Source organism: Anopheles moucheti, chromosome 3 (assembly GCF_943734755.1).
Source record: "Anopheles moucheti chromosome 3, idAnoMoucSN_F20_07, whole genome shotgun sequence".
NCBI lineage: Eukaryota > Metazoa > Arthropoda > Insecta > Diptera > Culicidae > Anopheles > Anopheles moucheti.
In genome coordinates this window covers 22100145-22242316 of record NC_069141.1, presented here as the reverse complement: position 1 = coordinate 22242316, position 142172 = coordinate 22100145, and the positions used below count along the sequence as shown (strand labels likewise).

General features: G+C 43.3%; 13 protein-coding genes across 14 annotated transcripts in view; 6 read left to right on the top strand and 7 right to left on the bottom strand.

Annotated features, from left to right (window-relative positions):
- Positions 1-7917, top strand: part of LOC128303236 (atrial natriuretic peptide receptor 1) — a 14211-nt gene extending 6294 nt beyond the window's left edge. The window contains exons 4-15 of the mRNA XM_053040120.1: positions 1169-1246; positions 1357-1633; positions 2775-3209; positions 3289-3409; positions 3491-3609; positions 3844-3922; positions 4391-4511; positions 5287-5812; positions 5902-6244; positions 6505-7118; positions 7199-7346; positions 7442-7917. Of these exons, the coding sequence (XP_052896080.1) occupies positions 1169-1246; positions 1357-1633; positions 2775-3209; positions 3289-3409; positions 3491-3609; positions 3844-3922; positions 4391-4511; positions 5287-5812; positions 5902-6244; positions 6505-7118; positions 7199-7346; positions 7442-7517 (2937 nt within the window). The 3' untranslated portion in view covers positions 7518-7917. The remainder of the gene's footprint in view (positions 1-1168; positions 1247-1356; positions 1634-2774; positions 3210-3288; positions 3410-3490; positions 3610-3843; positions 3923-4390; positions 4512-5286; positions 5813-5901; positions 6245-6504; positions 7119-7198; positions 7347-7441) is intronic.
- Positions 7918-10918: 3001 nt separating this feature from the next.
- LOC128304428 (ribitol 5-phosphate transferase FKRP) lies at positions 10919-27174 on the top strand. Its single transcript, XM_053041617.1, has 3 exons — positions 10919-11890; positions 17621-17737; positions 26091-27174. The coding sequence occupies exons 1-3, from the start codon at positions 10919-10921 to the stop codon at positions 26946-26948; spliced, it is 1947 nt and encodes a 648-aa protein (XP_052897577.1). The 3' UTR covers positions 26949-27174.
- Positions 27175-28479: 1305 nt separating this feature from the next.
- On the bottom strand, positions 28480-39240 carry LOC128304383 (dynein intermediate chain 2, ciliary). The gene is made up of 10 exons (XM_053041565.1): positions 39193-39240; positions 38742-39069; positions 37439-37552; positions 36464-36606; positions 35952-36390; positions 31776-31853; positions 31247-31703; positions 31052-31177; positions 30728-30961; positions 28480-28666 (listed from the first exon to the last, which is right to left on the bottom strand). Exons 1-10 carry the CDS (start codon positions 39238-39240, stop codon positions 28480-28482), a joined length of 2154 nt encoding a protein of 717 aa, XP_052897525.1.
- An 11501-nt stretch (positions 39241-50741) lies between these two features.
- On the bottom strand, positions 50742-61322 carry LOC128302490 (uncharacterized). Its single transcript, XM_053039325.1, has 3 exons — positions 61010-61322; positions 57994-58607; positions 50742-52002 (listed from the first exon to the last, which is right to left on the bottom strand). The coding sequence occupies exons 2-3, from the start codon at positions 58197-58199 to the stop codon at positions 51990-51992; spliced, it is 219 nt and encodes a 72-aa protein (XP_052895285.1). The 5' UTR covers positions 58200-58607; positions 61010-61322; the 3' UTR covers positions 50742-51989.
- Positions 61323-63010: 1688 nt separating this feature from the next.
- On the bottom strand, positions 63011-64723 carry LOC128303441 (actin-like protein 6A). The gene is made up of 4 exons (XM_053040390.1): positions 64419-64723; positions 64216-64349; positions 63935-64156; positions 63011-63865 (listed from the first exon to the last, which is right to left on the bottom strand). The coding sequence occupies exons 1-4, from the start codon at positions 64615-64617 to the stop codon at positions 63152-63154; spliced, it is 1269 nt and encodes a 422-aa protein (XP_052896350.1). The 5' UTR covers positions 64618-64723; the 3' UTR covers positions 63011-63151.
- Positions 64724-65102: 379 nt separating this feature from the next.
- On the top strand, positions 65103-80097 carry LOC128305533 (adenylate cyclase type 10-like). The gene is given in 21 exon segments (XM_053043024.1): positions 65103-65115; positions 65187-65281; positions 65345-65576; positions 72647-73072; positions 73139-73339; positions 73410-73629; positions 73695-74126; positions 74197-74490; positions 74492-74780; positions 74895-75163; positions 76231-76721; positions 77066-77206; positions 77282-77435; positions 77508-77637; positions 77706-77730; positions 77789-78054; positions 78119-78279; positions 78359-78636; positions 78709-78847; positions 78917-79682; positions 79879-80097. Coding segments are annotated over 21 exon segments (5241 nt in total).
- Positions 65622-67118, bottom strand: LOC128305535 (juvenile hormone epoxide hydrolase 1-like). Its single transcript, XM_053043026.1, has 2 exons — positions 66315-67118; positions 65622-66253 (listed from the first exon to the last, which is right to left on the bottom strand). The coding sequence occupies exons 1-2, from the start codon at positions 67069-67071 to the stop codon at positions 65622-65624; spliced, it is 1389 nt and encodes a 462-aa protein (XP_052898986.1). The 5' UTR covers positions 67072-67118.
- On the bottom strand, positions 67358-68819 carry LOC128305534 (juvenile hormone epoxide hydrolase 1-like). Its single transcript, XM_053043025.1, has 2 exons — positions 68063-68819; positions 67358-67992 (listed from the first exon to the last, which is right to left on the bottom strand). Exons 1-2 carry the CDS (start codon positions 68817-68819, stop codon positions 67358-67360), a joined length of 1392 nt encoding a protein of 463 aa, XP_052898985.1.
- On the bottom strand, positions 69226-71538 carry LOC128305536 (juvenile hormone epoxide hydrolase 2-like). Of its 2 annotated transcripts, none has more exons than XM_053043027.1 (3): positions 71526-71538; positions 70057-70845; positions 69226-69989 (listed from the first exon to the last, which is right to left on the bottom strand). In XM_053043027.1, exons 2-3 carry the CDS (start codon positions 70805-70807, stop codon positions 69364-69366), a joined length of 1377 nt encoding a protein of 458 aa, XP_052898987.1. In that variant the 5' UTR covers positions 70808-70845; positions 71526-71538; the 3' UTR covers positions 69226-69363. The 2 variants fall into 2 exon arrangements, with proteins under 2 accessions (XP_052898987.1, XP_052898988.1); XM_053043028.1 differs by lacking the exon at positions 71526-71538 and adding an exon at positions 70933-70936.
- Positions 80098-91916: 11819 nt separating the features above from the next.
- Positions 91917-93651, top strand: LOC128303757 (cytochrome P450 307a1-like). The gene is made up of 3 exons (XM_053040815.1): positions 91917-92388; positions 92462-93253; positions 93317-93651. Exons 1-3 carry the CDS (start codon positions 91917-91919, stop codon positions 93649-93651), a joined length of 1599 nt encoding a protein of 532 aa, XP_052896775.1.
- Positions 93652-97016: 3365 nt separating this feature from the next.
- LOC128302489 (ubiquitin-conjugating enzyme E2 R2) lies at positions 97017-108277 on the top strand. Its single transcript, XM_053039323.1, has 5 exons — positions 97017-97598; positions 101328-101414; positions 101488-101720; positions 101798-101912; positions 107336-108277. Exons 1-5 carry the CDS (start codon positions 97422-97424, stop codon positions 107447-107449), a joined length of 726 nt encoding a protein of 241 aa, XP_052895283.1. The 5' UTR covers positions 97017-97421; the 3' UTR covers positions 107450-108277.
- Positions 108278-111932: 3655 nt separating this feature from the next.
- Positions 111933-113302, top strand: LOC128303718 (fatty acid hydroxylase domain-containing protein 2-like). Its single transcript, XM_053040769.1, has 2 exons — positions 111933-112835; positions 112915-113302. The coding sequence occupies exons 1-2, from the start codon at positions 112678-112680 to the stop codon at positions 113042-113044; spliced, it is 288 nt and encodes a 95-aa protein (XP_052896729.1). The 5' UTR covers positions 111933-112677; the 3' UTR covers positions 113045-113302.
- A 683-nt stretch (positions 113303-113985) lies between these two features.
- Positions 113986-115148, bottom strand: LOC128304097 (fatty acid hydroxylase domain-containing protein 2-like). Its single transcript, XM_053041230.1, has 2 exons — positions 114673-115148; positions 113986-114593 (listed from the first exon to the last, which is right to left on the bottom strand). Exons 1-2 carry the CDS (start codon positions 114828-114830, stop codon positions 114464-114466), a joined length of 288 nt encoding a protein of 95 aa, XP_052897190.1. The 5' UTR covers positions 114831-115148; the 3' UTR covers positions 113986-114463.
- Positions 115149-142172: the final 27024 nt, after the last annotated feature.

Below are 142172 nucleotides of genomic sequence, written 5' to 3'. Positions count from 1 at the left end.
TTAAATGGAAATGAATGGAAATGAATGGAAGAAAAAAATCGAAACCGAAGAATAATACTAAACGAAGATAATTGTAAGGATTTCTTCTCTGCTTATAATATTTGATATTTATTAAATACATAGTCTACCAGAATACGGCTTAGCTAGACATAATTGAAACGGAACAGGGCGCTCTGAATACCTGAACATAACTTTATTCATTTTAACGTCATACATTACAAACATATTAATTTACTAAAAAAACAAATCGCAGATGTTCTGTTCCTGAATGTTTATTATACTCCTATTAGACAATCTATTGTATTCCCTGGCCATTGTTAGGATGGAGTCATTTGCACCGACTTGCATATCTCTAAAGTCTCTACAGACAATCTGTCGGTTTCGTGTTGCAGTTCTTGGAACGTTTATGTTGATTTTTTCTAATATATCAGGGGCATCAATGGTGCCACATAGAACACCTGCAACAAATAATGCTCAAGCATTTCTATGCCTGCTTTCAAGAGTTTCTAATCTAATTTAATGTCGAGCCCGGTAGGAAGGTACCTTTCAAAGCAAATAATCTTTAAATCACTCTTTAACACATCCCAACTGTGCAATGTTTAACCGTTTAGCTTTCCTTCCTTCATTGCATTTTTACGATAAACTTCAAATGCGCTGCTCGGTGTCACCCATTCCCCGTTAATTGGACAGTTTTATCGTTTAGACTACGTGTAAAACTCGTAAACTGCGCTCACTTTCACACCACTTTCCGCGACCTTACCAAACGTCCCGTGCATCTTAATTGGCACATTGGCATTGCCGTCGGGTTCCAGCTCGAAAGCTTCCAATCGCATGGATGATCTGACGAGAAAGAAAGGGGAAGCGAATGCGGTGTCAAGTTTGAAGTAAGATTTATTCCCTGTTCGCACCTGTGCACCACCTACCGAGTGACCATAACCGGTCACACGCCACCCATTTGACCTGTGCAGCCAGGTCGCTGCACCCTAGAAGCGAAGAGAAGCAGCTTGATAGAAGAAAATTATATTTCCCTTGCTAGCGATTCTACGTCCACGTACGTTCTGTTCGGTCCGATATCGATGGAATCGTTCCGTTCCGGTGAAACATTGTAATCATGCTCACAGAAGCCGTGCTGGCGTCCTTTTCTTTTCTTTTCTGCTTTCTTGCACAGCCACCCTCCGAGGGTGAACTCTCGGTGACATCCGGCATACTGGGCCGGCTGAGCAACAGGTGGAAAAACGATAGCTCGGTAAGAAGGAACGCGGCGGCAGGCATCGGTTATTTGCCCTGCCGAGGGAGGGTGTAGAGGTTTATTTTATTTCTGATTCGCAACCTTTTCGCACCTGTCGAACCTGGTAGGGCATGTTCAAGGATAAGTCTCGCTACCAAACGCTCACCCGCATGTCGTACTGCCAGTGCCGCCTGAAGCTGGTGTTCTCGAGCATCTTTCGACAGTTCGGGTGGCGCCATATCGCGCTCATCATCGACCGGTCGGATCTGTTTTCACTGACGGTGGGGAAAAATCTGGAGTACGGGCTGAAGGACGAGGAACTGCTCAAGTTTGTACGGGAGCTGGACGGTAACGAGGAGGAGGACATCGATGCCTACCTGAAGGATGCCAGCATGTATGCTCGTGGTAAGTTTTTTGTTCGATCGATCGATTGCCTTATCATCAAATCGACGAAGTGAAGCTGTCGGCTTCCGGGTGGGAGTGTGTTTGTTATCTGTTTTACTTGTTTTATGCTAACTTTCTGTCGGATACTTAACACTGTTTGAAGCTGTTGTAAACTGTCACACCCAACACCAATTGGAGGAGCTTTTTTAGGAGAACATTTAAAGTCATCCTGTCAAGTCCAAATCACTTCTTTATCCGTTAGACATTCGTTTATTTATCGCTTCTCCTTAATAAAAGCTAAGATCCAAGTGTAGACGATCAATTAACAAACCACAAACACTATCTGACTGGGAGAGCGAATGTAATGGAACCTTTTTTTGTACAACAAGTATTTTGTTTATGCATTTAACCTTGTCTTATCGAAACTCTCTCGTCCTGTTAAAGCATCCTAAATGTCGGATATTTGGACGATTTTTATGGCACAATTTGAACTAGCTTGATTTTACTTTTCACTCGTTCGAATTTATTGCTGCTTAATGTGATCAGTCCGAATAAAACGAGGCCCTTCGGCTCGAAACTCCTCGTATATATAGATCGCGATCGCTATCGCCCTTTATCGGAAATAAGCGCTACTTTCCTGATTTCTGATTTAATTGATCCTCATTTTGATGATTTTTCTAATTCTGCTCACATAGCATGAGAAGTTGATGCTAATTCGTGAATTATCTATTATACAATTTAAATCGGTCCTGAAATTCTTTGGGAAATCCTGAGAACATTGAAATTTCTTAGTATAAATCTTTAGTTAAGTCCATCTTTCCGATATTTAGACCAACTATTTTACTGTGAACACAGCAGTGGTTGGCCAAAGAAGGCAATAGTTATTGAGCTATTTTTGTGAAAACTTTAACTGCAGCTCTCTTTAAATTGGATCAATCGAATGTCACTCTCAAACAGATCACAATAATGTGCAGCTTAATTGCGTTCTCTGTAATCGAACCGGCAGTTCGTAGAAGCTGGCACCATTTTCCAAATTCCCGGTACAAAAGCTGCAACAGTTTATTCACCCCGGCCCCGATTTGCTTCCCGCAAGCCAGCCGGGAGCGCACTAATTAGTCAACCAAACCCCAATCCCTTCCGTTCCGTTCCGTGTGCTTCGCAGTAATCATACTTTCCGTGCGGGGTTCCCTGGTGCGCAAATTTATGCTGTCGGCGCTCGCACTCGGCATGACGCGCGGTGACTTCACGTTCCTCGATGTGGAAATCTTCCAAAGTTCCTACTGGGGTGACCATTACTGGGAGCTGGGCGATGAGGATGACTTTAAGGCGCGCAAATCGTACGAGGCGCTGCTACGCGTTTCGCTCCTGCAACCGACCAGCCCGACCTACCAGTACTTTGCCGAGAAGGTACGATCGTTGGCGAAGCGGGACTACAACTACACGTTCGTGGAGGATGAGGAGGTTAACTTCTTCATCGGTGCGTTCTTCGACGGTGTCTACCTGCTCGGTATGGCGCTGAACGATACGCTGAACGAGGGCGGCGACATACACGACGGTACGGCCATTACGCGGAAGATGTGGGGCCGCGACTTTGAGGGTAAGCTGCACATTAGTGCGTGTTGCGCGTCGTCGGGTGCGAAAAGCTTTAATGTCTGTCTGTCTGTCTATCATTGTAGGTATCACCGGGCACGTGCGGATTGATGACAACGGTGATCGTGATGCTGACTATTCCATCCTCGACCTGGATCCGATTACCGGCCGGTTTGAGGTGGTGGCACACTACTACGGTATCACACGGTAAGGAGGACCACCCATCCACCATCCCCCAAAAAACGACGCCACTAATGCCCCTTTCGCCCCCCCCTTTCTGTCACGCAGCGAATACTCCCCCGTCAAGGGCAAGAAGATTCATTGGCCGGGTGGCCGGGAAGGTCCACCGCCCGATGTGCCCAAATGTGGATTCCTCGGTACATCGCCCGCCTGCCAAGGGAATGGCGGTAAGCAACAGAGAAGCGCTTCGCTTTCTATTTTCGAACGCCCCGTACGGCAAAGCAACAATTACCACTAAATCACTCGCAAGCATAACGATAATGATGTCCCTGCTGATAAGGCTCCTGGGTGCTCATTTTCCTCTGCCTCCACTGAACTGAAACCCATTTCCATCTGTTTTCTCTCTTTTTTTTGCCCTGTTTTGCACTGGTGTGGAGGTGGTTGGTTTTCCACCAAAATAGACATGATTATCCTTTATGGGCTCGTTGGATTCGGCATAATCTCCGCCTTTGCCGCAGCGGTCACGTATATACTGTGCAAGTGAGTACTGATAGATGCTTACGGAAGGATATTTTTTGGTTTTTCTTTCTCTATTTTCACCGTCTTATATTGACTGTGCCGGGTAATTCCGGTCACTGGCAGTAGCTCGTATTTACATGCCTCGTAAGCCGTATCACGTATGGACATGAATCGAGATTTCAGGACAATTCGGGTCAACTTATCTAATTATTGTTATCGATTTATTGAATGGTTTTTTTCGAGTGAATGTTCCAGTAAGGGAGTTGAACTATTTTGTTTGGGGAAAATTCAAATCTTTAAGATTGAAAGGTGTGAAAGACGTTTTATTTTTTTGTTTTCCTCAATGTAGCACAGTAACTATTATGGCCAACATTTATTTTGCCCCGAAATGGGTGTCATTCGACACGGTTATTTTTCGTTACTAATTGATGCTTTTATCCATTTTCCCATTTCACTGTCCGCTGCTGGCATTTTCTGGCACAACCCAAGACAAATGAAACTTAATAGCGAACTCAACAACATGTCGTGGCGCGTCCGCCCGGACGAGGTCCTGCTGGAGGTGGGCAAAATGTTTGGCAGCAAAATGGGACTGCAGAAGCTCAACTACGAGGTAAGCCGTGCGGCGGAAGGAGAAGGAGTCGTTTGAGGGCGCACAGGTACAACACGCGCCCTGAGTTCCCGAACGTAAGCCAGCCAGCTCATCGTTTCAATTATAATTGCTACCCGTGAATCCTTGTTCCGTGAAAGGCACGTCTAATGAATTATTCAATCGAGAGCGGGGCGAGAGGCGGAAACACAACGATACATCCACTTTCATTTGATGTTTCTGTCACCAATGGCTGATGGTAGTTCATTCAACGGATCGAGCGCGGGCGACCACCCGGGTGACCAAAACCCGAGGAGGAGAATATAATTGTCCGACCCGGGGGTTTTTTGTTCGGTGCAATCCAATGCAGCGTGAATACTGTTGGCCAATTTCTGTCCGGTTCGATGCCGTTGGATTATGCAGTGTGGAAAGTGTGCTGCGCTGAAGCTGAATTTTAACAAGCTTCCAGGATGAAAGCGTGTCTAGACACGCTACCAGTACAATTGTAATGTGTTGTAGTGGAGTTTTAAATAGTTTTCTTATAAGTTAACATGATTTAGCTAATGAATAAATTAACTATCAAATGGAATGTAATAGAACTTGGTTTTTCCAAAGTTCCTCAACTGTTTACAATCTATTAAAGTAAGATCAGCGATTAGTCATCGAGTAATGGTCAAAGTATCTTATTAAAATGTAGTAATTAAGGTAATAACCCTTAAGGTATTTTATGTAAGAGTATTGAAATGATCACTTACTAAACATCCTTTATTTATTCGTTCCATTTCTTCCAATCTCGCAGAACTTTTCACTGCAACAGTTCGGTCTGAACTCTGGTCGCGTGTCGATAGCATCCGGCAACTCGCAACTACCCGCCCAACTCTTCACCACGATCGGTATCTACAAGGGTGAGCGGGTCGCCATTAAGAAGGTGGCCAAGAAGAAGGTCTACATCACCTCCACGCTGCTGTGGGAGATTAAGCAGGCCCGTGACGTTAGTCACGAAAATACGGTGCGCTTCGTCGGTGCCTGCATCGATTTACCCCGGCCAACGATACTCATCCTGACCGAGTACTGTCCCAAGGGTAGCCTGAAGGATGTGCTCGAGAATGAAGCGATCCAGCTCGATTGGAACTTTCGCATGTCGCTGATCCACGACGTGGTCAAGGGTATGGCGTACCTGCACAACAGTGACGTCGGTGTGCATGGCAAGTTGCGCTCCTGCAACTGTCTCATCGATGGTCGGTTTGTGCTGAAAATTTCCGACTTCGGACTGCGCACGCTGACCACCCCGTCGGAGTACGTGCGCGACCAGAACTACTACAACAGTAAGCGCAAATGGTGGCAGGAAGCGTTGGCAGCATCGTTGTCCATGCCCTGCCCCGTTCTGTCACTCGTTGGTTTTTCTTCTCACAAGTGCTAAACTTTGCAGAGCTGCTGTGGGTTGCGCCGGAACTGTTGCCCGCCACCGTCATACCGGGAACGCCGGCCACACAGAAGGGGGACGTGTACTCGTTCGCCATCATCCTGGAGGAGATAGTGGTGCGTGGCGGACCGTACGAGACGGCCCGCCAGTTCCTGGACCCGCAAGCGATTGTCGAGCGCGTGGCGCTGCACGAGAGCCCCCCATTTCGACCGTTTGTGGGCCAGCGCGACTGTCCGCCGGATTTGCTGGATCTGATGGAGAAGTGCTGGTCGGACAGTCCGGACGATCGGCCCACGTTTTCGGGCATCCGGAGCAGCGTGCGGTTGATCATGAAGTATTATTGAATTGGGTATATTGGAACAGGGCTGTGCGTGTTGCGCTTTTAGCGTTTTTATGAAGCTCTTCCGAAAGGTTATTCACCGCTGAGCTACTTTCTGCCACTCACACGTGAATAGCCGGGAAGAATTCTGAAACGTAAAGCAAACACCTAAGCTTTAAACACAGTTCACACGTTGTGTGCTGCTTCTCTGTTGGTGTGTCTGCATTGAACAATTTCACCAGATACGCTTCCCATCTTTTGCACCTATTTTTTAGAGGATTCTGCGAGAATCTGATGGACGATTTGCTCCGCCGCATGGAACAGTACGCAAACAACTTGGAAAGCTTGGTGGAAGAAAAGACGGAACAGCTCAGCATGGAAAAGCGACGCACGGAGGAGCTCCTCTACCAGGTCCTTCCACGTCCCGTCGCCCAGCAACTGCTGGCCGGCGAGATGGTCCAGCCGGAGCAGTTCGAGTGCGTCACGATCTACTTTAGTGATATCGTGGGCTTTACGGCCCTCTGCGCCCAAAGCCGACCGATGGAGGTGGTGGACTTTCTGAACGATCTGTACAGCACATTCGATCGCATCATCGGGTTCTACGACGTGTACAAGGTGGAGACGATCGGGGACGCGTACATGGTGGTGTCGGGCTTGCCGGAACGCAACGGTCACGATCATGCACGCGAAATTGGGCTGATGGCTTTGGCCATTCTCGATGCGGTCAAATCATTCACCATCAAGCACAAACCGGACTATCAGCTGAAGATCCGCATTGGCATTCATTCGGGCCCGGTTTGCGCTGGGGTGGTGGGACAGAAGATGCCCCACTACTGTCTGTTCGGGGACACCGTGAACACGGCTTCGCGGATGGAATCGACCGGGCATCGTACGTATGCAGAACTAGGTTTTAACCCCGAAAAGTGCGAGCATTTCAACGCCTATCCGATTCGAATTCTTTGCTTCCAGCACTCAAAATTCACGTATCAGAAGCTGCGAAACAAATCCTGGACAAATTTGGAACCTTTCGAACGGAGCTGCGAGGGGACGTCGAACTGAAGGGTAAAGGCATCGTGACGACCTACTGGTTGCTGGAATGCTCCGAACCGGATCCCAGGTAAAACCGATACGGAGAGCGAATTTATCAATTCAAGCACACCTCTAACTAACCGCTGATTGATGTTTCATCTCACGTCTCCCTCTGCATTGCAGACCTCCAACACCGATGAGAAACTATAACGAGAACGAAGTCCCGTTCCCGATCCTGTTCCCAGCGATCGGGAAGTAAAGGTGGAAGGTGCACCAGCATTGCGCTGCAGTACGCTTGTAACTGTCAATGTTAGCCAACTCAGTGTCTTTCGCTTCGTATTCGTATCAAGCCCGAGGATGTGACCCGATTGTGCGAAGACGGTTTGTCGGACGGTTTCAGCCCCCTACCGGATAGGCGACGGCATGCTGGAATGGTATCCTCCTTTAATGTGTCAATTGAAATTGGATCAAATGAATGTGTGTGTGTGTGTGTGCCGTGAGAAAAAACATACCTTACCGTCATCAACCAATTGTCCATCTAGAGTGCCCAGGGGTGCTGTTAGGAAAGGAATCGTGATCAGAAGCGGATGGAGACAGATGGTAGACTATTTTGTGTAGCCGTTTATAGCCCGACAATACCCGTCGGCGGTACATTGTAATTGTGGACTATTTTGATGTATTTTCGCTGTATTCTGGCGACCAAACTGAATAAATGTGTGGACATATACAAATGGTATGGTAACCAATCGGTGGATGCTTTGTGGTGTTTCAGTCAAACTTTTACCTTTTATCTTTTCATTTAAACGTGGCAAAAGGTGCAACTAGTGCTCGTATCATTTGGCTAAATTTCTGATGAAGTTTTCAAAGCATGGTTGAAGTATTTTTTCATAAACTTAACAATTAAGAGATTGTCAATGCAACAGTTTGTTTTTGTGATTAATATTTAATTAAAATGCTATCCATTAAACAACTGATTTGTTCAATTTTCATTCTTAAACAAGTTTCAAACAAACAACTGTAAATAAAACGATTCGTATAGAGAAAAATGCATGAATTACAAGTTACTTAAAACATATAAAACAATTTAAAAATAACGGGAAAGTTGAACCAAAAATAGTTTTGCTATGAAAAAACTATGACATTTTTTTCCACAGTTTTTCCACTGTTATTTTTATCCCCTCGATAACTAGTACTGTTTAAGTTTTGCTTGTTGCATTGCATTTTGCATTGCTTTGTTTGGATTAGAGTTGAAGCATAATGCAACGAATTTAATGTTAAATCGGGACCATTTTTTTTTGATAATTTTTGTGCGAACGACCAAGCTTTACATCAAGCCAAACTCTAATAAATGTAAAAACAATAAAATCGTAGTTTAATGCCAAGATTTTCAAACAGAGTTAATTAACTTAAAATTGATAAACAGTTGTACCATTTAAACTTTATCAAATACCAGGCGTCTCCACCAAGTGTTGTACAAAAGAATGGGCGTCTCCATCGATAAAGAAAAAATATATGTATTAATGGGACACTAACAACGTGTATTCGCAACTCCTTGGCAACAAACTGTAGGAAAAATTTACTTTATTAAAACATTATCAAGTACCAGGCGTCTCCACCAAGCGTTGTACAAAAGAATGGGCGTCTCCATCGATAAAGAAAAATTATCTGTCTAATTAGAAACTAACAACGTGTAATCGCAACTCCTTGGCAGCAAACTGTGGGTGAAATTTTACACAAATCTTTAGGTACGAACTGCACAGCAACAGCAAACAAACATTGTATGCTTGCTAAACATTTGGAAACAGTCGGGGCTTCAGTTTAAACTGAAACAGGAGCAGTAGCCAAAACAAACCGTCCACAACACCGATGACCAGCATGTGGTATGGTTTTTTTTTTTTGAATGTTTGGACTGTTTACATTCATCAAATACCTGGTACGCTCATTTTAACGGCCCTAAGGAGAGGACTGTGTGTCGTTGTTCTAAGAGAGCCTCGTAACTTTTCCACTTCCAGCCCCGAAAAGAAGCCACATGGTGTAACTCGCCCCCCCAATTCCCTCGCACAACGATGCTTCATTGCAGGATTTGTGCAAACGCGCTAAATGGCTCTCTGTTTACAAATCGTAATAAAGCGCTGACAGACAGTCGGCTCGGTCGGCTATGCAAGCACAAGAGAGCGCGTAGAAACTAGCGAAACACTCACTCTCGTGAGTGTCCCGGTTGTCGGGTTCGGGTTCCCAGTTCGGGCGCCGTATCCAACAGGCAAGGACACACGCAGCAAACCGTTTCCTCGAGAAACAGTTCGTGTTCGCTGGTTGACTTGTGCAGACGACTTCCGCATTTCCGGTGGTCATAAATTCCGGACTAACCTTCGACACACAGCTTTTGTGATGGTGGTGGTGGTGATGGGTGAAACGCAGTGCGGTAAGGGTTCGCACTTTTTACGATTCTACGCGAGTTTGCTTCACTAGCCAGTGGTACCATCGCTAGCACAAGGCTACGACAGAGTGTAGAAGCAAAAAAGAAAAGCCAAACGAGGATACTTTTTCCCATGCGGACCGTAACCGTGTGTGCGGTCCTTTGTGGGTTACGGTTGCATCTTTGTTGTGGTTGTGTGTCTCGCTGTGATGCATTGCATTGCGTGTGATAGTGCCCGAAGTGTAGCTGGCAGTGTAGTGGCAGTAATATTCCTGCAATTTACTGCAAGCTCCATCTCTTAGTGGCACAACGGGAGAGAGATTACGTGCTGTTTTTCCTGAAGTGCAGCCACAACCGAGCAATGCATTGCTGCATAAAAGTGCATTACTATTACTAAAATTCACTAGAATAGATGATTTGTGGGTGCTTCCATCAAGGAGATTTTTTTTTTCTGTGAATTATATTTAAAATTGTGCAGCTAAAAGTTTAACCAAAAGGGACTTATACAAGTCTCAAGTTTGTACAAAAAAAAAAGCAGCTTAGTACATGCTACTATACGTTCAGTATATCAGCGTGCGAAGGCACTTGTCCAAACGCTGCCAACCACTGAACAAAACAGACATCCCTTTTCATCCAATCAACGCTTAATTTTCCTCACCATTGCCTATCGCTCCGGCCAAACAGTTCCATTCATTCTTTTGTTCTCGATTCGGTTTGTTCGCACCAGCGGAAGCAACGGTAGACGACACCCCGGTCGATGCCCATAATTCGATTACCATGTGAATCACCCCATCCGAAAGCAAAACAACAAATCCTCTCGCATGGGGCAAATCTGTAGAAGGTGAAAGCAAAAACCCCCTGGTCGGGTTGGATTTGTAAAGCAGAAGCAACCGCACAAGCAAACAACGAAAAAAGACACTCGGAATTCCCACCCCATGGAAGTGTAATTGTACGTGCGTGCGTGTGTGTGTCTGTGCCCCGGCCGATGAAGTGTAATGTGAGGAGCGGAGGAACACGGAACAACGGAATAGCCGTAGGATAAGCGCAACCGAGCGAACCGACCCCAAAAATGGCCCCGAAGGGATCGAAGCTGATGGGATTGCTAATCATGTTTTTATGAGCGCCGGGATGCTTACCTCCTTTATGCACTCCCATTACACCGCTGAGGGGCTAGTGGAACATTGAGTGGCACAACGGCGCAACACATCTCCATTCCCATCGCTCACCCAAACCTGGCGGGACTGATGCAAACGAAGGGCATGAAGATGCGCATGAAGTACGGGAAGCTGTTCATATTCTTCATGATCTGCTTCAACCTGATCGTGTTCTACTACTCGTGGAAGTACTTCCTTACCAGTGGCCACTACCTGGCGGAGTCGCTCACCGGTGGCGACGGTTACCGTGAACCGGGAGCGCTTCCGAGGCGGCTGGGCGCGGCGCCCGATACGATCCCGCTCGTTAGCTACGAAAGCTCGTACCGGGCAGGTGATCCGGGCGGTGCCACACTGAACCGGATGCGGCTCAAACCCACCCTCACGGAGGACGCCGATGGACGCCCGAACGCCAAGGAACGTGTGCAGCATACCAATGGGTTCCTGCGCAAAAGCATCACGTTCGTGTTCCGTGACTTTTACGACTTCGATAACGATCTGCTGCAGTCGATCGGTAGCGTGACGGCACTCATCCCCGGTGTGAGCGTGTTCGTGATCGCACCGGAATTGCCCTACCCACCGCTCGACATCTTCAATCCACCCGCGTCGGTTGGGACGGGTGGGAATCAAAGCTCGGGGTCTCGTTCCACCGTACCGGCCTGGTTTACCGAGGGCAGTAACGTGCGCTTCTTTCACCTGGCGTACGATGTGACCAAAACGCTCAAGGACACGTTCCCGGTGCTGCATGTGGCCACGCGCTACGTACTGTTTATGCCGGACAGTGTGCGACTGACGGGGCGCGGTTTGCTGTCCCGGATGTTGCGCGAAATCGACACACCGTCCGGCAGTGAGCTGTTGCTGCAGCAGCATCAGCATCTGCTGCTGAAGCAGAACGGGCACGGTGGTGGATCGTTCGATCCGAACCGGAAACCGGAAAGGCGCATCGTTGCGGTACCGTTTGGGTCGAATGCGAAGGGTGCTGCCAACTGTGTGCAGATGCAGCTGGATCTGCCCAACTGGACGCTGGAGTACGTGACCGGGAATGAGACGGACCGGTGCGATATGGTAAGTAGAATGGTGATCTGTTACAGGAGTATCTGTTTACAGAGATCAATTTGCAGCAATGTTTGTTACTAAACTCTAAGGAGGAAGTTGGAGGCTACTTTTCAAAGGATATTTCCAAATAAATATAAGCAATTATTTGTACTAATTTCAGTTTCCTTTTTAGATTATTGATGCTTTTTGGTATATTTTTGTGTTTTTGTGTCTTTCTACAGTGCTTGCCAACCTAACTGAACTTTGCCTTCACAATTCTGAATCTCAACACCGTCGTCAAGACAACCGTATTTTAATATTAACATAGCATGCGACGATGTTGAGATTCTTGGTAAAAGTTTGTGCGTTCAGTTGAGAAACACTGTATATTTGAACTTCAATTTAAAAAAACGTATTATACTGGTGTAGTTTATTATACGATTATTCATACTAATCAACAGATTAACATAATTCACAACAAACCTCTGTTCTAATCTCTAATTGTGGTACATATCATCAGAATCACAAATGCCATTTATTGTCCGTGCAGTGGGAGCAAGTTTTTTTTTTATTTCCACCCGTTATCCATAATAGCCTTAAGCACACAGGCAAAACACTGCTGGTTAGCCCATTTCATGGCTCACTTAATTTGATTTATAACACGCAATCATGGCGAACCGTACAATCATGTGCTCGATGATTCCGGTTTTCGTAAGTTTTAGCGTCCCGTTCGGGAAAAGGTACACAAACACCGCCACTGTTGGCATAGACTTTACGGTACCAACCGACCGATTAGTCGATGTCTTACGAAACTAGCTTCAGGTTCTCGGCTTTGCCACGGAACGCAACACATGTGGTGTTTTAATATTCCCGCAAGGGCTCTTAAAGACCTAAAGACCAAGGCTTATCATTCCAGATTTCATGTTGGACATTACGCGTTTAAACATTCATTCGTTTCTTGCAGTAAATTTAGCAGATGACGGAATCTGCATCGGGTTGTAGATGGTAGGTGTTTTGTTTCTATTTTACTGTGAGGTTTAGAACCGAAGATACCTCACAGTAGTGGATCCAGAGCTGGTCCCACCAAATGTTCGATTTTTTGCATCTTTTGTGGTAGAAGGTTTGCTTCAACATGTCAGCTGATTTAGCCTGAATCGGTGATCATCTTTTATAAATTTTACAAATTAAGTATTATAATAAAATATGCTAACTTATTATAGTTCATACAATCTCTAAAACAATCCTAGAAAGGTTTTAACAAAACAACAAGTTGTAGACTTTAGTTGATTAATGTCCTTATCGGCTGAATTTGCTGGATCGATTTGGATTTGTCCTGAAGTTAGTAAGACATAACCAAAAACTATGTAAACTTCAAGGCTGTGCCTGTGTGCTCTTCATGATATTCGGCTTTGTCTGCCTCCATCCCACTGGTAATAAATCAAGACAGGTCAAGAAGGACCATAGTTTTACGCCAGAACACGAAGAGGAAACTTACGGGACATTTTCTAGAGCGAAGGTCAACGTTCAAAACTATTTTATTGCTTTACTTCACCATAAAGCTATGTCGGAATGGGTCCAATCAGCGAAAAGATCATTAATCGTTTAGAAATCTATAGTCGACTTTAGAGGTATTATTCGACTTTTTTTTTCAATAAAATTACAACATTCGATAGCAGTCCCACACTTTGTCCTTTTGTTGAATCTTTATTCATGAACACTTTTGAACTTTTGATCCATTTCGAACTTTAAGGCCTGTCTAATATCTATTCCGTACCAAGAGGATTAAAGTTTGTTAAATTTACTTGATGGATCATTTTCCGGGAAAATAATCACTCTCCCAACAAAGATTTTAATAAATCAAACTAAATAACTTCATCCCTTTACCGAACGATTGCCGTAAATGAACGAGCTTAAACCAGTAATTAAAGATATTTTGCATATTTTGAACACCGAATGATTAAAGAATTGTTGCTGCTGGTCGGTAAAACAAAACCACGGCCACCGGACCATCGTATTTCTCGTTCGCTTGCGGCCACCATGCATATTTATACACTCTTTGCACGATTCAACGACCGGCGATATCATTACCGACCGGTTTTGCATACCAAACAGCATCGTCAAATTTCCATTATCCATTTGTGGACACCATTTTAGCTCCCGTGTTAGCGAGACCCCGCAAGGACCGAAAGGGTACCTCGTTTGCCTTTCTTCTTCGTGTTTGTCCCCATGAATATTTCCATGGTGCAATATATATATTATTATTGCGTCATAAATTCGGTACGCCAGTATGCCACCCCGGCCACTACCGGCTGTGCGTCCGTGCCACGGTCCATACGCCCGAATAATGATGTGCGAATGTGTGGTACACGGGGTACACAACCGAAGCGAAGCGTGTGCTTTTAAAATATGCCTGCAATGGACAGCATGCTCATTGGTTTAGTTCGATGAAAAGATAAGCCACGTGTGGAACGCGCTCCCGTGCGAACCGCGGCATGCCTGGCAGTGGAAAATTATAAGGGATGATGATAATATTCCAAATTAATTTCCTCAACGATGCGTAGCGTAAATTTATATTTTATTTAATTTTTCACTTACGCATAAATTTCCTGAAGGTGAAAGATTCGGGGATACGTGAGTTTATACGTCAAATTTAGGCACAGGCCTGGTCGGACTACAGTGGATCAATGATTTAGCACCGGGTTTGGGAATGAAAGTCAGTACCGACATTAATTTTGTAACCTTGTCCATATGGACCATATTTATTGCGTTTATTGATCAATTGATATTGATATTGTCCATAACTTACTCGTTTGTTAATTATGTATATTTTTTATGAACTTTCTAAAACTTTTTTTTATTAGTAAAATCATTGTAGATCTTATAGCTTTGTAGATCTTTATGTCATCGTTATAAGAGATATATCTATACTTTATTAAATATTTATTTAAACTCTATACTTTTCTTCATAGTGTTTCCTTTGCTCTACCAAAGATTAAAACATAAATCCTAAACTGGCCAGTTGCTAAATCTAAATTTAACCTTGTAGCAAAACCCCGTGACTACGAACGAAGTGTTTGGGCAAACTTGGGCACGAAACGATTCATCTGCAACGAGTAAAACTGTTTGAAAATAAGGTCAAAAGGCCAACACGGGTACCGTAAAGAAACGATCGGTTGCATTTTTCCCATCAAAGCATCCCGGTGCCACCCGGCACACTTGATTGCAGTCGGGTGTGCAACAGCACTGCTCCAGACTTTCGGTCATCCGAAGCGGTGCTCTCCGTACTCCGGACGCCATCGTTGTCGCTGGCCGTCAATCTGGGCCCGTGGCTGCTCGATTGCAACGGCTCTCGTTCCTCGATGCGACAAATTGAGGCATACGCTTTTGCTGCCACTTTTGATATTTCACCACGGTGCTCTGAACAAAAAACTATTGCCATACCAAAAAAAATACCCCTCCCCAAATCCGTATTTTTTCATGTATTTTTTGTATGTTCCACTTTTGGTTAGAACTTTGCACAATGGTCGCTGCACAATACTCTTTCCATAGTCTGCTGCTTTCGGGATGCTGCACTCACCGTGCTTCTACCGTAAGAGGCCAATCGGAATAAAACGTGTCCAAAAGATACCTTTCCGATTGTATCAGCCCGGATGGAACATTTCTTTCTTCCGAACGCTGGAAATGCTGTCACGCTGCGCTTGAGAAACTGCCCTGACAGTTGACGGGGTTTTTCTTTCTCTCTCTCTCTCTCGTTTTTTTGTTGTTTGATACGCGTACAATCGCGTTGCAAAAGGATGGACAGTTCACGGAACAAAGATGGAAAAGGCTGTCAGGAAAAATATTAATCATGCCACAGTCTACTCACTCCATAGAAGCTACTGGAATGCTACTGTTAAATTGAATTCTGATGGGAAAAATGGTTTCGGTCGGTTTTTTGTTTTGTTTTACTGGCGAGTCTAGTAAAGAGATTAATATTACAAAATGTGTCAGTTGAGATGTGGCAGCCTTTTTATTCCTGCTTGCGTCATCTGTGTTGACTTGAGTGAAAATTTATCTGACAGAAAATGGCGGCGTAAAACTACGTTGCATTGTGCTAAACAATAGAGCATTTTTTTCTTTCCTTGTGTACTGCGGCGTTGTAAATCATATGTCAACTTTAAGTCAGCAACCATAGCAACCAGTCCACTGTGCCTACCAATCATTGTTTGAGATGATGTGGATGTCCTAAATGGATAACGGACATGTGAAAGCTGCATTTTTTTTACTTGCACAATAAATTTACATTCATTCTGCCACAACTGCAAGGACTTAATCATATTAGCATTGATGTTGTGGATATTGTGTTTGTTTCATAAAATGTTCAAATGTGTATAACTATTGCTTCGTGACTTGAACTATTCGCTTTCAATTCGTGCTGTAATTAAGTAATTAATTCATACATGCATACTCACAAATATATAGTTTGGAGTATTTATGTTATTATTTTCAATAACACAATCCCTTATAAACCTTTTAAAAAGATTAATTTCCAAATTCGTTGTTGTTAAACCCTTTAAACATTCAGATTTCAACGTTAAGGATATTTAACTACATTTAATATAGTTAATACTTTAAAAAGAGTTATTGTACAGGACCTGTACAGGTTTTTCATTGGCCTTACGGCAATCTTCATGATGAATCCACCTTTACGCCACGATTTGCTTATATTCAATGCTTACAATGGGTTGGCGTACGTGGCGCTGTCTGAAGCAGGTCTTCACTACCTCGCAATTTCAATTGGCCTCTCGATGGAATCGTACCCGTTTTCCAATCCAAATACGATGAAAGTACGTACATCATGTAACCTGTCTTGCACAGAGCCATCATCTGCACGAACAGAACTGCTCAACACGATAAAAGCTGCACTGCCAAGAAAATCCCCCGTGATGTACCGGGAGCTTTTCTGCACCCAGTAGATACTAGGGACAACCCCAGTTGAACTCAGTTCGTAACAATCTATCGCAATACTGTCCCGATCCAAAACCCACATAGAAATGTTTTAAAGGGTCATAGTTGTAAATAAAATTTTATTACAAAATTATTACTAACAAAGTGGTAATAAAAACGAAGTTATGCTAAACGTCGAAATAAGTTCAAAGCTCTAATATAGTTAAGCTAAAATTGATACATTTCTGTATAAAAAACTGGTTGCGGTTAGCAAATGTGATTCACCGCCCTAAACTGATCCAACGATCCCTCCCTATCTGCTTTAAACGGGAATAAACCTACGTTCTACTTACGAAACGACTTCATCAACTGACTGACTGCAGGCGTGTGAAGCACCAGTGCCACATAACAACTTCCGGCGCTGAAGGTATTATGATTTTTGTATACATTTCATATTCGCCCTGCATCGTTACAGCAATATTGACTTTCTTCCAACAATAAAATTCCCCGTTTTCGCACCAAGATTGAGCGGCTGGGCTGCTGGGGCGCTAGGCAGCGCTGGATCCGTTCGAGCCCTAAGCCACTGCAATCAGATGCGCGACAAGACAGGTGCTTCAAGGCACAGTTCTTCATCCATCCTCGAACAAAAAAAAAAAATAACGACAAACTGAAATCTCCGTCACCGTTCGTTCACAAAACGGCTTCCCGTTTTGCGAAGATGCTAGCTGGTAGCTTTCCTCTGCGTTCCTTCCGCCTGTTCCTGACGAAACAAACTTAATATCTTTTTTTCGCCCCTTGCGGGGCCTTTTTTTCTCTCCTTCGGGCTCTTTACAGTTCAAACAGAAGCACGCCATCCTGGTCGAGACGGAGCTGCTGAAGGAGATGCCCGACGCACTGGCGTCCCCCTTCCCGGATGTGTTCTACATCCAGGCCAAGCTTGCTGGCGTCAAGGTTCGTACCCGGTATTACTAGCGCCATCCGTTTCCGCGTCCATCCGGCCCAAAACGGTCCCAAAACAAAAGCCAAACAACATCAACAACGGCTAGAGCAATTTACTGCCCCACGCTTTCCACGAAACGGGAATCCGGGAAATTGGTTGCCACGTTTGTGATTGTTTCGCTTGGTGTGCCCCGTTTGCCAACCACCAACGCAGACGCGATTCCGTGTTTCCGGAAGTGCAATTCCGGGATATGGTTACGGCGTGGTGTAGTTCCTTTCTGTTCCGTTTTGTTCCGTTCTACCCATCTGACCGTACATCATCATACGTTTGGTTCATACTTTTTCTTACGAATTCCTTACCACCTTGGCATTGTGCTTTTGTGTGTGCTGTCGCTTATCTTCCGGGTTCAATTTCGGACACCATGAGTCCTCGTCCTCCTTTCAGTTTTTTTTCTTCTTTGTAGCAGGAAAACTCACCCAGCGGAGACCTTTAGTTCCGTTCGGTTAGTGAAAACACGGCGCAACACCATCTCGCATCACATTAGGCATCGAAGCGTAAAATCATTAAACGTTACGAGCTTTCCTGCCTTGTCTCGAGCTTTCGCCCTCCCCCGGGGCCTGTCTCGGTTGCGTTTGGGGCCTTTGGCCCTGTGGCCATTTTGGGCCACTCGTCTCGGCCCGAAACACGTCTATCCCGCTCTGGAAACCGATTAAGCGACGCACCACGGCTGCAGCCCCCCTTTTCGGGGTGTAGATTTAATGCCCTTTTGCCCTTCGTTGGGTTTGGGTTGGAAGGGGCTGAATGGGGGATGGCGGGAGGTCGGCGGTGCGGAGGTGGCTACTTTTAAGGTGCTGTTCTCTAAGCGATTTAGATTCGTCCTATGGGTTTGCCATTCATGGGTTCATTCTGCTTCAATGCGTTCCGGCTGTTTGCCCCCTTTTTTTGCGGTATCGCCACAGTGTGCAACACGATGGACATGGATGGATGGATATGTTTCCTGTACTTGTCTAGTACTACGTTTGTTGCTCTTTACATTAATTTTTACACTATTATTTTTCTTTAGCTCATGTTGTATTAGAGTTTGCTCGTTTTTTTCGTTTACAACTGTACATTGTACTCTTTTTTATTTAATAATTTTATTCTTTTTAAATTTATTTCTCAAATTTTAGCACTAAATTAGTTTGATTATTGATTAACTAGTTCCACAAGCGTCTATATAAATAAAACAACAACTTAAGATAAAATTTAAGGCTTTAAATTTTAAAATAACGTTAAACTATATACAAAAGATAATACTTCACATATACAGTCAGTAACGTAATTATTAAACACCTGATTTTTTTAGGATAATATGACAATTTAAAGTGATAGTTAAAAATGTTGTTGAATTTAACCAGAAAGAACCAGATGTCGATGTTGATAGATAATTCTAGTTCTACACATCCGTTCACAGTGTATTTCCCATCAACTTTACCACAGTGCACACTCAAAAACCGTACGTTAGCTAGTCACATTTATCACAATCTGGCATACCGGAGGAAGAACCAGTGCGCGAGACGCGGGTTTCTCCACCCACGCCCAGCACTACAAAACGGGACCCAAATTTTGCCGACCAAACAAATAAAAAGGCTTCCCCAATTTCTGGCTGTTGTGGGGTGCCGGGTTTGATCGTGCTCTGCTCCGTTCGAAAGAACCGAAACAAAATGTCGACCCCGTTGGCAAATGGTTATATGAACACTTCATCTTTGTGTCCACCATTCCCTCGTTCGGCATCATACGCCACCGCAGCAACATTCTCCTTTCCATTGCTGTCCGCCCGTATAAAAATTCACTTCCCACACGCGTGGTGTACCTGGTGTACGCAACGCTTTTGTGTACGGTTGCGGCTGCACGGCAGTACGGCATTTGCCAGCCCGACTACTTCCGACACGCCAAATTTCACCATCCAATTTTCCTCTCATGTGAAGAATCCGAACGATTCATGCGTGGTTTTTTTTAGTTGTTTTGTTTGTTTTTTTTCTCCCCAACCAACCGACATATTTCTTGCTTTTCACCATCTAGCTGGCCGGGAGTTGGTCCCGACATGATGAATTTAAAAGTGGTAACCACCGTTCAGGTGAATTCCATCTGACGATCGTTTAAGGATGATGGCTTCCACGGTGGAAGGAACCGGTTAGGCCGAGCGCTTGGAAATTGTGCTCCAAATTAAACCAATGTGTCACTGAATGTTTTGGAGAACCAAGCGTTTGTTTTTTGTTCGGAGGGCCATTTTTAAGGTCAGCTCTTTTTTGTGCATATGATGGGACCCGCTTTGCTAGTTGCTAGAGTGTTGATAGGACAAAAAAATCGCAGCCTTGAAGTTTTTGAGACATTCCTTTCCTTTTTTTCAACAAGGCTTACGTCCTTGTATCCCTTTTTTTTTCGATGACGTGACAAGGCTTTCTTCTACTGCTTGTTTTGTGTTTCATTCTAAATTCCACCTTCAAGTGTTAAAGCTTCCGGGTTTAAATGGTTCTTAAATGGTAGCGTTTCATTCCGATTGTAGCGGATACCATTCGATAGCTATTTTGTGCACAAATACTTCCACCCATCTATATTGCGCTTCATTGGTACGGGATTCGTTCTTAGTCGGTAAGTTATCAAAGGAAAAAATGGGACAAAGCAGCGGCAAACACCACAAAAAAAAACATCATGGCGCCAACTCAATTTGACCTCGACCCTTCGAAATGCCGCTCGCATAAAGATGAAAAGTTTGCAAATGGGTTCTCATTCTGTAAGGGAATGTTATGTACATTCCTTTAGCAAGCATAAGGCACTGTAAAGGATAAAAGAAGGTCTATTTACAGCCATCGGAATGAAAAGCTTAAGGGTTTACCACGTTTTTTTTATTAAATATGGACAAAAACTAAACCCTTGCAATTATTTATTAAAAATATTTCTTATACAGTTTTTAAGGTCGTGAGTTACTTGTATAGTAATGTTACTGGTGCGGGATAAGAGAGAGTGAGAATCTAATATACTACAGATCTTTATCAAATATATCAAAAATACACACAATAATGAAAATTCATAATTCCGCATTTTACAAACAAACAAAACGACCACATTAATCCTCCATTTTTTATTTTTTATTTTCTTTTCTTCTCTCTTTTGTTTTTCTTCAACTTCTCTATCTTTTCATGCTTTATCAACTTCTCTATCTTTTCATGCTTTATCAACTTCTCTATCTTTTCATGCTTTAACAGTTTATATATTCAGTTTTCCTTTAGTTTTTAATGTTTAATGCTTTATAATAGTAACAAAATTCTTTAAAATACTTAACATATGTTTTGTTAGAATTTTTACATAAAATTTATGGTGATAATATAAGACCTACCCGCAAAGCCCTCCTATTAAAGTCCCTCTTATGCACCGGGTTTAATTCCATCTTAATGCTCTACATTTATTCGTATTCTTCTGTCGCCTAAACATAAATCCATCAGACCATTCCAGGAAACACTCTCATATTTCCAGCTCCACCAGAAAAAATATTTCTTCACAAAATTGAACGAAAATTAGCCTCAAGTAAGTGGATTTGAGTGTAAGCGTCTTCTCACGCGGAAACGGCATCCGACGCACCCATCCGGACAAACACGCTGCTAACGTTCATATCCAGACGCACAATCACTGTGGTTGACGGGCCGCGGCATTATGTCACGGGTTCGTTCCCCTTCCGCAACTCGGTGAGCTAATTTTAAAAGGCTTCAGGTAAAACCTCATTTCCTACACGCGTAACATCACGCATGAAGTTTCCCGGTTTGTGCGATGGAATGCTGGATAACGACTGGCTGGCAGGAAAGGATAATAACGAAACCAAATCGGATAACTTTCCTTCCCCCACGATGATGATGATGATGATGATGATCATGACGATGTTAGTGGTAGACTATCGCGTGCTTGAAAGACGTACCTCACGGTGACGATGAGAAAGCATCAAGAGTCAAGTGGCACCAATTTTACTTTACCCTCTTCCCCTCCCCCTCCCTCAAACCGTCAACCCATCCCAATATATCCATCCTTTTATCCACGCCATTCATCCATCTCAGCGCCCCGAGCTGAAGTGCACACGTATCTTAAACTTTATCGCTTGACGACTTGCCCACAACTTGCCACTAACTTTAAGAAAAGGGAAGACGGAAAAGAAACTCACTCACAGACAGCTTGGAATCCTTTCGGGGGGGGGTTTGGAGTTTTCCTTCAATTGAAGGATAAACACGGTACTGCCGTACCGTCTTTGGCGTAACTTCCGCTAAAAGTCCTCTAACAACGGTTTTGACGGCGAAACGCTACAAAAACTCCGAGTTACCCGGTATTATGAAGATAAATATTTGAGTTTTACGATGTCAGCCACGTTACTGTTCCTCCCTCTCTCTCTCTCTCTCCCCCAAAACGGCAGTGGAATGACCTTGCCGAAATGTTGCCTCTCCTCCCATAAAGTTAAGTCCATCTTACGCGAGGTGAAGAAGTTGCAGAACAAAGAAAGAAAGCAACAACATGCCGGCAGCTTTTCCATGGCATGCTAAGCTCCTGACGGTGGAGTGTGAGGAAATTTAGGAGGAAGGGATGGGAGTTAAATGAAGGGAAAGGGATGTTGATGTCTGAAAAACACTCACCAGAGAGAAACAGCTTTTCCGTCAGCTGCTCTCCCACTCCGTCCACCTGGCCTCCAAGGGATCCTTAAAGGAAAAGCTCAAACGTACATCACAAGTACAGCCCGAAAATGAACTGTCCTGTCACAGATAGAGGAAAGATAATGGAAAAATCGGTTCACTGGAGCAAGAACAAAAAAAAAGCGAAAAGCAAAGGTAAATAGAAAACAATCGCAAAAGCAAACAGTTTTCATCCCGAAAACAATGGCTAATGAAAAACCACCTACCAACATGGGACGTTCCAGCCGTCGCCAAGCGTACGATTGAGCGTGAGGTTCACATGCTGCTGTCTAATTTGAGTCCTCAGCCACCACCGCTTTGGTTGCCCGTTTGCTACTCTTCCATCACTATTTATTCTTCGTTAATTTCCTTTCCTTCATTTCTGGGTCATGTCAGGGAATCGGAATGTTTTCGCTTGCAGCTCATCAGCGTTGTACCGTCTTTCTCATCAAGGACTACTACTTAAGAGAAAATACGGTATTAGAAACAATAGAGAACGGAAAAGCAATCTACCGTAAGTTGGTTGAAAAACAAGGAGAGCTCTGCAAATATTGTGAGTGAAGCAGCGACGTGAACTAATCTCGTTGTTATGAAAAATCTTTAGGAATTGCACAGTATGAAAAGCTTTATCTATATAAATTATGTGTTCTCGTCTACAAATAGAACTTTGCATATAAATGTTCTTCTTTGTTCCTTCACTGTACACGCTTTGCGGAAACAAAGCATCATAGTAGACTTCTCTTTTCTCGCCAAATCGTATCGCGTACGTGTGCAGTTCCAAAACCCCACTTAAAACTTCGCCTACTGCCATCACAAAGGAATACAATTAACAATTCCACGGTGCCACCCCACCCCCCCGATTCCACATGCGAATCAATGCCCCCAATGATGATTATGACTGCCACCGCCACCGCTTTCCCAAGCGCCGTTGATAACGATGCATACCATTGTTGGGTGAATTTAATTTTCGCCTAACGATCGCTTTGTACATACATGACGTGCGGTTCGCCATGTGCGCTTTTCTCCATTCCGTGCAAAAGCATATCGCGGCGTATAAGATGTTCCGTTTGGCGCTCATTTGCCCGAGCGAAGATGTTTGATATGGCTGAGCCGTGGGGCACCGTCAATGGCATGAATGATGACCGGCATGTGTATGTCGGTGCGGTATATTTGCAATTCAATTTCAACGCACTTCACATTCGTACGCGCCACGACGATACGAGAGCTGTGGTTGGGCCTTATGGGGCTAAGCATAAGTAAGGGCTTTTGCCGCTTTTCGCTTTCCTCATATTGCATGCAAATGGGACAACAATTTTCCGTCCCGTGGTTTCGTACTTTCGGGGCAGGGCGTATCGCAATCGCGGCATCGCATTTGGGTTTATAAAGCAGACAGTAGACAAGGTTTTTGATTGATTGAGTGGTGCCTGTGCAAATCAGCCAACGAGTGCGTTTCCATTAATAGAAGCATTTTCATAGAGTATATTATATGGTATGTTGAATAAATTTAGTTCATTTATGGTGCGATCAATGTGATCCAGATCTTGCCCTCAAGTTCTTAGATATTAAATCGATGATCAGGATCCGCCATCGATCTGAGAACGATGTCTATCATTTGATGATAACGATCTTGAGGTAGTGCAGAAGTTCTGCTACCAATGATCGAAACTTTGGATAACCACCTATGCAAGTCCGGAGAATCATTGTGATGGAAAATCGTATCTACTATGGCCTCCATAAACTCTTATAATGTAGCTGTTGGAATGTCAATAGTTTTAAAAAGCAAAGTCAGGTTCATGAGCAGAAGATTTCGATCCATATTTGTCAACGGATATGGGAAAGTTAGGAACAGAAAGATTTTTTAATCAAAGCAATCAGATAGCAAAAGAACAGACAGAAAAGCAGTATGAGCAGTCTACTGCTCGTGAAGGGTAAGTTGTAAACGATTAGACGGCGGCGGTATTGTAATTAAAACACAGAAGATATAAACGGAAGGAGTTATTAATAAAATCAAAAGAACACAACGTAGGATATTTCACGCCAACAGTAGCATATAGCGTTACGTCCTTAATGCCCACGAGTCTAGGGCGATGAGGAGCCTTAACGTTTTGGCGTAGATGAGCTCAGCGTATTCATTGGCTTGGTGAGATGAAGCTCCTACTGAAGTTTGACCGACTTAGTGACACGACTCATCCCTGTGATTGACTCAAGTCCAGAAGTCTTTTGAAGTCTTCTAAATCGCCTCAAGATCGTCGTCGACAAATGCTCTGCGAGTTCTAAGGAGGCATCTTGATACTTTCTTTGACAGGCATAGTGCGTCTCATTGTCAAACTGCAAACTACAGTGAAATTGTGGTAATGTTTCTTTCTTCCTACCTATCCGATCACTTCTCGGCACTACCCTTTGTGGAGGTTAGTTGTTGGATGCTTGGTTTAATGCCACTAAACTGGGAGACGCCACTGATTGGTCGATCCGTTATAATATAACCATACAATTCCTAAGTATTACATGGAATCTAAAACAATAAAAGATGTTTTAGAGAAAGAATACTAAACGCTACGATTGCCTACCTCAAGAACTCCATGCTAGGAGCTAGGAGGGCTAGCAAACCCTCCACATATGGTCAACGACCTTCTGTCCATATTCGACAGCATATTTTATGAACATGGTCAAGTAAATTTGCATGGCATTAGATTCTTATTAGTCGTAAAACAAATCATTCTGCTGCCACTGTCAGACCAATAGCGAAATGAATCGCACGAATAGCCCATGTATAATGTCTTAATTTCGCGTTCTCTTTATCTACCCCAATGTTGCGCAATATGGGCTAAAAAGCATTTGTTAACAATAATACTCGCGTAAAGGTGCACATTTTCCTAGAAACATCCATAAAGCATACGATAAGCACCTTCCATTAGCTAGATTAAGGCCACGAGATATGCGAAACGATAACACGCAACCCGATCAGTCTGTGTTTTGTGTGCGGGCGCTTTTCTTCCCAGGAAATCGAATCCCTATTTCCCTCGCATCCGGTGTTCCCGGTGATGGCAAAACCGGGGGTTGAATATCGTTTGCATCGCAAAAGGAAATTTGCATTCTTTCCTCCGATTTCGGTACCGTTATTATCCAACTACAAATAAAAAGAAGCAAAGAACAGCTCGTTCATTTTCATTCTCCAAATTGTTCTCCTGCTGTTGGTCTGTATTTTCTTCGGTGAACCGAATCCGACGAAAAAAAAACTATTCTGCTCTGGCTTCGAGGCACACGTGAAAATTGCAGCACAAATCGATTTCCTACCACCTAACCACGTGTGGTAAAAGGGGGTGGGACAATCGTTGCCTGGGGAACAAGACGACGCCGAACAGTGAGGCTACGCAAGTCGAAACTCGAATCCAATCGATTGATCCACTTCGCTCGGCAAACAAAACCACCAAAATCCATTCGCCCGTTTTGGGTAGTTCCGTTCGGTTTTTTTTGTTGCTGCTATCTTCAACACGTTTGTCTTTGGCTTTGCTTCCGGAAGAAATGGAAATGAGATTGTTTTCCTCGGCACTACGGTGGAAAACTCGGCACACCCGAGCCCCACCATTTGTTCACCATCACCCAGATCTAATCTCTTTTGCCCCGTTCTGTTCTCTTTCGCATGGTTCGGTCGCTTCCGGCTTATCTCCGGCACCAGAAAGTACTGCTGAATGGAGCGTTCCAGGATGGTCGCAAGCTGTTCACTTCTTATCACACGAAGACGAAACGACGCAACCAGCGCAAGGAACAGTTTAAGGCGCTGTACCGCCGGCTGCAGGTGAAGAAAGTGATACGCAAAAACTATCTGTACGATAAGAGTCCGGGTCGGGGCGGTGGACCCGCACCGTACGGTTCGTCGGCCGCGGCCGCCAGCGCCCGCCGCAAGTACGTCAAAAGCTACGAACACAACAATCAAACCATCTCGCTGCTAACGGAGATCACGTTCTACGGGTGCGAGAAGCAAACGCGCAGCTGCATCGGACAGGTGCACAATGGACGACCGTTCTATCGGTACCTTGGCCGGAACACGCCACCCTGCTGCATGGAGAAGCTGAAGGCCGTCTTTCGCCACGTGGTGGACGAGTTTGAGAACGTCGGCATACGCTACTGGCTCGACAATCGGGCGCTTCGTGATGCGATCGAGCTGAAAGGCCTATCGCCCGATGCGTACGAAATCGATCTCAGCTTCAACGGGGACGATGTGCAGCGGTCGGTGGCATTGCGCAAAGCACAGGCCCGTCCGTACACCGACGAAGCGGGCTTCCATTGGCTGAAAGCGACCGATGGACACTATTTCCGGGTGCAGTTCTCCAAGGTGAACACGATCGCCGTCAATCTGCTGCCGTTTGATCTGTCCAGTGGAGAGTTGGTGCGACCGAGCGGATTTTACGGTTGGAAGGCACGCAAATTTTCCGTCGAATTCCTACACCCAATGTCCACGGTGCTGTTCCTCGGCAAACCCATCATGTGTCCGAACAATGTGATAGAGTATCTCGAGGTGAAAAAGGTAAAGTAGAAGCGAGTGCATGGTACTGGAGAGCAAATATAGGTAGCGCTAGCGTTCAAGAAACGAAATTATGCAAACGTAGGAAAGATTCACTAAACAAATGCATTCAACAATGTAAATAGTAACACGCAACTCATAAGTGCATCTCAAGGAAGACACCAAACAAAGCGCTGAATTAAACATTACGTAAATTTCTTTCTTTTTATATGCGCGCTTGCATTACTTTTCCCTTTCCTTTCGCTTACAACATAACTTTATTTATGGAAAAAAAATTTATTCCTATCAAAGGTGCGCTTTTTGCAAATGTTTACGCTGTATCGAAACGCGTAAACGTAAAGAAAAGATTAGAAACCGTATAGCGAATGTGATAAATTAATGTAAGCAACCGAACACGAGATGATACATCAAATCATACCAATAACACAACACTACTCTACTGCAAATGTTAACCAATCTACAAAAACTGTGTAAAGCAGAACGAAGAAAATGAAAAAAAAGTTATACAAAAAAAAACTACAATACGCAATAGAAAAGAAGTCAACACTGTAATAGAACATAAAACAAGCAAACATAAAGCCCGTTTTTGTCAATTAGTGTTTTGAAAATTATGAAACATTAAGCAAAATCCCAAAGTGTAATACAAACATACCATGTTGTGGAAATTGATGATGAAATGAATTAGATCAAGAAGAGCACAAAACATAAGCAGAAAACATATTTGACAAATAGTTGATGTTAGTAAAACATACCGATGGTGTTATTGTTTTGTTATGATATTAATCATATCCTTTCTCACATATTTATCTTAATGATTTTACTAAACTTAACTTACATGTATGTTACTTACAAACAGTTTTAAAAACAGTTTCCGTTCCATCAAATGGTGCTAACAGTAATATTAATAGCGTTCGCTTCTTTTTCTGCTTTATTATAACAAAAAGTTTTATTTTTAACGGAAATGAAAACGAAGTAAAACAAATCTTTTATCCAACAAAGGAGAAATAGATAAGCAACAAAACATATTAAAAGACACTTCCTTCTCTCTAGCTCTCGAACCTTACAGCATTCAAACGCGTAACAGATACCTGTGTGTACATGTTAAAACTGTTAAAAAGAGAATAAAAATCCCTTCTATAAAGCTTCCTGCAAACTCGTTGCAAAACTGTTGAGCACCGTTGTCCGATTCAGCGGTTCTCTGGCTGAAACGGGAAAACTAAGCAAAAACCAACTTTTACACTGTAAAACCTGTTGAAGAATGTAAGCTAAATAAAAAGAGCAACTTCCATCTCCCAACTACACGCTTCTGGTGTGCCGGTTTCGACCGTATCCATGTGTGCTATCCGACGAAACGCAAATTGCCTTTTTTTTCGTTTATTAAGAACGCTGTTTTCACATAAAAACTAACAGCCCTGCACGATCCGAAACAACAATAAAAACAACCGACCGACGAATAGATTTGCCGTGCGCTGGAATTTTGCTGGTGGTAAATGGGTGGGTGGGGGGCCAGAAGAGTGATGGGCGAAGCGTTCCGCTGTGGTGCTTAGTTCGATGCGACGGTCGAAACGGTTTCCTTTACCATTTCGCCTTCCGGCAGCTCACGGACCAGCGATAGTAACCGGTCCAGCTTCTGGCTTTCGAGCAGCTGTGGATCAACAACGCCAGCCTTTTTGCCCATTTTGGTCTTGACGCGCAGGTTAGGTGAAAGCTTCAGCGTTATTGTCGTACCTCTGCAAAACACAAAACACAAACACAAAAAGTGATTAGATGAGTAGAAGAACAGACCACCTTCAGCTGAGAAGCTACCGTATAATAATAATGATATAGCCGTCGGTCCGTTCTTAGACGTTGGAAAAATAAATACAGAGCCCCAGGGCATGCCGTAGCCCAGTCCGATTCGCTTGTAATTGAATAAAATTTTCCGTCAACTTTTCAACACACACACATAAAACAACACGACAGCATTAATTTGTGGAAAAGGAACCGTGTATAACCCGTATTTTGTTCGGGCACCATGATAAATGATGCCAATACATCGTCACCCCCGGATGCTGCCATGAAAGAAAACCGAACGTCACATCATAAAACATTCGGCTACGGCAAAAGAGGAAAAACATGGAAATGGGAAGCCGAATTCGAATAAATTCATTTTTCCGTAACGAATTAAAATGCATGAGCTGGTACCGGGTCAGGAGGGTTAAATTAAATTTCCATGCCAAAAGTTCGAACACGACCATAAGTTTCCCGAATAAAAAAGGGTCTCTGCAAAGGCGTCAGCAGTCGTTGTCTCGTGTTAAACGATAGCTTCACACATTTTAACACATATAAATTGAAAATTTCCTTTTCATCTCGTCCTTCGTTTACTGGGGTTCAACCGGGTTCAAACAGTGTACAGCATATTCAATACAGAACGAAGCGAAACAAAGTTAACAAATCATCCCTTACGTACCATAACTTTGTGTCACATAATACCCCTCCAGATGGGTGCTTTTCGCCAAAAAGTTTCTAAGCACTAGCACAGTCCCAACCAACGACTTATGTCTCGCCAAAACGTAAAATACATCCAACGAACTGTAAGCCGTAAACCAACACGGAAACATGCAAGAAACACTGGCTAATAATCACACCACCCAACCGACAACGCACTTGTTCCGGGGAAATCGGCTGGAAAACAGTAAACATCAATCATCGTTAACCATTTAATTAGAAGATTTGATAAATGGGTCCCCACTCGTGTAAAACAAAGTGGCACACTTAATGGCAGTGAGGGCCATTGTGTCGGTTCATTGCCATTTCAGCAGCTTCAGTAGCAGCAGCAGCAGCAGCAACACCAGCATCCCCGATAAGCGGCTTATGTTTATCAATTATTCTTCAAGTAAGTTTGTCATTAACAAATTATTTATGCTCGCTGTGAGTGTGGGAAGCATTTAGTCATAATTATTCCGAACGACCGAATGGGTTAGGTGCACGATCGATAATTCAAAAATCGGCAAAATCTTGTGGGTTTCCATTGCAGGACAAATGGATGGATGGCTTTTCTTTTGGGGTTGATTAATTAATTAGCTGACAATGGGGGATTGAACTTAGTTTTATATACATCTATCAAGGACATTTTGATGCAAAAATGGCTGACCTAAACGCTTTCTTATTACTAGCCCCCTCAATCAGCACAACACTCAGCATTAATAATTAATTCATACTTATTTAAAGGCCTTAAAAGATTTAAACTTCAATCCTAAAATAGACCAATTAATTGGTTTTAAAATAATATAATCAAATTTTAAACAAGTATTTTTTAAAACTAATCAATAGGATACTAAACACACTATAAACGTCCATATTGCCATATTCTGAAAAGGGAACTATAAATCATCATCTGGGTCACACTTGAAGTACTTTGAATATCCTGGCTTTATAACTAGCCTAGCTTCGTATAGATCTTTACCTCATAATCAAAATAGTTTAAATAAACCTAAATTTCGCAGCCATGGGACTAAAGGGAACTAAAGGACTGAAAGGATTTTGTTCGAACATTTTCAAGCAAGTCTCCATCGTTTCAACACGGATTCACCAAATGTCAGTGTGGTGCAAACGATTTATACTAAAAACCTTCTCCGTCACCCGTGCCACCACTTTCAGTTCCTTCCACTTGCTATCGACTCTGTCTACCTGTCGGCAAATCGCAAATCGACAAGCTATCAACAACATAGAACAGTAGAACGTTGCGGATGCTATGCAATCAAATATTCAAACAATCCCACACCCTGCTTGGCCACCCCACCCATACTCACTTATCGTCCCCGACGATGATAAACGGCAGCTTCTGGTTGAACGCCAGCCGGGTGAGCTTGTTCTTTCGCTTCGAGACGATCGCCTGGGTGCAGATGGCTTTGTACTTGTTCACGTTCAGATCAAACACAAACACCTTGCCCTCGGTTGTTACCGCGGCGAAAACGGTGCTCGAGTACGGTGCCCACTTGACGTCGCCTACCGACGACCCCAGATCGAATATGAACAGCGGTTCGCTACGGATGGAAGCAAACGCAAAGTGAGTTACATTGCGCTTTTGAGTGGGAGAGAAAAAAAGAATTTCCAGAGCAAGTTTATGTGCTTACGGTCGCATGTCCTCCCAAATCTTCACCCGCCAATCGCCACTACACGAAGCGAAAATGTTCGAATTGAACTTGTTGTAATCCATCCGGTGAACGGGCAGGTAGTGCGCATGATACGTCATCAGATATCTGTGTAAAGCAAACCCCGTTGCAATATGAATGATGGAAATCAAACCGCTATCCCTGCCGACTACCTACTTCGAGCTGTATGCAGTACTGCACTTAAAGATGTAACCCTCCTCCGTACCGACGAGGAAAATTTCCGGATTGTGGGGATGGAATACCATGCAGGTGCCGCTACCTTTCAACCGCAGTGCCGTACCGTCCGGGCCGCTGACTTGATCCAGCTCGAGAAACAACGTGATGATGGTCGTAATTGCGAGCTTGTTTTGCATTAACACCCAGTTGAAAACTTTACCATCAGCGGACACGGAGAAAAAATTTATCTCACCGTCCTGCATGTCCGGGCCCCATTTGATCTCCCACACGCATTCGGCGTGCTTGCCGTTTACGCCGTGGGAGATATACACGGGACCCTCCTTCGTTCCAACCTGTAGATTGTACACTATCACATTGCCATCGTACAGGCCAATCGCGATCAGATACGGATACTTCGGGTGAATATCGCAGCACATTGCACCACTTTCTGTCGCAACTGTAAGCAGAGTAAGGTAAAGGAGAAGAAACATTAGAAGTTACATTAAATTTTTTGTAGAAACAAACTTACTTCTATAATCTGGAAAGGAAGGATTTTTTATCGTGAACAAACAAACGGCTCCCTCAGCGTTCTGTTTCATAAAATCCACTGTAATGAAAATAAAGAATCATTATAATCATTAACGTTAGTGCATTAATTAGTAAATACTACTAAATATAGATGTTTAGATATACGATAAGCAGATTTAAACAATACTATTTGAACAAAATAAAGTCCATTTCTGCCATTTGATAACAGATTTGAGCATTAGTAGCAGTGGAGGATCAATCCCCTTAGAGGGCCAGGGCGGAATTATGAAAGGGGGGCCTATAATTTTGCTACGGCATTATCGGTGTTAGAGGTAGCACCTTGTACAGCAATTTTGCTCGAAAACCGCCTAAAGGTATGCAATGTTCAAACACTAACTTTCCCGTTGGTCGAGAAAAATTTCTTCGAAAACTACCAGTTTCCGAATGTATAGTACCAGGAGAGCATCCACGGAAGAGGTAGCTCCTGGTACTGCGCCGTAAGGTATGCAATGTTTATACACTAACTTTGCAACCAACTTGCAATGCAATGCGCCGTAAGGTATGCAATGTTTATACACTAACTTTCCATACAAACCAGCTGTTTTGAGATTTACGATACCAGGAGAGCATGTCTCTCAAGAGATGACCCTCAGACACTCAGGCACTCAGTCACTCATGAGTGATCGACACTCATGAGTGACCGGCACTCATGAGTGACCGGCACTCATGAGTGACCGGCACTCATGAGTGACCGGCACTCATGAGTGACCGGCACTCATGAGTGACCGGCACTCATGAGTGACCGGCACTCATGAGTTACCGGCACTCATGAGTTACCGGCACTCATGAGTGACCGGCACTCATGAGTGACTGGCACTCATGAGTGACTGAGTGACTGAGTGCCTGAGTGTCTTAGGGTCACCTCTTGAGAGACATGCTCTCCTGGTATCGGAAAACTCAAAACAACTGGTTTGTATGGAAAGTTAGTGTATAAAAATTGCATACCTTACGGCGCATTGCATTGCAAGTTGGTTGCAAAGTTAGTGTTTAAATATTGCATACCTTTCGGCGGTTTTCGAGCAATATTGCTGTACTAGGTGCTACCTCTTCCGTGGATGCTCTCCTGGTTCGGAAATATTGGTGCAATTTCGTTTATACTTTAAAGTCACGAAGTCGATATTCTTCTCTGCATTTAATTTATCACATAGAAACAAATGTTTTATATAACCAAGGAAGATATTATTGATCATTTTTTTATATTTTAAATAATTTTTTTTTTGCTATAAATTAACTCTGCTGTAAAATTTGCAAAAATCGCACAATTGGCACAATTTTATTGCGGCCCCCAACACGGCGAGGCCCTAGGCGACCGCCTACTCCGCCTACCGTTTGATCCGCCGCTGATTAGTAGTTTGTGGTAGACCCTATGGGCTCGAATTTGTCATTGGGGTTTGTTTAAATTTTTGTTTCCGTTGCTCTCGTAGTAAAAAACGATGCTGTTAATAAAAATTTATGATAAATTAAGGAAACATATTATTAAAATATTGTACTTAAAGCGATTAACTTTAACAATATTAATGATATTTCAATGGTTATTATATAAATAACTACATACAAAATGTTACAAATGTTTAAATAAACATTTTAAATGGAAAAACACTGTTATAACATATTTATAATTACTTGTTGATGAGTTTAATTATGAATCTACCCTGACATTAAATATTAGTACACATTTGAATAAATTTAAATAAAATTCCTCGCGTCAAGGTTGAAATAATTTTTTGTGTAATGAAGCCCTTAATTAATTTTATAACAAATTTTCACGTTCAAATCGCTGAACTTTCCTTAAATCACCGTTTAAAACTATCATTGCAACGGGAATACAAATTTAAAAAGCTTTTATTTTTATTTCGTCCCCTCCATGATAGTTTGTGTGTCTACAGTAGTACAGTAGTATACTTTTCCTAATACTATAGTAACACTTTTCCTAACAAGGGAAATGCTACAAGAAAATCGGGAGTGTCCATCTCTCAAGGTCTCAAATAAGCATTTGGAGCACTCCAATTCCCGCCCCGTTCCAATCAATCACACACAACGCGCAGCATATGCTTTCGCCAACCTATTCCAAGGAGCTTTAGCTGCTGTTGTGCATAAAACCATAAAACATTCAGCGCAAACAAGCGCCACGGCCCCTGCCTGGGACAAACGACATTTGCCGTCCGAAAGGGTAAAACAATGAAGTATTTTCGTTTAATAATCCAATTTCCCCGGTACTGGGTGGCCGGGTACTACCATTTCCTGCCAGGGGTTTCCACTTCTCCGGTATGTACTCCAAAGCTGCACTCACAGAATCGCACCTCTTAAAGTCTGAATAAACAGTACGGCCCGGCCCGGTGGAACATGCGGAGAAAGACAAACAAAAGCTAGAAAGGAACAGCGCATAAAAGGTGTGCAAAGTGTCATAAAAGAGTGGAGTGGTATTAATTTTGATTTTACTGCCATTTTATTGCCCACCAAACCCCAACGGGACAAGATATGGGGAGAAGGGGCAGGAAAACTCGCGAATTTCCACCCCGCTCCCGCACAACGGTTGGAAAGAGCCGTCAGGACCGGTGGTTTTTTTTTTCATCCCCGGTACAGGGCCCAGTACAAAGCCACCCCGGTAAAGCTTCGGATTTGGCAGCGACAACACAGCGAACTGGCCGGTGGAAAATGAAACTCGCAACTCGGGTGGTGTGCCTTCGTTTTTACGACCAGACAACTTAACGCGGTAAGCGGAGGGGAGCGAAAAAAGCCAAGTTCTACACCATCGGTGGGCAACGCGCCCAAATGACACTTTGACGCTCGCATCCTGCCCATTTCCCACGGATCCACTTGAGAACATCGTCGCCAACGGTCGGCACAGTAAAGGTTTAATGGGTTGTAACGGTATCTTGATTTTATGGTTTACTGTTCAATGGATTGAAAAGATGAGAAATGCACGGAGGACACGAGCGTGATGGAATTGGAATAAATGTTCCATTACACTGCTCCGCCAAATAGGTCCCGCGGGGAAAATAGACGAGCGAGATTTGGAGAGGCTCTGCAGTGACAGATTTAATTTCTGTTCCGACAATGAGAGTTGGAAAGCTTAATTGCAGTGAAAATAAAAATCGCCCATTGCTGTTTTTAACCTTTTCACACCATTTAAATCCCTTAGCGTGTTAGATAAAGCGGTTGAACCTTGCTAATACTAATTAACCTTGACACAAGGTTCGTCGTTGCCTCCCCCGCCTTTATGCCACAACACGTAATGTATTTAGCAAGCAAATCATGTTTTCCACCACCACCACCCATTATTTTCACGCCGAAGGTAAATTCAACTGAATAAACCACGGCCTGATAAACTGATTCACGTTCATCCAATCGGAGCCGCAACGCAACGGGCGCAAGGCACTTGTGTGCGCCAATGAAGACGACCATATCTCTCAATTAATATCCGTCCGCCAACATTTCTTCATTGATTACGACAACGTCGGCAACGTCAACCGTCACCCGGTTGTTGTGGTCGTAGTCAGCGTCTTCGCACCTTTTCACCCACCCAACCTGATCCCGCCAGCCCCGTGTCCGTCCGGCGGTTTTCCTGACCTACACCGTTTTGCCACCGTTATTCTGCGTGCTTTCTTCGTTCTTTTATTCCATTCACTTCCTTCTCGTCCTCCGGGCACAGCGCCCGGTTCATCTTCACCGAACGGGTCGCGTTTACTGGTCGGAACATCAAAACTTCCGCAGCACGTAATGAAGCCATAAATAACGGAACAAAACCGAACCACGACGTGCATACCAATCGCGCCACCGGAACCACTGCATTCGGGGTATGTTTGTGATGGGGGAAATTGGGACGACCCTCTCCCTCTTGTTTCCCCGCGGTACGGCACGCTGTGTCACGTACTGTGCTGACAGTGCGTTCGCTGGTGTTCGCCATTTCCCCTTGACTGACGGAGGTCGCAACGAAGCTTGACGTCCCCGGGATAGACGGGACATTTCAATCAATTTCAATTTTATCGATTTCATGTCGTCAATTTGTGACAATCCCATCGCTCGTCCTACCAAACAACTTGCCACAAACTCCCACTCCCCCCGGAAGGCCCAAAGCCATTTTCACATTATCCTTCAAGAACGGTAGGATACTCACGTGTTCCGAAGCAGACCGCAAACAAGTCGTAGTACAGCGTGTTGAAGCACAGATCCGTAACGCACATTTTCTTGGTCCGCTCGTAGGAAAATTTCCACAGCGGTAGCAGTGTGCCTTCCTCTTCGCGGAACTCATCGGAAGGATCTTCCCAGTAGCGATAATCCTGCGCAATCTCGTCGTATATGTTCTGGTTCACCATGCGCTCGATAATCTGGCACGCTTGCAGATAGCGCTTGTTGAACTCTTCCGCCTGCTTTGCCTTCTCGTCCTTGCGGCTCTTCTCGTCGCGCCGCTGAAGGCCGGGCTTTTTCTCCTTCTCGCGTTCCTTCTCGCGCTGCTGCTGTGCGTAATCCTCGATGTACGAATCGTAGATCACCCACTGCAGTACGCTTGCGCCGTATGAAGATCGCGGCGGTGGAATCGTTTGCGTATCCACTGACTGTAAAGAGTGTTTGAGCGCGCAACTTGTTTAAGCAATTGAATTACCATTAGGGCGCGATTCGTGCACTTACCCTGGATGGATTTGCTATCGTCAGAGCGGCACGCTCGCAAAAGTTGAACTGATTCGTAAGCTTCTTCTTGGGTGCTTCCTCCTCGGGCGGTGGCTGTACTTCTTCCTCCTGCTCCTGACCTTCTCCCTCGGCTTCGGCTTCATCTGCGTGTGGAGTGAAATATAGACACAAAGCAAGAGCCATCAAGTTTTAATCTTAATGCACCAAGTACTTCCTTGCTTTTCCCGATGTCTTCATTACAAACAGTATATCTCCAAGGTCGAGATATTGCCACTTATCGGAAGGCACCCAAACAGTTTAGGAACAATATGTAGAGAGAAACCAAAATTAGTTCTAATCCATCTACTATAAAGCTGAAGTACGGCAGTATAAGTTTATAAATCTACAATATAGATGATACAGCTCGTATAAGGAAAGCACTAAGACATGAAAAAGCATTCTAACTTACATACTAAATACTAAAAATAACATATTGCATTATTAAAAAAAAAAACAAGAGACAAACGTTGTATTCACATAATACTACTAGTCGTATTTACAGCTGTCCGTTTTTTATACAAAATTACGACCCAATTGCTAGTGAACTATCCTAAAAACAGGAGACTATATGAAATAGTATCAGTTTAATACTACTGATGCTATATTATTTTACATCAATATAGATATCTCTATCATACCGCATCGAAACAGATCAGAACAAGTTGATGCTTACACTTATCTAAGCACTAAGAAAACTATTCCAACAATCAAACTACTACTTGAAGATAATACATAAAACTCTTAAACTTATCCTAAACACGAACTAACTCTAGCAAAAGTAGTAAACGAAACACGAACAGCGGTAGACAACGAACAAGAACAGAGAGATGAAGAAAAAACAGCTGAGAAAAAACACAACAAACAACGTAGCGGACAAAACTTCGGCATATTGATGCTGCGCGTTTTTTTTTTTTTGTTTTAGATGTTTTGCTTTACCTTCATCTCGTTCACCCTCTTCGCCGTCACCAGTTTCCGGTGTGTCGGGCTTTTTCGTGTCCTCCTGGTCGTCGGCGAGAGTTTCCTTCGGTTTGTCCAGGGTGACATTTAACTCTTTTCGCGGGGCAACGAAAAGCCACAGTTTGCGTGTTTGCGTTTTTTTTTTTTTGGTTTGAGGGTGGGTTTTATTTTCAATGTTCGGTGTACGGATTCGGAAATGTTCGTCATGCATGGTTTTGGGGTTTGATTAGGCAGTTTAAGGTGTGTTTCGGTGTGTACGGTGTGAAATAGAAATGGAAATAGAATTTGCCGGCATATCGTCGGTGTAAGGGTGTGAAAGAAATGGTATTAATTCGAGTGATAAAAGGTGACGAATCTAAACACGGGCATCGAAATCACGAGCTAGATTTTATCGAGAAAGTCTCCATGTGTTTTCAATGAATGTTTTTCTTTTATAATTTAATTCTGTACAAAAGAGGTTCTCGGAACTCAAAGCTTCGGAACTCAACAAAAAGCTACTAATGTTCGATGTTCTATTACCAATTGCTATTCCATCCACGAGACTTTCTCTAACGCTCGATAAAGTATTACTTACAAGAAATGAAAACAGTTACCACCAACAGTGGGCAGTTTCGTGGAGCTGTGATTGAACTATTGCGAGGAGTACCATCTCGCTTTCATGGCTATATAAATATACATGCTATGCAAAAAGGACAGACTTGGAGCTTGGAAACAAAACACATAGTTCCATAAAGAGAACAACATAAACTGAGACTAATAAAACACAAAAACAAAGGTGTAAAAGAGATGGGAAAAAAACAGAGCAAGAAATGGGAAAGAAACAAAACGAGCTCATCATGCCATTCGTAATAGTATCAAAAACTGAGACTGACCATGCACCAGCGGTAAGAGAGTGTGTATGAAAGAAGTGAACAGGAGCAGTAGTTTCACGGTGCCGTGCACTTGTTGGATAAATATCAGGGACAGATCCACAGCTTTAAAATGCGGAGGGGATTTTAGTTGAAGTTCCCATCCTTTAAGTTCGTACATGTATAGAGAGAAGATGGTTTTAAGGAATAGCAACGCGCACTAGCGCACGCACATACGAATGTGGGACAAAACGGGTAATATGAAAACTCCGTACCACCCGGTGGTTGGGCGGTGTACCGGAAAACCAAGAAGGAAACGAAACTAAACGAAACAAGGTAACAGCTCGGATGTCTTTTTGTATGGTGGAGAAACGATAAAAAAGTTGCGTTTCGTTACGCTGAAAAGGAGTAAGAACTCAGTATGTTCGCTTTACCGTCGGTGCCCTTGCGCGAAATCTGCTCCTTCGCCTCATCCGTGTCCTTGTGGATGGAGGTGCCCTCGAACTCTAGCAGCGTTATCGTGTTCTCCGGCGGTGGCACCGGCAGGAACGCACCCTCCCGGAAGTCGTACACGACCAGATTGCGCGGCAGATGGCGGTTCTCCGTCGACAGCAGCTTCGGGATCTCCTCGCCGAGCTCCGCCTCGGTCAGGTCGAGCTGATCATCCGGCTTTAGCAGCTGCTTCGACTTCATCCACGTGTCGAACTCATCGTTGTCCACCGGTTCTCCTTTGCCGATTTTCTGCATCGAGGAGATTCGATTCTGGATGGCGCACAAATAGCGAAAAAAAAAGAAAACCGAGTCCGGAACGGAAAAAACACACACACGTATTAATAATGTTGAAAGGAGCAGACAAAAGCTGTGGCACTGTTGGAGAACAGTTACTTCGCTGCCATCACTGTCGTAGCTAGCCAACGAGGCTGGCGATGCCATCTTGGGAAGTCCTTTTTCTCAATTCCCCAAACTAAATTCCCCCCGTATTCTATCCCACAAAACCGCCCGCTATCTCTGGAGACTCTTCACTAAGCAGTTAAGTACACACAGATTCCCCGGGCAAAGGTGAGCTTTGCTCCCGACCATCCACCAGGGATATATGTTACAGTGCGACAGTGTCCTTCCGAGAGACAACCCAACCCTTACTACACCGACACCGTTGCTAACTATCCATCCCAACCGAAAGCCGTGACTAGACTAACTGCCATCCCACAACGGTACATTCAATTTACCACCTTTCGGGGGTCGCGTTTTGGAACGCGAATGCGACAACTTTTTTCCACCTAACTATGCCTAACTTTTTTCACCTTTCATCGCTACCCTGCTTAGCATTGCAGGATTTACTCCGTTTCAGGCCCTGTCGTCGACGCCAACAACAGAAAAAAACCCTTTTTCTAGTTCTGGCGTGTGTGCAGTTGTTATTTCGCTCCGTCGTTCGCACCACTGGGTCCACTTGTTCGTGTCATGTTTTTGCTACACATCCGACCGAACAGGCTGGCGTGCCAAGTTTCCATTGGCACTGCATATTAAAAATATATAATTCCTTTTTCCTCCCTTAATTTTTGTCCCGGCCCCGGTTGACGTGTTTACTTTGCCCGGGTGGAAATAGTGCTGCAGCACAGCGAAACAAACTGGAGGTGGATCTGGCCGAAGATCTAACGCACCCCAAAACGGCATGTTGGATTGGGTAAGATTAAGGACAAACTTTACCCAAAACCTTGGTCGCTTTTAACGATTCGTTCGATAGGGAAAAAATCGCACCGCGAACGAAAACCATAACGTACCCTCCTGTTGCGAATTCAGATTTCGTTCAAGCTTTTCCGTCCTCTCAGCTGCATCCTAATCTGCTTGATCCAATCTTTCACGAACCAACAACAAACTTTGCAGACAATGGCCAACCATTGGCCAAGTGGGGTGGAGGAGGTTTCCCCCCCCCCCTCCTCCCCACAATTTTAAAGCAGCAACGAACAAATGGAAAAGGCTTTGCGTAATGCGAAACATCGGAACGTCGTGGCGCGGTTCCATCCCGAGCCGAGGTTCCGGGGTTTGTTTTCTTTTATTTATCCCAGGGTAAGGAAAAGCGGTAGAGAAGGAGTACCGTTGTAGACCGTTGATTTCCCACCACCACCAATATCAGCGCCAAACCCTCGAATGGGTCGAAACAAAACAAACAGCCCACACGGTACACGGGCCCAGGCATTCGGCTGATGACAACAGATAAATCATCACATAATGGATTTCATTTTATATTTGAAAAGTTTTCCAGGATTTTCCCTTCATTCCGTCGGCCCTAACCAAAATCCCTCCTCTGCTGGCCAATCCAATCATCCGGATGGGAAAGGAAAGGTACAAAATTATTGTTTTATTCATATTTCTCCGTTTATATTTATGTTTTCTACTTCATTTTATCATCCCTTTTCTATTGTTATTTACGGTATATACATTTTGTTTTGTGTTGAGTCCCGAGCCAATGCGCCATAATCGGATTGCAGCGGTGCTTTTACACAAACCATTTGCCTGTTTGCATATTGTTTGGATCACTATTGTGTTTTGTAACTTTGTCTTCATTCACTTTACGCTCACCATCATAACAACAACGACCGTATCAGATCCAGACAATGCCGTAAACTTATTTGCTTTAGTCGTTATGGTAAAACCAACCCAAACAAAATATGCGTTCCATAAATTACATTAATCGTTCTTTGTGATTTTGCTAGCGAAGGAGAGAAAGTAATTATGCACAATATCGCAACATTAAGATCTGCTTCAAAAAAAGGTCATCTGTACGATGTAAAAAAGTGTGATCTTAAAGGAATTTTATTAGAATTCGCCTTGCCAATCCGAGGACCGAGCCAACAGCGATGGATTAGTGATAGAGCTCTCCAAGATGACCCTAACGAGGCTTACCGGCACAATGCATTGGATGATTTGAAAGGTTCGGGGACCGAAGAAATGGAAACAAGCTGTTACACACGCCAGAACGATGACAATCTGTACTGTGCCAACTTTCGATCCTTTAAACGCCGCCTAGCGTCCTTTGCTACAGATTTCTTTAAAAGCAATTGAGTTGGGGTTTTAAGTGGAGAAAAATCCTCCACTATGCGGTGGATCATCTAGCAAAGCCGAGAGAATCACGTTTTCATCGACTTCAAGACGGTTCACGATGCCATAGATCAGACCCGGCCAAGGAAGATTGGTCCAGCGCAAATTCCCAGAGCAATTAGTGAAGCTGGTGGGGACTACAATGGATGGAGGATTGTACAAAGCGGGTTTATCGTATATGCTGCTGTCGGAACCGTTTAAATCCCACGGAGGAATAAGGCAAATGAACAGACTCTCCCGTTTGTTATTCAACACAGCGCTGGGTTGGTGTCATGTGAAATGTCTCTCCAATTTCTTGGTTTCGCTGAAGACAACATTAGATGGACGTTTGAACTGGGGTTCGAAATGCATATTCAGCTGAAACAAGAGGTCATAAGAATTCGACTAAGGATCAACGCATCCAATATGAAGATCTTTGACCTGATATTCGGAGAATCTCACTATAACATGGAAGTAGAGTATCGATTAATTTCAATGCTCTTAATGTAATAGTGAAGTTAGACTCATAAGGCAAGATCTTAACGTCCTAAGGAGAACAAGCTAACATGTCCCACATACTTTCAAACACGAAATGTTCCATATGTCGCATACTGATTACGTGCAGTAGTTGTCTGGAAGAGATCTTCCAGTGTCTTCGAAATTTGTATAATATTTTATTAATTGAAGTATTTTGATGTACTAAATGCCATTCTTATCTTCTGTTGCATTTGGAATATTCTTAAGCATGATTTTCTAAATTTTACCATAGCATATCCTCAATGTAACCATGCTTCCAAACCTGATGTCACAAGAAGTAAACTAAGTAACTTCATTTACTTAAAAAAATGGTTTAAAACGCTGATTAAATAGTGTAAGTCAGGACAACATCGCAACATTTTCCATTACACTTACAGCTGGCAGGCTGTTGCACAAAACTTCGGCATAAAACTTGCAACGTAATCCAGAGCTCACCTACCTGGTACGTATGAACGAGTGTTAAACGGCGTAATAAAGTCCCAGCGCTATGCCTTTATAAAGGCTCCAAGTTTAATCGACCACGTCAGCATCAATAAGCTTAGTAAGTACGAGCTTTCCGCCTTATATTACTTCAGTGGCACGGTCAGGCTCTCTGCACCAGATGAAGTTACGTTTTTTTTTTCGTGTAGTACTTCAATGCCATTTCCCTCAAACGCACCACTGCATATACATGTGAGCTTCGCAAACCAATGAGCCTCGTCGCTTAGTTCGCATGTTCGTTACTTACGCAGCTTTGCTTTTACTGTTTGCCATGTATCCTCTCGTAACACGCCACATTACCCCGCACTATTGCCGCACTGGCCAATATGCGACACCCCAAAATTCCAACCTGAACATGATGGCGATCCAGCAAACGAACAGACCTAAAAAAAATGTGGCAAGGAAGCTAAACATGTAGTAGGAAAAAGTTTTCCCATCTGCCTGCGTTGCAAGCGTCTCTCGCCGCATTGCCTCGAATGGAACATCCAACGGCGGCCTACGGTGTGCCTGCCGGTGCCTGCCGTTCGAAAGCGGAAGAACTAAAGCCTCATAAAACCGACCAATGATGTCATTACTAACCATAACTTCATTTGCTGCCGACATTTCCGTGCGCATAAAACTAAGCACAATAAACGACGCTCGGTTCCCTGGTACGGTCCGGATAGTAGATTCCGTTGGACGCTTGGACACTCTTTGATGGGATGGCCATCAAAGGGGAAGGGATGACCACGGCAGGGAGCAGGGAAAGTAACTCCCAAGCAACTCCATACACACACACACGGATCACCAACCAAAGATTCCGACAACGGATGGTGCTATATATATATTGTTTCTGCGTGCCACAAATTCCCCAAACAGTGTGGAGTCCCTCTTCACTAAAGAGGAAAGTTTGAGCAAAAAAGGACGTAGTTTTTTTGTCCATTCGCTCCGTTATTACTTCGTGTTGTTGGGAGTGGTAAAAAACAAAATATCTACATTCAAACCGACCTTCAGTCCCCCCATTCCCAGCCAGCATTCGATCAATCGTCACGAATTTGCGTCGTAACCGGAACTCCGCAACAAAACTCCAATGGCTCCAAACCCTTTTGCTGCCGTTCATGCCTTTTTAATGTCGATGCAATGCGGTTCGAGCCCGGGTCGCAACAATAAATTCCGCAACAAGTGTGCTTTTCCGTGTTTTCCGAGTGAAAAATGACGGCAAAAGAAAAACGTACACCACACCGAGGTGATGCAGAGCAGAGGCACCCAAGCCGAGCTTTAATGTGAGCTTTCTCCAGTGCGTGGAAACGGTTAGCAAAAGGAAAATTAAAGAAAGTTAGAAGACAAACAAAACCCACCTCAATCGAAAGGAAACCGGGAACCGGGAAGGACCGGGACAACTCTGGTATAATTCGTACACACATCGCTTCACTTCAGCACCGCGGGAAAGCGGGAAAAAAGCAATGGGAAAACAAAAGAATGTAATCATAATTAACCTCCCGCGCGGAACCAACCGTCCAACCTGTCTTTGATTGTTTTCCAACGCGTGCAAAAACTTCGGTCCTTTTAAAGGTTGGTTTCCACGATTATCATTTTTCACCCCAAGTCACCACGACACCACGGAAGGTTGAAGAGAAAAATCAATGTTCGCCGCGCTTCGCCTCTCCGTTAACGCTCCGTCGTCCTTGCCACTTAACGACATTAAATTTACGATTTCGAGGAGTACCCACCAAACGACGGTGAGTGCGGAAGAAATTTGCTCCTCTATTTAACATTGGAAAATATTTGTGCTAACTTCACGAGCTTGCGGCCGTTGCAGAAAAACGCGCTTTTGGCCCGATACGACCCCGTTGATCCTAACGCGCGCGCCATAAACTTCATCGTTGGCATTCTTTCACTATTTCTGACAGATCATAATTTTGCGCGAATTTCGCTTCTCGAGCGGAAGCAAATAAATTCTGCCAACGAAGAATGTGTGCCAGCGGCGGAAGGAAATGGTAAAGTTTTTAAATTAAAACTGACATGCATGCTCTTTTCACGGGATGGAGCGAAATGGAACAGCGTCCGTCCGCCAGATGCACACCTGGTATTCTGTGAATTTGGTACAAACAAATGAACTTTTTCACAATTGAATCAGGTACAGGGTCAGCCCAATTGAAACTGGTCTACGAATAAAAAAGATCACCTTTCAATTTGTCAATAAACGACAAAACTATTGCAAACAGTTTACAAATAAGTTTTTCCACTCTAACTCAAGTAGAACGTGAGTGAGTGATTGTCGCTACATTTGTTTCCAAAATGGAAATCTTCCACAGCTAGACATTGCGCATTGGGGGAGCTGTTAGGGCAGGACACTAACAGGACTCGACAGGAGTAAATCTCAAGTGCAATTTTCAATTTTCAAGTGCGAAGAACGTGCCGGACAACCGAAAAAGTTTGAAGCCTCAGTAATTGAGGTAAACATTGGAACTTATGATAACTCTCTCAGCGAAATCTCTGGAAACACCAATCTACAACATTACAGGTGAAACAAATTGGATCTTGTATGAAGATCAGAAGAGGACCGATATTCAAACCTCAAGAAAAATATGTTGTTCTCAGGAAAACAAGAAAAATTGATGAGGTTGATGGCTGAGCTAAAAATACGTCTCACCCCAACTATCATTTAAATAAAAGTTGCACTACGCTTGTGGTGGGATCAAACAGAACTTATTTACTACGAGCTACTAATTTCTAATTAAACCTGGATGACCAGAATATGTGTCCACTTCAGACGCTTTTCTGCTAGGAAAACTTTGGATTTTTGTGTTCATATGAAAATGGAATAAAAACAAATCATACAGTGGTGGTCAGTAAAATGAGATCGCTGTTTTACTTTGTATACTGTATACTTAGTGACATTTGAAATATTGATATCATTGGTTTTATACATTGGAAACCTTAATTCTTAATTAATGAATTAACTGTATGTACACTGAGTCTTAAGTTTTCGGCGGAAATCACAGATGAAAATAACCGATAACAGAGAATGTTAATAAATAAAATTTTAGTTGTACGCACGCTCGAGATGTAACAAACAACGAGAGACAAACACGGTACCGTGTTTTATATGATAAACCATTTCCCCCCTTTATCACGTATCCATCACATTGCTGAATCCTGCATTGTTAACCACGAGGTGCATTTAATACTAATGAACAACCCATGCTGGTTCAGAAGAAATGTTAATTAAAGCACCAATGTGGGTTGGTCGATGGTTGTGTTGATAAATATTTTTCATCGGAAAAACAAAAACATTTCCATTGCTCGATCAATAGCGTATCGACAACACATATTTTCCATTTCCCGTTTTTCGAACGAACGTCGAATATCCACAAAGTTTGTCGAATCGCTGTTTGATTCATTATGCAGCTATGTCAACCACTACAACACACGCCACGCGGCGAGAAGTCAGCGGAAAAGGGCCCAAGAAGGAGAAGTAAACATTAATGGTAAAAATATGTTAATTAATCAACACGGAAGTAATGTCATGTACGGAGAGGGTATTCGATTTACATTTGCGTACACCTTTCCATATTGCTGATGCAGTTTCAATGAGTAGAATTTATGAGCAGAAGCTGCCTCTGAGTGGGGGTCCCTAATTCGTTCGTTAACATAAAATCAGTAATAGCAGCTTCGTACACACTAAATCGGAGCTTGTAACATTGCATTAAATATGCTAACTCACAAAAAATTCTCACAAACATATTCACCCGTTCAGCTTTACCTTTTGATTCCCTTCAACCAACACCAAAACCACGAAGTATCTAAACCACAGCAGATAACTTTTATACACCTCTGGTTTTTTTTCCTTTCCTTGCTCGGTAACTATACTTCTGCAAATCTGATACAAGAAAGCAAAAGTAAACACACGACGAAACGGCACGGAGTTTCCAACAATCAAGAAAGTTAATGTTTAATGTTTCATACAAACTATCCACACCGTACGGGCACGGCGACGGACTGCCACGGAACCAGCGGAAGCACCGGGACCCACCGAAATGGGCAAAAACTTTTAAAAGCCCGATCGTTTCACCGCAGATAGCAGAACTGGACTGGAAAAAATATGAAAACTAATCTACGATCACCGTCGTCGTCCCACGGCCCGTCACCGTCCCCTATCGCATGCCACCCCCTGCAAGGGTGGCACTCCGGACACTAAAATCGGGCGTACCTTGTTGCACAAGCACCAAACGAATCGGGTTAGGCTTTTTTTGTTGACGCGATGCGCGGGTTAGACGCCCGGTTTGTGGGTGGATTTTGGGAGAAGCAAATCGTTCCTTCTCACTCGCCCACCAAAACGGACATACGGAGGCGCAAGCAACTGTTTTCCCACCCCTTATTTTGGGGAGGAATAAAAAAAAACTTTTGTTTACAATTTGCCAAACAACCGACTGAAATGGGACAGGATCATCCATGCTTCGCCTACAAACAAGGCCACGGGGGCTACACAATAGACGGTGGTGGAAAAGCTTTCATTTTCCGTCAACCTTGGTGTTTCTGCAGGCAACAGCAACACGAAGCCCAAAACACTGTGTTCGCCTCCGCTCGAAAAGGGAAACGGCCAGTGCCAGTGTATTTTCACAGGACTGTGACCGTGCCTGTGTGGGTGTTTTTAGCCATTTTTTTCCTTTCGACATTCAAAAATAGTTCATCATGCAGTGATTTATAAATCCAAACGGAAACGCAAACTACATGATTGGCTTTTCGTGGCCATTCGGTAAGTTTCATTCAGAGCGGCTTCAGTTGAATAAAAAGGCTAAATTGATTATCTTCCGCCGAACCTTCCGGGGGTTGGGCTGCTAAATCAAAACTTGTTTCGCAAAGACAGACACGTGGCGTTTAGTAGCAGCACGGCACTACTGGATTGTGGGCGCGACTGTAGCATGCAAATTTAATTAAAAAGGATAAATTATACTGCCAAATATTCAGCGTACTTACAGTCTGTGCCTAAACGTGTCTTAGGACGAACGTTTAGTTACCATAATTTTAAATTGCATTGGGAAATTTGAATAATAAACGAAACCCAACAAAGGGATATTTGGAAAAAAAACAGTATGAGACATATATAGTAGTACATATTGATAGTTAAATATACAGTGATCGGGATAAATATAAAGAAAAATAACTTTTTTTCGAACAAAAACCAAACTATTTGATTAATTCATTCATTCAATTATTTCTGTGTACGCATGTAAGTAGAGATGCTATTATTGATAAGTTAAATAATTTGAAGTACTCGTAAACATGTTGCATTAAAATTATTTCAACTTAAAACATTTTCTGTTATGTTAAATTTCATAACTCATTGCTTAGCAAGAATGAGGCATTTTGTACATACTGCCTAAACAATTACTGTATAAAAGAGAACTATTTCTTAAGGGAGAAGGGGCGATGTAATGGAAAAGGAAGAAACATTGTACTTAACTCCTTGAAATGGCAAACATTCCACCAACAGAAGGCGTGCTATTTTAACTTTGTAAACTTAAAGTGGATTTAAGATGGCTAATAGTACACAAGCACCTAATTCATCAGAAATAAAGGATGAAATAGAAAAGCAAATAGAATGTAACTACGCACAGGAAAAATAATGTGAAAAATGGTGTCCCCTTCATATCTGTGAGCTTAACTAATTTGGATTTAATTACAGTGCAGAATATGCTACACAAAATTGAAAAGTAAAGTGAAAATTTCGAAGAATTAGCACGCCTCCTTAAACTAATTCTCATCCGTGTAATACGAATCTCCATCAATCTATTCTTGTTTTACATGTTTCTACCGAGTCGTTGACCTAGTCCTGGACAGTATTTTCTGTCCCCAGACCTTACTTATCATTAGCTAATGAGAAGGCACTGCTTGTCAGAGGAGTAACACACTGTCTAGACCCAAGAGGAATGTTCTTTGGTGGGTCGTACATTACAAGCTATCAGATTACCGTCAAAAAGCATAATGAAAAAGGTTTATGATAGCTTCATTTTACAATTAATTAAGCAGAGTACAATTTCGCAAAGCACAAACTAATGCTTACGTGTATATTACGTACTATACGTATTAAAATGTCAAACTGATGTGAAAATATAATCATTTTCATTTAAATTTCAATATGTTACCCTCATCTAACTTTAATAATTCCATATTATATTTCCCAATAACATTAACCATGTAATTAAAAACGGAGCATTACGACAATTGGTGCATAATTGCGTGCACTAGTCATTTCCTCGTGTAATAACTACAACGCCCAAAACTCTCTCTGACATTCCATGCGACGGCGGAAAACTTTTCCCTCTACCTTAAAGGATCAAGCAATGTGTAACAGTCTCCGCGTGTTCCACTCTGCTTATCATCATTGGACCAGACTCAAAACAGCCCGCAGTCAGAATGAAGTTTCCACCGACATCCGGGTAAAACATACACTGTACGTTTTCCGCCAGCTGGCAAGACTGCTTCCAACCGTGTACCAAATCAGCCGGAAACCAAAAACTTCCAGACAGATAACAAAAAAAAGCCCACGAATCCCAGCCGGCACGCTCCATTACATAAGGGTTTATAAGAAAGAAGGAAAAGCAACTGTCCCAGTTTATGAAGTGGCATCGCAAAATGTCGCCAACGGGAATCCGAAAGTTCAACGACGTCATTAGGGCCGAAAAAAGTGGAAATTGGAAAGGAAGTCACAAAAAGAAGGAAACCCATCCATCTCTCCCCCCCCGTCAATTGTTCAGCAGCAGACTAATCAATACGGTAATGTCCTGGAATCATGCAACACCACGCGGCTTGGTTCAACGGATTATTGTACAACTTAAAAAAAGGGCCCATAAATCAGCTTTTCTTGATCTGGTGGAACACGGCTCAGTTACATTACTGGTGGTCCATCATATTCCTGGTGACTGCCTTACTCCACCCAATACTCCACGTACACCCCTTTTTGTTTACAAAATACCCGGGATTTGCTAAAAATATACAAAGTACAGTTTAGAGAAAAGAACAAAACAGTTTTCCACCACGAAACTATTCCTACACGACAAAAATTTACAAACAACGATTGCACATACCGTGTTACGTCGCTTGAGCGGCATCGTTGTGGAGTTTCGTTGGTGTCGCTTCTGCCGTACGATTCCGCCCTGTCTCTCGGACCCTTTGTTAATAATCAGAAACAGCGGGTTGAAGGGCCGGGGTGGACCGTGTTTTCACGTCGTTCGCGGTTGGTACCGGTTGGCTAATTAATCAACCCGTCAACTGGACCACTTCCACCCTCGGTTGCTTCGTTCTGCCCAGGTCGGGGATGCCAAATTTGCCTCGTGGCTTCTGCCGTAATCCTATCCGTGACAGCTAAAATACTAACACGCTCGCCTACTACGTTACACAATCGATTCGTGACGGAGCGCGAAAAATGGGCGATCGAAATAAATGAAATTTATATAGCACACTCCCCGCCCCAACGGGCACGATTAGTCTGTTTTGAATTTGTGCCGAATTTGTTTTTCGCTTTTTTGTTTGCAAATTAGCGTTAAACTTCCGCGCTGAACAACCGGACAAGAGCGAACGAAACGACGAAAGCGGGAGGCGGGGGTCTGGGATTTTCCAACCAACCCCTAGAAGGCACCCTCGATGACGGTTTGTATTGATACACCGGATTGCCTATCTGCTAGGCGCTTAAAAATACGATCAACAACACTAATCAGATCACAGCAACCGTTAGTTGATTTTTCTTTTCTTTTTCAGCCGCTCGCTTGCCCGGGGCACAATGATTACAATTTGTTCGATGATTGCCCCGTAGGACAAATTTAGATAACCGGAATTCGATCGCTTTTTTAACACTGCCACGTATAGCCACGTCGCTTGCTGCTTCCGCTTGGCTTTAATTATTTTACGCTTTATTTTTGGGCTTCGGAAAAACTTTCAAGTGCTCCAAGCGAGACCAACTTCTCGGTAGTTTAAGAAACTTCTCTACTACAATCAACCGCTGTATAGTGCTCTCTCGCTCTAGACAAGTGAACATACACGCACTCACACACACCTCATTGAAGGGTAGCTCGATTGCTGTTTATTGCAGGTAAATAGCGACCGGTCGCCGTTCGTAGGGTAACCTGGTGGAAAATGTTCCTTCAATGGGGTAACCATGGATTCGATTACAATCGATGGCTACTTCGCTGTTTGCTGCTGCCGAAAGAGGCCATCACCATCAGCCAAGGTGAAACACGGTCATCATTGAGAGTTCAGTTCCAGTGTGTTTGAATATAAAACTAAATAACTAACAAACGGTGCGAACAATCAGTATGGAAAGCAGTTAAAAAGTGTAAAAATTGTCGCTTTATTAAAGGCGCTCACATGTGTATATAATACTTAGGTATAAGAATGTACAAAAAATGGTGTCAAAATATCATCATCGTTATTCGCGGAGTATAAATCAAACTTTCAATCTTTCTTTCATTTAAGGCACTCGTTCCAATATTGAAGCGCGTTGTGATGGAGGCGCTTCGCTGTTCTGTTGCTTTGCGCTTTCTAATGTAGAAAAATTAATCAGCCTTGACATACAGTGCCGAACGCTCACTGGATAGGACTCGCCTGTGCATTGCCAACGCTTGCTCATCGTATATGCGACGGATTCATTCTGGTCTGCCTTTTAAGATTGCCGGATGAAAATACCATCCAGCTCGTCCTGCAGCAGCAGATTACATTATTACGATGAATTTAAGAGAATGCAGATGGACCAGTAATGAGCCTGTAGCGTACAGCAATATAAGTGTTTAATTACGCTAATGGCCTCCGGGGACGACAGGTACGTACGGTCGAACGCACATAAACACAGGCGAATTGCATAGGCACTTTTTCGTGCGTCTCAAGCATGACGCGTGTTATCCGTCCTATTCTTAGCTATCACTTCAATCCTGCCCTTTGTCCTTCCTCCTACCGATAAATTAATTTAGCTGTCTTTGTATTGTCTCACTAGAATAAATAAGCAGTCTCTGAGGAGTGTGTGTGTGTGTGTCCCTGGTTTCCCTTTTCGCACTTCCGCACAAGGCACCGATCAGACCGAAGCCGATACAAAGCTAGCCGCCCACGTACCTACTACACAGGATCGAAGAAGCTACTCATGCCCCCTAATCTATCCATGCGTGCTATTAACCGTGCTGCCTACTACGGAACCATTGTGCCTGCGCCTTTTCCCCCTTCCACCGGAGCCATTGGCGATCAAACGGAATCGAACGGGATGTAATGCAGCCGTCTAATGAGCAATAAGGGCAACTCCGGCAGACATACGCTCACCACGAACAGAACCGGGCTGAATACGAGCAGCAAACCGGCCCAGATTGCCATCATCCAGACCGTGTTGGCACCTAGCAGCGATAGTGACATTATATTGTTCAGCAGTTCACTTTGATCCGGACGCCCGCCCGGTGTCGTTCTTCCAGCGAAAGGCGCAACCGATTTGCACGAACGGTGTGCTTGTGTGTAGGTGTGGCGAATAGATGTGTACGTAGAATGGTTAATATCTCGGCACTTTCAAGTAGCTATGTCGTTGAAGCGGAACTTGTGAGGAAGTAGAGCTTAAACCGTTCCTCTTTACGAAACTAGGAACGCCACCTGGATGTTGAAAGATAAGAACGAAAAGGGAAAGAAAGAGAGAAGGAATCGGCAGGATTAGCAAAACAGCAAAATCAGCATTTAATAATGGGAGGAGTAAAATGTTTATGGAAATTTAACATTTTTAATTAATTCACTAACACGTATCATCGCGCCGACAGTAAAAGTGCTTAAGTGTAAATTTTAATTAGAACCACTCTAACACACTTCAAGTAAACATGGTAGAGATATGATCTTTTCCCACTTGCTAACAACGTTATGTTTTTGAAATTTATGTAGAATAGAGTACAAAAAAATACACACCCACCGTATTTATGTTAAAGATAACACCATATACGCATGTAGGTAGGTAATGCTTTCACCCAAAACAGTCCAATGTAATCGTGCCGGACGAATATTAAATATCTTTGGATAGGGAATCCACAAACATCACAACTCCTCCTTTTGCATAAAAGTGAATTTCCATCGCCCTGCGTAAAAGATCCTTCAAAAACCCACCACACTTCGAAATCAATACCGTAAGAGGATTCTTAAGATGCCCTCACACTTCTGCGAGGGAGAGAACTTTAAGTGATAAGGATAAGCGCACCTTGTGCTGACACATCCGTAAAATGCCATCCACTCCAAAGAAAAGGTAGCTTGCGTGAATGAACTCAGTATTCTATCATCTTCTTGCCTGTTTGCCCTACAGCTCACTTTTCCCCAACCATTCTTCGGCCACAAACCAACCATAGAATTAGGAAAAGCATTTTCTATGGCCCCGATGCGAACAGACATGAAAAATGGAAAAGTCATCAATTCCCGTCGCCCGGCATACTGGATTTTGTACGTGCTGTCATTCACAGTGACCCGGGCTATCCGGTGTCGCTCTGGGACACTTATCCTCCAAAAATTTCCACTGCCCTCACCGCAAAGGGAACTCGAAGCGGAAAGCAATTTATCGGACGGAACATCTTCGTTCAGGAGAACCATCGCGTTATGATGGATTTAACGTGCACAGTTTCCCCGCCTGAAACAGTGCGTGTTTTCGCACGTACATCTAAATGGACCGCAACTGACAGCAGTTTAGGTGCTTTCTATCATGATTTCGTTGGTTGGGGCGTTGGTGCAAAACATGTAACATGGGCCACCCGTTCACTCGCGCTCGCGTTTCGAGAGATGTTTGTGTGCGCATTTGATTAATCATCGCGTCTGCTTGCCACGGTCATTCATGGATTCAATAGTTACGCAGCTCGACCATTGCTTACCCTGACCCGATGGACCACCCGACATAACGTGCTGGGGATGCTGGGTGGGGAGGCGACACGATTGCACGCAGCACTGCCACATTAAATATCAAAAAACAACATCTCAACTCGTAGGCACCCGCGTGCCATCCATACGCAGTGGACGGACTCATTATGCGACCTTCACCAATCGTCGATTACTGTCTGACGCGGTGGTGGTGGCGGTGGTAACGACGGTATGCCGCTTGAGAAACTTGACCAACTTATGAAAACGAGGCGCCGCGCAATTAAAGCTTTTATTGCTGCTATGTCAGCTTCATTTCAATGTCCCTAAAATCCTCAAAATGGTTCACTAAAGTTCGCAGTCCGCTCATAAAACAGAGGAAAACTATCAGAAATATTAATGATATCCTTGTGTCTATCAACGATCCGCACAGACGATCAACCCGAACACTAAGCATTGGTTACATTCCTTTAAGGCTCGATGCGAACCACAAACAAAACCCACCACAACAGTTGGCTTGTTATGCTAGACTTGTTCTACAGTCATTGAACCGTAAACAACCATCAAGGAAGGTGCGCGTTCAAGCTTAAGAACTATGAGCCTTTACACCATTGCCTAATGCTGCCGTCTCGTGAAGAGAACGCTAATCTGCGTCACGCATTCACGACCAAGAAACAGCATTCGACACGAATCACCTTGGAGGACTTCCCCCGATTTGATTTTTGATGGCCACAGCAGGAAGCTAGTTTGACGAGTTCTGTGGGAGATTTCAAAGCAAATGACATCAGTTTGGTGAGCTTTTTTCAGTCGGTGGTCGAATTTCCGGGCATTATTCTTAACATTCTCTCCCGATGATTGTGCTGAAAGCAACACAGAAACCGTCTTACCGAACGTGCCAGTACAATAAAACGGAAAGTATATAACGCTACGGTTGATCCGGTACGGCGCGCGAACGCATCCGCATAGTAAATTACAGCAATAATAGCGCCAAATGGTCGAAATCTTTACGGAATCGGGAGACACAGATGACGAAAACCTGTTCGTATAATGCAGTGGTCGACAGTCAGCTGATTTTGTCCAATTTACAGCATAAACTCTTAACATAAATATATGTGTTATTATTAGGTTAAATATTTTAAATATTAAGCAGTCGTATAAAGTCTTTGGGGAAATCCTCTCCTATTCTGTCACAAGGGTACAGAATAGGGAAATAATGAACAGGAACATCTCTAACAGGTGCAGCTCAAGATGTTAGGTGGACAAAAGGTTGTTAAAAATTGTGCATCTTTCTCTACATTTTCCAAAATAGTAAATAAATTTCCACCATTTAACAGTCTGCCGATCCCTGACGTAACTGTATACATATACTGAATTCGACCAATGCGAATTAACGCAGAGCAACGGTTTTTGGTGTTAGCGAATTTCATTCGCACATACTTTGTTGAAAAACACCTTTCTATTTCTGTTCCATTTTTGTTGTTTGCCTTCTTGGCCGACAGGCAACTTTAGTACACGGAACTCAGGTTTGTTTTCTCTTCCGGCCTCTTAAGAAAAGTTAATAACACATCTTTTCCCCTATAAAAAAGATATTTTTGAACAGTTCCAAACGGTATGTGAATTTTCCTAGTCGTCTGCAGTCGATCGGCAAGCAAAGACATTGGAAATACGCTTTTTGTTACGAAACTTATTCATTCTAGACATTCTAGACATGACTGGTAGCAGTGACTCGGTGAAAGGGATCCCAATGGTATTCGAAAATGACATTCACATATGTAACTGTACCCGCTGTAAACCAGCATTCGTAAGCCACCCTCGGCAGTGTTGAATTATTAAAATTCTTAATTGTTACCACATGGCCCTCGTGGGGCATCGGAACACAACTCCCCCCGTGCCCTAATAACTTCGCCGGCTTGTGAATGTGAACAACGTACACTATTTATGGCCACCCTTCCATTCACAAACCAATCGATACATATTCGTCCTTCCAAATGTAAAGGACAGCCGTTCGTAGTGGTTTCCCAACATTTTACACCACACGCCCTTTCGTTTTGATAGGCCGCATAACTTCTTCCCCAAGCCTAACCAAACTGTTATCTTCTACAAGCTGCTTCACGGGAGTGATTCTATCCAAATGCCAGTGGCGATGATATAACTTCAGCAACCACTTTAATGTGGGCCTTTCGATGCATCCAACCGGTACACAGGCAGACACCGAGTTATTGGAGACCGAGTCAGAGTCTTTTGGGAAAGTCACCTAACCACCGTTCAGAGTGGGGGTCTTTATGTCTCAATTTAGTCTAAGAGACTGTTCCACCATTTCCAACACTTTAGAGCACCTTCAAATACGTACTTCTGGAAGTTGAACAAACGCGGACGAGCTATTTAGCCGCAATGAAGCTTCTTCTTCACTGATGATGAGCCAATGCAACCGGATCGGAATTGTGTTGCGTTCTTCTCACGCTCAGACGATTAACGCGATCACCACTGCACCGAGCAACACACGCAGCTCTCTTATCTCCCTGCACTGATCGTTTGATATTATTGATGATGGAGCTCCAATCGATGCTTCCCACTAGCCTTTCCTATGACCAAACGAACGCATATATCGATTTCAAACCAATCGTAACACTCGAGGTGCCTAGTAGCTTGAGAGCTCTGACATAAAACCACCGTCCACCGTGAGTGGAGTTCGATTCGATTACACCACACTTCCCACTGTCGACTTGGGACTGTATGTTTGTTTGGTTGGTGGAGCGTGGGCTCGGCTAGGCCGCGTGCTGCTCGTGGCCAGTGTCGCGAAACTACTGAACCTAACCTGCATCACCATACCATCAAATAAGCCTTTCCGTGTGCCCGCAGCGGTGGGGAATATGAGCGTTGTGTGCCAGCCCAGCGCAACGCAAAAAAGGTTGCTGGCCGCCAATATGATCGGCAGTATTACGCACACCGTCACGCGTATGATGAGGGCAAGAACTGGTTCTCTACTATGGTTCCGAGCAAAACGAGAAGAACGCAACTTGGAAGCAACGATCGCTACGCGTACGGTCGCACGTTGACCATGTTTGTTTTGCTTCTTTTTGTAAACTTTTACCGCGTTAAACTGTAGTGGTTTCGTTTGGATTTTTCTCCTCTCTATCTGCCATTCTTTTTATCGTTGTCCTCCGTGATTTTACTATTACTCTCGTTTGCTTTTACTTCCATTTATACGTTTGCTTTTGTTGTTTACAAACAAACTCAGCCTACGGTTCTTGTTTCTGTGCTGTGGAGTAGATATTAATCAATGATAATTCATTCCCATCCAATAAGATCGCCCAATCTGGTTCTATGAAACAGGTTTAGGTTATATTTAATTTATCAAAACGAAGCAAAGAAAAGAATTGGCGTCTAAAATAAAATCAATCTTATTTTTAGAACCAACCCAGCTCTTTAATCCATCACCATCAAGCTCATAGTTAACGATCGACATCTAACGCATGTCAAGCTGATCACTCCATCCACAAAGGGAGGCTCTCAAATGCAAAGCAAAAAAAACAGCACATCATTCAACAAAGATTCAGTGCCGGGCCCACCGGTTGAAGGTAAACCGGTAAGAGTTGAAGGTCTCCGGGCATGTAGATGAAAACATTGTAATTGTTGTGGAGGGAGGCAAGTACAAATGCATGTTGTGGCGCGATAAAGACGTGAGTGTCGGGAGGGTGTCTTAAGTTAAGGCAAAACATGCCATGGCTAGCAGTATGCGGTGTGATGTACCGGTGAACTAATTAATCATTAAAGAACTACACGTTCCACTCGAGTTAAACGGATGAACAAGGAAAAACGCAACCTTTTTTCTTGGGCTCGTGTGGTTTTTTGTTAGATAAATGATTTGTTAATATTTTGTTTAAAAGTGTACACCTTATAGGACAAAAAATTCTCGATCTTGGTAAAATGTCCAAAATCTTCACTCTCCTTAATCAATGTTGATGGATTTAAAGGCACAGGATCATAATACTACTCTTTCATGGTCACTCAATAAAAAAAAATACATACTTTAACATGGGATTTGAGAATAAGGGATTTTAACATGTTTTGTACTGTACGAAACTCACCACAAAACTCGCATCGTCTTGAGTTTGAACAAAGAGCAATGCAGATTGCATACCGTTAGGCGCATAACAAGAGCTCACTATTTTGGTGGGGTGAAATCTGATGGGCGAATCTAATTAAGATTCATGAAAGTAAATGCTTCGTATCACCAAATCATGGACACTTGCAATGTAGTAATACAAAAATAATATACCATTGCAGGTTCATTATTCCACGCAAAAAAATCACGCATGAAAACATTCCCCAGCTGACAGCCAAACGGTTTGCACAATATTCTTAACCGGTTGTGCAATATTCTATCATATGTTTGGAATAACTTAATAGTGATTCATTTGGATGTCCAAAGATTCATAATTGTAATAGTTTCATTAACTTTGAGACTCGACTAATGATTCAAATGACCCTTCTAAAAAAATCACTCCAAAAAACATATTACAAAGAGCAAAATTGCAAGCAAATTTAAAATCCAGTTCGCTGTTAAAAAAGATTTTTTTTCTTTTATAAGAACTCCTAGAATTCTTAATTCATTGGTTGATCTAATACCAATACTTATACGGAAACGCAATGCCATTAACTACAAAAATTGACACAGAAAATCTGACTTTATATCCGTTCCGCGCTTTACATCCATTCGTAATCCCCTTACTGCACATTCTCATAAAACTGGCTACTTACATGATGTAGTAGTAACTATCCCGATCGGCCGCTTTATGAGTTCTCATGGTCCCATTGACTCCTCCGCCAACAGAACCGGATCGGCTGCCGGGCCCACCGCTACCACCCGCCGAAGACGACGAAGCCGAATACGAGGGGCTCGCCGTTGATGGTTTCATTGACGTCATGGCAGACACTTGGCCGAACAGATTTCGCAAGTTGTCCATGGTCAACCAGTGTTGAATAATGCGACGTGTGTGTGATGATGTTCTTCTGCTGGCGAACTCAAGCGTGTAAGCTCGAATTTGGTTGCGTGGTGCCAACGAGACGGTCACTTAAACAACTGTACGACTATTTCCGACGCAATAACAATAAAACGTCCAATACTGAACTATTCTCTTCTCGTTCGCTGGCAGATAGGGCTGATGACAGTCCTTTTTGTGTTTCTGGTTTAAGCTCTCTTTAGATGGGAAGCAGCAATATGCTACTGTGGTACCACTTTCCGGGTATGATCGACGAATCCAATCGAGATGCACAGAATCTTCGTGTTTATCAAGTGTGCTCTGCCGTTGTCCGCACAAGGAAGCAGCAAAAAGAAATACACGCACACTGGGAGACAGCTTCAGCAAAACAACCTGCAAATAAAAGCAAAGAAACGCATTTATTGTGTGAAGACGCGCCGGTCCCGGTTCGTTTGGTGGGGATGGTTAATGGAAGCCCGTTGTGTTGTGTTTGATAATTCAATTTTGGAGGCCCGAACAGGTCTTATCAGCTTCGGCCTATTGCGCGACGCTGGTACGGTGGGAGTTGGGGACCGAATGGCATTTATTTGTGTCGCTTTGTGCGATCTTTACCCCGCCAACTGTTGGGGGGCAAACCAAACCTCCAAACATGGTTCAGAATGGACTGTTACCAAGGCCACACAACGTACAGCAGTACAATGCGGGTCAATCGATTTCGATAGTGACGCTCCTCCATCCAATTCTCGAACATTTCTTCATGCTCCAGACGGCTATGACGATTGGCTCGATTGTATTAAGACAACTTGAAGGTCCAAATTGGTGCATTAGCAATCTTTCTTTTGATTTCTTTGTTATAGAAATCCGTGTACCTAATTCTTTAAATGCAATATATCAGATTACGAATCTTCAACAATTTTATTTAGTAACTCAATTCAGCCATTGCGCGAATCTCGAACGCTCTTTAAGCAAAATAGTACAATGAAAAGCACTTAACTAATTTTCGATGCCTTCTAATACGCAGCACGGGAAGGTCGATCGCTTTGCTGTTGAAATAAAAACCCTACTCTACACACTCTATAAACTATCCAACCTTACCACTCAAAGCCGGCTCTAAGCTGTGCCCTTTCGTAACCAAGAAGCGGACGGGTTAGTTAATGCAAAAGTCCCACTCACACGCATCAAAGTGGGCAAAGTCGAAGTGGCTCGATTTTATAGTTTCGCTGCAACGGTTGCTGCGATCGAAACGGGGTACAAAGTACAGCGCGTCCGAACACAGATGCGAACGGGTGGTTGGTTTTCACGGTGACCCTGTCCAACTCGGTGAAGTGGATGGGGGTTGGCAGTGTACGGCCAGAGACATACATGCTGCCAGTTCTCATCCTTCTTCCGGTCAGTTATATGCGGTGTGTTCAATGGTGTTCGTTGACACAAAACGCTCAAATGGCGTCAAGTCGTTCACTTTGCGCTGCCCTTCATTGAAAATAGCTTTGCCAACAGTTATCCGCTCTCAGGATAATAAGATCGACGTGAGTGAGGAGTTATTTATGGGCTTTATGATAAGAAACTCATTAGAGGCTGCAAAGCTTCACCAAACAGGCGATAAGATCAGAGATAAGATCACAAAGTAGCCGATTATTTTCTAGGACTTTTGGTTCAAGTTTCTGTATCCAGACAATGCGATTACAAACAGCATGGGCCTACAAGAGGAACAAATAATGAAAGTATTAAAAAACAGGTTTAAATGCGAAACCGTACATTTTAAAATCCTACTTGGATTGGGGATGATCCAGGGTTCGACAAAGCATAAATTATGTTAAATTTTGTACAACCAAACTGAGCTTCGGGAAGCTATAGTATATGTCTTTAAAAACCAAACCATACCACATATTACAAACCAACTAGACAAAATGCCAAAAATTGCGTGACTTTGTAAAATAATGATTATTTCAATCTTTCGACCACTGAAGCAGTCCTTCATGTGCGTATGTTTGTGTGGGGTTTTATCTTGCGAATCAAAACAAAAACATTGGCTGTCTCCGGTTTTTCTTGCGCATTCCTTTTATCTTCGAAGCATTTATCACTTCATTCGCTTCTTTATGGTTTTATTTTGGCTTGCGAGGTGGTTTATTCCCACTTGAACTCCACATCACGAAATGCGTAATTGTTTTCTGCTAATCCACAAAAATTGCAGCCCTCAAAACAAAGTCATAACATTTGCGTTGGCCATAGCATGCCGGCATAGCAGAAAGAATTGGTTGATAATGCGGAGACCCAGTCGACACATTTATTATCTCTTTTATGAGCTATTTTTGGCACACGGCCTACTACTGATGCTGGTGTCGGTACCGTTCTGATCATACGATGGTTTCCATGTTGTGTTTTACCATAATCTCATAAGCAACATAGCAACGGACAAAAAGCATTCTTCTCCACCCATCATCATCATCATCATCATAATCAGTAGCATTCAATATTTGGCAAATGGTTCGAAGCAAAACACAGACACTTTTCACCGGAACGGAACGATTGCCGTAGCTTACCCTACACGATGTTGCCGCGACATGGGGGTGGAATTTTCTAATCGACAGTTCCGAAAAGCATTTCGGGTTTTTGATGACTTTTGACAGATTTTTTGTTCGTACTTTACACAACAAACAATAAAAAAACACACCCTACAAGCGTCCATTTCTACACCAGCGTTGCCACTTCATCGTCATGCACAGTTCACCAGCTCAGGGCACAACTTTTAATTAAATTTACACCGCCACTGGTTGCGACTGTTGAATAAAACCCACCTTTATTCTGGAGTCACCGTCACTTTTGTTTCACACAATGTACACGAATTGCTGCTTGTTTGTTTCGTAGCAAAACTTTTTCGGGGTTATATTTTTTTGCACACTTTAAAACTGACGACCGTCGGAGTAAACGCACCCACCAAAGCGTGAAGTGCGAAAGCAAAACTGGAAATGAAAAGCTTCCACCAATGCACTGGACGGGGTCCTTTATACTGGGAAACACATACAGTGCGTTTAACAGCAGTTTGTACCAAAGCAGGCTTATCTTTCGAATAAAATACTACAGGAAAATTATTCGCAGAATTACATTTTACTCGCCCTTTGAAAGGTTTTTGCAATATTTGGTGATATCTTCTGTTTTGTTAAAGAATAAAGATTTTCATAGAAAATTCGACTTACAGTGCGAAATTGTCTTCACCGCACTGTAAGTGCATTAGCGAAGATGTGGTTGTGTGTTTGCTGAGATAGTCGTACCCACTGTGGAGAGAGCAGGATGGAAAACAAACAAACAAGCTATTCATACACTAGTGAACATCAAAACTCGGACAAGGAAAAGGTCTGTGTTTTTGTTGATTTCATGTTAAAAAGTTTACGAAACACGAAATGCAATAATTTAAGGATATGAAAGAAACCATATTTAAAAGTAAATTAAAATAATCCTTTGATACAAGCGAAGAGAACGAAAAACAGAAAGGCAAAAATGTAGGAAACACTCAGCAAACAGCTGATGGAAACAATCCTATAGAGCACACAACGCGAACCCTTGAACAAATTATCTTTTGGTTTGTCTTTCTTTTTGGGAAAAAAGAATAATGACTACTTTTCGGGTGTCGCTTGTACTGCACCATGGTGGCCTAACTACCTGTGTCCGGTATGGAAAATTTCCAAAACTCGTTAACCCCGAAAAGTTTTACCCTTGTAGATTGGAATAATACTAGAAGCGTTACAGACTGGTTTTGGAATGTATTTCCGGAACACCGGTTGCTCTAGCCAAAATTCCAGGTCTCCTGATGTGTGGATGCGTTTTGGAAGTTGAATCAATTGTCCAATCAAAAAGGGTTCCAATTGATATGAAAACCCAGCACTACAGTTCAGTGAAGATCATGAAAACCATGCTTTATCTCCAGTCTTTGATTTACAACGGACCAAAGCTAGTAGGAATTGGATTTTTAAACAGTTTCCTTTCGGTTGTTTGATTTAATTTGGATTTTCCCACAATTCTCAGGTTCTTTTAAAATCCACATGTAAATCTGGAGAATCTAGGGAATGCCCAAAAAACACAAATGTAAACCGCTGTACAGTATCGTTAGCGCCACATACGAATAGTACGCTTTAATCATTCTGAACATCTCCAATAGTAATAGAATACAACAGCCTTACCTCACAGACCGGTATAGCAGGAGCTCCACGCGAAGACGATTACTCGTGCATAAACCACCAGTTCTAACCAGTTCGAAGCAAACCTGCACGCCCATTGCTGCATTTGCACACAGACGCCACAGGCTGATCGTATGACCCCTATTACAGTATCTACAAACTGATCGATCGCTCTAAGATGCTACGATTTCATTAAGTGCCGGGTGTAAAAAGTGCAAACAATCTAGACTTCCAACGATGGATAGATTTCCCTGGTCAGATGCGCAATAACCCGCAACCGGCCAATGTTTCTTCACACGCCACTCCAGTGGGTGAACCGATTAGAGCAAGATGACGAGTGACACTCGTGGGATCGGTTATCAAGAATCCAATCGAATCGTATCACGGTTGCTGTTAAACACGATTACACTCTCTCAGCTTGCCTCTGCTACTCTGCTATTTCAAGAATGTGATGAATTAGTTTGTATACTCTCAATTTGCTTTAAATGTTGTACATCTTGCACTGTTGAGCGGGAAGCGCACGATCCACAATACATTTACCGAGGAAAATTTTATTATCAGATGGAAACCTTTGTGTAGCAAACGATTGCAACAATTGAAAAAGAAACAACTTAAACGTTCGAGGTCATGCTCTACCATAACGGCAATGTTATTATTTTGCGTCTTGTCACATCGAGAAAGTTGAAATGGGTGGATTACAAAATATGTTTGTTTAAAATAAAAGAAATTTCACACGATTACGGGCTCCTTTGCATCTCCGAGTGCCTAGGGACACTTGCGCTCAACCTGACTTTTGCCCGCTTCGTCGTATTCCTGCGAAGAGATCCACATCTGCTGGAATGTACCGATGCTACCGAGAATCGAACCTCCAATCCATGCACCAAATCTTCGCTCGACTGAACCGTTTGCCGAGATCATCTTCAACCGTGTGTTCGAGGGTGCTCGATGCTGCAGGTCTCGGTTGAGTCGTTCGGCAAACCCAGGGAGCAGAGAATTACCACCGGTAACCACCACTGAACCATACAACGACAAACGAACGTCCGCATCGCACATACCCACACTTGCCGAGGCCAGCTGGCCCGCACCCAGCATGTTATGATCGAACAGACTTTCCGCCAGCTTGAATCGTTCCGGACCAAAGTCCTGATGGTACCCGTTCGGGAACTCGTAATGTACGGCGGGTATTGCAGCGGCCGTGCGCTCATCGTACGGTGTTTCCAGTACCTGTACGGCGGACATTTGAAAGTCTTGCAGCAATCCCTTGAGCATGTACTGTTGCCAGGAAGCGGTCAGCTTTTCGGGTAACTCCTTCGGCGTAAACCGAGCCGTATCGCGCTCCTTAATGACGTCCTTCGACGCGATCGCGTACGTCGGTGTGAGGTCAATGTTTTGACTTTCGAGATAATGGCGACACTGGAGGGAAAGATAATCGCCGCCCAGAGGCGATTTGACTACCGCTTGGCTCAGAACATATCCTTCCTAAGTGGAACAAAAAAAAAGACATTTAAGCATTACAGAAGGTACCGTTTAAAATTTAATCAAACGCACATGAACCGGAACGGCCGAGGTATGTGTTGCACCACTATCCACTACCAGTGCGGTAGCACGACCGTTTGCAAAAGCCGCCAAAACTGCATTTTTCACGAGGAAGAATGCCGGAACGCTGTACTTCTCTAGCATCAGTTCCGTTAGGCGCTCACGATTATTGCGCACGTTCCAGGCAGATTCGGAAAACAGCACCGGATGGTACATCGATTCCGATTGTACAACCTACAAAACGAACGGTATGTTAATGTGCAGCTTTAGTTGGATTGGTGTGTAGTTGTTACCTTGGCGTACACGTAATCAATGACCTTCTCGAACAGATCCCAGTTTTCAATCATTCCATCCTTCATGTACGATTGAATTTCCATGCTTGGCCGTGCGACATTGATGTGTGTGGTGTCGACGTAATATTTATTCGCTACAAAAGAAACATGTTTTTGGGACATTAATTTCATCTATAGGTATTTTCCGGCAACTCAATACGTACTGCTCCCTATGTTGTTGTCTGCCTTCGTTTCCAGATCCGAATTCATTACCGGATCTGTCGGACCAACGCCGACGACGGAAGGGATGTCGGCTTTCGGTGTGTCATCCTGTGCGTATCCTACGCGCAATGAATGATGCCCAGGATCGAAGACGAGCGCACCAATTTCGTCGCCACCGTACAGCATTCCACTGCCGCTCATCGTTCCGTCGTAATTTGCACAGAGAAAACTTTTAAACCTAGCAGAATTTGCAATATAATATCACGACAAATATACGGACATCAACAAAACCAAACAATTCCCGGCGTCACTTTTCGTTTTGACACCAAGGAAGCCGACTTGACAATTGGCATGACAGTCAATTTGACAGTCGTGTGTTTTATGGCAGGATCGGAAATGTCGCTATAAAAATGGAAAACAACAAACTTTTAATTCACCCGGTTTTTGTTCCTATTATCAACTCTAATTATTAAACTAACTATTAAATTTTGTTTATATTACTACATGCTATATTTATAAGAACACAACGAAATACTCCGATATTTGGAGTAAATTTCGAACCAAAACACTCAGTTGTTCAAATTTTGTACCTAGTATGCATAGAGTTTTCCTTGCGTTAATTCGCCACATCAAATTTCGTCGCCTCGTAGCAAATAACCCCGGTGAACCTATCCGTTCGAACCGCAATGCTGGAATTAAGTATGCTCAATCATGTGCTAATCTCTTTCTACTAAAGACAAATCATAATGTGCAATCTTCGTTAATTGTAGTGCCTTCATCTATAGTGGATGTCGGATCAGCCCGACTGAAGAAAGCGGTAGACAAGGAACTGTTTATTTCACGATGTCGAAACCGATTAAAAGGGGTAATGCAATCTAATTCACGCAATTAAGAGCGATCCTTCATTCACCTTCGATTCTTTCAACAGAAAAAGAACTTGAAGAAATACCTTCCAGAACGGTTCAGCTTCCTGTATCAGTTCCTATGGAACCAAATGCCATCCAACCTGTACGAGAACATCATCGGAAAGTTAAACAAATCGCACCAGCAGTTCAAAACAAAGGTGATAAGTTCGATGGTACCGGACGAGGTGCTTTACAGCCCGGACGATTACAAGACGAGCCAATTTATGACCGCGATTATGTTTGTCGATGTTTCCGGTAAGTAATTTTTTATGTATTTTATTGAGTTATCACCTTTCACTTTCAACGCACATAAAGTCGGTTCACGAATTGAACGATATCCTTGTAAAGCACGTCGGGGAGTTGCATCGCGGCAAAATGACCTCCATCGTTGTAGTGATTGCTTTGCATCAAGTTCGTAAAATGTTCCTTCAATATCCAATCGGGATACTGGAACAATTCATGTCGAAATTTGACACATGCCGCCGGGACACTGGTGGGAATGTTTTCGTACTCTTTCGCTAGCTCTGCTGCGTTGAAAGATTCCGCATACAATCTTTGGGATGTTGTTATGCTGTTGGTAAGGTAATAGATCATCACGTTGTCTAGCAGTGCGTCAAGCGAATAGTGTCGCTCCAGACCACCATCCTTCCGGTCTCGATTGGAGGGGTCGGTCCATGTGGAAAACTTTTCCAGTATGTAGGCCGCCAATCCCACCGGGTTGCTTTGAAGTGCTGCACCAATCGTATCCGGTTTGGTAGCCTGTAGATGCATATAGCCTCCCTCGAGAATCAGCTCTGCAATTTTTGGCCAGGTAGGATGGTAAAACTCGATAAACTGCTTTTCAATGAAATAACTCGGCACCAGATTCGACAGGACCATTTTCCCCATGGTAAGAGGGCTTCCGCTTGCCATACACATATTGAGATGAACACCTGAAACGAAAATTGATCGTAAAACGACCCTTTGGCTTGCAGTCTCCATAAGTGTACTTACCCAAAATGTCCTTCTCAAATAGAATTGCCATCAAGTTGCCAACGATAGCACCCCAATCTCCACCCTGGATGTAAAACCTTTTGTATCCTAAGCGTGCCATCAGATTTTTCATTATTACCGCTACTTTGGACGCACTCAGACCCGGTTTCGATGATCCCTGGGACCATCCGTATCCAGGCAAGCTAGGTACAATCACATCAAAGACGTATTCTTTGTCACTTGTTCGATTGCTAAGCATCGGAATAATGTCGTAGAACTCACGCACCGATCCAGGCCAACCGTGCAGCATCAGCAACGGTACGAACCGCTTCGGATTGACGACCGTTTCCGTTTTCTCGCGTATGAAGTGAATATCCAGTCCCTGAATTTGGGTTTTGAAGTGCTTAAAGCGATTCAGGTACGCTTCCCGTTCATCCCAGCGGTCCAAATAATCGGTACGCCAGTACTGTACGATTTCCCGCAAACGGTCGCTGTTGAATCCGTACTGAAATGCGGTATCTTCGAGTGGAACGGTTAGCGATGGGCCATCGTGTAACTGTTTTCGCAAACGTTCAATCACTTCCGGTGAATAAGATACGTTAAACGGCACTATCTCCAAACGGTCCCCATATGGGTCACCACCGTCCGGACCCCAGTATTCGAAAAACTCAATATCATTCGGTACACGTGGCGTCTCGGACAATTTATCGTAGAGTCTGTAGCCGAGTGCGATAAGTACGCCTAGCAGAACAAAACCGGCGCGTGCTATTAGACCCATTGCCGCTGCATGGAAGCAATCCGAAATGCTACTGAACTCATTCGGCACATTCGGCACCCTGGCACAGTTTCGTTTGGAAAAGGGATGCAACCCCTTATCAATAGGAATTAGATATAACACGTTATTGTGGATCATGTTGATAATGGGTAAGGCAGTGTAAGTGAGGGATTTTCCAATCTTGGGGTTCACCTGAGCGAGTTCGTTACAGGTATGTTCACTGCGCACGAATACTAGAATAATTTTTAATAATATATTTATTTTACGTGACACATCTTACACAGTGATCTCAGCTCGTCTGCAACACCTTCTCGACAAACTGTACTAAATCCCGATACACTACTACCGGTAGCTCCATTACCGAAAAGTGGCCACCTTCATCGAAGTGATTGCTCTGTACAAGATTCGTATAATGGCCCCTCAATGCCCAGTCAATCGTTTGCAGTACATCATGTTTAAATTTCGCACACGCCGTCGGTACCGTGTTGGGGATACGCTCAAGCTCGCCGGCAAACAGTTCCCGCTTGCTAAATGCTTCCATGTAAATTCTTTGCGATGTAGTAATGCTATCGGTCAGATAGTATATCATAACATTATCCAAAAGCGCATCGAGACTGAAAGCCCTTTCAAGACCACCGTCCGGCAGCGTACGGAAGGCCCGATTTGTTTGTGTGGAAAACTTTTCCAGAATGTAGGCCGCTAACCCGACCGGGTTTCCTACCAGTACCGCACCGATTGTGTCCGGTTTCGTAGCCTGAAGATGCATGTAGCCGGACTCGAGCAGTATTTCCTTGAAGTAGGATTGGAGTGGAAAATAGTACGGAATGTACCGTTCCTCCATGAAGATCCACGGCACGAAGCTAGCGATCATGGTTTTCCATGTTGCCAGTGTCCCGATTACACCACAGCCAGACTGATGTATACCTGTGTGGAAGATGGGTGATTACCTTCCCTAGAAGAGAGGCATAATGTCTTGCGCCGTTCCGTGTCTTACCGATTACGTTCTGCGGAAAGTATGTCCCCATCACATCCGTAATGAGCGCACCCCAATCACCTCCATGCACGAAGAATCGTTGGTGGCCTATGCGTTCCATAAGATTCTTCATGATGATCGCCATCTTTTGGCCACCCAATCCTACCCTGGCACTGCCTTGTGACCAACCGAATCCGGGCAAACTCGGTACGATCACTTCGAAAGTGAACTCCCTTTCGTTGGAGGATTCAGACAGCAGAGGAATGATGTCGTAGAACTCTCTGACCGACCCAGGCCAACCGTGCAGAAGCAGCAAAGGTAGCACCGTTTTCTGCTCGTCAGCATTGGGTCGCACGTGGATGTAATGAATGTCCAAACCTTGAATTTGTGTCTTAAAGTGTGGGAAACGATTCAGATACGGTTCACGCTCCACGCTCCATTTCGGAAGGTAATGTTCGCGCCAGTAACGTATGATTTCTTGCAAGCGATTACTATTAAACCCATACTCGAACGCACCGGCACCTTCAAGTGGGGCAGCTAGACGGGGCAGGTCTGTTAGCTGTCGGACGAGCTTCTCTATCACTGATGTGTTGTAGGAAACGTTGAACGGTCGTATTGAAGTGTCTTCCTGATGAGTCGCTGCATCGCCAGGTCCCCAATATTCGTTCAGATTAGGCGTTGGCACTGGTAACGGTTCAGTAATCTCACGATAGTATTGATACCCCGTCAAACCGACACAACCGACAAACAGGCAAAGAAACTGTGTCCCGAGACCCATTGCTCAAATGGTACTGGTGTGTTGTGCCCCCAATTTGTTCTTGGTGTGTTCTCAACGACCCGAATGGAGTTCTATTTGCGGAGCACAATAATGCAGCGTCATCGTTCAGAGGTGTGTTAAGATAAGGGTGAGAGAAGTTGTGATAGTTAATTGAACCTTGCTGAACTTACTATGGGAGCAACCAGTTACAATGATTGACCGCAATGAAAATGATAAAATTGTTATGTTCCGAAGCATAATTCCATTTCGTTCCCCGCCTTTTATCGAAGTTTGGTCCCATAGTGTAACCTTTGCTCATTGACTGATGTTTGTTTGTATTTACAGCAAGATAAGAAACTTTTTTATCAGCAATGAGAATTAAAGGTGAAATATCTGCTCCATTCAAAGCCTACTTCTTTCGCATTTATTCATGGTAAAAGGAACAGTTCATTTCTATTTTTTATATAGTACAACAGTCGCGCAAAGATAACTTTATTTATAATTAAAAAATCACAAAATTATCCCTGTCCCTGGCATGTTTATTGTACATTCTACGCAATGTTGCTCACTTTTGAAGCGAGGCAATAAATGTGACGAAGTCTTTGTACAACACTTCCGGCAGCTGCATAGCAGCAAAGTGTCCGCCATCCGCGAAATGATTGCTCTGTACCAGATTGGTAAAGTGATCCTTCAATATCCAGTCGATCTGTTGCATCAGCTCGTATCGGAATTTGGCACAGGCTGCCGGAACCGCGGTCGGTATGCGATCAATATTCTTCTTCAGCTCGTCGGCTGCAAAAGCTTCGGCATAAATCCGCTGCGAGGTTGTGATGGTGTCGGTCAGATAGTAGATCATCACGTTGTCCAACAACGTGTCTAGCTTGAAATACTTTTCCAGCCCACCATCGGGTAGATTGCGATAGGCCGGATTGGTCCAGGTGGAGAACTTCTCCAGAATGTAGGCCGCCAGACCGATCGGATTGCCCTGCAGTGCCGTGCCAATGGTGTCTGGTTTCGTTGCCTGAATATGCATGTAACCGGTCTCTTCGATAATGTTGGCGAATTTAGTACCGAACGGGAAGTAATAATCGGTGTACTGTTCATCAATGAACAGCGAAGGACGCAGAGCAGCCAGGAATGTTTTCGGGTACGAAAGGGCGGTGTTGACGGAGCACATGTTAAGATGCACACCTGAAACGGGGGAAACAATTCATAGATAAGTCAACGCGATCAGCACTTTCAACATTCGGTCATTTACCCAACACATTGCCCTGGAAGAAGGTGGAAATGTAATTTCCGATTAGAGATCCCCAATCACCACCCTGGATGTAGAACTTTTCGAACCCAACACGGCTCATAAGATTTTTCATCACGATTGCCACCTCGGAGGGACTGAGACCCTTTTTGGCGCTTGCCTGCGACCAACCGTATCCGGGCAGACTCGGTACGATCACTTCGAACACAAAGTCCTTATCTTTCGATTTGGTCGTCAGCATCGGAATAATGTCATAGAACTCGCGAACCGATCCGGGCCATCCGTGGAGCAGGAGCAGCGGTAAAACCTTCGTACCGGCCGGAACTTTCGGTTTCACATGTATGAAGTGCATGTTGAGCCCTTGAATTTGGGTATGGAAGTGTGGGAATTTGTTGAGCAATTTCTCCCGCTCGCTCCAGCTGTCCAGGTATGTGGTTCGCCAGTACTTGATGATGTCCTTCAGCCGGTTGGTGTTAAATCCATACTCAAAAGCAACTCCTTCGAGCGGTGCCGTTAGTGTGGGAACATCGTTCAATTTTGTTCGTAGCTTCTCGATCACGGGAGCATCGTACGACACCTTGAACGGTTTAATGCTGGTATCCTCTTTGTACTGCTTCACATCTCCCGGGCCCCAGTATTGTTTGAGGTTCAGTTCCGGGACTGGCAACGGTGCAGCCAGTTCACGGTATTGCTTCAATACCACGCCAACGGTCAGGGATATTACCACGAACACAACTCTTGTCATAAAGCCCATCTTGCACGGAAAACGACACGAACTGAGGGTTCTTTCACCTGGAATGAGGATAAATGGATAAACTGTAGAGCACGGCACGCGATATAGGCCGCCTTTGACCTGCTACTTTGATGGATAAGACGCACAGATAAGCTGATAGGCGTTGTGAGCAACTTCGACCCAGGTGGAAAAAGTGATAAGCGGCAAATGATAATGCTGTCTATAATGGCGATCATGATGACATTGCTTGAAAAATGCAACATGCAACACCATTTAAATAACCTGTAATGTTATGTAATGGCACACCACTTCACAACACAATAATGAAGATGTTGTATATTCGAAAATGATTTCATTCGCGCCATGACTCAGCGGTCTACGGTATTCAACCGTAATTTATCAAACCCCGGAGAAAAATAAACAAAACATATTCACACTGCCGCCGCGGGTGTTTTTTTATTCTTCCCCACTTATTGATAGCAACTGAAGTTTAGCGATTGGCTTTGGCCTTGACAACGGGAATATTGTTTGCAACCAACAAAAGGCGCACCACGCCATTCGGTTACGAAATTCACAGAATTATAGTTTTACTCCAAACGTGCGGAGAATAACGTAAACGCACAAATTCTCACTCTGAGCTAAAAGATTGCCAGCCAAAGCGGCAATTTGATCCGCGATAGCGATCGTTTTGTTCTATCGAATGAAAAGAAGCGCGAAACGCCGTAACAACCATGCTTACCGTTCCAGCTCCGAAGTGGTAGTAACAAAGCAGCTCGTTTCGTATGCGTTTGCCGGTATTAGAAAAATGCGTGTGGGTTGATCGAAAAGTTCTTCATGCATTCCGCTGAATGTTATTTATTTATTAGGTGTTATTATCGGTTTAACTATTTTGTGGTGAATGAATTAAAATGGTTAAATTATTTGATTAGTTTGAATTTGAAATAATTATGTTCAAACTTTCGGCATGTCATTTTTTAAATTGTACATATTCTTAATTTTTCTTGATATTTCTTGATTCCTTGAAGTAGTTGCGTTATATTTAATGAAATGTTATAATAACACAACAATTTTTTATATGAGTTAGATTTACAGTAGAATCTTTCTGTTTCACCTAGCATAAACATAGCGCCGGTATTTTACCAATACACTGGCAATCTCGGCATGGGAGAATAATTTGTGTTCCAGCTAATGTTTCAAGTATGTTGTTATTATGCAAATTGCATCGATCGAAGTATCAGTTCCACAAATGATTTGAAGATATTTACTTTTTGCATATAACTTATCGCAGTTATTTTTTTTGCACAAGTCATTGCGTGGTTACACTAATACTGGCACAATTATGTACGATGCGTAATCGCACAATGCTTTTATTCATATTTTTATGCTTCGTTCGATTGTCTCGCCTTGATCTAACCTCCAATTGTCCACTCTTCTACGTCTCATGCTGATTGGAGCACTACTTCTTCACGGTGGGACATTGGTCCAGGGCTAGTTCCCAGGCGATGCCCTTCTCTAGCATCTGAACATATGATCCACTTAGGCACCTTCAATGCACAATGATAAATAAACGCCAATGGCAAATGGTTATTTTTAAAAGCCATGGCAATGCTGGTTTTTTTGGATAAAAGCACTAACGAAGATCATCCCTTTTTGAAGACTAATAGATAAAGATCCTTATGTTCAATCAAGTCACAAACTGGCCACTGCATTCCAGAGAAGCCCTAGACTTGATAACTTCCAGAGAAGCCCTAGAGATTCCTAAAACTGATCGCCCACTCTTGGTTGATTCTGTTAACTCGGAGTTCCTCCAAATCACAAATGGTGCACAAATATTAATGCCTTTCCTTTACCTACCTCCAGGTTTTACCGATCTATCCGAACTGTACAACAATCCGGAAAAAGGTGGAGCATCTAAGCTGTCACAAGTGCTAAATACCTACCTTGGCGGGATCGTATATGAAATATTAGGCCACGGCGGAGACATTCTCAAATTCTCCGGCGATGCCATCCTGGTGCTGTTCAAGGCAAACTCTTCCGTCTCCTTACCGGATGCGATTCATCGAGCGATCGACACGGCGATCATTATACAGCTATCCTACGGCAGCTACAAGACCGACGTCGATGTTACGCTGCGGATCAAGGTCGCTATTTCGGCCGGTGAGGTACACTTTTCGCTGGTGGGAGATGCCGCCTTTTCCCATTACGTCGTTGCCGGAGAGCCTGTATGGAAGGTGAAGCTGGCGGAACGGATGGCACTGGCGGGTGACATCATTGTAACTTACTATGGTGAGGGATTTGCCTTGTTTTAAGCTATTTATGGAACATAGATTTGGTTTTACATTATGTTTCCAGCATGGAGCTATATCCACGATAATGAATATGTTTGGGTGTCGTGTGCTGACCGAATGCATCTGAAAATAAAAGGATTCACCAGCTATTGGCGGTCGACGAAACGATTAAATTTTGTGGATGCTTCCTATCGGGAAGATCATGATGGCGAATACCCTTCGGAGCAAGATGATACAATCAAAATTGATAGTGAAATGCTTGCAAGTAAGTTTCACCACATCCCCACCTTTGAAGATCTCTCTTTCAATATCGTTTCTTTCTACTTCTTCCTCAGTTCGTCCTCGTCTTAAACATGTAACGCCACACGTCGTGTCATCATCATTGCAAAAGTTTCTCATTAAGCCCATTCTGAACGCTGTCGAAAACAATGAACCACTAGAGCTATTGACCGAAATGCGACAAATTGTGACGGTATTTTTAAACATCGTGCTCAAACCACGGGACGTCGTTCCAATGATCGAGGAAATTAATGCCATTTTTACCACCGTTTGCAAGTACAAAAGCGCGGGTGCAGGTGTAGGCTCAGAACGAAAGGCTCATGTTTTGCTCTTAATTTTAGGATTGTCGAAGGCTATGAAGGAAACGTCAACAAACTCTCGCTGTTCGACAAGGATGTGATGTTTCTAATTATTTTCGGATTGCGTGGGCTAAAGCATGAAATGGACAGTCAGATCGCGCTGCACTGTGCGTGTGAAATACAGGAGACGTACGCCAAAAATCCATCGATCATTTCTGCCTCGATCGGTATTACGACCGGCATTGCGTACTGCGGCATTGTGGGACATACAGTGCGGCGTGAATATTCTGCAATTGGAGTTCACGTCAACAAAGCGGCCCGTTTGATGATGGCTTATCCGCATAAGGTGACCTGCGACAAGAGCACGTTCATGATGAGTAAACTGGACCCGGCTCACTTCACGCTGCAAGATGCAATACAACTGAAGGGATTGCACAACGTAGGCCCTATCTATGAGTTTCGGGAATTTATTGCGTAAGATTTGTGTGATGGCTAGTTGTAGCAGTACGATCAGTCTACTGAAACATATCCATTCCTTTCACAGGGAACGCGAATTGCTGAAGCCGATGGTATACAACTATCCATTAGTCGATCGTGATCAATTTGTAGAAATCTTCCAGGAAATGATCGACGATGGTATGGTGATTGCCCAACAATGTACTCAGACCGACTTCTCAAAGGATCAATGGATTCAAAACTGTCTGTTAATACGCGGCGAAGCGCAGGTGGGTAAAACTCGTCTAGTGAATGAGTTTTTCTACATTGCGCTTCGCAACAAACACATAAGCTCGTTGTGCTTTTCCCTCAGTCTGAAGGACGCAAAGGTAAGCGAAAGTGTTGTGTAAACACGAAGGATTTGCTAATATTTTTCTCTCTCTCCGCCAGAAACCATATTCCGCGGCATGCCTTTGCATCTGCCGACCGCTCGGATTCACCGAAACAATAACAACCGTTACGAGACAAAACCGCATGAAGTTGTACCTACGCGAGCACAAAATGGAACAACATTTGTCGCTTTTGAACGAAATTCTTGGTACGAATTTTAGCGAAACGGAGGCAACGGTCGGTTTAAACCAAACGGAACGAGATTCTGCTAGAAAGGAATTGTTCCGGTTTCTCTGTCATAAGGTAGGGGTAGCGTTACACGTTACATGTGTGCTACGCTTTGCATACCTACCGGGCGCGTAGGCACGGTTTCGAATGTTAACTCCGTTCACGCGTTTGCATCTTAATTTGTTTTAGACGTTTCAAAACCTTTGGGTGCTGATAATCGACGATGCTGAGTTTATAGACGACGAATCGTTCGATCTGTTTGACGTCATCTGGGAAATGCCACAGATCATTACCGTGCTAACGGTGGGCTACCAGAAGCGCCTGAGCCCGCTGCGTGTTCGCGTTCTCGACAGCCCGAATGTGTGCCAGGTAAAGCTGCCGCCCATAGAAACATTGCTACACAAAGCGGTCGCTTGCCAGTTTCTGAACGTTAATGCTATTCCGCTGGATCTGGAACGGTAGGTAGGCAGGATCACGCCGGAAGGTTTGTGGGCGGGTGGGTGTATGGACGGGCGCTAACCGGGTTTGTGTCGCGTTTGAATGGGGACGAGCATCACGTGTCGGCAGTGGGCTCGTTGTATAAGAAGGCATTTGAAAATTGTTTTGTTTTCATCTCGAATCGTGTTTGTGGATCAACAGCTGGACAAGCAATTCGCCCATGTGCTGCGATCACGCCGCACGTGACGGTTCAGAACAGTGTATACGGTTGGCTTGTTTTATAATCGCCTATTTACCTCTTGCTGGGCCCCCACGGGGGAAGGAGAGAACTCATACAGACGGGCAGGCAATGCAAAACGGCCTCCTGGGTCTGATTTGCAGAAAGCGAGAGGATAGTTATTGAGAACGTGAACGCATAGATTTGCACGCAATTAAAAACGGATGCGCGTTGGTTTTGTCACCATCGGAACGGTCAGGATGCGCCCGAGGCCTTATGGCATCCTAGCATCCTCACATAACATTTTGCGCTAGCAAACTGGCTCAATTTGGTGATGTGTGAAGATTGCACCGCTAGACGGTTCATAACCGAGTGCAAACGTCACCGTTACTTTAGGCATACATTAGGCGCACTTGGCGGCACAACGGAGCGTTGCAGTTTGAATCGAACTTGACAAAGCACCGTTTTCGTTATTAACATAGAACCGATCTGGTAACACAAGCGCGCATTAGCTAGATACAGTTACGGTTTAGGCAAATTAGATACAGCTTTTGTTTTGCACTGCAATATGCAAAAGGTAGCCTAACCCGGCCCTTTTGTATCGTTCTGATGTAAGTGACGCATGTTCAACAAGGAAAAGAAAGTTACAGCTGTCAGTACGAGATGTGTTGTGCAATAGGAGCAGGAAAGTCGAGATGTGCGTAAGAGCACATTGCGTGCACGTAAGGGGTCTGGACAGGGATTGCCGTTGTATAAGACCGGACTGGTGATGGGTGACGATCGTGATGTAACATGTAACCCTCCTGACGTATGTAGTGTTATCCCATCCACCAGGAAATAGTTACTAAAGGGCTTTGTTCCACTAATTAGGCTGCTGCACACCATCAGCAACGGGAATCCGGGATGGATTAACACATTTCTGCTATGCTTACGGCAGAGCGGTACCCTGCGCGTGAAGCGCATGGGTTACTGTGAAGCCCAGACCGAAGGCTACGTGTTCTGCGATGCGTCGTTCCTGCAGCGGGACAGCATCAAATCCAGCACCGCATTGCGGCCAAGCCTTTCCGACTGGCGGCTGTTCGAATCGTCGTTCGACATTGGCGATCCGCTGCTCTATCCGGGCGATCCGTCACCTTCACTATTCAACAAGATCGTGGACGTGGCGTACCTGACGGATACGGTCGACACGAAGGATTACTACACCTCCCGCAATCTGGAAGCGTTTCATCTGATGCTGTACGATTCGCTGTCCGCCTTCGAGCAGCTCGTATGCAAATGTGCCGCCTTTTTGGGGCAGAAATTTCTGCGCGCCTCGCTAATGTACACGATGGCCATGGAGAGTGAATGGGATGTAGCAATTGGTAAGTATGATGTTACGGTGTTTTTTTTTTTGTGGGGTCGAAAGACGAAAAACTTTGCGGAAGTGGTGCTGGAATACAGATGCAAACAAGTAAGCCATAGAGGGAGAGCTAGGTACGCTCGTTTGCAATTCGTCTAGCGTGCTGCATGCAGATGCAGCAGACGGTAGAACCACGGGCTATAAATTCGTTCGGTTAGAGCAATTACCATTGCTGATCAGTTTGGGGTGGTACCCGAAATTTTCTAACCACATCAAACAGTTTGCGACCACCGTAATGTTTTACCTGCCAAATCGTTTCCTTCCCTTTTCACGCACCCTTCTCCCGTACGTTTCGCATCGCCAAAGCAATGAAGAAGCTGTTTGACCTTCAAATCCTATCGTGCGCAATCGGTGACTTTAGCGACGGTTTCCGGTTAGCGCAGCGGAATGTAAACAGCAGCTGGTTGGGGCGTGGTGAATGTGCCTGCATCGCCCTAGACGTAGATCGTAAGTGTTTCCTAATTCATGCAGAGTATTAGCAAGTTGTTGAAGATTTACTAAACGTTGGCCTATTTCTATTAGGAAACTGCAAAGATTTGCCAAAGTACGCGGTCTGCGGGTACTCTAAGTTCAATTCTAGTGAGTTCCATAGCACGGTGTACAATTTGGTCACGGTGGAGCAGAAAAAGCTATACCACAGCAATGCGCTGGAGTTCATTGAAAGTGAAACTAAAAAGTAAGAAATTTGGTTATTTGTTGGGAATTGTGACAATCTTGTACAGATTTTGGTTTTCTGTTCCCGGTGCAGGTGCAACTCATGCGGATCGGTGCCGTTTAAAAATTTAATGAGCTGTGAAGAAACGTACGTAGTGCAGGTTGGATGTCAACGGTCGGAAGAACCGGATGTCAATGAGATGTTACTTCAGCACAGTGCTAGTGTAAGTGTTTTTTTTTAATTACTCAAACACTTGTGTAACTAATCTTTTTCTTCTCCTTGATCCTGCAGCGTTTTTCATTGTACTCCTCTCAGCGTAAGAAAACGTTTTGTGCTCGTAACTGCCTACTGTTGATATGGTTTAATTCTTTCAGAATCAATGATATTCGGCTGCTTCAAACGCCGGCGAAGTTCAACGCGACGTGGACCGGTGCTCAGCTACGGGGCATACAATTTCATCACCTGCAACTGCAACATGATTCTTTACAGCATGTTTAGCGAGATAGTGCTCCATAGCAAAGGTGCGGGATTGCTGGAGAAATGTGTTGAGGCCAATATCGAGTGGGCACGGATCTGCATTAAATTATCCAATATTCCGAAAGCGATCTCAATTCTGGAGGAGGCCAGTAAAATGATGACGGTAGGCAGTCGTTCTAGTTGCATGTAAGAGCGGGAGTCTTTAGAGACGATATCTTCCATTACAGCAAATTGATACAGCAGAAAACGTAGCTCTCGTTACCTATCTGAAGGGTCGACTCTATACGTTAGAGGCTAAAGGAAAGTATTGCTTGGAGCAGTTTGAGCGTGCCCTGGAACTGTACTATCGTGCCTCACAAACATTAGGGATGAATTTTCCTCGATACCGGTAAGGTTTTCCAAAAGAAAACGAGATCCCAACACCTATTCTATAACAATGTAATTTCCCTTTCTTTTGCTGTAAAAAGATCTTTGGTTCGGCTGAAGAGCAGATATTACATGTCAAAGGTGAAGAAATACCTTGATCCTGCCTACAAGGAAAAGTCATCTACCAGCAAAAGCCTTTTCTATAGCTTGATCGTATCGCAGATCGCTAGCTGCTTCAACGGTATGCATAAACTGTTCGTAAAGTTACGCGATTGGGACCGGGCAACGTTAGCCGCAATCTGGGGTTTGAAGCATGCCCTCTGCCACCGGAAGAGTAGTACGGTGCTGGTGAAATCATTCGCCAACTTTTTCCATACAGGTAACCTTTCCGGCTCGTTGGGTATGAGGTCAAATGGAAAACTAAACATCCTTTTTTTGAGTTTTCTTTTAGCCTACCATGTTGGGTTCTCGGAAAGCACTGCCTGGATGCAGGAACGTTCATTGCAGATAGTGGCCGAAAACGTGCATAGGATCGATGCGGACTACCTGGATGCGGTAGTACGCTATTATACCGCTCTGTTTCTTTGCCAGTAAGATCGGTTTTGCAAAGGTTTTGTAATTCATCCAACTATACTGAAATGCTTGTTCAATCACTTTAGAACCATTCGTTCGAAGAAAGTTCTATCGATCGAACTTGGCAAGGTTGTGCTGCACATAAACGATAGGCTGCAGTATCAATCGTGCGAATGGGACATCATTCCCATACTGTGTGAGGTGCTGCTGTCGAACCGGCGCATCGGCGAAACGGTACAGACGCTTTGGACGCTGCAGAAGCTCATCATCCATCAGCAGTACCGTACCGGCCAGATATGGTATTATGCGATCTGTCTCGACGTGCTGCTCGATACGAGCTGTTGCATCGAGTCGTACCGGCGGTGTGAGAATTTTTACTTCAAAAACCGCGAATTCTTCCTGGCGCAACGGAACGGCTTTGCCAGTGCGCGACTGTTCGCGAACCTGTGGCTTTGGTGCGTCCGGTACGGTGCGTGGGTAGCGGCCGACAATTGGTTGGTGCTGTTGCGTGAACATTTCGTGCTCGGTGTGCACGATTCCACGATCAACATCAACACCGCGATCCGCATCGTGGAGGGTATGGTGCTGACGCTGATCTACCACATAGAGGCGCGCAACACGGCCCAGATACGGCGGGTACGGGCCGGCATCGAGACGCTGCTCGGCAACGTGGAACAGGCGCTCTCGATCAACCGGAATCACGTGGCACGTTTCGAGCTGATGCGCATCTACTACCGGCAAGTGGTGGATCCGGACGGTGGTAACGTTCGCCGACGGTTGGGCGCGGCCGCCAAACGGGCCCAGCGCAGGAACGATCATCTCTGCCACGATCATATCCAGCACACGGCCAAGGTTTGTGTAGTGTTATGTGACGTCGATACGGCGTAATGCGTCGATTAGGCAATGTCTGTTACGTATTATTCAGAAGCTTTCCCCTGCCTCTATCTCGTTACCATTATTTCCAATGCGATTGTGGTATGTTATTTTCTCTTTTTTTCCGACTTCCCTCCCCCCACACACAAACGCACACATACAAACACCAATTCAGTTTTGGCACCGGGAGTTACCGCCGGCGCTGGAAACCTTCTGGCTGGATCACGCTGCCGGAAGTGATCGCATCGATGGGGCAAGCCGAAACCAGAGCTTTGCGGCCGGCTCACTGTTTGACTACAGCAACGAGCAGCTGTACGATTATGGGAGCTGTATAATGAATCACGAACGAATCTACCCTTTTTCAATGCCATTGCCAAGAGCTCGGTTCCGATGAATGAATATGCAATCGGGTTGTCCGGAAGATGTCATGCCCGAAACCATCACCCTAAACCGCATCACACTCCCCTTCTTCTGCGGCATGGGGTGATCTGGGGGAAGGGGGGAATGGGGGGGATGGTTTCCTTTGCGTATGTGAGTGTGGATCACGGTGCGGATTGAGCAGAGTGGGAGAATAATTTGAATTTTTATCAATGCGTGTGTGTGGTGCTTAGCTGATCGAGCAGCGGGACAGGATGGGAAACCAGTACGGTGGACGTATCGTATCCGTTGGCGTTGGTGTTGGTAACGGTTCTACCGGAGCCTCCCGAACCAGCAGGCCGAAATTAGACATCCTTCCCTCTTCTCCCCAGCCCCCAACGTTCCAGAATTGCGAAGTAGTGGTGTGGCGATAAATTTTCATGAGTGACAAGCCAGCAGCACCGCTTTTCGTCCGGTTGGTTTTATTTCGCTTCCTTTCCCTATTCCTGCATTCTGTATGCATGTGTTCTTCTTCGTCGATTTGGCCGTTTTGGTGTAATTATTTGTCGTTATCCCTTCGTCCCCTTAAATCCGCGTGATCCGCCAGCTCCCGCCCTTCGGCTAATCCATCCATTGGGTGGTTTGAATCATAATTAAATGCAAAGCCAGATCTCAACCAACCAAATCGTTCGGTGCTCGTAGTGCTCGTTAGAATGGGGTTATGCGTTACGCATGACTCGCATTAGCCATACGGCACGCAACTCGCTTTAGGTGTCGCGCAAAGTTTAAGTGCGTATATATTGACTTTGAAAATTGTAAAGCAGCATCCATTTCTTTCCCCTTTGGTCCGGTTGACCCCCCAATTCCTTGCTGCTCCTTCCGCGCCACCCTAGCGTAAAATATTGCCGTCTCGGGATGCTTGGTAGTTGACACATTTGAACGTTTTTTTTTTTTGGGCAACGCGTTGGCAACGCTAACCCATTGATTTGGTGCCCGGATGTGTGTGTAGGTTGAATAAATTACACTTGAACCAATTGGGCCCTTCGGTGATGATGTTTCGGCACGATATGTAAGGTACATTTGGCCTTGTCCTGTGGAGCGTCCCTACTTCCGCAGTCAAACCCTAGTGACCGTCGAACGATTAGTCTACTTTGCCCAGCCAGATAGCATGCGCGTGTGTGTGTGTAAGCCGTTTTCATCAACTGCAAATCACACGGAGAACAACGCCATTAACGCAAACTTAACTGCAAACAAATCAGAATCGTTGAGCGTGACTTTAGCGGCGTATCAAACCGGATGCATACGTACGCATGCACGCGCCAAGTGCGTCCCAAAGTGCCGCAGCGCCACCTCATTTACTCGTTCATCATATTCCAAGGATATTAGTCACGAGCCGGATCGGGCACTGGAGTGAACTCTGGCAAAACCTAGTGTAGGGAGAAAAACTTAACCCTTAATAATAAAGCACGCCACGCTAGTGAATAACACACCAACCGACAACAAAAAAAAAATCGAAACAAAACGGAAGGAAGTGTACGCGCGTGTGCGAGACCACTTCGAAGCTGCATTGAATTATTTAAATGCGCCTGTGGTCTGATCAAGGATTCAAGGATTTCTGAATGAGTTACTCCTCCAGATAACAGTAGGAGGGGGGCCCGCGTTTGCGCTGATCGCAACCGCACATTCGTGATCCGGATCGTGAAAGTTGTGCTGCTTTGTTGTGCATTGTTTGCGGAAGACTTGCATGATGCCGGTCGTTATTGGAGGGGCCGGTGGGAAAGAATTAATGGGGCAGGACTGATGAAAGGGGGAGGACCAGATGCAACCGTGCCTCCAATGGGGCTGTTGTCATCTTTGGTGCAAACGGTTCCCTGGCCGATGTATGCTGTTTCTCTCGGAATGGAAGGTTGAAAGCATCGGAAGACTTTCAATAGAAATGAAATTAAGCTTACTGTTCAAGCGAGAGTGTAGTTTACTAACAACCTTGATACCGGCGATTATACAACACGTGCTAATGTTACAGTTGCATGTATAAACATTGGACATTGATTTAATTGAGTTGTTTGTACGTTCTGCTGGAGTCATTAAATTCTGGATGACGTTTCTTTGTAAGTGCAAAATACTCGTGATCATGGTTCACAACGTACCACGTGCCAGGAAGGTAATTCTTGTACTGATCTTGTAGCTGAACCAAGATAAGATCAACTCAGAGTGGTTTGCTCTACTACAATGCAATCCACGAGTTATTTGGGAGTTGATCCAATCACCGGATATTGAGGTTCGAGACTAAATTTTATAGAATATGCATTATTTATTCCAAATGGTTCGATGTGATACGCAATCTACATTGTACATTATGCTCAAGCCATCTTTTCTTTATATCACAGCATTTAGGATATCATATTCCGATATTCTCCGATATCTTAATCATAGCACTAATTATATAAAGTTACACGTTGGAAGTAGTTGTCTAAATGTATACGAGTACTCAAATAAGTACTCATAGAACTGGCAAAATGGGGGTTCTTTTTTATTTATCGGAGGAATGTCCGGACCCGATATTTTATTTAGAATATGAGAATATTATAAGTTGATGATGATGAGTCTCACCTCTTACCCCGACAATGACTTAAAAGGAACGAACTTCGAAGATATTTAAGGATATTTATTTATAGTAATTGAGTGAGTTCTTATACAATCTAAAATATGCTAGACGTTTGATAACTTTTTAGTTTTCCCCTTAAAATAAGGATTGCTTGGGTCTCTTGTAAATTTCTGCTAGAACATAATATTTAATCTTGAGGTGTCGCCGCTTGCAAAGCTCGGCAAAGCCCACACAAGATCCGATCCTTTCCTCCGTGGCAAGAATTCCCTATCCGGACCATGTGGACACAATAAGCCAAGCTCTTAAAAAAGTAGTTCTCTTGAAAGAAAAGTTATCTAATTTGTGAGTTGGTAACTATAGATAAGGAGTGGTGTCTTTCACGGTGGTGTCTTTCATAGAAGCATCGGTTCCACACGACATAATCCCAACCGGGCCAGCCATTATGCCATTATTATATTGCTATTGGTAAATAAAGTCAAAGAAAGCCAACAATAATGGGCATCAACCAGATCTCTTGAGGTTGTAGTATCTGATGATCTGACGAATTCGAATTCAATGCACGCACAGGAAAAAATGGATGGAATTTCGTATCGGTCTTATCGTGTGAAGTCCAAAGTCACTACTGTTCAACCAGTATTGTGCGGCACTGATAGCAACCTTTGATTGATGAAATAGCCTTTATTTTCAAACAGGAGAAATTCCCTTCTTATATTGTCTTTTTATCCGAGTAAGTATCAGCAGTAAAACAAGCGGTCTGTTTAAAATATCTGAACTCTAGAAATTGACGGCAACTTACAACGGAAACCGTGCGCTATTCAACATCGGTTACATATCCTTTTTGCTCCTTTTTTCGCAACACGTTCTGTTAGCTTTGCCTTTGCTAGCCCTAGCTCAATATCAAAGTTGTATAATCGTGTGTCAATTAATGCAGGCTCTGGCCGATCGGGTTTTGGGTATGCGATCGTGGCAAAGCGAGCCTTCCCAACACACCGGAATCTCCCCCCCCCTTGGGAATAGCGTGCAGAGGTGAGCGCTATCAGCAGCAACATCATTGTCATTTAGAATAAGTGTGGCTAATTTGCATCCTTATGCAAAATGTATTTTGATTCCTGAATCGAATGTACCACCTTCACCATCGTTCCACCGGTTCTATCCACCCGGTTGCCCCGTCTCCCGATAGATACACCGCGTCGAGAGCTTTTCGACTGTCGGTCACTCTTCCAGAACACGCACCGGGTGAACCACAAGGGCTCGATCGTCGGGTTGACGACGGTGGTCGCGTTTACGGCCCATATGTTTGTGGGGTTTTTGGAAGGGAAGTCCAGGCCTAGGGACGGATCTCATGATCGTGAAGGGGTTTTTTTTTCTTCGGTTGCTTCTTATTTTTCCTGAATAAGAGACGCCACTAACGGTTTAGCTAGGTACCGTTTGGCGGGTGTCCCGTGCCCGACCGAACACGTTTGCCGGCTCTGATCTTACAGCAAAGCTAACGGGATGCGACGGATCGAATGATCGGAACCCCGACGTGTGCTGCACACACGCCCGGTCGTTGCATTCGAGGTTGCATTTACCGCTTTCGGCGTAAAGTGAGCCGCCCAATCCAGGCACCTACACCTTCACCTTCATCTTCACCAGGAAAAAAAAACAGTAAAATGCAAATGTTTGTAACGGACTACGCGGAACGTAGAAGCCGGTTAGCTCCCGCATCTTCCGTGGCACGTTACGTAGGAGTAGTGGATTATGTTTAATGGACGGATTGTTCGCGATCGTGATGTTGATCGTGAACAGGGTTTTTTTTGTGTTGGTTTTATGTAAACCACATTAGCTACCCTTTGCCGTTACGTGTAGACCGTTCTTACCAATAGCCGATAGTCTCTGTTGTTTTTGTTTCTTTTTGCTGAATGCGAGGGCGAGGCTGACATACAGGATCAATACCGTTTACGGGTCTCTACCGTTATGTAAGTGCCGCGTGACTCATTGATTAAGATGTAGGTATGCGACCGATACCGATCTGTCGACTAAGATGAAAAAGGTACACGCGCCTCCACCACAGTGGAACTAAGAATCAGTAAAAAGCGCATCCAAGAAGATAGGAGAGAATTGTAAATTTCCACACAACAAACAACACGCGAAGGATAAGAATCGAACGCCAGAAGTAGAAACGCAAGATAAAAGCGAAACGTGAAACTTATGCGAATTCGGATCAACTACCGGACCGACCGTTTTCAAGGTGAAAAGGACGAAATTCGGTAATCGTAATTCAGAAGAAACGAAATGCACGCAACTCACCCCGGTTCGATCGGCCGATACACGGGTTTTCGGTGCCCGGGTGCATTCGGGTGAAAGTTAAAAGTACCATATGCAGTGCAAATGCTAATCAACACGTGAGTGGGCGGTTACCCATCGGGAAGCATTATCGAACGGGGGTATTATGCTAATGCATACGGTACAAATGGGTCTGGTTTGTTGCAACCGCAGGAGAAAGCCTCAATCTTCGGTGGGTTGTTTGTTGTACGGCGCTTGCATAGCACCGCACTGACAGGCGTTACAATGACTTCCTAGAAAGCGATCCTAGTGAAGGAATGGTCACGCAGATTCATGCCTGATGAAGTAGGTGGTTCATATTCATCAGCCAAAGGAAAGTGTTTTCCCATTGCTATTTGTGTTTCTTATAGTGCAGAGAGCGATACATCGTTGACGTAAATGTCCTAACGGACCATCCGGCATAGGTTCGGAGGCTTGAGGAGTTGTTAGTCCGTAGGCGCTTCGGCGAATCCAGCTGTTCCTTGACTGTGGCGGTTCCTGTAAGCGAGCGGGCATCTGTGGCAAGTAGTGGGTTCTCTATGAAGATTATCTCCTCTATGAAGACAATCAAAAAGAAAAGACAAGCTGATCAGTTGATACTCCAGTTAAGACACAAGATCAATCTAGCCAGCGACGTCGAGACGAGATCTCTTGGGCTTTAACGTCTGTACATTTGTTTTCATGCATGGAAATTTAAAACTCAAGCAATAGAGTACCACTTGAAGTTCATATTACTCTTTTATCTACCACAAAGGGTTTCTTCGCCTTGGCCTCCCAAGACTTGTTTGATACATCTTACTTATCACTTTTCGCTCTCAGGAAAGAACCTATCCAGGCATAGAGAGCACTCCTATGATGCTGTAGTACTACTAAGAAGCTGCACAAAGGTTACTTTTTAGTTGACAGGATGGGTTAAATCATCCAGATCAGAATCAAATGCTAATTCCCTTAGAGCTCTATGCAAATACCTTTTCTTCCTTTTTTCATTCCGTTAGAACGATCAGGCCGTACTAACAAATGCAAATTCTAAACGTCAATCGTTTGTTAAGTAATTTACGATTACGAAACTCTCTCGCCTACGACCACAACATGTTTAGATAATGTAATCCAGTTAAAATACACACATTTATGTCGTTTTTTTTTCTTGTGACAGAAAAGGGAATAAGTGGTCAAGTAACGCAAAGGATTTAACGACTAAACCAAAGAAAAAAACAAACAAGAACATCGACGAGAAAAAAACGTACGGAAAACGATCAAAGAGAATCCATTTCAACTACCGATACGGTAAGAATAAGATCTGCATTGATTGTCTTTGACAGTGTCAAACCATGTGCCATTCAAATGTTTCGCATACGATCGCATGTTAAGATCATGCTGTGGCATGCTAATAGTAGCACATATATCCGAGTGTTACGTGAAGTCACACCGGCATGGCAGATAACACCCTCCCCCCCTGCACCCCCTGCACCCAGTGTTGTCATGCATCGGGCAACGTGGTTGAGGGTTGTGAACATAACTAGCCAAAGCGCGCCGGAATGCTGAAGGATGCTGACATAACGAAGCTATCTCTGATAGCCATGTGATTATGTAGATTCCGATTCTTTTGGGGGTGGCAAGCGCATGACAAAAGCGATTACTAGAAGACACTTTCACAGGCGATATAACTTAACCTTTCCGGGCGGGCACTTAAAGGTGCCACTAATACCCATTCATTCACGCAGGACTTTTGGGACGCGGTTACGAAATAGAACACTTTGTTTAATGCAACACCATCAGCGTAGTGTTAATGTGGAGCGGAAATGATATAAATAAAATATAGCATGCCATGAATTATAGATAAATACACTTATCAGATGAGGATATTCGCTACTGTAGGTCAGTTTGTCACATAACATAAGGTAATGCAACGTTATTATTAAAGGCTTAATTATTGCCTATTTAATAGCTACTATTGTTTTTAATGTATTAAACTCGTTTTACTTCACTGTTGGTTTGGTGTCTTAAATCGAACGTTATTATTTTTTCCAATGAAATTTCAAGATTAAAGCTGAAGTTCATGATTAGCAGAGTGGGAACCTCTGGGTTAATTCTGTAGAATTTGTCCTTAGTTAAATTATCAGTTATATGATGAGTATGAGCTTTTGTTGAGTTCACAACTTCCCTGTAATTTTAAATTCCAGGGATCTTGAGTCCCGGGCCGTTTACCTACACACGTAGAAGAACAGGGAGAATGCTTCTCATGACATTTTATAACAAACTAGCTCGACTACCACTCTACATCACTAGGCTTCCCTACATCGTAAACAATTCAATGCAGGAGTCGTAACAAAACGTGGCCCAAAACGAGATAATCTCATCGCAAACCCTCATAAATAGTTCATCGATAAAGTTCAAAACAAGTTCACGTGCAGTCGTCGGCGACCAAAACAAAACTGAAACAAAACCCAGAAAAAAAACCCGATTATGAAAGAAGTGAAAATCAGTATGGAGGTAAACAAGACACAAACCACCACCGCCGAGGGGAAAGAAAAACGAACCAACCCCCACCCGAAGAACAAAACAGAATTAGGGCGAGAGAGCAAAACAAAAGTGACAAAACAAAAATTTCCCCAAGTTGGGTGGGGGGTGGGAGGGGGCCGGGGTCTGGGATAAACCCGACCCCAAAAAACATATACACACACACATACATGATATTTAAATAACTTCCGAAGCGAAAAACCAACCCAAAACCATTGCGCGGTTCGAACTCTGGACCACAAAGCACCAAATGCTAGCAGTCTCGTCGCAATTTTAACCGGCGACGCAGTTACCGGCCCAAACCGGGGGCCCAATTTATGGATTGAGGTTCTGACCCAGCGCACCCCACATCTGGTTGTTGTGTGTGCGGTGTGGATGCTAGATTCTTGCCACCCAACCCACTTCCCGCCACCCCTACCCGTGGAGGTATAGGTCAGCGCGGTAACGATCCGGTACCATACTTCAGGGCGCGCATCCCCTGGCTGCTGTTACGGGGGCTGCATATGTTGCGCTGGTGTGCGTATGTCCATTCCCGTGGTCCAGCCAACACCAACTCAAAGGTCAACGATATGCAGCTTCTAGAAGCCAGCTGCCAGTCCCGGTACAGCACACCCAACGGAACACCTGAAGACGACCTGAATCCGTTACCGTGCGTAAGCCACTGATGCAAATGTTGGATGGCGTTGCTAGTTTTTTAGACGCCCAAAGGGCCATTCGATCGTTTGTCTATTCATCCCTCTCCCTTCAGAGATCTCCTGGGAGGAATTGTGGACCAGTGTGGCCATCCATCGCTTGTAATTAAGTTGTGCTCTTGATCAATCGCTTGTACCGATATCGTGCCGGGATCACAAAACGTGCTGCAACCCGTGCTGTTCGCTTAGGTTTCCGTGTTTGCATTTAATTTGCTACTGCGGGGCGTACCATCAACCATTGGCATTATTGATTTAGCGGTGGCCTCAAAACTGCACTCACCCCCTCGGTAAAGAGGTCGACACCGACCAGAACTTGACTCGTTTTTTTCTCGATCTTTCGCTTTTAGTGAGAGCAAATGGGGGGAATCAGATGCAGCAAGCGACACCGGATTCGGTCTGCCGGTACCTCCGGGTGGGATCATCCAGTCCGCGTCGGGCGAGGGTGCCCCCTTTATGGTGAATATATGTATTAAGTCGTGCGGTTCGCAGCTTATGTTTCAGGCACACTTTCTCCATCATCCTCGGTGAGCCGATCATCAGCGGTGACGGTTCGGGCAGGACACATTACACCCCGAGCCATGTCTCGTTGATGCCCGTAGCCTCGTTTTGTTTTTTGTTTAGCGTGAGCCCTTACATCGGAAGAACGTAAGGGTTTGTGGGTTGCCCGGGGTTTGCTCGAACGGGTGGTTCATTAATAATGGACGATTTTTTAGCTGCGGACCGATATAGGATCACCGGCTTCTTTTGGCCGGTTGCGGCCGGTGTTCTCTCCGTGCGGTCTCTTGGGGGAGAGTAGCCGGCCCTGTCCGCTTATCCCCTCCCGATCATCTTACCCATGTGTCATCACGAATGCAAATAGGTTAGGTTAAGTGAAAACAATTCCACTGACCATCGGGCCGGCTGGGCCCCCAGTGTTTGGGACAGCCCACGGGCCAGGATGAATCAATCGGGGCTGTGTTGCACCCGTTGTATCGGCGCCAGTGGCCAACGGGGTTAGTGAGAAAAAAAAAAGATTTAAAACTAAACGGAAAAATGTGTGTCCCCTCGTTCTTCGACGACGACGACGCTTCGAAAGTGTTGAGTGATATTCGATCCATCCCGTGCGGAATGGCCCGGTAGGAGGGGTGACCGAGAGATCGGAAGGGTGACGGTAAATCACGGTTACATACGTGTGGATCTGGTCACCGTCAACGGCCAACAAAGCGGTTCAATCAGATACGGAAGCCGGACCTCATTTTAATTCTAATAAGCTTAAGATCGTACCTCTGGTACTGGGTGGGGACGGGGAACAGGGACTGTCCGTGATGCGTGCCGTGAAAGAAAACAAACTCAATCCAAACCGATCGGGCCGGTTCGGGTGTTGAAAGTGGATCACACCGAAAAAATATTACCTTTTGCAACCCCACGGGCCTCCCCACGGTGCAGTCGAATGGAGACGCCTGGTCGCCCGTACGGTGTTGGAGATTTTGGTCGTGAAATTACATGTGCGTCAGGTTTTGCTCGAAACAGGGGCAAAAACCGCAGCAGGAAAGGGGGAATTTCGGAAGCCAGCACCTAGAACCGTTAAGAATGCGCGTAACGAAAGAACACAACCGAACCAACACGCTCGCTACAGCTCGTTGCCGATTGCGAAAACAGAGGCAGGCGGGTTTGGGATGGTGTTTCGGGATTTGTAGGAGATAGAGGCTACTCAAAACAACAACAAAAAAAAAACAAAACCTCGTCCACTTTACATTGCAAATGCCGAACTGTTCGTTCGGTTTGGATTCGCAACAGTTACTTTCGATTTGCATGTGCAACGGAGTATTTGAAGCGCCGCGGCGACATAAAGTGTCACGGCGTGCGTAGAGACTGCTGACCGTGTGGGTACCATTTCTCCGCTAACCTCTGCTGTTTCGCTCGGTTTCGCCATATAAAGTTCACCGCCACGGGACAGGTGAAGTTAGTGGAAGAGCTGCAAGCAAGCAATCGATACCAGATTGCTGATAATTTGTAATTAGTTATCACTTGATCGAGCAAACGTAGCATGACTTACTTTTTATGCTTAATTTAAACATGTTAAATGTATTTTTTGTAAACTTGACGTTGATAGTTTGACCATTATTTTAAATTAGTATATTCTGTAATGATATTAAATGCTACTTTATTTGATAGTGACTTGTTTTTCTTCTTTATCGGCACAATAACTTCTAAAGGTCTAGAGTCTAGGCCTGTCATTTCTGGCTTTCTTTGATTTAATTTACGCGTTAGCCAAATAGTCAGTCCTTGCTAGATAGTCAGCCATTTTACATCGGCCCCACCCCACCGGACCGTTACATTATATGATCTTGAATAATTGGATAGATTACATGATCTCATACTTGGATGGCAAGGCTGTGACATGCAGTAAAACACCTTAGGGTAGCTTTGAAAGCAAAAGAAGGCCTCTATAAAACTCGTTGTTTATGGTTATAATATAATATAATAACAATTAAAAAAATATAGTTTTGAAAATAAAAAAATAACAATTTTGATCCGGCGGCATTCATTTTTTGCAGAGATTGCATCAGTATTATCCAAAATTTGGTGCAGGGCTTATTTATTCAAGTTAAGATTTCTAATGTCAAGATATATTGTTTGTCCATTCATTACCGGATACTTTAACTATCCAGCGATAACTTTAATTCTATGGTAAATTCTATAATTGAGTTTTAGAGAGGTTTAATCTGTACTTGTAATCTTATAACCTAACTTTAGGTAGCAATGAAAAATACAACCAAAAGTCGTAGGATTGGATCGGAGAGAGAGAGAGCAATAACAGAGGAATAGGTGCTACGTCTGCGGAAGGAAGCAATAGATGGATTAAAATCAAAGTAGGGAAAGAAGGGATTGGAAAAACGAAGAGGAAGAACGACATATATGAAGTTAGTAGCAAATTTATGCAAATCTTCACAAATCATTTATATCAATCAAATAACCATTCCGATAGGTATTTGAAAAAGCTCTAGCTAATCTAATATTTTCCCCACATTAACACACCTTGTTAACTCTATTATCCATCCAATACAAGACTTCCCCCCGTGGTGCGCAGTCTGGGGATCAACAAGTACGTCCGTATTTTTTGGGTCGACCGAATCCATAATGCATCGTCGATCGACTACAGTATCGGTGCCGTGCACCTACGTCATGATCACCGTCACCGTGCCCGAAATTCAGACGCACCGAAAAATAGTCCTACAATTTCCGGCACCCAACCGTACGGTACACCGAAGTAGGTTCCAGGGGAAACCATACCAGCAGAGAGAGAGAGAGAGAAAAAAAGACGCTGAATTGGATGTGATTGGTTCGGTTCGGGCGCGCAAGTATCGCTCAGGCTCCTCGCAAAAGGGGTTCGTCCTGCTCTCATTCTTTCATGCAGCCGTGAAGCGAACGGAGCATCAATTTGCATACAATCTTCAGTATAAAAAGGTGCCGGATCGATCGAGCAGTGTATCAAATCGATTCGAAGCCTACTGCCGTGAACAGCATCTCGCTTGCAGCTTACCGTTCTGAGCGTATCTCTCGAGATCCTGTGTCTTCGTGCGTCCGGGGTTTGGTTTCTTTTTCCGGCGGGAAGTGTTCGTACACGTGTATTACAGTGTTTGTGAGCGTACGTGTGGTGAGCTGTCGCTATTGCACCATCAAAGCAGTGCTGATCGTGCATTCGTGTATAGAACATTGAGCAGAGTGATTCTACAGCAATTACACCTTAGTACAGCAATGGATCGTGTTAGCGAAACGTGGTTGAGCTCTAGCAGCACGGCCTACTTGATGGTGAGCTGCTTTCTGCTGACACTGCTGATGCTGCTGCCCGAGCGCAAGCAGAAAGTGTTCGTGCGCAGTGAGGTGTTGCAGGCCCTCCGACAGCTGATCGGCAGTGTCGGAGTAACGTTCGGAACGGCTGACGTGACGGCGGAGGGTGAGCAAGACAAACCAGCACCCGGTCCCAAAAACTATCCCATCATCGGTGCGCTCAAGGAGCTGAACGGGTACGAGGTACCGTATCAGGCGTTCAGCGAGTTTGGGCTGCGTTACGGACCCGTCACGGCATTGCGCCTCGGTTCGGTGAATGCGGTGGTTGTGAACGGGATCGACAGCATCAAGGAGGTGCTGATCAACAAGGGTCAGCATTTTGACAGTCGGCCCAACTTCCGCCGTTATCAGCTGCTGTTTTCCGGCAACAAGGAAAACTGTAAGTAGTGCACACTTCACGCCTTGTACCGACCGTTCTTTACAAAGTGTGTCTCTTTCCTCTCTACCTGCAGCACTGGCATTTTGTGACTGGTCGGAGGTGCAGAAGGCCCGTCGTGATATGCTCGTTCCGCACACCTTCCCACGCAACTTCAGCGGTCGGTTCGAGGAGCTGAACACGATCGTGGTGGACGAAATCGGTCAGATGCTCGGCACGGTGCGAGATGCCGCCACGATCGAAATTAAGCCGCTAGTGCTCGCGATCTGCGCCAATGCATTCTCGCAGTACTTTGGCAGCCATCGGTTTGAGGTGGAAGATAAACGCTTCCAGCAGCTGGTGCGTAACTTCGACCAGATCTTCTACGAAGTTAACCAGGGTTATGCGGCCGACTTTCTGCCATTTCTGCTTCCACTGCACCGTCAAAACCTGCGCCGCATGGACCGGCTGGCGGAGGAGATACGGACGATCATCCTCGAGACGATCATTGGTGATCGGTATGAGCGGTGGGGCGAAGGTAGCGAACCCTGCGATTACGTTGACAGCCTGATCGAGCACGTGAAGGCGGGTCGCGGTCCGGCCCTCGAGTGGGAGACGGCACTGTTCGCGCTGGAGGATATCGTTGGTGGACATTCGGCCGTCGGCAACTTCCTGGTGAAGGCGTTCGGGTATATCGTGCAGCACCCGGAGGTGCAGCAACGCATACAGGCCGAGGCCGATGATGTGCTGGAGCGGCACGGTCGGCAGGTGGTCGAGTTAACCGATCGTGCCGAGATGCCGTACACGGAAGCGGTCATCATGGAGGCGTTACGCTTGATCGCGTCCCCGATCGTACCGCACGTGGCCAACCAGGACAGCCACATTGGAGGTAAATATTTCTTTTCGTTTTATAAGGCGGTTTGCACTTCTAAAACCAAAATAAATATTTAAGGTTTCACCGTGGCGAAGGATACGCTCATCTTCCTCAACAACTACGATCTCAGCATGTCGCCCCAGCTGTGGGATGCACCGGAATGCTTCCGGCCGGAGCGGTTCCTGCAGCAGGGACGTGTGGTGAAGCCGGATTTCTTCATACCGTTCGGTGCCGGGCGACGTTCCTGCATGGGTTACCGGATGACGCAACTGCTCAGCTTCTCCATCATTGCGAACCTGCTGCGCGCATACACAATTGCCCCGATCGAGGGACAGGATTACCGTGTGCCGGTTGGATCGTTGGCAATGCCAGAGCAGTCCTACACCTTCAACGTGTCGGCACGCAGTTGCTGAACGGTGAGCACAGATTGTCAAAACCACTATTAGCACTACTACTATTCCTGCTACTAGACGGCCCATCCTCAATACTCAAAACACCGTGACAGATCGATTAATCTACAGGGCAGTAGTAGAGACCAGGGATGGTCTCTTCCGGGAATGGATGCCCACTAGCGGATTTCTGCCCTATCGACGACACAGAACTGATTAGTCGCCGAGAAGGAGAAAGACCAGCTGAAGTTTGCTGATGCTCGAGGTCACGAATAACTTGTGGACGAGCCACCAGACCAGAGTTAGTGCATGTATAGCAGGAACGCTTGGAGGTTGAATTGTGAAATTTTGTTAGTATTTTTTTTTACTTTTACTACTTCCACTCCACTGCGTGTATTTATATTGATCAAGTGTGTATGTGCGTGTATATTACGAATATCTGAGCGGTACCACAGCAAGTGCACTCTAAACAGCGCACAAGTGCTTCGCACGTTGCGGTATGCTCGGTAGAGCTCTTTTTTTTTGTTAAAATGCCATTGCTTTGCTGTGATGTAGTAGAGAAAACGCTTCCTCCACGCGTAGGAAGATTGTAACGAATTGGGGAAACATTGCGAGCTTAGGAAGAGGAATCGGTAAGGTTAAGGCAGCAAGCTGCAAAATATAGGACAGGTCGGTAGGCTAACCCCATTAAATATGTCCTGCGACTTAGCGACAAAACTGATTAGCGTGTAAGAATAGGCTGATGAAACGGAGTGACTGAGTGTTGCTGTGCGTGAATTAGAATTTGACTCTGCTGCCCTACACATCACATGTGCTTGGCCCCCCATAGAGCGTACCAGCACGAAGGGCCAACTTTCTCTAGATAATCCGGTACGACTGCCAAAGAGCTTGAACGGCCTGCTTGATAAATCCATGATATTGTTTCCGATACATTAGCGTGCACATTAGAAAGCAAAATATTCTAAGGAAATGGGCAAACATCTTCTCACGTAACACAGCAAAATGACCGTGGAGGTGCAGTGGAGTCCAACAGTAATGTTACTTCAATTAGGAAATGCTAGATCAAATGTATCATCGTTAGAATCGTAGAAGTCATTTCAATAATACATATACTACAAAAATTAATTTTGATACCACGTGTTTGATACTTATTACTGTTCAATTGTTTATTATTATTGTTACTTGTAATTTTGTCCAGAATTAGAGCATTTATAACTTGACACAAAAGAGCCATAAGAGTATAAAAAAAAAATTTAATTTCGAATAATCATGTGCTACAGGTATTCTTATTTTCCATTCAATCTAACATGGTGAGTACAATTGTTCATGTTGGGTTATGCATTCTCTTTTACTAACAAACGAATTTCTAGCAATTATAAATTATATTTGAAATTAATTTAGCAGCCTCGAAATTCATGGATACGTTAGTCAACACTTAAACAATATTGTCGTTACAGCTTCAAATAATATATTATATTATTGTTTTAATGAAAACAGTAAAAGACAAACACTGTGTATCCCTCATAGGCAGCTGTGTTCCGGTAGCTGATTTACGGTACGAGTGACGCTAAAACAGCGTTGAAGTTCATATTAATTTTTGGTATTTGGGTGTAGAATTTTAAAAAATTGATTGAAAATTGAATATAATTTTAATGTTGATGACTTTTCTTCTTGCTATTCAACAGGAAATTGGCTGAAAATAGCTTTGCAGTACGTAGTTGATGTAATATTAAACCATTTCAGTTTCACGCAAATCAATCAATTTGAGTGTCTTCCTAATCATCAGATTAAATCTGTCTAATTAAGGTAAATGCACAATGTTCGAGAAACAGCTACACTGCTTTATATGAGGTATTAGGAAATTATAAAACAAGCGAAATTACACAACTTTCTGTAAATTTGATGGAAATTCAAAATGACAGCGCTTCCAAGTGTCACGGATCTAAAATGTTACTTGGGGGAACCAGTTCAGAGCGGATTACAAAACGACCATCACTAGCTCCATTGTTGTCAAAATAAAGCGATCAAGGAGCACCTACATTCGAGAGTTTTCTCACAACACATTTTACTTTTTTCCCTTGTTCAGCAGAACGGAAAACCAATTTCCAATTTCGGACCAGCGAGCTCGCGTACTGTCGCACGTGCGGTGTAGTAAAATTAATATTGCCCATCTAGAGGAGCCAAATTGTTCGTAGCTGCCGTAGGCTGCCAAATAGGTCCGTGCTGTGCTGTCCTCTGTGTACGCGCGCGTGTGTGGTTGTGTGTGGTGCTTGGCCACATTGTGTTCGAGAACAAATAGACCAACGGGGTACGAAAATTCGAGTGTTGCTTCCTTGTGGGAGGTTGTGCGCGTTTTTCTTTTGTTTGTAACTTTGCTCTCTACGCCCGTTGCTGTTGTGTTGCGCCTTTCGAGGTCGCGTACCACTGTATGTGAGTGCGTGGTGTGTATCCAAAACCAACCCAGGAAGTGTGCGTGTGTAACAAAAACAGTGTGCGAAGCGTAGTAGAGTTTCGTGCGTGTGTGCACGTGTGTGTGTGGACGGGGTTTGTGCAATCCTTTGCGAAAAAGGGAACGTTTTAAATTAAAAGGCATCGACGCAGCGAAATAATCAAAACCTGTGTAAAAGTTATCATTCTGTTGGCCAGTTGGATCGATCATCCCTCAAACCCAACGTTTGCTACGTTTTCCATCCGCGAAAACAGGGCTCAAGAAAGACTCTCGTAAAAGGGAAGGAGCAGGGAAGCGTGACGTACGGTGCAGAGAGAGAGAGAGAAAGAGCGAGATAGAGCACGATCCAAGTCAGCAGGTAAAATGTCCGCCATTGTTTTTATTTTTATTTCGCACACACACAGATACCATTTCGTATTTTATGCATCGCGGTACACAGAATGAAAAGCATCGAACAGCTTCCATCCCAACAACCGAGATGATGGCGATGATGATGGCGATGATGGTGGGGTTTTCCGTTGTTCAATATTTCGCCTTTTCCACCGAGCAATATCTCTGGATGCATTTTTCATCGTAACCTTGAGCTCAATGAAATTTGCAACGTTTGCAACAGCATCTGAATCATCGAAAAGCGACCATCGCCATTGCTAGCATTTTCCTACATTTTCCACCCGTTCGATTGCCATCCCCGCACTTAATCCAATCCCCACCGTTGTGCATTGCCCGTGCAAGAACGAGTGTATAGTTGGTCGTGTGGAAAAAACACCACACACAGCTCTTTGTCCTATCTGTCATGCGAAAATCGTCCATTGCTGGGTTGGAAAATGTGGTAAAATGGCACAGCGTTGCAAAAAACAAAACAAAGCAAAATCATTGTGTACCGTCGTAAGTAATACCACTCTCCATCTTCTTGCGACATTGATCTCGTTTTAGATAGACACAAGGAAGACACAAAATACGCGGTCATCTTCAAGCTGCGTCACCAATCGGACGGGTTCAGCGGATCATAAAGGAAACAAACAAACAGATCGCGGCTCAACACACACAAAAACGGGCGGAAGTGCATCGCGCGTGCAACTTATTTCGAGAGTGTGAATCCATCGTGCAGAACTAAACTGCAGCTGTTCATATAGGCGAGCTGCGAAGCACACCGCGTGTGAAAACACAAGCAGTCCGATCTGTGCAGCGGTCACAGCGATAAGTGCCGAGTGTTTGGTCTGGCTTAAAACGGTTCGGTGCAAGCGATTAGAAGGAAGGAAGGAGCATTCCTTTTCCGTTGGAGCATCTTTAGCTTCATTCTTACGTGACAAACCGTATATCACACCATTAAAATCACACATCCACGATGTCCGCCACACCGTCCAGTTCGGCTGTCCGTGCCCTGTCGCTGGAGTACAAAAGCCTGCAGGAAGAGCCGGTCGAGGGCTTCCGCGTGAAGCTACTGAACGAGGATAATCTGTTCGAATGGGAAGTGGCCATCTTCGGTCCACCGGATACGCTCTACCAGGGCGGTTACTTCAAGGTGAGCCCGGGGAAGAACGGGAATGTTAAAGTGTCCGCGGGAATGAAGTGATCTAGTTGGTGAAACATAAACTGAGCCACATGGTACCAGAGTGAGAAGTGTCGATCGACGTTAAGGTCCTCTGTGTTGGAATCGAAATATGATGGTTTTGGAAAAAAACAATCAAAAAAGACTTTCTTTGCTAAACTCTGCACGTGCGCCGATGGTCACTGTTTGTAGCGCAGCGTAATCTTTCACATAAATGGATTTTCGTCACCATTGTGTCCTTCCGAGCGCGATCAATGATCGACAGGAAATGATTTTATACTTCCATTCTGTGATCTTGAACGCTACACTGGGGTCCGACACACACGGAACGGTTAACCGAAAAAGGCAATCATTTAACTGAACAACCGAAGAGACGGCTAGATTAATCGGCTGCTCATACGCGTAAATTTCATAAAGCATGTAAGTTATGCCGCCAAACCACCAGCGTTTGTAGTGTGTGTGTGTGTTTGTGGGTTTTTTTTTTCCTTACACCGATCGCCCATCGACATACAATTTGATCGTGCCTTTTGCGAATCGAGCGATCGAGCTACTATGAGTGAGCAAATGAGCGACGCTGGGATGGTTGCAACGAAACAACCTTGGAGCATGGCGTCGAACAACGTTGCGTTACTGACGGTCGTTTATCTGCGTCGCCCTCCCCACTCAGCCGTCACCGCAGCAATGATCGATACACACGGCGAGGGCTCACGGTAGCGTATATACCACCGTTGCTTCTTCGCGGCTTGTGTAATGGCCCACGGCTTCCCACGGCAAAGCAGTGCCGCTTGCTTTTAGGTGGGGTCAGTTCGGGTTTATGTTTTGGGTTGGTAATGGTTTTATGTGGCTTTCTCGTTTCGTTGCTTAACCACCAGCCGGAGGATAGCGTTAGCGCATTTCAATGCTACATGTTTTTGCCAAAGGTAACATTTTTGTTTGTGAGGTAACCGGTAACTGGCTTGATCAGATCCAAAAGGCGCCTGGTGATTTCACACCTGCCGAATGTTAGTATTCTCAGTAGTTAACGTTCCTTTAGCAGATGAGTTGATATTCGATCTTTGTTTAAGGAAGTAAAACATTCTGCCGTACGGAAAAATGGACATTTTTAGTAGTTTTTTTTTGTTAAGACATTGGACTGTTTTTCGTCCACACCAGATGAGCAGCATGATTATTCTGATGGCAACTTGCTAAATTGGTTGACATCAGAAAGTAAGCACCATTTGACCCAGAACAAAATCGATACTTTTCCCTTAATCTCTGATAAATTTGTTGTCGTCGTACGTAGAATGCTTTATAGTAATCAATTAATAATCAACAATATGTTATAGAAAAAAACAGCAATTGAGAATGTATTTCAATGTGATTTCTGGCTAAAGTAAAGCTTTTTTACATTGATATGGTAACACGGTGCATTAGCCACTTTGCTAACATCATCCACTACTACGCCTTTAAGATAAGAAAACTATTGCGTTCTTTGTCAAGATGCAGCTGGACATCCTAGGGCGTATTGTAACGATAAAGATCGCTCTCCACCATATGGACACTGTAACACAGAGTAAGATTGCTTAAGAATTCTAAAATTTTGTAAATATAATGATACCTTTTGCAGCACATGATTTGCTATGTGTAACGCATATAAGCCATTTACAACAAAATTCTTTTTAATTTACATTTTTTGGTGTAATTTGTAGGTGTTCCCTTGTGTTGTTACCGCTGTAGATTTGCGTCATAAACATGCTATGAGACGACACACTGCGAGATACAGTTTATTGTATTGGATCGATCAACTTAAGGCATATTGTAGCACCATCGATAGCAATGCACCTGCAATCGATTTTAGTGCTGCTGTGTCAAACTCCCAGTGTTTGATTTGAAAAAAAAATCAACAAAGAAACCTGCTTGAAACATGCAAACAGGACTTGTTGCACATGTAACATCCGCGCGGGGATTTTCTTTTTCCCCTTCTCCTAGGCACACAGTGCTGCATGGGTGGCCAGAGACGGAAGTGTCACATATTTAATCACACGATTGCCAACACTAGCGTTGTGATTGTGCGCTTCCGTTACCGGTCGCTAGAAAGGGTCGTTCGATCCATCAGTCATAAGATGGTTTTTGTTCTTGTTCCTCATCTTCCGTGTGTATCGGATTCCTCGTCCGCTAGCGAACGAACGAAGTACGCGAGCCCGCGAAAAAAGGGCCTATTTTTAGCGTGTTAATTGATTATTCTGGTTGGCAGTATTTTACTCCCGCCCTTCGTGTACCACCATCGGCCGTTTGTTTCTCGGTCCGGTTCTATTCCTACATAGCCCGCGGATTGACGTTTTGTCATCAGCATATGCATGTGAATGCATGTACAACCCCTCGCTGCACATAGTGCACTCCTACATATCCGGAACGGTTGTTTTTTTTTCTCATTCTTGTGTAACGCTTGTTCCTTTTTTCTCTGTTCCACCCATTAGAGGTAGTTCGGTCGTTCCAATTTCTATTGGAGCAATCGACAATAATCGATCGTGTGAACACGGCCGTGTGTTGCTCCATGTACGGCAACAAGCTGAGTGCCTATCGTAAACCTATCGCGTCACACTGCCGCTTATCTCCGTACGTCGATGAAATCGATGCACCGATGCATCGGTGCTGTTTGTCTCCCAAAAACCGTGTCATGCAATCCCGGTTAAGGTTCCCGATTGGTCTTTGCAGTATGGAAAGAGCGGCGATATTTTGTCGCTTTGTGCAGTCAAGGTCCTTCGTTTCGCTTACGGATGCGGTTTATGGTTTCTGGATTGGGGTTTGTAGAACGGTCTGGGGCAAGCTGATAAGAAGCAACAAGTGAAACATAAACAATTTCATACACACAACATTACTTAAATTGTCTGTGAGGTCATCTGTTGTTGCGTTATGATAGATAGGATCCAAATGATTGAATTGCAGCTGTGCTTTTTCTGTGGAGATAGAAGAAAATTAAACCATATCGATTAGACAATTCATCAGGAAAACAGGTCATTAACGGAAGCTTCTTTGTTGTGGTAACAATTTTGCGATTGAGCGTTTTCCGAGTAGTGAGCGAATCACAAATAATTTGAAGAATTTTCATTAACGCAACAGATCTTTGCACATCGATCTTTTTCTTGGTATTGTACACTATTCAAGACATGAAAGTAAGTAAGAAAAAAGGGGAAAAAACAAGGAAATTTATGACTATTTTTCACAGTAACAATTTGCACAATGTTTAGCTAAATTCCAGGCTAATGATTGTTTGAAGATCATTCATGATCTTCTGAAGAATCTAAGGAATTGCGAGAATAACTCCTCCGGAATAGGAATGAATCTTTACCATTGTAACAGTGAAATATTAACAGTTTGATTAGTAAATTCACTAATCTAGTGCAGTTGATGCAACGTTGGTTCATACAATCTGCATCATACCGTCCATACTACACTGTATTCGAAATCTTATCAATGATTCGTAATGCGCGTCATTCAAGCAGTCACTCTTGAGATAGAAAGTTCACACGTGCGTGAACTTTGTGAGGGGCCAGTTCCGTAGTTATAGAAAAGCGTTCGAGTTCCCTATCACTACTCATAGCACGAGTATGTGTGCGGTGGGATTTTTATTATGGTTTGATCTTATCACCATCGATGATGGCCAGTTGATTGAAATGACAAAAACATCTAATGTGAGTGCTCTTTTTTCTCATTTCATTGCAGGCGCACATGAAATTTCCACCGGACTATCCATACTCTCCACCATCGATAAGATTTTTAACAAAGGTCTGGCACCCGAATGTGTATGAAGTAAGTAAATGCGGTACTGTGATGTTTAACTCGTTTGCCTAATTATACAAAATTTTCTTTCATTGATTTTTAGAACGGTGATCTCTGCATATCGATCCTACATCCACCGGTTGACGATCCGCAGAGTGGTGAACTACCATGCGAACGATGGAACCCGACGCAGAACGTACGAACCATCCTGCTATCCGTGATTTCCTTGCTCAACGAGCCAAACACCTACTCACCAGCAAATGTCGATGCGTCCGTCATGTACCGAAGATGGCGAGATTCGCACGGCAAGGACAATGAATATCCAAACATAATTAGGTGAGGTGACGAGCAAGAAGATGGTTGATGGCATGGGCTATAGAGTGTTCTAAAACGGCAAATGTTTCCTCTTTTAGACGACAAGCGCAAGCTGCCAAGGCTGAAGCCGAAAAGGAAGGCATCATCGTACCACTAACGCTAGAAGAGTATTGCATCAAGTCGAAAACGAAACCTACCGGTCAGGAGCCTCAGGTGAGTTTCCGTACCATAAATCATCGTTTATAGTACGGTCCAAATATTGTCAATCACATATTTGCACTGATATATGTTGGAGTTAACCGAGTATGCCTGGGATAAGGCATTTGCAGGGAGGAAATACCTTGTAAGATTTGTACAAAACTCAACAGAGTGATGTTGATAATACGGCAAAAGCCATTATATTGGATTAAATAATATGTTGGAGTTACCAGTGCATTCATTATTGCATGACTGGTCTCATGATACGATGATGAGCAAAACCAAAACAAAATCGAAAGCTATATGCTCAAGCGCTAATCTCGCTGATGTGGATTTTATACTAAAGCTTGTTGTGCAATAGATGCATGAGGTTATCGGACATATAATGAATTAAAAAGGACGTCATCAATTATAACATATCAGGTCCAGGTGCGCTTGTTTTGTTCGCTCAGTACAATTTGCACAACTATTTGTTACGCATATTAATGCGTTTGTTTAAATGATGTTCTACGCGGGAAGCAACGATCGTGTTCCGTTCACGTTTTGCTTTTGTTTTGTTTACGCTTTTCGCGTACAACAAGGTCAATCAATAGTAATCAATCGAACGGTAGTTGACACGGTAGAAATTGAATAATTCAAACACCTGCTCATCGACGATCGTATGCTTTGTTGCAAATTAATTTATACATTTTCATATGGCTTTTTATGTGATAAATGCAAAAATGGTGAAATTGTTTACATTAGAAAATTTTGGAGTTTAAACACGAATATAAAACATCGGTAATGCGTTATTTCATCCAAACAATAAAAATATCATATCAGTGCTATTAAACACAAACTTATCCAGTTAACATTCCATTCCCTCCAAGTATCCAAGTTCAAGGATGTGGACAGACAGCCACTTGCCATTAGTTGTATTTGTATCGTCTACAATCGGAATGTATTTACATGAACTCCTTCAAAATGTGATTGATTTGCTTCGCACCAGTCATGTTTGTTTGGTCCGTGCGCTGTTGATGATGCCTTCCGTTTTAATACCATAGCATCATGTTACTGCAACATTGTTTTTGATTTTACGAGACCACAGTAAGGCGAAACACTCCTTCCCGAGCCCTCTTAACGTCCCGCTACCCCATGCACGCAACGTCAGTTGTCGGGGTGTGTGATTCGGTTTACAAATAAATCATTGGGCAAATAATAACTCAACGGTTGTTTATTGAAAATCGAATCGCGTACATCGTTATTATACTTTCGGCTTTAGCATAATCTTTCTGTGACCCACTCGCCTCCTGTAAGCCCCGATTTTTGCTTGAGCTTTTAGCTGAAGGAGGCTAGCTGGAGGTGAATAACGAGGAAAGGCTGAGAGGACATAAACGAGGGCTCCTCTCGGTCATTATCGTGAGGTTGAATGAATGGTCCCAGGCATGTTTACTCGGTATCACAATATCAATACGCTTGGTAGAGTGGTGTAAGATGCTTACGTTACCGTACATAAGATCGATTATGTGGCGTGGGACTCGTTATTTGATACTGCTCCAAGAATGTCTCCAACAATTGCGGGAGCAGAATGTATGCAGCGAGAAAATGTTAAGCTTACCGCCCATACGACATGCTTTTCTGCAAACTCGCTCTCTGTCTCCTTTAGACAGCCGTAAAATCAGTGAATTCTTCTTAAAAAACGTTTTCCCGTTCTATTGGCCACGAATTAAAAACAACGACCATTCGGTGTTGCAGAAAACGTACGAACGAGCGACGGCTGGTCAATAACAATAATCGTTTCCACGTCTAGGAATGGTACTTTTGCCTTCCGGTCGGTTTATGTTGATTTTTTGCTTGCTTAAAGACGGTCGAAAACGAATAAATGTTGCTCTTCTGGCACTGGAAGTTCTTCGTTGGATGGAATCACAAACCTCAGTAAGGTTCCGTTTTTTTTTGTTTGAATATAGGAACTCCAGCAACTTCCTTGTTGACAATTCATGCTGATGGTTGATGGTCCCGATATATAAGTCCCTGGTGGTTCTATCGCCTTTTATTTCGCTTTGTCAAACCCCAGCTACTGTCCAATGGGCGTAATTGTATTTATTGATTAACGATATTAAATGGAACACGCAGGCAAATTACCGTTTGAGTGACACAAACTCTATCCTATGAATACCGATTGCATAAAAATGAACACGCTTTGACGCTAAAACGAGTAATATAAGAAAATTAAAGACAGTAAACAGATGCGACGTTTTCATCGTATTTCGGTAGTGAAATATATATTTTTTAAATTAAATGATACATGATACATGACATTATTAGGCAGTTATTAACATACAACATATGCCATTTATTGATAAGTTATAATAATATATAGAAAATGTCATTGCTCTGTCAACGTATTACCTTATGAGATAACGCAATCAATTTATTTTTTGTTTTTTGTATAGGAATTTTAAATCAAGATTTACAAACTTATTGCAAGTCATTTATCGTTTTATCGTTTATAGTTTTCACTTTCCTGCGTATAACGCATTGCATAAGATAGAATTTTTGAACTACCCTCGTGCTGGAAGTGTTTCAATGTCTTTCTATTTTGTTGAAACACGCGTACTGTATGCGCCACGGCCAGAATTGAAACCAGTCAATCAGCGATGCTACCCTTTATCCATCCTAGTGCCAAAGTTCCAAATTTGGAAGGTAATAAATTTACCTCTGGTTAGCAAAAACCATAATCACCAGCTCGAAACGATTGCGGTGCGCGATCCCATTGCATCTGTGGCCTTTGAACTTTACGAATCAACCATCTCATCTCTCTCTCTCGGCTGTTTAGGGTGCTTGTTGTTGAGGCTAGGTAAAACGAGGCAGATTTTGAGTAAGATGATGATGATGCATTATGCAGTATGTATCTATTCATCACCGCCATGAAGAAAGTTTGATCTTTTCTGTACCTCCTGTCTCGTTTCGCTAATTGTGATCCGTTTCTGTTCGCTCGCTCCACGAAGCTGGTGCCACCGCGGTGCCAGAGCAACTGCCGGGAAGACTATAAATCCAAGACCGTCATAATAAGCGGAGAGAAGGTGCAAGCAGCGTACAGTTAAAAAGCTGAGCTTCAACAAGAATATTGCAAAATCTTCCACTCCTGTAGCCGCGCGCGTACCCGGATTTCTCGCGAATTGAAAGAAAATAACCGGCAACAGAAGCTCGGCAGTGCGGAGCGCTCATGAAGGGCATGAAAAATGGCTGTATATTTATATTAATTATAGAAATAACTTCTTCTGAAAAATATCTCACGCCACGCCAAAACCGGTGGTGATGGCCAAACGAGCATTACGTGTGTGTGTTCCATGCGGGAAAGAGTTGCTTGCGTTGGTTGTGTTTAGCCTGTTTAGCCGCTCGATGCAGCGGCACACTTGGGTGAAGGTGGCAGTATGTGCTACCTCTGCAAGCACTAATAAGATTTGTTTCCACACATCACTTATCGCGAGTTTTGCCATTTCTTTTCCCATACTTCTTAGGTGTGGGATATCCTTATGGGAAGAAGTACCACAAGGAAGTGGTTTATTTTCTTGCCATCGAGGGATTGCATACAGTTGATTGATTATGTGTTTAAACATATTTTTATTATGCCCATATTTATATAGATCCTGATTCTATCAGGAATCTAAAAGTCTATTGTTGGAGAATCAAGAAACTTTAATAAGTCATTGAAGAATTTGTATCAAACACATAACAAGGTTTGCATTTTTTTCTTGCAATGTTTGTTCTAATAAGGGAAAATGGATAGGATACATAAGAATCAAAAATACGATATAATATAACTATACTAAATAATGAAGGTTCTCTATTGTTGAAAATGAACATTGAACATTGACATCCTGTACAGGAATTGCTCTTATATTGCAGCATATATAAACTACGAAAAAGACACAGTAAGAAGCACCCCAAGAAAAAAACGTCGATGAAATCTGGTACTGGGGAAAGGAAGCAAAAAAAAAAAAGACTTACACAACTGTTATTATCGCGCTCACACAGAAGTGGGTCGTGCTGTGAGGATGCATGCAGGCCATTGTCATATGCGCTGAAATCAATCTCATCCTGCTTACGAAGTTACCGTCATAAATTACCCTATCGTAAACTACCTCACGCCCCTCGATGGACAAAACACATCCTCCGTTTGCGGCAGAATCCCCTGTAAATCGCAAATTGGAACCAACCAACCAACCACCGTCATCGTTCCGAATGGCAGCAGGAATGCGAATGTGGTTCCCTCGGTTGTTTCTCGCAGTGGCTAACACACATGCCCGTAGCGTGCTTAAGAAGAAACACATACACACATTCCTTCCGTACTCATCCTGCACGGTGCCGCCCGGTTCCCTCGTCCATACCCAGATCTCTGCTGCAAATGACTCCCAAAGGAATTATAGAGTAGAGCAGCTAAACCCCGAGTCTTACCCCCGGGGGTGGCGAATGGACTCCCCTCGTCCGGCTCCCTTTTGTTCCACTCCATTGTAGCCGTTATACAAATCGCTACACATTTATTAGTGACTTTGCCAAGCGTGCGGAGGAAATATTATGGCTTGCATTTTCACGCATCATATGTCACAGACGCGCGCGCGAGCTGTGTATTATCGTGCACCGGTTTCGTTGGTTTTGTTGTCTGTTCTGGATTTGCCTTTTCCACTGCTGCAAATGTGCGGTACGTTCGTACCCAGTTTCGTTTAACTTCCTCGGGAACGATTTCTTCAGATGTCAGCAAAAGACGCGGAAACTCTATAACTTTGTTTTTTTTTTTATTCCACGGCACTCACACGCATGAATGAAGGTTGGTGGCCTTTGTTGGTTGGGTTTGGAAAAATGTCCACTCATTAGTAAAATGCGAGAGCGAGACAGTTCTGATCCGTTGCCACTTACCGGCCTTTACCAGGTTTCCTGTTTGATTGGATTAAGTTGTTTGTTTTGTGTCAGGTTTTAAGTCGTCGTTTGAGTTTCAATTCGACCAGGAAAGTTCGATCTCTGGTGTTTTATTTATTACTTGGACACACATGGCATAATTGTGCAATATTGTCTCGTTAGGCTTGGGCAAGTTGCTTGTCTTCTTCAACACAAAATAAAGTACGGCTAATATGTATCATTTTGCTAAAGGACATTTATGTAGTAGAATGTATGATAACCCAAAACTCATAAACAATATACCCTATATCTGGAGCATTCTTTCAAATGATGGAATCTGAAGGATGTCAGATATTACGAGCTAATCCGATAATTAATCACAACAATGTCCGTCGCTCCAACCGACGTCTTTGTTGTCGACACGATCACAAATTAGCACAATAATTTCTAATGGGTAATTCTGGCAAAAAAGGCCATGCTTATATGTCTATACATAATGCAACTAATTCAACAATAGTAATAACGTTTATTATGCATTTGTTTATTTGCTTTTCTTGCTGCAGCTCGATATGACTGACTTCTACGATGATGATTACGATCTCGACACGGAGGATGACGATAACGCATCGGTGGAATCGTACGCCGACGGCGATGACAGTGGCAACGGTGAATCCTAACGAGCTTATCCTCGCAGACGGACGGCAGCATCAGCGAACGCGGTACAGTAACCAAACCCGTCACACAAACCATCCCACTATTGGCGACCAGGCGGAGGCGTGATGGGATGGGACACACATTGTTAGGTTAAGGCTATGGCGATTGTTAAAGGCCGGGAATATGATAGTGATGAGAGCTCCCCTCGCCCCCCCCTCCATCACCTTCACTCGATGGGATGTGGGAGTTGCGTTATCGAAAGCTCGCCGGAACCCGCCTTGCCACGCTGTGGTGAGAAATGTTCGTATTGTTGATGAGTGCCAGCAGCCCAGATTGAGCCAGATCGTCGAGGCATTGTTTGTCGCTAGGCCACTTTTGTTGTTTTGCCCGCAATGAGGAAGAAGTGCATCACCATCGTCGTCGCCCGCACAGATGCGAGTGAAGTGGAGATGGAACCACCGGGAGACTGCCGGGAAAGTAGTATTTAAAAAAGGAAGAAAACCCACGAGAACTGAAAGCCCTGCTCAAATCAATGCAATCATCCATTCGCGCGGTGTGATTGTAGCTGAAGAAAGAGAGAAGCTTCGAACGCATATCTCTTGCGTATGAAATTATGTATTGAGTGATAGTGTTGTTTTTTGTTTTAAATTATGCTTCTGCATGCGTGGAAAAGAACCGGGAAAAGATTGGAACAGGCAGAACGAATCGAGATTATGAATGGATGGAAAGATCGTCTACAGGCAACAGACACACGGATCGCGTAAAGCTAAATTTTTGTTGTAAACATTAGCCTTAATAATGCGAACCTCTCCCCCATTAAAGAAAAGGAATAAATATTTACCTATAGATTTTTTTTCTCTCTTGTATTTGGTTTTCAATTGCTTACTTAGTGTACAAGCTCATCTGATCTTTCTTTCCTTTTGTTGCTCCACTCGTATGGAATTTAGAAATCTGATCGTGCGAGAAACGAAGATGCTAGCAAATGCGAATCAAGGCGCGAACGATGCTGATCGCGAGCAATACTTTAAGCATAAATAATTACGTTCAATTAGTGTCCAATAAGTGCAGGATATGGAACTTACGTGGAGGTGTAAAGGATGAGAGAATATACGCAAAACACGGGTTGGGAGCCCGTTACATCTCCCCGTAACTCCGTAACGACTCCTTCATGCTGAACGCGAGGACGAAGTTGCGTTCGACAGTGTTTTGTTCGAAAGGGATATGCAATAGTTTGTAGTTTTACCTATAGCGAGAGCGAGAGAAAGTGATCCGTAAAGGAAACACGGTTAATGATGCAAAATGTAATGGGAAAACTGGAAAAAAACCACACAGCGTATTATTAATGATATAGAAATGTAATAAAACCAAGCCCTGATTGATTTTTTTAAAGCCACTCGAGTCAGCCGCAACATCATTGAATGTTATTTTCGAAGGTGGAATTAGCTGGAGCTGGAACATGCGGGAACTGCATAGTTCACTGTAGAAACGTTTAGGAATCGGTAATTTCGCGATCTCTCAAAACCCCTTCGTGGGAACAATAGGTTCAGTTCGGGGGGACAATACTACACGCGCACGATATCTAACTAGCGACAGCGTTCGTTTTTTTATTTATTTAATTAAAATTTGTTCATTTAGCTTACTTTTTACACTTTGAAGTTCCATTTTTTTTTCTTTCAAAACGCTCATTACAAGAACAAAATAAACGTCCAACAACATCTCTTTCTAATCCGCGACAGTAGAATGTAAATACATATATAAACAATAGTAGAACAATTTTCATTTGTGTATGTGTTTTATTTTTGCCTTCTCCGTTTATCATCTCTTCTGACTGTTTAGTTTTGTTGATTCGCTTGTGAAGCTAGTTTTGCTTTCTTTGTGCGTTTTGTTTCGATGCACGTCGTTGCTATTCATGTCCTAAGCGGATATCACCGGTTTTGGAAGGGGTATTATATGTGATTTCCATTCGGTTGGACGTTGTGTCTTTCCTTTCTTTTCGGGCCGAGCGTTTTTTGCGTGCCAATTGCAGTAAGATTTTTGCCACTAATGTCTAATAGCATACCCTTGCCCGATTGGCGAGAACGAAAGGCAGAGAGAAACGGTTAGCGTAGTGCACAACAACAAACAAGAGGAAAAATTCGAACTTACATACATTTATCATAAAAACCAAGTACACCAGTATGTTGAAAAGAGTATGAAAGAAATTGGGTAAACACAAATTAACTGATAGGACAACTCTTTTGGGCGACTTTGTGGGATCTTCCCAAATTGAGGAGGCCTCGTTATAACATACCAAAATACCGAAAAGCAATAAAAAAGGAGTACCCAAACATTTTGAGGTTGATACAGAACGTTGTTGCTTTTCTCGGTTGTTTCGGCTTTTGTTTCGGCTTCCGGACCATACCAGTCTCGAAAGCGGGATGTAATTAGAGAAGAGCAGATGCGATTGAAAATACTGGGACAAAAACTAAAACAAAAAAAAAAACAACAATAAATCTTAGATTGTGAAAACAAACAAAAAATGCGCTTACATGGCGGGAATTTATTCGGGAGAAATTGGTACATTAAGTCCACGTGGCGGTGCACGTGGACATTGGTGTAGTGGAAGTGTTGTGCGAAATGTGTAAACAAAATAAACTAACAAATTTATCATACAAAATACATGCTTGGACGGAAGATGAATGGACAACCGTGCAGAAAATAAATGTACTATATAAAATATCTTTGAACGTTTCCGGATTGAATTAAAAGAAATGATCGATTAATGAGAAGATGTAGATTTTAAACAACATTAAATAACAATTCATAAAAACCTTGGCACTGTATTGCTTGATAGTTTTGATTGGGTATAGTTTTTCCGTGTGAATTTATATTATTTTGGTGTATTCTATAATGTTTGGATAAGTAATAGCTATACAAATTCACGTATTGCACCTTATGCGTCTTACTTATTAATGTCTTTATTTTGTAGACTCTACTATAATTTATGTTTAGCTGCTTGTTTTTTTTTACTTATGGTTTTACATACACACCAACATTATTCCTTATCAATTACTTTATTTGATAATTACTATAGTTAGATAAATTGTCTTATAATAGTTATTGTTTTTGTGAGTGTATTAAATTTCCCTTTTCTATGAAACATGTTACTCAAATGCATAAAATCATAAAATTGATAAGCTAGAGCTGAAGAAATCGTTAATAAAAAACACTAATAAAAACCCACGATTGCTGCATCACTGGTAGCGTATCACCGTGCCGAAGGGATTAAGAACAACAAGCAAGCGGAAAACATTACTTTTTCACAAGATCGCTACTAGGGCCCGCGGTTCGTTTAAAGCCGTTTCAACTTTAGTGCGTAATGTAAACAGTGAAGGGAACGGGCATTCCCTTTTAATTAACCTAAGCTGGAAAAGAAAAACATACAGGCCCCACATTCAAAGAAAACCCGCCCGACACTGTGGCACAGACCGGTGAAACGTTGTTTCGGCTTCCATGGTGATGGAGATCGAAGCAGGCGTCAAAAGCGATGCCGCGCTTCGCTTTGAGGAGACTTTTGGTGATGATTGCATCCAGTGGAGGATCAATCCCCTTGTGGAGGCCCAGGGCGGAATTTTTAAAGGGGCCTATAATTTTGCTACGGCATTATCGGTGTTACTTCAAACATGATTTAACAACACCAGCAATGTCTCGGAAAGAAAGCTCCCTTGCGTACACCTCAGAGTTCTGTTACGTAGCCCTGTGCGCTAAGGAGAACCATAACGCCACTACTTGGATCACATTTTCTACGATTTACGTACATTTACGAATCCTGAGTAGTCCAACGCCTTCTACGATTTTTCGCCCAAGGTACAACTTTCAATCGGTTTACTTCTTCGGTAACAATCAGCGAAATTTCCTAGAATCCTTTTTTCTTTTCATGTTGATGTTTAAGACCATGAACAAAAAAAACGGTTGGTTTCTGTGGTGAGCTTTTACTTACTGAACTTTTTTGCAACAATTGACCGTGTTTTCTTCGATCCATTAGGCCACGAGAGTTGACAAAATGCTGACAAATTTGTCAAGTGACAAAATCAGCAGTTCAACTGCGAAAAACCACTGTATCGTTACCGGCACACAATTGTTTTCAGATTTCCGATACTGCAGCGTGGAATAAATTTGCCCATCACTGTTGCATTGCATACTGTCAAACCCGTGAGAGCGATCGCCAGCGCAAGTGAGATGGATGAAATGAGAAGTCTCCCTCATCTCGCGGTCAAAATCGCCGGCGGCTGGATCGAAATTTCTATACAAAACCAGCAGATTCAGATTTCCTACACCAAGAGAGCATGTATTAGCTAGAGGTAACATGTATGCCCCCATATTTTGTCAAGTGGGCCATCACTACGCATACCATCAAAGTCATGAGCACCATCGGTTGTGTAAGTGAGATGAAGTGAGATGAGATGTTGATGGTATGCGTAGTGATGACCTAGGCCATCTTGATTTCTACGCCATTGTGTAAATTTTCGCACCGACAATGGTTGTTTTTCGGCAAACAACGGGTTGCTCTGCGTACCAATAACTGCAATAAGTGATTTTTTCTTCATCCCGCACTTGTACGCTACGCACGATAAGCGATCCTTGTAGCCAACGAAAAGGCGTATCGTTCACCGTGGATCAAAGCTGGAAAAAGGAGGATTACACGAAGCTGAAACGTCCTTCCGGACAACTCGAGCCTGCGGTATTGTGCCCACGTCCGCGGCGATCAGGGACAGCGGTGGTTTTCTTTGTTTAAGAAACGATCTGCTGCAGCGAACCAACTGCCGAGACATTTAGGTGATAACATCCCGCAAGCCGTATGTGAAAGTTCTGTTCCACAATCAATCAACAACAGGCCGGCGTTTTTGCGTAGATACAAAACGCAACCCGGTAAAAATGAACCGATAGAATCGCACGATCTGCGGCAGGTGATGAAGACAATCTTGTGCAATCAAACGGTGATTGGTGTCCCGATAACGTTTGCTGGCTACTATGGAACAATCCGTGATTCGGTGCCGGACGTACGCACGCTACCCTCGGTGTAGTTCGGTGTGATCTTGCGCGATCTGGTCGTGTGTGTCTTCTTTGCCGAGATTGGATTTTACTACATGCATCGATTCTTGCACCTCAAGCCACTGTACAAACTGGTGCATAAAAAGCACAACGAAAGGACGGGCACCGTTTGCTTCGACCGCTATGTACTGCCATCCGATCGGCCACATCATCAGCAAACATGATCCCACCAAAGATCGGCATACAGCTCATGAAGGCGCACATCTTCACCACTGCCATCTGGTTTCCGTTGGTAATCCTTAACACGATTCGGGATCATTGTGGCTACCATTTGCCGTTCTTTCCCAGCTCCGAGTACCACGATTATCATCACGCGAAGTATGAATCATCAAGCCAAACTGCTGTATGAGGGATATTCTTGCACAGCTTTATATGAATGTTTGTTGTATGTTTACAGATTTACTGAGTGCTTCGGAACGTTCGGGTATCTCGATTGGTTGCACGGGACGGACACAACGTTCCGGAAGTCAAAGCAGCACCAGCGTCATCGTACACTTTGGGGCATTAAATCGGCCCGAGAGTTGTAGCCGGATAGTTAATCCGAAGCCACCTGTTTGCCATCCAAAGCTTACGAGTGAGGGTGGTAAGGAATACCTCGTACTAAAACATCCATCGTTCTTTCGTCTTTCTAGCTGTTCTATTTAATTACAAACTCATGTATTCAATAAAACCGTTTGGGGGCTCTTCATCCAATACGCATAATGCTAGGAAACATAGAAACAATTCGGCATTTTACTGGGACCTTTTCTCTACTCATTTGCTAAACATTGATAATAAACTCATTTCCGATTTTTTGGTGTATACATTGTAATTTTAAGCAAGCAGTAAGTATTTAATTTTGATTTATTCCAATTATTGCATTGCATTGCGGTTTCCAATTATTGCATTGCATACCATCAAACCCGCGAGAGCGATCGCCAGCGCAAGTGAGATGGATGAAATGGGAAGTCTCCCTCATCTCGCGCTCAAAATTTCCGTCGGCTGGATCGAAATTTATATACAAAACCAGCTGTTTTCAGATTTCTAACACCAAGAGAGCATGTATTAGCAAGAGGTAACATGTATGCCCCCATATTTTGTCAAGTGGGCCATCACTACGCATACCATCAAACTCATGAGCACCATCGGTTGTGTAAGTGAGATGAAGTGAGATGAGATGTTGATGGTATGCGTAGTGATGGCCCAAGTGACAAAATATGCACGCTGGAGGGGAATACATGTTACCTCTTGCTAATACATGCTCTCTTGGTATCGGAAATCTGAAAAAAGCTGGTTTTGTATACAAATTTCGATCCAGCCGACGGAAATTTTGAGCGCGAGATGAGGGAGACTTCCCATTTCATCCTTCTCACTTGCACTGGCGATCGCTCTCACGGGTTTGATGGTATGCAATGATGAAAACAGCTGGTTTGTATATTTTGCATATCTAAAATTTATTTGATTCATTCATTATGTTTTTTTATGTTATGATAAAACTAACGATTCATTTTTAAATTTTAAGTCCATTGAATTTTACTCAAAAATAAGCACAATAAGAAAAGAAGCAGAAGAGGAACGTCATGCTCCATACAAAATGTATGTAACACCCGTGTATGCTGGTTGAAAACTTACGTGGTAACGTTTAAAATAAATCTAAATTAAATACTTACTGCTTGCTTAAAATTACAATGTATACACCAAAAAATCGGAAATGAGTTTATTATCAATGTTTAGCAAATGAGTAGAGAAAAGGTCCCAGTAAAATGCCGAATTGTTTCTATGTTTCCTAGCATTATGCGTATTGGATGAAGAGCCCCCAAACGGTTTTATTGAATACATGAGTTTGTAATTAAATAGAACAGCTAGAAAGACGAAAGAACGATGGATGTTTTAGTACGAGGTATTCCTTACCACCCTCACTCGTAAGCTTTGGATGGCAAACAGGTGGCTTCGGATTAACTATCCGGCTACAACTCTCGGGCCGATTTAATGCCCCAAAGTGTACGATGACGCTGGTGCTGCTTTGACTTCCGGAACGTTGTGTCCGTCCCGTGCAACCAATCGAGATACCCGAACGTTCCGAAGCACTCAGTAAATCTGTAAACATACAACAAACATTCATATAAAGCTGTGCAAGAATATCCCTCATACAGCAGTTTGGCTTGATGATTCATACTTCGCGTGATGATAATCGTGGTACTCGGAGCTGGGAAAGAACGGCAAATGGTAGCCACAATGATCCCGAATCGTGTTAAGGATTACCAACGGAAACCAGATGGCAGTGGTGAAGATGTGCGCCTTCATGAGCTGTATGCCGATCTTTGGTGGGATCATGTTTGCTGATGATGTGGCCGATCGGATGGCAGTACATAGCGGTCGAAGCAAACGGTGCCCGTCCTTTCGTTGTGCTTTTTATGCACCAGTTTGTACAGTGGCTTGAGGTGCAAGAATCGATGCATGTAGTAAAATCCAATCTCGGCAAAGAAGACACACACGACCAGATCGCGCAAGATCACACCGAACTACACCGAGGGTAGCGTGCGTACGTCCGGCACCGAATCACGGATTGTTCCATAGTAGCCAGCAAACGTTATCGGGACACCAATCACCGTTTGATTGCACAAGATTGTCTTCATCACCTGCCGCAGATCGTGCGATTCATTCGTGCGATCGTGCGATCGGTTCATTTTTACCGGGTTGCGTTTTGGTTCTACGCAAAAACGCCGGCCTGTTGTTGATTGATTGTGGAACAGAACTTTCACATACGGCTTGCGGGATGTTATCACCTAAATGTCTCGGCAGTTGGTTCGCTGCAGCAGATCGTTTCTTAAACAAAGAAAACCACCGCTGTGCCTGATCGCCGCGGACGTGGGCACAATACCGCAGGCTCGAGTTGTCCGGAAGGACGTTTCAGCTTCGTGTAATCCTCCTTTTTCCAGCTTTGATCCACGGTGAACGATACGCCTTTTCGTTGGCTACAAGGATCGCTTATCGTGCGTAGCGTACAAGTGCGGGATGAAGAAAAAATCACTTATTGCAGTTATTGGTACGCAGAGCAACCCGTTGTTTGCCGAAAAACAACCATTGTCGGTGCGAAAATTTACACAATGGCGTAGAAATCAAGATGGCCTAGGCCATCACTACGCATACCATCAACATCTCATCTCACTTCATCTCACTTACACAACCGATGGTGCTCATGAGTTTGATGGTATGCGTAGTGATGGCCCACTTGACAAAATATGGGGGCATACATGTTACCTCTTGCTAATACATGCTCTCTTGGTGTAGGAAATCTGAAAACAGCTAGTTTTGTATAGAAATTTCGATCCAGCTGCCGGCGATTTTGAGCGCGAGATGAGGGAGACTTCCCATTTCATCCATCTCACTTGCGCTGGCGATCGCTCTCAAATAGTTGGAGGAAATCTGAAAAACGCTGGTTTGTATGGAAAGTCAATGTTTAAACATTGCATACCTTTCGCCGGTTTTAGAGCAAAATTGCTCTCGATGCTCTCCTTTTATTTATATATCCTTTTACATTATACATTCGGAAATCCTGGTGCAATTTCGTTTATACTTTAAAGTCACAAAGTCGATATTCTTCTCTGCATTTAATTTGTCACATGGAAACAAATGTTTTATATAGCCATGGAAGATATTTTAGATTAATTTTTTACGTTCTTAATATTTTTTTGCTATAAATTAACTCTACTGTTAAATTTCCAAAAATCGCACAATCGGCACAAATTTTTTGGGCCCCCAACACGGCGAGGCCCTAGGCGACCGCCTACTCCGCCTACCATTTGATCCGCCGCTGATTGCATCACACGCTGATGGAGTTTGTGTATCACGAGAAAAGTGCAATTAGTTTGATGCATTAGTAGTTTTTTTTTTGTGCAAACTGGTAAGTAGAACTTTTAGGTTGCTGGGCTAACGGCAACTTCGATAACAGGCAGCAATGGAGGAAACTTTTTGTGTAAACATCAGCACACCATTCTACAGATAAAATAATAAATGGATTACCTTTTTGAGTTTAATTTTATTTAGAATGTTTATGTTTTGTGCAATCATTTTTCTTACATCTTTCACTCTTTCATCATATTATATCAATTTTATCATTATCATTATCATCATAATCCAAATTATAACATGTGTTTTAGAAACCATAATTTATTACGTTTATCATTAAATTGAATTAAATTGAGTAATTATTTGTAGTTTTCTTATCTTTTCACTTGCATTATTTGCTTTAGCATATTGGTGATTTCTTTACCAATTTTTACGCTCCACGTCTGTTTAGATGATATTAATTGTATCCTTAAATCTATTTTCCCTCAATTACACAAACTAGCTAATCAAGTAAAACGATCGCCGGACATCTTTCTCAATGCTTTTCTAATTTGAAATTCGAGGAAAGGCATATCCCCCAAACCCCCCCCTGTGTTCCCTAACCGAAACATTCAACGAACAATACCCCAAGGGTGACCTTTCCACGTCAGCTCCGATTGCAATCGATCTATTGATCGATCTTATCGTCAGGATAAACATGCAACCCCATGCCAAACATACCGAAACCACCCCAATTCAGGAGGATCGAGGCGTGCGAATGGCCGCGGACATAATGCGGACAGAAGGACCAGAAGGAGTGCGAGCGTTCACCAAATGTTTACTTCTACCGCCCAAGCCCCACCATCCGAACGGGTCAGTCGCAACCAGATATACCACATTAATCTCCATTACTCAGCACTTGAAGCCAATCGAACAGGTCGAACAGAATCAATCCCCGATGGTGCCGTCCGTTCAAGGAACGTTTGCGTTCCAAGAGACTCGGCCCAGATTTACCCAGAGTGAGTGTATTTGTTTCGTGTTCCGTGTGTAGAATCTGCCATCTGTCTGGGGCAGTCCAGGGAGCTTCGGAAACGGTTGATGTGTTTAAAATAGCGCCCCGAAACTGACGAAAGTTGTTTATTGCGATGAACTTTATCTTTCCACTCGCGATGCGAACTGGTGAGACGGAGTGAAAATCCATTACGAGATTTTTATCGTACCCGGCAACGTTAAACAGATATCATCACCATGTGTGGATGGCACCGTCTCGAGAACACCGAAGACACCGGGAGCGGTGTAAGGGGTTGGGTGTGGCGCTGTTCCGTTCGCCGCAGTCAGTTATCAGTTTTCAGTGCATGGTTCAACTTCATTCATAAACATTCAACCGTGGAAAGTGTGAACCACTTGCACTTTGGATGAATATTTCGTTAGACTGGAGAAGGGTTTCCTGCGGAACGGCCATGCGACGAACGTCCTTACCGGTACCATCGATGAGAGAAATATTCCCGACGAGATACCAACAAAGTGACTGCGTGTTCCCTGGGGCTCAAACAGTAAATATTGAGAACCATTACAGTTTCGTATGATTTATCGAGGATTAGAGCGTAGGATTAAGATAAATCCTTCTATTTGCATTGCCAGTTTAGGCCGTTGGGTTCATTTTTTTAAATTACTGATGCGTGTTCATAGAATGAAATGATAGTTGACCGATGAAGTCTGATAACTATTGTCTCATATTCAGGAGTGTAAAATGTTCATATTCAACTTACTTACTTACTTACTTTCTTAATTACTTCCTTACTTACTTACTTACTTACTTACTTACTTACTTACTTACTTACTTACTTACTTACTTACTTACTTACTTACTTACTTACTTACTTACTTACTTACTTACTTACTTACTTACTTACTTACTTACTTACTTACTTACTTACTTACTTACTTACTTACTTACTTACTTACTTACTTACTTACTTACTTACTTACTTACTTTTGCTATTACTCTTATTTTATTTTTTAACATTCCCTTTTTCGTCCATTTTTTTCACTTTTAACTCGATTCCATGTTTTATTTCTCAGTGTTTGTATTACTTATCACATCACTTTTTGCACCCTTCCGTTACACCCTTTTTGAGTCTAATGCTTTGCTCTACCCTGCATGTAGGTGTACGAATCATAAGGATTGGGGAAGTGTTTAATGCATCCTACTTCCCATTTCATAACCGATGATGGTTTCATGTTATTTAATGGCTTGCCCGGCTTAACAGCTCATCGCTACCACCAAAGGATTAAATGGTGAAGATTGCTCCATTCGCTCTGCATGCAAAAAACCCCTCTTACGGAAATCATACCCACTTTGGGAAATTTCTAACTCCCGTTGTGGGGTGACTTTTGCCACCCATAAGACACTCTTGTCTCTTCGCCTGTTTAAACATTTTGTATCCTTGCTGAAAAGGGGAGTTGTGGTTCTTTTCCTCTTCGCTTGTAGCCCGTACTATAGTGATTAGTTCAAGAACTATGCAGACCATGAGTGTATTGACTGGACGGATAGCATCCCCAGCCCACCATAAGCCTTATGCTACACAACAAAGGACCACTTAACCGTTCGCTCGTAAAAGGTAAGCACCTTGCAGCACTCCCGTACATGCCAAAAGCCTCTCATGTTTTCTCTTTGTTCTATTATTAATTGCTCATTGTGTCGGTAGTATTTGGCTGGCTTTTTTGTTACGCTTTCGTTGCAGGTTGAACGACTTTACCATTCATTGGGAACATCTAAGCTAAGTGAAATCTCGAGATAAATAATATTGTCTCTTTAAGCATTGCATTTAACCAATACATGCATTGACATCGTGGTCGTTATTGACACAGTTAAGATGTGCTATTGAAGCTACAGTGGAGGATCAATCCCCTTGGAGGCCCAGGGCGGAATTATAGTTGGGGTCTCTAATTTTAAAAACGATGAAGGAGGGGGGAGGGCATTGTGGCCCTTGAAATGAGACAAAGCGAAAAGCGCAGTAAGAAGGGGCCGCCGTTGTGAAGCTCTATGTCCTTCAATAAATTGTAATTGTATCGTTTATCTCACCACATTGCCCGATGATCCTGAACCAAACACATCCCTCACTCATAAGGCGTAACAGAAAATCCAGCATCGTTTGATCTTTACCTGCATGTGGACAGCAATTACCAGTTTGCTTTTCTAGCGTACCACCCAGTACGCAACAAACGGTAACGGGCAAGACGGTGTACAACCGCAAAGAATGCTGCATCAAACGGAAGTCCAAACGGGAAATCAGTTGCCCACCAGCACGGCAAAGATTTAATGCATCATCGTAAAACTATTTATTGCTCGTACAGGCTGGATGCACTTTTGGCCACTAAACAAATAGCCACCTTCGCGTCTGGCTGGGGTTGCGAAGTGGTCAATTAAATAATTCATCGGTTTCGAACGCTCCGATCAGGCGCACCATGGATCAACTGCACTGTACGATGCCGACGGAACGCTCAATTATGAACCACTCATTACGACGGCCACCTGGCAAAGAGGATCGACCATCATCGGCACAAGGATCGATGAACGAGATTGCAATAGAAAAACTCCCTGGTTGCAATTGCAATGCGGCGAAAGCGTTTAATGAATGGTTTGGGGGTGGATGAAACCTTTCCGCGATGGACAGAAATTTCTCAACGCTGGACTAATGTGTCATCAGATGATAACACATGGCAGTTGGCTGCTTATATTCGATGAGTTGAGGTGAAAAGCATACAAATGTTAAGATGTTCTTGCTACTGGAAAAAATAGTATAGGAAGCTAGTTTTAAAGTAATTATATTGTGTTTAGGTGAAGAATTTAAATAAATTACACTCGAATATATTGTACCGCTCCAGTAATTAATCCGGCAAATTAGTCCGGAAAAGCTAGCCCACCTCCTTGACGCAGATCCTTTGTTGGTAGCAGCGGCGGATCAAACGGTAGGCGGAGTAGGCGGTCGCCTAGGGCCTCGCCGTGTTGGGGCCCCAAACAACTTGTGCCGATTGTGCGATTTTTGGAAATTTAGCAGCAGAGTTAATTTATAGCACAAAATCTAATTAAAAAGGTGGAAAGTTGATCGAAAATATCCTTAGATTTTATATATCCTTGGTTAGATATTTTTTTTTATTTGATTACCTATATCGGCCCGGTTACACGGCTACCCAAGAGAAGTATGCAGTGTATTCAAACTCCTTCTTCTTTATCGGCACGACATCTTCAGGATGTTTAAGCCTACCATTTCTATTTTTTTTATTTTATTTACCCGTAGGATAGTCAGTGCTGCGTACGGAAGTTTGGTGGTCCAAATGAATGATTTTTCCGTGGTCCGTTCTTGTGCAGACCGGCTGCGCTAATACACCATCTGGCCACCCCGTGAACCCTTATATGCCCTTTTACTTCAACCTATTCATGTATTCTATTTCTTGAACGGGATTTTTTCATCTGTTCGTAAATGATCCTACCGTTAGATGCTAGAATAGAAACCATGCTTGTTTTCACTTCCGCGCTATTCGCCAGCAATTGCCATTGCGATTCTCGTGGTGTGGTATTGTTTTCTCTCCCCCATTGAACCGTGAAAATGTCCAGCCTACGTGTTTCGAAACAGTATTGTGTTTAGTATTTCGATTGTCACAATTTCTGCAAATTTGCAAGCCGGTAATGATGTTATAATTGACACAATCTGTCAGTGTACTACGAAATAGCTAGCATTGTCATAGATTACGAATAAAATCATATTGCAATCATTAGAACTTTCTTTTCCGTTCGATTTTTGATACTTCATGGTTCTTGGAATACCATTTCTGTCTTTCTTGATTATTACGAATTAAGAATTAATTATTATTACGAAAAAAGATACTTGAAGAAATCAAGTATGCATTGATATAAAAACGATATATTCAGTGAAGAACCTATCATAATAGTCTTGCTAAAACATTGTCGTGCGTGCTGAAAGCGGTCTCGTTTTTTGCATTAAAAACTCAGTTTGTTTGAGAAAAATTAGTGAGTGCTTTGTGGTGTTGTATCCCTATAATTTGCTACTGACTATCAAATTGATTAATGCTAAACAACATCGTTTGTAATACAAAAAAACGAAAATAGATATAAAGCAAAGTTCTGTAAAGTTTGCTGTACCTTAAATAATTACCGGTTCCCTTTATTTAATTAAAGTAATTCCTTTTTTTCCCAATTCACTTTTAACTCGACCGTCGTATTTTAATTCCTCTTACAGCTTTATTCTTTTCTCAAACAATCGCTCCATTTTCCCATTGTTGCACACTGTCCTTTATACGATCCAGCCCGTACTGTATGAGTGAAACACACTGTCCTTTCCACAAGAATAAAAAAACGCACACACAATGTTCATCCTTCTTCATTGCATAAATCGTGCCTCCTTGGTGGCCAACTCCTTGCACTGTTCATGCTGCGAACCTTCGCCTATAAGTGGGCTTCCTTTTTCGTTCCCCATTTGCTGTGACGGCACTGAATTATGCGCGCGTTGGTGCGCCTTCAAGCACGCCGGGTACTTCACCGCGGATAGCGAAAGAATGAAATGGTTGACTGTACGGCACCGGCCCAGGGCGGCCACGACACGAATCCGGTGAGCAGAATCAAAACCGAGAGACACACAAATGGTTCCTTCCCGCCAACGTAACCGGAAACTTCCTTTCCACAAATCGCACAAACGCACACACTTATTCGCATATGTGTGTAGATCCTGCAGAAGGTTAATCGCCAGGAGGCCATGAGCAGGCTAATGACGATGGGGTTCTTTAACATACACACTCGCATACACACACACCGTGAAAAAAGAAGGGTTCTTCAATGCTTGCTCTCGAGCCTGGTGCTTATGGTTTTATTGGTTGATTAGGCACTTCATCATTCCCGTCGGCTGTTCCGGGCGGCGGCGTTGTCGCCATCATGCAAACCCTAGTAGAGAGAAGGGCTGGAGATGCTCGCCCGGTAGCTGCATGAAAGGATTGGTCTGAAAGGATGCAGCGTGCACGAACGGTATCGTAGGATAAGCGTGCCTAGAAGACCACTAAATGGGCCACAAAATCCCGGTGGAAACTGTTCCGCCTACGGGTTGAAATGGGTGGGTGTTTTGTCTATTGTTGCATCGTTTCTATTGCACTTTGTTGTGAAAATGCACGTGCGCAGGGAAATGGAAATTAAAAATCTGCTTGTGGGGTAAAATTCAGACAGATTTATCTTATCTCTTTTCTTCTTTCGGTAACAAAAAGTCAAAGCATCTATTAAAGCTGATGATGGATTTTAATTGAATGCAAGTATTTTTTCAATGAAAATTTTGGTTGGTTTGGTTTTTTGGAGGTTTAAATAAAGTAAAATAATTTATTTATAATAATTTATAATGTATTTTTAACTGTATAAGTTATAATTTAGAATAAAATAATAACGCGAATCAAATAGAACAAGAATACAAAAGATGAAAACAAAGAACAATAGTTCAACATTACAAGCAAAACAAGAGCACACAACACAAATGGCGGTGCTAAAAACGTTCAAAATGAAACCCGTTCCCGTATTCAAATTTCACCGCCGCGTTCTAGTAGGCGTTGACTGTAATTTATGGTTCAAATACTATAACCATTGCGTTAACGTCATGCATAGGGAGTGACTGCAGACATAACCTTAATTTTGTAAAACAATTTGTAAAAACATGTTGATGGTTTTTTAATACTTATTCTTAGTAAAATTGCAATTTGCCCCTGAAATAAATATTAAACTATAAATATAACGCAACGAAAGAGTTCGTGAACATTGTAAACATAATCAATAATTCTCTTTTCAACTCTAGAACACTCTAGTCACTTGTTCCCCAAAGCCAATTACCTACAATTAGAACAGTTTAGCTACAAATTATTTCTCCCCGTCCAGGTGGTCACCGTCACAACTAATTGTGTAACGATTTCATTAGCGACCACTAAACGGAGTTGTGCCACAGTTTAACATTCTTTCTTAGCTAACCACCCATGGGTACGGATGGTCCGCGTCCAGATATGGCGTGAGAATAACTACAAAATGGAGTGCAGAACTCAGTGAAAATTACTCCGCGGAAGACTAATTTAAACTTTCAACATGCATTACCAGTCACATTAGGCCGTCTATTAGGGGTTAATTGTAAGACAGTAGCATGTGCAGAAGGACAACCTTCGTCGAATGATATGACAGCAAGTGTTTTGTGTTCATCTTTAAACAATTGTGAAATATAAAATTATTACAAAATTTATCACAAACAATTACAAAAAAAAAACATTAAAATTGTTACTCAAAATCATAGGTTAAACCTTGCTTATCATACTATCATAAATTTCTTTTGTTAAAATACATCAATTTATAGTTATTTAATAAGAATAACTAATGAAATACCAACTTCATTAGAAAACTAAACTAAAACAATTGCCTAACTAAACATAACATAAGCATCACACAAGTAAGTTTCAATTTTTAAGGCTTTTCAATTTCTACGTCTATGCCATGTCTAAAGGTTAACCCTACGAAGTTAACTGATGTACTTTGTACATGTTGCTTTGGAAATTCTACTCCCCGAGAATTGACCCCCGAAGGCAGTAAAGACTGTTTTCCACTAACTAAAACAACGGCGGCCTGCTCAGTCGGTAGTTCCAAGAACATAACGCAACGTATTTGTTCTTTGCATGTACCTTTCATTCCATTTTAACTCGGTTCTTTCTCTCTTTTTACATTTTTCTATAGACCCGTTTGATCCGTGCCCATTTAGCTTGCTTTAATTCTTTCCCTTATGCTCCCGATTTATGCTCCCCGTGCATGATCTTCAACCATGGTACTATGATGCGCAAGCATCGGTAAGAAAACTGACACAAACCTCCCCTCAAACTCTAATCCAACCCCGCAAGCCCACCAGCAATGAAAATGTTTCCTGCGTCTCTGTGTGTGTGCGGGTCAGAAAATGGGTGGAAAATGGAGGTTTCGGAAAAACAAACCACCAACAAAACACGCAATGCTTCCAGGGCTTACGCTTACGAGTTTACCTAGTAAAAGATGAAATAAATGGTAATAATAACGCACCGTCGCAGCGAAGATTCGGTACGGTCTGTACAAGTACGACTTGGTCCGGGAGGAAAATATACAACGTGAGCATAAAACGCCATTCGCCTGGAGGCGATTTTTCTTTCCGTCTCTCCGACATATAAGCACAACCGTTTCCCGGTTTCCGTGTTGGCGCATTCTAGCCGTGGGATAAAGGGATGCTTTTGTACTTATTGCTTGGGCAGGTACAGAACGAAACGGCGCATGAAACTGACATGGTACTTGATGACATCATCAGAACTTAATGTGTTTATGCTGGATTAATGTGTGCTTATTTGGACGGGTTATTTCTTTATAAATACGGAACTGAGTAGTTCCTACACAAAAAAAAACAGTGCTGGGAAGAATTTACTCCACATTCCTTGGACCCAAAACAAGACTCCAAACTCAACTACAAATAACGTAACACAATAATTCAGTATAAAAAAGAAACAATTTTTACATTTAAAGTTCTATTGTTTTATAGATTAAGCAAACAATTCTTTTTAGTACTCTTTATATTTCTTTGTTTTTTAATCGTAATCATCAATTTTGAATTAAAGTACTAACCTTTTAGTAAAAGAGATAACACAAAAGATTCTTTGTTAATATTAACTAATAAAAGGAGGAAAATATAAGAAGATAAAAGTAACATTTATTAATTGCAAAGTATGGGAAAGTAGAAACGAATCCACAAACTTTAATTAAAGGAACCCTGACCAATGAATAATGAAAAAGAGTGTGTAGCACTCTAAAAACTAATAGAACACACTATAAAATATATTACATAAAAAGCATACAATAAATATAACAAAAAAGAAACAATAATTTAACAGTATTTTGCAACTTGAAAAATTATCGTCAAATTCTCTTTTTTTGCAGCAATACCTGCTGAAGGCTCGCCACCGACGATGTTTTTAGCTTTTTTTTTCAAAAAAAGTCGGCGATTGAAGTCGGGATCAAATGAGCCAACCCATTTCCGGCCCGAACAATCCCATGTGTGAGCGGTTGGGACTTCATTGGACAGTTTTGGTTGTTGTCTTTTGGGAGTCATACACAGGCAAACGAGCTCGTAACCAAACAGATGGATACCGACCCCAACGTCTCCAGAACACCCTGCCGAGTTCGACTGTCTATGCCGGAGGTAACTGTGCCAGACGATGATAAAAAAAAAGAAACGAAAGTAAAGCTATCTGCTCGGCGGCACTCGGCCCGTATGCTGAGCACGCGAGCCAGGAAAACGCATCAAACGAAACGATCGTCGTAACGGCTTACTTTGATTTTGCAACCAGCACGTGCGATCGGATGTACACGGAGTATGCGAGCACGGCGTACGATAATAGCTGTTCATATTTGAGATTTTCTCGCCGCGTTTTGTTTGTGTATAGTGGTGGAACATTTAAATGTAATGTGAATTGTAATTTGTGCGCGGTTTCGGACAACTGAACGGTCTGGTTTAAATCTCAACCACCACTGTGCCGCTTCCGAAACGTAACAGCTAACACCGGTTTTACAGACAGAATTTCACCTTTTCACTGGCAATTTTGTATGTCTCCAGCCCATTTTATACTGTCACACCCATTCGCCATTGAGAAAGGCGTGAAAAAGTCACGTATACACCTTAACCATTAGATTGAAGATGACGGAGCCTGTAGCCTGCCGCCGCCTTGCTTTGGTGTTACGTTTGACTTCCACCACCCAAAAAGACACTTTCCGACCGGTGATAGTAATAATAATAAACATACACACACCGACATCCGAAAGCAATAGTTTCCTCCCTTTCCACTCCAACATAATGTGCTGTTGCCATGCCATTCGCATATGAATGGCGGTCATCGACTGAAGCTCCAGCCAACATTGGACGACAAAGACATTCCCCAGCGTCTTCAAACCGTAACGCAAACTTCACTCTGTGTGTCATCATGAGACCGTCGGTATGCAGTTGTGGTTTTTTTAATGATAAATGTTTTGTTTTGCTTTTTCTCGAAGCTTTCCTTCGTGTTAGAATGGTGCGCTAAAGTTCTCTGGTTGCTATATTGTTGGATAATTAATAAATGAACAAGAACTATTGAAGACTTTGTTACTAAGCTGACAATAAACACATGTTAGATTCAACCCCTTTTATACAGTTGTCATGGATGGGGTGTGGAAGGACAGTCATTATTTATTTTTTGTTTGTCAGAGCGCTAAGAGGAACTATCTTTAATCTTGTCAATAACAAAAAAAAGCATTTAAACAAAAAAAGACACTATAACCTCATACAAAAAAGAAAATTGTGACCTTGGCGGTCCGGGATCTACCATTTCCGGAGTTAATTAACTGAAGCTCTGATAGATATAAATGCAATTCATTATAGAAATTAATGCTGCGTAAACCAGAATGTAGAAAAATAAGACTTCAAGAGTATTTCGATAATCTCAACTCGATGTACACATTTTGAGAATATGAAAACCTAAGTATAAACCAATAACATCCAATGCAATTCGTTACCGCTTTTATGCTGTACTATGTTTAAACATATTCAATAAAACACCCTCAAGACGTATGGCCAGGTCGAGTACACCTTCCTGCAAATGGAAGAGATATCAATTGAAAAGAATTCAAATTATTCAACACTTTCGCACAAGCAATCGCTCGTGAAAAGCTTAGGCGGAAAAAGATACACAGAAAGGGAATCAATGCACCACGATCTTTAACGATCATTTGACAAATTGTTTTTCTTCGCCATTTACGACGCCCCATGATCGACCTCCATCTATCAGCATCATCATCATCATCCGCCAGTTCTTTTTGTGGTCCTGCGTAGAGCGGGATACAATATTAAAATGCATTATGTGCCGATCCATTCCATTCCAGCTTCATGCGCCTGCAACTCCGCTGTTGCAACCGCACTCCGTCGCACTCTATCCCCATCATCTGTCCCGTTCTGTTGCACTACGCTGCAAACGCATCTAATCTTCGCAAGCGCGATAATCGCGCGTATCGTGCGAAAACCCCCAAAGAGCAACCCCCTCTCGTTTGCTTGGTACGGTGCATTCCGTGCACCCCGGAGAAGGGAAACGGTTCCAGAAAAACGGAGAAATTTGCGAAGATTTTGCTCCCCCATTTGATTCTTCGGCACCCAAAACTACCCCTTTCGGTGCGGATCGGCCAGATGGAGGGTTGATATTGAGGATGTATATTCCCAGCTCACTTTCGCACCCCCGTTGACTTCATCTCACTTCATCTCACTGCACTGCTTGCTCACGCGCCACGCACTGCGCGTCCCCAAGGCAACGGCACAGTGGTTCGGGTACCGCGCTTCGGACACGAACATGAGACGGCACCTGCGTAAACGTGTGCTCGTTCCATCCCGTTCCCTCACGCGCGCATCACAAAAGGGATGCCGCGGTTCGCGTGAAAAAGAGTATCGCTTCGCCACGGAAACCTGAACCGAACGGCAACAAGGAACGAAACGCCAGAAGGCGAACCCGCAAAAACCCAAAACGTGCCCGCTCGGGAAACAAACGGCGGTTGTTTTCCACTGGCAGTCGAATCGTTTGGGTGTGCAGTGCCACTGCGCTTACAAAACAATTGCCACAGTTTGTTGCGGCGTCTGTGTTGTTTGCTGGGGGGTCGAAACTATCAGCAACAACTCCGTGTAAGCTTCGATAAAAAACCAATCGCAATCGGTCTGAAAATGTGTGTTTTATAGGAAAACGAAAACTATACTAAAGTGAGTTGTGAAGTGTGGTTGTTTATGTTCCACTTAATGAGTTTGCCAAATTTGTTGATAAGATATACAGAGCAGAGAAGCAACAGCATGCAACAGCAACCCCGCCAACTTAGCTTGAATGGATGCTGCACGGTTGTGTGCGGTTTTCTTTCCGCTTGTATGTTGCGAGCCTGTACAGTGTGTGAGAGCAGCAAAACGGTGCCCAAATGTGCAACACATTTCCTCAAGATTGTGCAAGATTAAGTTGTAACGCGCGTTTCGCGTTGCTACACCCGCCGAAATGTACTCCGCAGGGCAAGGGCGAGTTGAAAGGCCGATCATCGAAAGCAACGCTCAAGACTTCGCGAAAGATAGAAAGGAACCTCGGGAAGGTGCCGGGTGTTTCTTTCCTTTGGTTTAATTCTTCCATCATCATCATCGCCTGCGAATACTCCAAAAGGGGGCGACGTGACGAACGGGTGTCCCTCGCCGTGTGGACCCCAACCAAAGCCAATTTCGCGATCAGTTGCGCTCGGTTCGCCCGGATCAAGTGAAGGCAGGCGCATAAAGAAAAAGGGCGCATTTTATTTCGGGTTCAAGTGTGAAAGTGTTATTATTGTGGACGTGCAGTCCTCGCCGACAGATATTAGAGACCGTGAGTTGGTTGGTTTGTTGCGGTAGATCACAACTAGTGCCGCATGAACATGGCTTGCCTCTTAGCACACAAAGAACCCAATTCAACCCCTCAGACAAAGTGAAGCGGACAAGAGCAACGAGAAAAAAAAAGAAAACGAAAACAATCACACCGTGTGACGAATGAATTGGCGGAAATTAATGGTGGCGTGGGATTTTCGACTCACAGCTTTTAACTTTGTGCTGCGATAATGCCCACCCACACGTAGTCCAAACAGCACAAACATAACGATCCGATCTGCTTCTTTCGCATCATGCATTTGTCTGCTGGGAGCAGCGCGAAAAGCGCTTCGATTAGAGCGATCGCGATATGGTAGGTGTGAGAATGATAAATTCACGGCCCGAATTCGCTACGGTTCTTGTGGGCTTTTGGGTGACTTCAGGCGTGATCTAATTTTGCGTTAATTTCGCACCGGACACGTTTGGCCCGGACGGGTTTTTGCGTGTGTGTTTCCAATCGTTAACCTTTTCCGTAACTGGCCACCGTAAATGATTTGCCAGCCCCGGTGACGACGGGTGGATTGAACTGTTTTCGATGTAAAATGTGCCACACTAATTGGTGGTTTTGATGATTGCCGTGTTTTTTTTTTGTTATCTTTTGTTCGTTTAAATTAATTTATAACTTTCTGTTATAAATGTTGCTTGCATGATTTATTAAATATTTATTTATTCGTTGAAATCACGTTGTACCTTAATACATTTGCATATTTTTGTTTCAAATTGATTGAAATTGATTTATTACTTTATTACTAGAAAAACCTTATCAAATTTGTAAACATAAGAAAACACAATCTTCTATAAATTTTCACTTATAAAAGTTCGTAACGCAAACAAAATGTAACGAAAATTTTATAATCTTTTATTACTGCACAAACACGAGTAGAGCTTAAATGCGTCTGATTGTAATTGCAAATACGGCTATGACTAGTTTTCAATGAGTAAAAATCATGCATCTTTTAATATAAATTTTATTTAAATGTTTAGGGATCCCGTAGCAAGGACTGGCTATCTGGCTACGTGCTAAACAAAGTCTAGTAAGCCAGAAATATCAGGCATGACCTTAGTAGGCCGTGTTACGCAAGGCTCTTCCTTCCATTTTAAAGTGAGAGAATTAAATGTTTAATAAAAAGTAGATTTATGTACCATTTTGTGAATAAGGTAACATTCAATAATGTGTCAAACATTTGATTTAATCTGTATGAAATCTAAATGTAAAGCTTTATCAATCTTAGACTATATTTTTCTATTTGTATGTTTAGCTTAATTAAGTTTTAAATTAAGTTTTTTGTAACAATGGTATATTTGGTTATATAACAATGTACCAATGGTTATATTTTGGTAAACTATTCTGGAAACATATAGCTATTATAATGAGTTTTAATGCTTATTTATTTTGTTTAAATTTTTTATTGTTAAAATTTTTGTTGGATAAATTATTTAAATTCGTTCAGCGAATGTATCATGCAAAGCTGCGTTTATCAGCAAAGTTTTGCACGTACATGATAAAAAAACACTTACACGTAACCCTGCCCTGCAGCTACGTATACAATATGAGCCTTTCTTGGCACGATATTAATTACATTATTCTCGATAGCGATAGCTGTAATTAAGTCGAATTATTTCTGCCTCACTGAGGCGACCTGGAGGGCACATGCTGGGAGGCTTCGTTCTAGCACACCCTTATTATCGTCACCGGTGTACGCTGATTAATTTGCGCAATTATCGTTACATTAAGACACCCGTAAAACGATCGAAACGATCGATGGACGATCATGATAAGTGTATGCGCGTGCGTGTGTGTAAAAAGCGACACCATCCAACTTGCTGCGCGATCGGCATCTTCTTTTCAGGGACGACAATTAACATCGATTAAGACACATTTCATGATTATTGATGTTAATTTTAAACCAGCGGGAAATGGGGAAATGCGTGTGAAAGGAAGTGATAGAGAGATAATCGTTAGGGATTTTTGAAGCGAAAAAACAAACCACCACCGATGATGAAGGAAAACAGACCCACTAAATCATTGAAAGTGTTTGTAACTGTTTTGGATCGTTATTTTTTTCTCTCTCTCTTCTTCGCTTCAGGAAAATCTCGAACAAGCGATCGTGTAGTGGATTGATTTAGTTGTGCGCGTACAGGACGTGACGGCCAGAGGACTTATGGTGTACAGCAAGTCCTGTAAAATGTGATGATGTGAGAGCAAATGTTACGGTGATGTCCCTGTGCGTGTGTTGAATGTCTGCATGTGATCGTACCGTGATGCGATTTGTAAAACCGGGCTATCGTATCGTGCGAGTGTAATTCCGACGGGAAAGGAGATTGTGAAGGAATTTAGAAATAACAACAACAAAAAAAAACCCATCCAACGTCATTAAACCGTGCTAGAGGATAATATTTATTGGTGGTGTTCAGGTTGGTGAAAAGGAGCAAAAAGTAGGAAGCAGTGATCCAGTGCACATCCCGTGCCGTGAGGGTGAAGATCGTACCGACAACCGTGCTAGCCGTTCCAGGCAGCCATTGCGAGCAGCCGTACTGTAGCCGACCGGAGCCTAGGCAAGGAACGGTGTAAAAAGGCAACGAAAACAACATACGCCGCGCGTACGTAGAGTTAAAGGTAAGGCGAAGGTTTGTGTTAATTAATGGCATTTAAATTTTCCCCGTTACTATCTCGTACCTTGTAAAAGTGTGTGTTTTGAAGGTGAGGGTAAGGCGATCGCAAGGGATCCTCTTCCCATTCGCGTACCTTTGGAAGACCTATTGCCACCGAACCTTCTGGGACGTTCCCACCGTTTGAGAACGCACCAAAGGAATGCATCAACCCGGACGAATGGTTCGTCGTGATTTTTTTTTCTCTCTCACCCCTTCATCGTATTATTGTTTCCTCAATGATCGTACGGGGTAGACTTTACTACCCTGCTTTTTTTTTCTTGTTTTGCTGTCTCTCTTTAGCAAAACCCCTTTTCCACTGGCAGGGCTTCACCCGGAAATCTAACCGATCGTCCCGGGCAGGCGAACGCCAATCGATTCCAGCGCCCTCTCAAGCTCAAGCCAACCCAAAAGCCCGCTATTTACACTGGCATTATGTTCCCGTGGCCGCGTAATGCACGTTTCGTGTCGCGTGGTTTTTTTTTGTTTTCGTCCCAACTTTTCTTCCCTTCTGGCTGTTTGGTGGTGACGCGAGGCGTTTGTTTATCTTGCCTTTCTAATATGTCGCCTTACCGCCACCGACTAGCCGCACCTTCTTTCCCCACGAGGGAAGGGTTGGCCACAATAGTGTGGTTGGATTTAATTAGTTTTCGGTTTCGTCTTGCTTTTTAACGACCATTACAACCGGGATGGATGCACACACAATGAAGTTCCCAATTTTCCGTGCACAAAGAAAAGGGTCCAACTTTTGTTGATGAAAAGGATCATATCGGGTCGGGTTGATCGATTGTTCGGATGGATGGGTTAAGAGTGCAACTCTCTTTAACGCCGACCGAACTTCATGAGTGCGTTATCTAGTGATGTCACTTGATACGATGATTTTAAAACGATTCTAATTGCAATATTTCTAGGTCCAACTGAAATAGCAATTTAATTGTATAAAAAAAATGAATTAAATATAATATCTGGAACTGGAACTTACGCCATTTCTTTCAACTTTCAATAAAAGTAAAATAACATATTTAAAATCGTACTCGATACAGACACTTGTTTGTAAAACCACTCAATAATTTGATTGAGCTGAGAGTATTTGAAAAAGTTTCAATACAAACAACCTCATTTATCCTAGTTATTATTATAATCAGGTTTTTTCCAGTAGGTTTAGTTAAGTCAGTTTTTTTCCTTTCGTTATATTATTTTTAATACTTTTGCTAAGTGATGTGTTGTAAGATTCTTTTACTTAATCTTCTATGATTCGTTATTTCGTTACTTTCCTATTATAAATTAGTTGTTTCTAGAGAAGAATAGTTTGAGTGTGTAAATACCATTCGAATGTAAAACCTTTCGATCGATACCCGAAGGCACCAACAGTGCTTCTTTGTGTGACTCATCGAAAGAATCCTGCAACGAGGTGTTGCAGGTGAATCATACGACGAGAAAACACTCATGTACACCGCTTCTTCAATTCCACAAGATCTGAAGCACCTTCCATAAAACGTTACAACCGTTTAGTGTATTTCCGACCAGTCGACCGCTCAATGGTCGGGAGTGAATGGAGCACTGTGAATCGACAATCCTTACCACACACACAATCGTATCCTGGCTTCATTCGCTCCCTCTCCGCCGAGCATCTCACCGGATGGAGTAATTTTTCATGCATCACTGCATGTATTTAATTACCATAAATCCCAAAACTCATCGACCAACTCCGCACCTACGGTGGAGGTTTTTGTTTGGTCACCTCAACCACCGGCCCCAATCCCAATCCTCGCATCCACATGCCCCCAAAAGCGACCGCAAGTGGAACAACGATAAAAGCAGGGCCCCGGAACGGGAGAAAACTCCCCTCCTTCATTTCGGTCGCCACCGGAATAACAGCGAGTGAGCGGTTTTATGCTGTAAAAATATTAATTACCACATTTATTTACAGTAAATTAAGCCACAAAGCTACGTTTTATGGCGCATTCGGTTGTGTTTTCTGTGCGGCGATGATGATGAGAGCCTGGCAGTGGTTTGAAAGGCCAGGATCTTTCAACGGGGCCGTTGGGCGATACGGAGACGATTTTGCCCAGACCAAGCAGGCCCGTTGAGGTCGGTTTCCACGGGTGCGACAAAAACGTTGACTCGAGTTAAATCTGCCGCTGGTACGCTGGCAAAAGGGAAGAACAAATTGATCGGCCAAAGGGTTTCACGATGAGTTGCCCGCCTGTTTAATGAAGGTAACAAAGTGGGTAACGGCAGGTCACCAGCATCAACCCACTACGGTGATGTGCATTCGGTTGGCTTGTGCCAGGTAGTTTACCGGGGAGTAAGGAACCCGTACTGATCTTACTTCCATGCTCGATTGTCAGTTGTGAGCTACAGTGGGCAGTAGTGGTGCAGTAATGTGTCCAAATTTATATTTTAATGACGTAAATAATATTTTTGAGAACTAAACGTCACGTGCTATTTTAGAATATGTTAATTAATGATTGGGATACATGTAGAACATATATTGATCTGTCTTATTATTAAAAGTCAATATTTCATGGGTCTTAAGCAATACAACGGTTAAGCGTCCTAATGTCAATCTCATTCACAGGAGCTGGAATTCACAATATTGATTTTAGATTTCTGAAGAGTACATATATTGGATGTAGTAATTTTGAGATATCATATATCAAACTACGGCCCTCGAGACCATCCAGCCTCTGTGTAAATTGGAGATTTGTTTGGAGATCCCTGGTCTAGATCATTAATTAATTATCAGACCTTGAAGATTGATAATAAAGTGTCAAACCTAATCTTCCATTAACTTTTACATCTCTTAAAGATTTGAGTGTTAATCCCTTTTATAAAAACATCTCGGAGTATTTGGATACAAGCGTCTAAACGATAATAATAATTCCCAATAGCCCAATGACGTAAGTGAGCTTATTTATATCTGTTTGTTTATTGTGCTTAATGCGAAGTATGTATGTTAAATAAGTTAAAAACTTTAACACACATAAACTCTTTTCCATCCCACTGTGCGCTTTATCTTTGCTGAAACGTACAGATCCTGCATTGCACTCCCGAACGCCAACGCCTATCGGGAACTCGACCGGACTCTCGGCGCGGAAGGAAACAAACATGCCTCCCGTATGCGTATGATGCACCCAGACAGTTTGATGGGTTTCTCACGGTCAGCAAAATTTCTGCACACAGCCACCCCCTCCCCTATCCCAGCGCCATCACGGCCAATCCGCAACCTGATACTCTGGCTCTGCTGCTGTTATTGCCTTGTCGGGGCAGCTGAAAATTAGCATGTTCATTACACCAATCATCCGTCTCTCAAGCAGCCGGTAATGAATGTTTAAGGGTGAATCGGATTGCTCTCGGCATTATGATTGTCATTACCGTGGCCCATAACCGAGGCTAAACGGGGTGGATGAATTTTAAAACGAAACCCTACCCCCCTATCGCCAGCATTATCCATCCAACGGGTACCGCTTTAACACGGTACGCAACACGGATTGATCTTAGCGCTAATGGGCAGATTTTAATGATGAATTTAAGCAGGAAGTAGGTTGTAAACAGAAACTAATTATCGCTTCAGCGTACGTTTTATGTGTTCACAATATTGCACAACGAAGTAATGTGATGATTGCTCGTCTTAAATGAAGTAATGGGGTTTGATTTTTTTTAAAAAAAGAAGAGCAACACATTTTCCTACTGGAAAATATATGTTAAATCACTTCTGATCAAATGTACAAACTATGTACTGTGTGTTAATTATATAAGTTTTAAAGATTTTGAACTTCTGAACACGTTAATTCACAACTTACCTTTAGCTCTAATTTGTTTTGCTTATTTATTTTTCAATATCATTGCATTTAGAATCAATAATAAATTACTGCAAACTTCAATATAAGTCTGCAATTATATTGTTTCAGTACTTTTAATAATTTCGGGTGAAACGATCGCATGATCTTTTACCCAATTTGAAAAGAGTTACCCAAATTTACATCCAAGAGTTATCATGCTTCCAGCTTTAAATTTGATTTATAAATGATCAATATTCGTTTAAGCTATGTCATTAAAATTTCTTAATTCATTGAGGATTGCTTTAAGGATTAACTAAGCAAAACAGGATTAGTTCCTTTTTCTTACCCTTAAGTACACCGATATAAATTGCATATCGAACAAAAAATTCTTCGCATTCCAAATTGAAGTTTTCCACATTGCGTGGATTATTTTCCTCTCTGCCATTACACCACCCAAAACAGCGACAAATCGTCATTATTCGGAAAGGCAGAGGAGCAGAGGAAAAAGCAACCATCCAAACATCGATGAGCCGTCAAACGGCGTACCAGTGCGACCCGGTTCAGAGACTTATCAGGAAAATGTGTTGAAATTTATTTCCAAACTCACTGACTGGCCTCTCTCGCTCTCTCTCTCTCTCTCCATTGTCCTTCTCCTTCCTGGGTGATTTCTTTCTTCTAAATCCCCCGAACACCGTACAAGATGCTGCCGAGTTTTCCACCGCTGGAACCGGCACACACCGCTGACTGGGTGGGCCTAAATTATGGCCGAAAGTTTTGTTTGTTTCGAGTTTTATTTTTACGATGTCTGGTTTGTTCGGCAAAGTTTCCATATGTGCTGTGTGGTGCCGCCGTGCAGCTTCTGGAAAATGAGCCGCCAGTCCAGCACCCCCGGGCCACTACTCGCTGTTCCGCGTTTGCCTTCCCGTCTCGCTCCAGTCCGTGCGGCTTAGTACAAATTATCCGACACCGGTTGTGGTGTGATTTTCCGCCCTGTGATACTCACTCGGCTTACAGCGGAAAAACCTTCGGCCAGTAGCTCATATTTCGGTAAAGTGGTTTGGGGCGGAGGACACATTAGTGGGGGTCTTTTGGATGTTTGGGCGAACGAAGCAAAAAAAAATTGCAGGAAGCAAGGAAAAGCATAATCGTGCGGAAAAAGTGTTATTAGTTATGCTATTGATCGTGTAAAGGGTCGAGACGATTACGATTGCTGCACTTAGCTTAATCAATCTGCAGATTAGACCGGCTTAGGAAGTTTCATTTGGTGAGAATTGCTTCTTGAAGCACTTATTTGTTTCCTTTAATCAAGCTAATATGATTTGATTTTTGTTAAGTATGCTTTTTTCGCTCAAATTACTTTAACTTGTTTTTGTTTCTTAGTTTGATAGCTAGTTTACTATGCATTGTTATTAGTTTATTTCGTTTTTAGTTGTTTATTTATGTATGCATTTTCTTATTCTTTCAATAACCATGCAAGATCCTAAGAATGATCTTCTATCGAGCCTTTATATCTGTCAATTGTTTATATTATTTTTGCATTTTATAATGCGTACTACCCTTTTCATTGTGTTATAAATAAGACGTAATTAATAAAATCCTTTCATCATTGTATGAAGATTTAAGAATAAAAGAAATGCCCTTATTTGTTAAGATGTTTACATTTAATGAATGATTCAGCAGGTCTTTAATAATTTAGTTATAAGTTGTGGAACCTTTAAACTGTTTCTAACTCTAAATCTGATTGAGATATTTTGTAAAGAAAATTATAACAAAAAAGCAATTTAGATCGATAGAAACATGTTGAAATAATACACACTTTAACGTATAAACAAGTCCTGGAATCTGATTATTCGATTGTCAAAATGATTTAAAAATGATTGAGTATTACTAGGACAGGTTTTTAAATAGATAACTCTATACATTTAATGTTAAAAAAACAGATCGTTTTTGCAACATGGGATGCTTGCTTAGTATAGATAGTATGCTGGTTCAAAATAGATTTCAACTGCAAAACCTAAACAAAATAGCATAAAGATCGAAAGATTTTGCTCGAGACATCTACCGGTGGCAACAAGTGCACCGAGTTGGCAATTCCCCATGGATGCGACTTAATCGTACAAGTGCATCTGCTCGGGCAGATCGGCAACCTAGACACGACGCGCGACGCGTATGCATTCACGACGGCACTAATTAGCTCTTGGTCGATGAATAAATTTTGCGCCCCCTTCTTCCAGATGGGCAGTGGTTGTTTGTTTGCGCCGCTTGCCCTGCGGCACCGGTGACATATGGACGGAATGTGCACCCCATCCCTTGGTCTCGCCCACAAACCTCCCGGAGGCTTGCGGAAAATGTATCGATGTCACCGTCAGCCTCTGATGGAGTCTGTATTCGGCATCTTTGCATCGGTACTACCGCAACTATGCGCATCTCTAGTACTTCACCGCGATGCAAACGCTCATGAATATGCACGCCCGGTTGACCCTTCCCTATGGTTCTTCCGTTTTTTCATCGCTTACCCAGGGGAACACGGTCGGCAACGGAAAGAAGGGAAACGCGAAAAACAAGGGCCACAGTAAAGCTTCGCGTAAAAGCAAACGCTTTGCCGATGCCCATTCGCGGAGGGGGACTTTCAAAAAGCTACTTAGGACACTGCTCTCAGATACTGCCGATCGTTGCAGTTTTTGTTTTTTTTTTCGCCGACTTTCTTTTGCAATCGCGTCAGTCAAGTGTGCGCATCATTACTCTTCGTCTTTGGAGTGAGGAGCGCTTGACGGAAGGTCTCTTCAGACACTTCTGGGTTATTGGCACAAGCATCGTCTCAGTAAGCCGTGCTATGGGTTGGAAGGGGTTTTTTGTGTGAATCTTATCGGTGATTTGTGGTGAATTGAAAATGATTTAAAATGTGCAATTTTGCACACTTCCAGTGGTTGGTGCAAAAGTGGGACGGCGAGGAAATCATATGTTTGCCGCTGAGTGACGACAAACCGTGTTTTATGGTGTAACATTACAACAATATAATTGACAGTGGCGGTGATAAAATTAATGTCTGGAAAGTAATCGCTTAATTTCTCGCAGCTTTTTCTGTGTACAGTCGTTGGAATAGGACTTTCTAGAGACAATTTCCATCGTTCCTGATTTGGGGAACATCGAACAAGCGTTCCATTCAAATTAAATTAAATCCCGCGGGCTATGGTGGTTTGGCCCGAATAGGTCCTTTTATTGAATAAGATTTGAGGCCACTCTTGGCATGGGAGAGATCCTCGTCCTATATCTCCTAAGTCACTTATCTGTGTATTTTTATATAATGAAGACACTCTTGTGTTTAATAGACTGCACTTTCCATTAAATTGAAATATAATCAATATCAATAACGCATATATAAAATAGTTATAACAAATGTGTCTCTAATCAATTTCTAATCAATTCATGAGAAAAATGTGAATTATAAGAAACCAATAAGAGCATAACTTAAGGAAACTTGTTTATTATCATTATTAACAAGTCGCCTGATCTGATAAAGAGGAGAGTAAACAAGCGAGAAAGACAGTAGACAAAAAAAGCAAAAAGTTGGTTTGAGTCTTAGAAACCAATACAAAGTGATCCAAACATCCAAATAATTTGTTATAATAATGACAGTGATTGGGACTACATGGTACATAAGAATTTGTTTTACAGATCACATGCAATACTAGAAGGTTCCTGATGTGCTTAAACCTTTTAAGGATGTAATACGTGGAATTAATTAAAAAAAAACATCAGTAATGGCTAAAATAATAAATTTTCGTCCTTTCACTGTGTTCACTTGCCCGTTCCAATTTTCCGATTTAATTTGACAATGTTTTGACTCCTACAAAATAGGTGTTGACTTTGGTCCTTTTAAAAAATATTAAGTATCAATAATTTTATTTGATTTTATTATCTAAAAATGGTTCAAAACATTTGTTTACTTTAGCGCATAGCTTAATGCATTGCACAGCAATTTGAATACACATCGTGCCCTTTCTGCCCTTGTTCTCTTTACGACATCTCAGCTTCGTTGAGTATTTGTTAACGACGCACTTTGCCGTAAGTGTTTTTTTTTGTCCCAAAAGTTCTATTTTTGCACTCACGTGCACAAACCTTGGCTCATCTCGCACAAGGAGTTTTACTTCACCACATCCACCCTGGATGCCGAGCGCATCGGATATATTATTCTTGCCGTTCCAAATCTTTTTGGATTCCTCCTTAGCTCCCACCTTAGTTCTCCGTCTTTCCTTCCCGTCTAAAACGCATTTGTTGGCGGCGATTGAAGAAAATCAGGTTTCATGCTTGATTCGGATTCGGTTCCTTTCCTTTGATCTGCCCCCCACAAAGCCTTCCGGAAGGGGTTTTTTTCTGATGCAGGATTTGATCGCACAACATCCACAAACCGGCATCCAAATGCCAGACAGCGAAAAAAGGCGGCAGCCAAACCGCTTCCATATCCGGGGGCAATATTGCCGTGATAATTTGTGTTAACGATCACGGCGCAGGCAGTGGATATGCGCCGTCCATTTCAAACTATTTCTCCCGCTGCTGCTGCTGCTGCTGCTGCCTGTCCCGGGATGTACATCGTGGCGGCGTTGATTGGATATCGACAAACGCACAAGGAAACGCACGAGAAATTGATTTCCCGGCCGATTTCGTAAAACGGCAACAAAACAGCAACCGTATCGATGTTCTTGGCCACACGCGGGCTCCTCTGGGTAGACCACCGGGGCTAATTAGTTGCGTTCTTGTCGGTTTTTTTTTTGTGCAAAACGGTTGGCCATGCGCGGCTGAACTGGTTCCAGCGCAAAATGTCAACGGCACTGTGACACGGTTGGCACAGTTTTGTACTGAAATTTATGCGACTCTTTGCTTTCGGTTTTGCCGGAACCCGGTCGGTGACGGGACAGGTTGGACAGAAAATGTTTAGCAGCCGCAGGTGCCGTTCGAGCAGAAGGTAAATTAAGATGTATGGTTTAAATTGATTCCGTTTTCTTGATTTTTGTTTGTTTCTTACCATGCCTCGGAACAAGAAACAGGAATATGGGTTTCTCCGACTGCAACAATGTACCAGTGGTGTTTTTTTTATCTTGTGCCACTCCAAAATGATGACAACGTTAAAGGAAAAGTAATGGTTATGATTGGTTGAATTTATTCGCAATCAAAAACAAACTGTTCCAAATTATAACAAAATAATGATCAGTGGAAATGATGGTGAAAACTCATCAAAATAATAACATTTATTTGAATGGAATATTTGTGCGATAAAATGTGACACTTTATGTCGTCCGTCCTCCAATCCATCCAACCTAGTGATGTGCATCATGAGTAAGTGAGCAAGGATGAGTGAGTTAGTTTGAATTTTGACGAATAATCGTTATGATTCACTTACGATTCGATTTACTCACCGAGATAAAAATCACAAATGAGTTATTTTTGTCACGACAAGCAACAGTGTTGCGGTGACCATCAACTCACTATCATGAGTAAAGTAATCTCACACATTTCATTTCTCTTTTTATTGTTTCAATGTTTGTTGTCTTTTGATTTGCCCCTTAATTAAGGCTGGTAATGTAGGGTTGGTTCACGCAGTTTACTCAAGTGTAAGTTGAATCTATTATGTAACTCGATCGTTGTGAGTCAATTTAACTCAGTAAGCTGTTATTCCCTTTACTAATCCAATCCATTAAACTACCTAATTATAATATTTTATTTACATATTGTTTCATTATTCATCCTATTTTTGTGTTATTTTTTCCACTATTTATTACACTTATTATAACACGTTATAGTACGTGATAAATTTGTGCTCATTTCACGTTTTTATGCAATTAAAGGAAGGATTTAAAATTTATGATAAGTCTCTGGGAATGTACTTCGTCTAAACTGTGGATTGGGATCCATTTTAGGATTATCCTTAAAATTGAAACAAATCAATTATGGCATAAGTGTAAGGGTAACTTTATATTTTACTAACAGTAAGTTATTATACTTATATTATGTACATTCTTGTATTCCACTCAATATGGCGCCAAAAGATGTCAAGAAGGCGTGTCCAAACGATTCAAATGCCTATTGCAGCACTCTAACTGCCATCGCATCGATTTGCGATTGCTGATTGGCAAACTTTAGTTTACGCACTGAGAGTCCTTCCTAAAATTAAACACACTCCATTCCATCTTCCACGATACTCCATCGTGTGCAATGCGTTTGTCTGCGGTACAAACTACCGAGCGCACACACATTAACCAACCCGGGTGGGGAGTTTACACTAGCAGCATAAGTAGGCGCCGTAGGAGCGAACCGAATTAAAAAAAAAAAGAAAAGCACGAGCAAATTACGCCCCAACCGACGTCAGCAGTCTCTCGGTGATGGAGAAATATTTTTATGATTTTGGATAATCGTAAATATAAACAAAACCACACCACAGCAACCCTGAAACGATTCACGTCCGGAACGGGTTCGCACTGAGCAGCGATCAGTGCACGTTGTTTACCAGCGACAAAATGAAGCAAACCCGCTTGCAACAACCTGAACATCAACTGGCCAAGAATTACGGATTTGATTGAAGTCATCAACATGAATGCCGTACAGTCGCAACATCCAAAAGACTGCAACATCGTACCATGTACGAGCCTTGCTTCACAAGGCATCCAGAGCTCCGGGACGGATGGCGACGAACCACCAGGTTCAATTATCCTTGGCAACATTTTCACCGCATGATGCTGACCTTCCCGGTCAGCCTTTGCCGTAATTATTTAATCACTTTGCCGTATAGAAATTATTTAAAATTAATTAACATTCATTACAGCGTTTAATTAACGGACTGTTTCGACGGGGCCAGGGGTTTTTTGCGGAACAGGCAGCGCCTAATGGGGCTGCTGCTCCAGCTTAATGCTTAATGCTGAGCTGAGCATCAATGC

What these genes read in the sequence shown, in the direction of transcription:
- LOC128302489 (XM_053039323.1), top strand. Translation starts at nt 97,422, where the DNA reads ATGTCCGCCACACCGTCCAGTTCGGCTGTCCGTGCCCTGTCGCTGGAG. An exon ending in ACCAGGGCGGTTACTTCAAG is followed by an intron (nt 97,599 to 101,327) that starts GTGAGCCCGGGG and finishes ATTTCATTGCAG; the next exon opens with GCGCACATGAAATTTCCACC. An exon ending in GGCACCCGAATGTGTATGAA is followed by an intron (nt 101,415 to 101,487) that starts GTAAGTAAATGC and finishes ATTGATTTTTAG; the next exon opens with AACGGTGATCTCTGCATATC.
- LOC128303718 (XM_053040769.1), top strand. Translation starts at nt 112,678, where the DNA reads ATGATCCCACCAAAGATCGGCATACAGCTCATGAAGGCGCACATCTTC. An exon ending in CACGATTATCATCACGCGAA is followed by an intron (nt 112,836 to 112,914) that starts GTATGAATCATC and finishes GTATGTTTACAG; the next exon opens with ATTTACTGAGTGCTTCGGAA.
- LOC128304428 (XM_053041617.1), top strand. Translation starts at nt 10,919, where the DNA reads ATGCAAACGAAGGGCATGAAGATGCGCATGAAGTACGGGAAGCTGTTC. An exon ending in AGACGGACCGGTGCGATATG is followed by an intron (nt 11,891 to 17,620) that starts GTAAGTAGAATG and finishes GGCTCTTTACAG; the next exon opens with TTCAAACAGAAGCACGCCAT. An exon ending in CCAAGCTTGCTGGCGTCAAG is followed by an intron (nt 17,738 to 26,090) that starts GTTCGTACCCGG and finishes CTCCGGCACCAG; the next exon opens with AAAGTACTGCTGAATGGAGC.
- LOC128303757 (XM_053040815.1), top strand. Translation starts at nt 91,917, where the DNA reads ATGGATCGTGTTAGCGAAACGTGGTTGAGCTCTAGCAGCACGGCCTAC. An exon ending in TTCCGGCAACAAGGAAAACT is followed by an intron (nt 92,389 to 92,461) that starts GTAAGTAGTGCA and finishes CTCTACCTGCAG; the next exon opens with CACTGGCATTTTGTGACTGG. An exon ending in CCAGGACAGCCACATTGGAG is followed by an intron (nt 93,254 to 93,316) that starts GTAAATATTTCT and finishes TAAATATTTAAG; the next exon opens with GTTTCACCGTGGCGAAGGAT.
- LOC128302490 (XM_053039325.1), bottom strand. Translation starts at nt 58,199, where the DNA reads ATGGACAACTTGCGAAATCTGTTCGGCCAAGTGTCTGCCATGACGTCA.
- LOC128305534 (XM_053043025.1), bottom strand. Translation starts at nt 68,819, where the DNA reads ATGGGTCTCGGGACACAGTTTCTTTGCCTGTTTGTCGGTTGTGTCGGT. An exon ending in CTTTCCGCAGAACGTAATCG is followed by an intron (nt 67,993 to 68,062) that starts GTAAGACACGGA and finishes TCTTCCACACAG; the next exon opens with GTATACATCAGTCTGGCTGT.
- LOC128305535 (XM_053043026.1), bottom strand. Translation starts at nt 67,071, where the DNA reads ATGGGTCTAATAGCACGCGCCGGTTTTGTTCTGCTAGGCGTACTTATC. An exon ending in ATTTGAGAAGGACATTTTGG is followed by an intron (nt 66,254 to 66,314) that starts GTAAGTACACTT and finishes TTTTCGTTTCAG; the next exon opens with GTGTTCATCTCAATATGTGT.
- LOC128305536 (XM_053043027.1), bottom strand. Translation starts at nt 70,807, where the DNA reads ATGGGCTTTATGACAAGAGTTGTGTTCGTGGTAATATCCCTGACCGTT. An exon ending in CTTCCAGGGCAATGTGTTGG is followed by an intron (nt 69,990 to 70,056) that starts GTAAATGACCGA and finishes CCCCCGTTTCAG; the next exon opens with GTGTGCATCTTAACATGTGC.
- LOC128304383 (XM_053041565.1), bottom strand. Translation starts at nt 39,240, where the DNA reads ATGGCATCGCCAGCCTCGTTGGCTAGCTACGACAGTGATGGCAGCGAA. An exon ending in TGCGGTCTGCTTCGGAACAC is followed by an intron (nt 31,854 to 35,951) that starts GTGAGTATCCTA and finishes TTTTCATTACAG; the next exon opens with TGGATTTTATGAAACAGAAC. An exon ending in AGTACTGCATACAGCTCGAA is followed by an intron (nt 31,178 to 31,246) that starts GTAGGTAGTCGG and finishes TGCTTTACACAG; the next exon opens with ATATCTGATGACGTATCATG.
- LOC128304097 (XM_053041230.1), bottom strand. Translation starts at nt 114,830, where the DNA reads ATGATCCCACCAAAGATCGGCATACAGCTCATGAAGGCGCACATCTTC. An exon ending in CACGATTATCATCACGCGAA is followed by an intron (nt 114,594 to 114,672) that starts GTATGAATCATC and finishes GTATGTTTACAG; the next exon opens with ATTTACTGAGTGCTTCGGAA.
- LOC128303441 (XM_053040390.1), bottom strand. Translation starts at nt 64,617, where the DNA reads ATGAGCGGCAGTGGAATGCTGTACGGTGGCGACGAAATTGGTGCGCTC. An exon ending in AGACAACAACATAGGGAGCA is followed by an intron (nt 64,350 to 64,418) that starts GTACGTATTGAG and finishes TTTCTTTTGTAG; the next exon opens with CGAATAAATATTACGTCGAC. An exon ending in TTGATTACGTGTACGCCAAG is followed by an intron (nt 64,157 to 64,215) that starts GTAACAACTACA and finishes TTCGTTTTGTAG; the next exon opens with GTTGTACAATCGGAATCGAT.